The 130,520-nt window shown below is 37.9% G+C and overlaps 5 protein-coding genes, 1 non-coding gene and 1 pseudogene across 7 annotated transcripts; 6 read left to right on the plus strand and 1 right to left on the minus strand.

Moving 5' to 3' along the window:
* The first annotated feature begins 2,332 nt into the window (after positions 1-2,332).
* LOC137400929 (serine/threonine-protein kinase Nek9-like) lies at positions 2,333-25,499 on the plus strand. The gene is made up of 18 exons (XM_068087269.1): positions 2,333-2,458; positions 2,841-3,018; positions 3,553-3,782; positions 4,974-5,023; positions 5,700-5,781; positions 10,727-10,896; positions 17,629-17,734; positions 19,036-19,173; positions 19,784-19,922; positions 20,076-20,264; positions 20,663-20,871; positions 21,166-21,274; positions 22,083-22,244; positions 22,363-22,515; positions 22,878-22,940; positions 23,307-23,404; positions 24,165-24,269; positions 25,055-25,499. The coding sequence occupies exons 1-18, from the start codon at positions 2,333-2,335 to the stop codon at positions 25,343-25,345; spliced, it is 2,598 nt and encodes an 865-aa protein (XP_067943370.1). The 3' UTR covers positions 25,346-25,499.
* Positions 14,076-14,147, plus strand: Trnae-uuc (transfer RNA glutamic acid (anticodon UUC)). The gene has a single exon. It is a non-coding gene; the product is annotated as a tRNA-Glu (tRNA).
* Positions 25,500-45,630: 20,131 nt separating the features above from the next.
* LOC137400930 (uncharacterized) lies at positions 45,631-46,524 on the plus strand. The gene has a single exon (XM_068087270.1). It carries the CDS (start codon positions 45,631-45,633, stop codon positions 46,522-46,524), a length of 894 nt encoding a protein of 297 aa, XP_067943371.1.
* A 2,946-nt stretch (positions 46,525-49,470) lies between these two features.
* Positions 49,471-56,524, plus strand: LOC137400215 (uncharacterized). The gene is made up of 4 exons (XM_068086543.1): positions 49,471-49,702; positions 54,331-54,529; positions 55,385-55,558; positions 56,225-56,524. The coding sequence occupies exons 1-4, from the start codon at positions 49,471-49,473 to the stop codon at positions 56,271-56,273; spliced, it is 654 nt and encodes a 217-aa protein (XP_067942644.1). The 3' UTR covers positions 56,274-56,524.
* A 1,264-nt stretch (positions 56,525-57,788) lies between these two features.
* LOC137399541 (putative ankyrin repeat protein RF_0381) lies at positions 57,789-87,530 on the minus strand. Its single transcript, XM_068085704.1, has 7 exons — positions 87,242-87,530; positions 86,948-87,036; positions 86,567-86,696; positions 62,478-62,594; positions 61,111-61,258; positions 60,591-60,845; positions 57,789-58,478 (listed from the first exon to the last, which is right to left on the minus strand). The coding sequence occupies exons 1-7, from the start codon at positions 87,505-87,507 to the stop codon at positions 58,155-58,157; spliced, it is 1,329 nt and encodes a 442-aa protein (XP_067941805.1). The 5' UTR covers positions 87,508-87,530; the 3' UTR covers positions 57,789-58,154.
* A 4,895-nt stretch (positions 87,531-92,425) lies between these two features.
* Positions 92,426-95,590, plus strand: LOC137399658 (uncharacterized; annotated as a pseudogene).
* Positions 95,591-110,233: 14,643 nt separating this feature from the next.
* Positions 110,234-126,178, plus strand: LOC137399663 (serine/threonine-protein phosphatase 5-like). 2 transcript variants are annotated; one of them, XM_068085848.1, is made up of 12 exons: positions 110,234-110,415; positions 111,578-111,747; positions 111,879-111,950; positions 113,301-113,454; positions 113,993-114,114; positions 117,584-117,748; positions 118,050-118,155; positions 118,334-118,476; positions 119,253-119,340; positions 123,714-123,933; positions 125,877-125,958; positions 126,049-126,178. In XM_068085848.1, exons 1-12 carry the CDS (start codon positions 110,334-110,336, stop codon positions 126,106-126,108), a joined length of 1,464 nt encoding a protein of 487 aa, XP_067941949.1. In that variant the 5' UTR covers positions 110,234-110,333; the 3' UTR covers positions 126,109-126,178. The 2 variants fall into 2 exon arrangements, with proteins under 2 accessions (XP_067941949.1, XP_067941950.1); XM_068085849.1 differs by having other exon boundaries at positions 110,351-110,486.
* Positions 126,179-130,520: the final 4,342 nt, after the last annotated feature.

Here is a 130,520-nt window from a genome sequence, read left to right on the forward strand (position 1 = left end):
CTAACCGGATGCGCATGAGAGGACAGAGATCGGGCTAGGGAGTCATTTGTCGAGCGTCGACGACCTTTTAGTAAGCCTCCAGGTTGATGAATGACTCCCTAGCCTGATCTCTGTCCTCTCATGCGCATCCGGTTAGTCTGACCAATCAGACACCTCTTACACATATCACAAATCAGTTTATTCGGGTCAAAGTTCACATCTATGATGCATTAAAATAGTCTATTGTGACATCTTTTGAGAGAAACGACTATGAATGTTGATGTAATAAATTTGAATAACAGTATCTGCAGCACAGCGTATATCTATATATATAAATATATATATATATATATATATATATATATTTCTTCAAGTTTGTCGTCTGTCTGTTGGCTGTTTGTCATTTGTGTATCTAGTTATAACAATAAAGTTTTTGGAACGAAAAATTTGGTGCACTCTGGATTTGAACTCAAGGCCTCCAGGTCTGCTGGTAGACATTCTATCCACAAGGCCAAGCGGCTACATCGCTACACAAAGGAATAATTGCGGACATACCCATTACACCGATCGAAATACTAGCGCCTAAAGTACTTGGGAAAATACTATTGGTTAATACCAGCACATGCACAATTTCACGCAACCATGAAAATCATGGTTGCATGAAAGATCATTATCTGTAATGTAATGGTTATTAAACTGGATTCAGAAACGGCTCTTATTATAATAGACGTAGACTAGCTTAGGTTACTAGGTTAAATTACTCAAATTCATTGGGTAATTATTTTATTACCCGTGCAACGTCGTACATTTACCAAGTACAGTATATACTGAACAGTTGTGAAGCATTACAAACAAATCAGTTCCAATAATTCATCACCTATGAGTAATAAATCATGTGCCTGCAAGCATAAGTGGATCAATTAATAAAGATTACTACAACAACGAGGAAGATGTCACAATAGATTAATTTTCTGTTAAAAATAGATATACCCCCCATTTGATGTCATAAAACCACTCATGTAACTCTGCTCCACTCTTTTTCACTGATTGCCATAGGCTCTGAGAGTTTTATACAGTACAAACGTGTCAAAGTTTAATATTTATCCATCATTTAATATTGTTGAGAGTTGAAAAGAGAAACTACATAAAGGCTACATCATTGGTTTTCAATGACGAGAATCCATCTGAAGTAAGGATGAATAACATCTTAGAACTGTTCTCAACTTTTTAAACTTCTCAAGGTAGTCTATCGAACATGAGAGTTGGGGCCATAAACAGTGTTCCATTGTAGAGTTATCAGGAAAAAAGATCCTCAGTGATGTCAAACTGACTGCTTTTCCATTTTTGCTAAAAAGATCCCATATTCAATGTACTTTTTTAACGAAGCCACAATTTGCTACCCACATAACAATACAATTTTAATAAGTAGATCATATACTAGGATGGGAGCAATGTGTAGAATTGTCATGTTAAAAGGAAAGAATAATCTTGGCGACAAGGGTTATTACAAAGTAAGTAAAACATGTGGAGAAAGCTAGATTACATAAATAATCTAAAAAAGAAGGCTATAACATTTTAACATCAATTAGTTATCCACCTTTCAATAGTAGGCACATACTATACATATTTCATGTAAAGGGATGTCATGGAAACCATGTTGTACTTCTTGTTGTAGGTTTCATAAAACTTGGTCTTCAAGCCCAATGAAACTGAAATAAACACGAGAAATTAAAAATATCAATTAAAAATAACTTCAGGGAATTATGATCGTACAATTTATGGAGAAATACGCAAAGTTTTAGGATTAGGCAAATATCTGTCATTAGCTAATGGCTGGTCTATATTATTGTGCCAGTTTGTAAATAGTTTGGCTGTTAGGGACGCACAAATAGCCTATGTAGACATTCTATTACATTTCTCAATGTCACTTTGATGTTCAGCAGTGAAGCCCTTGAACTACATGGCAAAATTTCGACACTGTAAAACACCTCTTGAGTGATTTATGCAAACACCACAAAAAATTGTGATTAGCTTTCTCAAGCGACCTGTTTAAAGCCTACCAATCATTCACCACCAAGAAACAGTCAACGGTTATCACATTCTGTGTGGTCATAACAGATCATATATATACAAAAATATCTAGCACATTTTAAACATCATTCATTGCATTATAACTAAATTTTGACAAGTATATTACAAATATGATGTATTTTCATCAAGTTACCCTGTAACAGCTTGGATTTATCCATTATATTGCATTCATAATAAGGTACATAGGCTAGCGCAATGTCTCATGCCTGTAAATGATTAATAAGGGCAAACTTATCTTGCGACGCATTTTTCAGGAGGCAGAATGTCGTCTGAACCAAAATCATTGCTGAGCAAAGGAGACGAATCTCCTACAGAAGTGACTTATATTCCTATCAGAGTGCTTGGTAAAGGGGCGTTTGGTGAAGCCACACTCTATCGGCGAGTCGAGGTTACTAAGTCTTTTTATCTGTCGTTATAACTTTTGTGGATTCCTTCATTTCAGTTATGAAGATGTTTCTAACACAAATAAATAATCTTTTCTTTTCACTCTGTTATTTTTTACCAAGTCAAAGAATAGTCAAAGAATTTTTATAATAGAATTAGTTGATACATAATTATATAGCCTTTTATTCTGTTGCCAGGGTTTTTTTTTACATTTTATTCGAGTTATCGTGTTAAAGATGTGATTGCGTCAAAAAAGTCGATCAAATGAAATTAAGACCAATAATAGGCTAAAACATCAGCTACAATTTGATGTCATTTTTGTCTTTGTAGACTAACCCTGTCTAAAGATATAATTTTAATAGTAATTTTAATAACAATTTTTGCAGGACAATTCTCTGGTTGTGTGGAAGGAGGTAAATCTGTCCCGTTTATCAGACAAGGAGACAAGTGACTCCGCTAATGAGGTGGACATACTCTCCCTATTAGACCACCCAAATATCATCACCTACTATAACCACTTCGTAGACAGCTCCACTCTACTCATTGAGATGGAATACGCCAATGGTAGGTCTGTCTTCTGTTTTATTTAGTGTTATGCTTGATTTTGAAAAGGTTTATTCATGTAAACAAAAGGATTCAGGTTTAAGATTGTAGAGAGGAGGCCAGAGTGTGCGCATTAAATGGCTGAGGTAGGAGTATAAGAGGCACTGCAGGTAAAAAGAAAGACCCTTTCTTTGAGCCACACTCTGTGGGTAGCTGAAATGAATTTCAGCAATCCTTGTTCCTAAGTTCCTATACATGTACATAAAGGTTGATGATTTTATTACTCAAATAACTGCATGATTAAAAGCCCTTACAAAACAAAACTTTTTGAAGGGGCCTACAATATTACCACTTAGTGTCTATCATTAAAAGCTACACACATGTCGTGTTTGTTAATGCCATGTTCCATTTAGTACCGATCAGATTATTTGGTATTCATATTAACCTTCCTTTAAACAAGCATATTTTTCATTGTTTTATATATGGCTATTAACTGGTACTTGTATATGATAAAATTTAACTAGCAAGTGTCCGCTCTATCTCCTTTTTATTCAGATGGAAATCTCTACCAGAAGATTAGTCGGTTTAACGAGAGATTGGAGGAGGAAATGGTCATCTGGTACTTTTATCAGTTGATTTCTGCTGTCGCTTTCATCCATGATCTTGGCATTATTCACCGTGACATCAAGTCTCTCAATATCTTTCTTACCAAAGGTGGTTTGTGCAAGGTTGGCGACTTTGGCATCTCTAAGGTCATGACCTCTAAGACACAGATGGCGGAGTCGGTGAGTTGTCTTCACTTGTGAAATTAGTGCGATATCAGTTCAAATATAAATTGATAAACCGCAGTAAAGATATATATGGGTCAGGATCACAAAAACCATGGTTAAGTCGGGGTTGTAAGATTTGGCGTTATCTACATTAGCAGAAGGAGAAAATTCTCACAGTTATTTGCAAAAAAAAAGTTGATTCTAGCTTAGTTACAGCAGATTTTATGGTCAATAAACTAAATGCACGTTTACCATTAGTGCGAAAACATAGTTCTGAGAAAACTGGTGTTAAAGTTTGAGAAACGAAAACCAATGCACAATCTTGTTTACATTTCAAAACGTCATAGCAACCAATATCAAGAAGTATAGCAACCATATCAAAACCATCTTCAGGCATCAAATTTCTTCAGAAATGCGAAGAAAGTTAACATGAACTGTAAATAATGGTGAATAATAAAATGGATAAGGTGGTGATGTTGGGTTAGATCACATTAAAAATGGTGATTTTCATAAACAGACTATTGTAATTGTGATGTTTTTAATTTAATGAAATGTGGCTAGTTCTAAGAGAACAGAAGCTTTGAAACACTTACAAACATGATACGTGATTTAAGACTTAAAATACTGCTGTGAATGTTTAATATTTAGTACATAAGTGTTTATACATGTAGTACATATTGTAAGCACATAAGTGTGTGCTTACAATGCATCAACACTTCTTATTACATCACATACAATTGTGTATATACAGTACACCAGCACTCCTTATAACACGACATATTGTGTATATACACAGTACATCACTACTACATTCTACATGACATATAGTTGTGTATACAGTATATAAACTCTCTTAATAACATATTATATAAGTGTATATACAGTACATCAACACTACTTATTACATGGCATATTATTGTATATATATTGTGCACTGACACTTCTAACAACGTGACATATATTTGTGTATATACAGTACATCAAAACCCCTTGTAACATGACATATAATTGTGTATATACAGTATAGTGACATCCTGTATTACTTGATATATTTGTATTTCTGCATCCATAGTATGGTACCTTTCTTATTGCAAGTATAAGTTTGTGTACATACAGTATCTGAGCACAAAATATTGTATATATGTATTTGTGTACTTACAGTGTGTGGGCACATTATATTATATGTATATATTTGTGTACTTACAGTATGTGGGCACACCATACTATATGTCACCAGAGCTGATCAAAGGGGAAGCGTAAGTGTTTGTTATGGTACATTCAGTTAAATATATTATCATGTAGCCCTACTATACTCGGATTATATACAACTCGGTCATACTGAATATTCAGGTCAACTTGTTCATTGATATATAAATGCAGTGATCAGTTGCCTACGATTTCATTGGTTGTTTCATCTAAAGGTTGGCTATATGTGTCATGCGATTTAGACATGTACTTTAGTTTCTCTTCTTTTTGTTCAGAAGGGTGAAAAGTATGATTCAATTTTACTTGGTATTTATCACCCTATTGGATGCTGTTGTTGTGAAAAATACTTCTGCATTTCCGTGATTTACTGCAAATTTGTGTAAAAGTCTCACGGCTTCTAATATAACACTGTTGACTTGAAAGCTATGGAGTTTTGCTTAACAAGAACAAGTAATATTGTTGGTAGTATATATAAAGTGTTCTTATAAATTTATTACATCAATCTTTGTGAAGAAAACAATATCAGCACCAAAAATACATAAATACATTATAACGGTAACTATGAAATTCACATAAATACTATAGGCATTAGGTTAGGGTCCTACCTGTGAACATGGGGACCCGCCCTCTCTGTTATCGATGAAATGTTTACAAACTTTGCTATTTTAGTTCCTATGGTCTCTAGTAACTATCTAGTTGCATATTGTAATATTTCTATTGCTGCAGGTATAACTTTAAGTCAGACATCTGGGCATGCGGATGCATTCTCTATGAACTCTGTACTCGCCAACGAGTCTTCGAAGCAACGGTAAGTTGTTTCCTGTCTTAGTTTATCTCCGTTTCTTGTTTTTCTGCGCTGTTGTATAAAATTCGGAGGTGCTAAAGTGGAGACTTTATTTAATAAAATGATCGCCTTGTTTCACACCTAAAATGTTTTATATGAGAGCCTCATCACCTTCACTCAACCCTAGACACATACCTATATTAGGCAAACATGGATTGTTACCACATCATAGCATTGTCAACGACACCCAATGAGATAGAGAAGGAAAGACCCTGGAGATGAAACGGGAAGACCCTAAAGACAAAAAGGAAAGACCTTAAAGACAAGAAGGAAAGACCCTGCAGACAAAGAAGCAAGACCCTGGAAGCAAAGACCCTGGAGATAAGAAGGAAAGACACTGGAGATGAGAAGCAAAGACCTTGGAGCTAAAAAAGAAAGACTCTGAAGACAAAGAGGAAAGACCCTGAAGATAAACAGAAAAGACCTTGGAGCTAACCAAGAAAGACCCTGGAGATAAGAAGCAAAGACCTTGGAGCTAAGCAAGAAATACCCTGGAGATAAAAAGCCAAGACCCTGGTTACACTATCAATGAGATTCTAACAACTAACTTGTTCATCTCCCAAAACTTTCTTCTACATGTTGGATTGTCTGTCTAGATGTCCAACTGTTATGGCCAGTTTGAGAAGGCAGTGTGATTCTTGCCCGCTTCTTTTTTCTATTCTACCACCAGATTATTTTCGACACCCTACAATCATATTTAGAATTCTAAAAAACTGGCGTGTAACGATTTCTAATATACCAGGAGGTAGCTCAGACATGCTTCAACTTTAGGCAGTGACACTACTTTACTATAACAAGAGCCATGTCTGTCTGTATGTCTAAAACCATGGTTGGAGGTTGGGAGAAAAATTACATCGCATGGGATTCAAAATTTTTGATGATAATGTTGCAGGTGTCCAACCAAAGTAGTACCGTACTTTTTGGACTATTAGCTGCTACTTTTTTCTGATGATTTGAGCCATGTGGCTTATATAAGGGTGCGGCTATTCTGTGGCTTTTTTTTCACCGCTAGGGCGCATTAACCGGAATCTCCGGTTAGCACGCCTTTAGCGGTGAGAAAAAAAACAAAACAATGCCTAAAGATACTGTTCCGTTAGGCATTAGGTTAAAAAGCGTCGGTTAATACGAAACAGTGCCATGAGGCATTGTTCCGTTTTAAACAGCCAAGTTGCTGCCGTGTTAAAACGCACCATCCTGAGTTCTGCGGCTTATACAAAGGTGCGGCTTATGTATTGTTTTATTATCGTTTTTTTGGAAAATAAAGCAGATGCGGCTCATATAGGGGTGCGGTTTATAGTCCGAAAAGTACGATACTTATGGTTAAGAGGCTCAATGCTCACACACATCATTCAGTAGGTTGTTTTGCGCTTTTGTGTAAAATCATTACATATTATTATATGTAGAATGGTTCGGGTCAAGGTGCTTGATAGGAAATGTGTAGGAATGCAGTTAAAGGCAACCAGCTTTCGCCACTATCAGAAAATGTTTCGTCATTCAACCCTCCTTATTACTAGGTTAAGTTTTAAGTACTAAACCGCAGAATATGGCTACTAGTACGCTGCTGGCAGTCCCGTGCGCCATGAGAGATCATCATGTGTAATAACTATGTGCACAATTATTATGCAGTGCAGCAAGGTGATCAAAGGGTGCAGTTGGTAGTGCAATGGTTGGTAATCCAAATGTCTGGGTTCATTTCCCGTGCAGCACAATCTTTTTTCCTGGCACTCTTAGATGGTTTCGGACAGACGGACACAGCTCTTACTATAGTAAAGATTGTAATGCTATCTGCCCTGGCATGGCGCATCTAAAATTGATGAATTGTTCATCAAATGCAATAGAATCACTTGTTCACCCTCTGGAGCAATGTAAATATTTTGGTGTTGTGTGGCAGCGTTTTATTTGATTGGTCTTTCTGCAGTAGTCTCATTCATGAATTCAGCTGACAACTAATTCTACTTCTATTTTATACAAGTCTGACTTAGACCTTGCCGTGGTACATTCTGCCTGGTTTAGTCACTAGACCATAGCAGTGGAATTGCTGGCACTTGAACATTGTTCTTGGTTCTCATGAAAGCGTGTAGCAGTGTTCCTATTTCATTGTTCATTCACAACCCTAGGGTGTGACTCTGTCCTGTTCTCAAACATCTTCTCTTCATATCAAAGGTCTCAAACATTGCAAAAGTGTGCTGTTAGTCTGGTCTCCTTGAACTTTGCCAATTATTTTGGCAGAATTTAAGTTCAACTGTTTCCACGAAGACGGAGTTTAGAAGAGTTTAGAAGTTGGTGGTTTAACAGGCAGAGTGGGGCAACTCCTTCCATAAGATTTTTGGTAAAGTTCTGTCTGACAGGATGGGTTTGACTCCTTCCATGAACTGTTCAACATATTTACTTGTAACAGAATGGTGCAACTCCTTTAGTTCTTTAACCGAGTTCCCTGTAACAGGATGGTGCAACTCTTATCATTAATCTTGGGGGTCCTACCACACAAAGTTGTCGTCAGAATAGTCACTTTTAAAATCACTGTCGTCGCTTTTAAAATCACTGTCGTCACTTTTAAAATCACTCACCTTTTTCAAGTTGGTAACCAAAACAACCTCTTTTTTCACATTCGTTATTTTAATACAAATATCCATTCTGGTGGCACTGGATTGCATTAAAAACCTGGAACTTGCTCAGTTTGAACTTCTGCTAACCAAAAGCATGGCTCAACCAGCGACCTTCACAAACTTATTAGTGATGTTTGGGAGCGTTGCTGATTACTCCGCAAAGAGTGACATCCGTCTTAGGTTTTTAGGGCTACATTTCTTGTACTGAAAATAGACCGAGATTGTCTTTAATAATCACTGTCAGTCACAGACTTGGAAACGGATTTGCTGTCAATGTCGTGGCATTACATTGCTGTTTACTTTAATTATTTGGCAGTCTATAAATGCTGGGCCAGATGCTTCAAACCAAAACTAGTTGAGTTTCAGTTGAAAGTGTTGATTTATGGACAAATGATAAGTTAGTAAAGGTGCGGCTACACGTAACAAATTTTTCGTTGGTTCTAACCGAAATCACGAAATGATTGAAACACACAGAATTATTCTGCGCTGCTAGAATCGTGCTAGCGAGCACGATTCCAGCAGCTTTTGCAATTAGTATAGTCCAGAAGACGTATAATTACACACAATAAAAGTATAAGTGCAATTCAACATAGTACACATGATGCAACTGCTTAGATTCAGAGGCGGATCTACTGTGGTGCATAAGGTGCAAATGCACCACCATAAATATTGCAAAAAATTAAAAAAATATATTTAAAGTCCATCAAGAATTGAGTAAATTACAATTTATTTCACTGAGAACTTGCTTTGGGAGGAAATGAACAAAAAGGCCTAGTAGAGCTCGTTACAACGAACCAGTTTTAATAACATTGACCTGAATTTGTTTAGCTTATAAACTAATGAGAGTGGTCCCAATAAACATCCCCAATTGAGCCACAACTTTTTTCGAAAGAAGTACTACAACAATTTTAAAAGCAAAATGTCTCAAAAGAAAGGTCAAGAACGAACTTTGGATCATTTCTTTCGACGACAAAACAACAATTCAAAAAAGTATGCCCTATTATGTCTGTTTCATAAAAGCATCGTTATGTAGCTAATACTACGAAACATTTTTTATGTTAGTTTGCAGAGATGATGGCTTATTTCTGCAAAGCCAAACCAAATGGCTGTTGAGGTTTTGTGATTGATTTTGTCTTGATTTTATTTTATTGCACAAATGTTTGTTAACTTTCTGTTTACATGTAATTTTGATATACATAGTATAAGGAACATTATAAAACACCAATTTAATTAATCATATCTAATGTCAATTTTTACCTCTAAACTTGTTGTTTGCTGCAAATAAATAATTACACTTTTTTGGGCTCAAACACACCTCTCCTTCATTCTAAGATGCCTAAATTTCAAAAAGTTCCGCTAGCGCGGGGCCAGGTGAGGGGGTCATCCAGCGCACCCCTCCCACTCTAGATATATTACACAAATTTTGCACCACACACTTTTTTTTCTAGATCCGCTCCTGAGATTGCGTTATTGTATGTATTTATTGTTTGGACACTATAGCTACAAATTATTTATTTTTTAATTATATTTCCTTTTTAACAGCAAAAGTTTTGTGGTAAAAAATGTTGCCATCTTTAGCGCAATCAAGTCGGTTGCATCGTATTTACCATGGTGAATTTTTTTAATATATTTTTTTGCGTTTCGCATTATGTTCTCGGACTACATATATCTTAAAATTTGCTAGTCGTGCTAACTAACCAACAATAGCGCGACTTAAACCGTTACATCGTGTGTTCTATGTTGAATTGCTTTCGTACTTTTATTGTGTGTCGCGATACATGTCTTGGACTATACTAATTGCTAAAGCTGCTAGAATCGTGCTCGCTAATAATTTGTTTAATCTGTTGAAAGCGTTTCGTCGACTAACTCGGTGGGCATGCACAGCTAAAATAATTCTGTGAATTTCGACCGATTAATTCTGCATTTTTCGTGATTTCGGCCAGAACTCTGAACTAACGAAAAATTCATTACGTGTAGCTGTACCTTTAGTAATCCTACTTACACAATCATCGTCACCTACATTGATAAATGGTCGTCTCGTCTGTCACTTTTTAAATATCCCTGTCGTCGGGTCGTCAGAATCGTCACAAAACATGGGAGGACCCCCAATCTTCAACAGAATTATCTATGACAAGGTAGTGCAACTTCTTCCATTGATCTTTAACAAAATTATCTTTGGCAAGGTGGTGCAACTCCTTCCATTGATCTTTAACAGAATTATCTGGGGCAAGGTAGCACAACTCCTTTCATGAGATGTTCAAATAGATATATGCTCCCTAAACTAAACCGTTGCTACATTTTAGAACGCACTGAGACTGGCAGCAGTTATAGTGCAAGCAGAGTTTTCTCCTATTGATGGCAGCTATTCAGATAGTCTAAGGAGCATGCTGACTCACATCTTGAATAAGGACCCAGCGCAGAGGCCGTCGGCATCCCAACTGTTTGAGTACGACTGCATGCAACAACGAGCAGCGTGAGTTGAACTATTAATTATTACAGAGACTATAGTTTGGCTGACAAAAAAGGCTCTCATAGTTAGGGTTAGTCTGTGGTAGGACTAAAGTATGCGTGATCTGTTCGTTCCTGAGCATATAAACAAGAACTTCTCCAAATAATTGCATATAGCATTAAAGAAATTATGCTATGAAAAACTACATAAAATTTTTAATGTAACGACTAGAATTGTATGTAAAAATAAATAAATTACCGGTAGTTAACATTTTGCAAAAATAGACTTTTATTTTTACCTTACCTCAACGACACAGGAATGGAAGTTCAGACTCAGCAATCTGTACTTTTGGTAGAAGAATAAGTGATGGGAATACACTGCATGATTTACTTTAAGTTACCGTGGATGTTAAATTAACTTAATTTTTATGGGTTTTTATTATTTTTAACTCTGATCTTTAATTTTTACCAGAGTTTCTATTTTTTTTACAAAACTAATATTTTGAGAATTTTTGGACATTACATAAAATTACTTCATATGGAAAGACAAGTATTTACATCGTGTTGAAAGGCTCTTATACAAAAATGATTATCAGTTAAGGTTCGTCTGTACCTCATATGCCTGAATATGTAGGGGAGTGAAATAGTAATATGCAGTTGTCTCCACATACGTATTACAAGTTGGTATTAGGCCTGGCTTGCTGCTCATGAGTGGAGGTCAAAAGAGGTTTGACAGTTTTTATAATCTTTGAAAATGGAGCAGCTACTTTTTCATTGTATTCAAACTAATAACTAATTCTGGATTTGTTCCCTCTTTGCTTTTTATTCACCTGATGATACGTTGGAGTGCTGCCAACTGCACATGTTTGCTGTTGCCTGTGCAATATTTTATATAAACCTTGAAAGGTTAGCAATGGCAAACTCAGGCAGCTTTCATGTTTCTAGGGGAACTAACTCTGTCTCATTCCACAATTTTAGCGGTTTAACCTGAAACGCGTTTTTTTTATTAAACGTTACCAAGCCTAATCGAGCCTAAGGTTGCAAAACTCCAAGCTGTTTACAATAATAACATAGCATAGTTTGTAGTACTAACTCATAACTCTCTAGTAATGCACTCCTTGGAAGAGAAAAACTCATCTTTAGTTTTATTAGAAGTTTATGGTCATAGGCACGGTATTATGGACAAACTGTATATAGCAATCAGCGAGGTTACTGCCACACAGACATCCACTGACTTATGCAAGTTTTATTCCCTGAGTAAACAGCTTCAAGTCTAATAACCCTCGTTACTCCAGTCCATTGCCCAGATAGTTATGTTTTTGTTGTCATTTTAGTATTACACATATATATATATATTGTTATGTTGTTATATATATACACATTACTGTATATTGTTTTTCTGTTAAAATGTCATGAGGCTCTTCTGCGATTCCTGAAAGTTTGGGCCTTGCATTAAAATCTTGGCAAAGTTTTCCATCATTCGCTTATATTCATAGTTTTAAGAATTTGATAGTCTCAGAGTCTATTTAAATCAGAAAATGATCATGGGCAGACAACTTTATTTTAACGTAGTAAAAAGTAAAAGCATTTTAAAGTGGTAACGCAATTCAAGAACAAACATCAAGTCTTATCGTTTTATTTATGTATCCGATTATCTACCTACGAACTAAAAATGTTGATTCTTTTATTGATGCATTATTATTGTATCTTTTTTCTGTTACTCGAGGCTTTTGAAAAATGTTGTCTAAGATAGCCTAATTTTTGTCATGAAAGCACATCTTATCACAAATACGATTATGGGTGGGTTGTCATTCTACCTCATTGTTTGTAGACTCATTGCTAAAGAATTTAAGTCTACGGGTGTGCTGCTGTCTATCAATATGAGTAATAGTATATAGTATCATTACTAGTACCCTGTTAGACCACTGTGCTGTGAGAGATCGTCAGGTGTAATAACAGTAACTCAAAAGTCAGCAGAGTTTAATGCTAATTGAACTTGTTTTGTTTTATTAAACCTGATTAAATCTTTAAAAAATCACCATTAAATTTCTCATTTTTAGCTACCCTAAAATATTAAAAAGTTTAATTTTTTCAATTTTTTGATGTGCGAGCTCATTTGAAGGACTGTGCACTCAGCAACTCACACGCCTAATATAGTTGTCAGCATTTTAGTATCTCACCATACTGATGAGTAAGTAGATGATTGACTGTTGATCCATTACTAGCGACCAACATTCAAACTCAACAGTACAACTGTTAACAATATTAAGACTCTGCTTCTACATCAGCTGCCTCTATTAATACTAGTACACTGGCAGTCAGTTGTGCTGTGAGAGATCATTGGGTATACGAATAAAGCACAGGGAATAAGTAGCCGTACAATAGCAAGCGTGCCCTCAGGCTACGATGACCCTGTTATATGATTTCTTCGCCCCGCGATGTAGTACACAATGATTTTTCCCCCTTTCCATACAAAGTATTTTTTGCTATACGATACGAACACAAATTTCTCTTGAAGTGCAAATTTGGCAGTCGGTGTGCCGATTACGTCGGAGTAACAAATATGCTGATATGCTATTCGCCAAATCCCTCTAACAACGAGTGAAAGAGATACGATGCTCAATCTCGCTCAGTTCGGCATTATTTGTTATTATTTATTGCGATGAATATTTTTATATTATTATAAAAATTGTATTATATTAATATATTATTTATTGCAATAAATTATTATTCATTTAGCGATGAAAAAGTTGAAGCTCAGTAAATTAAAAATAGATAGTAAAACTTAGTTTTTAATTATGGGTTTAGTAAGCTATATTCATTCAAGTTAATTTCAACGTTTATGTTATACGTCTGTTTTGAAATTAAGAACTTCCTACGATAAGTACTGCACATAGTACCTTGTAACATTACATTTTATTGTAGATCATAACCACTAGATATATTAAAGTTACTGTAGGTAATTATAGTTACTAAGGTTAACATATTATTTTGTTACTAGTTTTTAATATGTACAGTATGTATATAAAATTTTGATGATTTTTACCAGGGAGTGTTTGCATTAGATAGATATTTACTATGGGTTTCTATACCACTCTATACAAAATTTTCACCTTACGAGGCCTGGAACAAATATAAATCGTATGGTGGGATTACACTGTACCATAAAACAAAATATTCAACATAGTCTAATTGTGCAGGTATTCCCATATGGTCTAGTGGTTAGGATTCCTGGTTTTCACCCAGGCGGCCCGGGTTCAATTCCCGGTGTGGGAACATGTTTTTGAGCATTGGTATAATGGTCAGCCTTTTAAATACACCCATAACAATGCTACAAATATTGCAAAGATGAAAATTGGAGTGAGAATTGATGAAAAAAATGTAGTTATTATGGTTTCCAGTTCTTCACAAGAGCGGCTGTCTCATTTAAAAAAAGTCATTTATTTTGGTAAAATAAGCTTTGAATAAGAATTGCCATCAGAAGACATCCATTACTTAGTACCGATTCTTGATGATGAGGTGCAGAGCAAGTCATCCTAGACATTTTTTCTTGGCAGAGGTATAATTTTGCAATAAAGTTTCCTTGTTCCATTTTTAATGTGAACAACTACTTCATTCAAGTTCAATCTATCATACATATTGGTCAACCTAGCAGTTTTTTAAGCGTAAATAGCTTAAAATGAGGGTCCATTATATTTTGAAATTCTGAAATGCCGTCGATTGATGCAGATGCTAGAGTGCCGGTCTGCCATGCTAAATATTACTAGTTTATGTCATATTTTATTTCAACTTCTAACCCTGGCTTCAGACAGACTTGACTATTATTATAGTAAAGATTGTTAAACTGTTGAATCTGTCATTATATCTAGTGAAAACCTAAACACAAGAGCAGTCATCAACATAATATGTTGATGACCTATATTATAGGTCAGTGTCTCCCAATATTGGCTCACCAGTGGTTGCGTAATCTATTCACAGTAGTTCAGAGGAGGTCAAGGCACAGCTCCTATTTATATAATACATGATAATGTTCCTTGATTTACCCTAACCATCTTATTGACTGACCAGTTGATATTGATGGCTATATGATGTACTCCGTAGTCCGTTCAATATGTCACAATGAGATGGCTTAATATATTTTAACGATATAATGAATTATTAGGTTTAAAAAATTTGTGAAGTCTTTATTAGAACATTTTAAAATTTGTATTTCATTGATAATAACAAAATTAGATTGTACTAGATAGACGATTGTAGCCGGTATGTAAAATCGCTCATAGTATGTGCAGAGGAGACAATCACTTGTTTAGTGACACCTTCAGTTTGGTATATACATGGGAGATAATTGCTGTTTGGCATGAGGAAGCATTCACTTGTTTGGTATGTACAAAGGAACAGCTGCTAGTGTTTTATTTGTGTGGAGAAACAACGGTACACGTTTCGTATGCAGGGGGACAATCACTCGTGTTAGGTATGTGAAGGGGAGACAATATGTTACTTTTGGCATATATGGGGTAGGCAACTGCTAGTGTTTGGTACATGTTAAAAGACATCCACTGAAATTTGTTACGCATCGTGATATATGGTGGTAGGGCTAGATATTAGTAGGGCTAGATAGAAGGGCTAGATAGTAGTACGGCTAGATAGTAGTAGGACTAGATAGTAATAGGGCTAGATAGTAGTAGGACTAGATAGTAATAGGGCTAGATAGTAGTAGGGCTAGATAGTAGTAGGGCTAGATAGTAGTAGGGCTAGATAGTAGTAGGACTAGATAGTAATAGGGCTAGATAGTAGTAGGACTAGATAGTAATAGGGCTAGATAGTAGTAGGACTAGATAGTAATAGGGCTAGATAGTAGTAGGACTAGATAGTAATAGGGCTAGATAGTAGTAGGGCTAGATAGTAGTAGGACTAGATAGTAATAGGGCTAGATAGTAATAGGGCTAGATAGTAGTAGGGCTAGATAGTGGCCCTCGGTACACTCTGTGCTTGGACTGAGTGTATAGCCTACTTTATGGTGAATAGATATAACCTGAACAAATGCACGGTTCATCTTCCAATCAGTGAGACTTCAGCGAATGCGCATAGAAACTTGATGACTCACTTCTACAAAATTTAAGAACTACAGTAAACTGGCTAGTCATGTATTATATATTATATAGCACATCTGTAATAGATGTGCTATATAATATATTATATTATATAGCACATTTATAATAGATGTGCGTATGGAGCAAAGCTCTACCATAGACATGTGAAAAGCTTATGACTCAAAATTAATTTTTTTGTTTTGTGCATGACCTTTGCAAAATTTTTAACATTTTTCTCTCAATATTTTTTGCTACCTGGTAGTAGGCACAGAGCATAAGGGCGGGTGACGTTTAGACGAAATCAGCAGAAATTGTGGAAACGCATAGAATTTTTTCAAACCAACAGACAGACACAATGACAAACGGAGATTTATCAATAATGATAGATACCTAACTGCGATGAATATTACTAAAAAGCACTACTATAATTATCATCTTATGAGCATGAGTCTAATCGACCTGCAAACATGCTATCCTGTGGCACCACTCAGTCTCAGCATAATAAAACAGCACTTGCTTTATTTAAGGTCAAGGACCTGATTATGCAAGCGGCAGCACTCACCAGTTGAATGATGTCACAATGCTTGAATATTGAGGCAGCTTTATAAATGGCTATTCGCTGGTCACATTATACTCTGCTAACAACAGCTAGCGAGCTTTATTTGTTCAGTATTATGAGACTGGTTGACTTAAAAGGCTGCTGTTCTATTTAGAGGAGCAGCTAGTGTAGCGAGGAACTACTAGTCAGGTAGCCTGTGCTTCTTAAGGACGGCTTCTGGACAGACTAGCTAGGAGTCTATGTTGTTAAAGTTTTTCAAATTTTAGTTAAAGTTACCGTCATCTAGTCATTGTTAGCAGAAAATGGAATAGGGGGATGAGTGGTAAAATTGTGTGCTGTGACAAGCACAATCCTAGGTTGTGTGGAGAGTTTCTGTTGTATTGAGAGTAATTGGTAGGTTGCAGTGTATTGGACAAAGGCCAGCAAAAGACAGGAGTCATAGAGAGTCTACGACAGTGAATAGGTAAAGAGGGTACGTGCCATTGGTTAGTTTGAGTATGTGGACTCGGAGAGCAATAGTGTATGTGGGTGGGCTCATAGTGATGGGCTGTGCCTAAGTGGGTAGACGCAGAGAAATGGGCAGTGCTTAAGTGGGTAGACTTGGAGGAATTGTAGGTTCTTAAGTAGGTGAACATAGAGAGGAGTAGACGGTACTTACGTGGGTCGACTTAGAGAGGAGTAGGCGATGATAAATGGTTGGCTTAAAAAGGAGTAGGCGGTGCTTAAGTGGTTTGACTTGAAAGAGTTACTGGTTTTTGAGCAGGCGGACTTACAGAATTAGGCAGAGTTTGAGCAATTGGAATGAGGTAAATGATGAAATTGGAATAGCTAAAAATTAACCAACTTCCCTATTAGTTACATATAAAATAACTTATTTGTTTGTCAAAAAACTGCTAAACTATAAGATATGTGGAATTTTCTCTCTTAGGCATTTTGCTTGAAAATCGTAGTGGTAAAATCTTTATTTTTTGCTGCTGTTGTTAAAGTTCTATAACACTTCATGAAGCTGTTTTGAATCCATTTTTATGAAAACACCGAAAGACCGCATTTCTTCCCACAAACTATTTGTACCAGATTTAGTCCTGACATAACTTTTGGTAACTTGCAGGAAAATCACAGAACAAGTTTGGAAACTGAATGCATCCAATAGACAGACCCGGCTTTCTTCCATGGCCGTAGAGTCACAGCCGATTGTATTGGCGCAGTCGACAGAGGTAAGCATCAAGTTTGTGAGAGTTTGTTGCTCTTTCGGGAATTTTTGGCTCATAATATGTTGAACGCTTTGGGACAAGCGCCTTTGCTTTATTCGATGAGATGAGGCTTGCTATTTTCTATGAGCTTTCTTGTTTCACGCTCTTCTAACTTGTTAATTTGTTTTCTTTTGTCTAGTTAGGAACAGCCACATCTTTTACTTTATTCTTCAAAGACTGTTCATCGGTCTCTAAGAAAATACATTGTTTCTAAATTTAGGTAAATAGTATTTTCCACAATATAAAGACAATAATATGAAAAGTAAATAATTTGTGATAATGTATTTTCAATAAAACATTAATTCAACTTGACTAGCTTTTGCATGATTGTCTTTCTATTGTGATTTCCTACATTGCCTGTAATCATTCGCAATAGGCACTATCTTTCCTTGCTTCAAAGATCTCTTTTGTTGGAGTTATTATTCCTTACAAAACCTTATTTCTATGCAAGGAATTTTTATACAGTTAAAGATGAGTTTAGATAATTTGCGACTGACAAGTCAGAACCAATGTAGGAACACAAACTAATGAAGTGCGGTTTTCACTATTGTTAACCAAATTTATTACTATTGAATTACAATGTTTTTTCCTATTTTATATTTACAACTCCTACTATTTTCATGTCTACACTTACTTTTTTTTTAGCTTATTTATATTAGAATGTTTAACAGAAATTCACTTCTTTGATTTCTATTTTAACTTCAACTTTGAATTAGTCTTTATTATGGCTGCTGCCCGAAGTCATAACTATTGCAATAAGAAATGTTGTGTAGGAATGTTATTTTCATCTCTTGTCAGCTCTTTGAGTCATTAAGTTTGTTTGTCTGCTTATATGATGACAAGGAGAAACAAAGCAGCCTGAATTTAGACCTCCAATGTAGAAATCGCCGCATGCAGTCTTAACATACAGACTGAATATTACTCATGTCAGTCGAAATCTTCAATCTTTAATAATTGTATTGGTTAAAAGTTCCTTAACAGCATGCAATCTCTGTAAAGAATAGCTTGTATGAAAAAGCTTCTTTTCTTATAACAAGGAAGGGCCAATTTTTGAATGATGCAAACACCATGAATATGAAGGCGTACTCTTGAGCTCATAAAATTAATGTTGCCAAAAAGTTTGTTTAGGCCAAAATTGAGGGGAGGTAATATCAGAATTTTGCAATCGGTGACATTATTTACTAGCCATAATATGTTCAAGCCTATTTCTCTTTCATGGCTGTGGTTTGCACCTATTCTTAACCATCACGATTCATGCTCTCTAGGTGTATGTTTGGGGTGGTGGAAAGGTCACCCCCAGAAAGCTTGAGGAATTTAAAGATGCCAAGTCGGCAGCTCAAATTTCCTGCAGCAAGAACCACTATGCAGTCATCACTGTAGAGAAAGAGCTGTACACATGGACGGTAATAACCTGCCTGTCTCTTGGCAGCTTTTATTTTTGTGTCAGTCTCTTCCTGCTGCTTCTCAACAGACTCTGTGGTGTCCCATTTTATATTTGTGTGGTTTAACTCTCTACTGACCGCTTTTTTATTAGCATGCCTTTTCAGGAAGTTCCAAATTCGCTCTTAAGTTTGAACAATACAATTAAGAAAGTGGCGATATGGTTATACTTGTTAAAAAACTCAACATTTCTGATTGGGACATGATTCGCTGTTCAGCTATTTATATGTCTATGGCTAACCAAACTATCCACATGTCTAATGTTCCACCATCCACATGTCAAACCATCCACATGTCAAACCATCCACATGTCAAACCATCCACATGTCAAACCATCCACATGTTTATATGTCTATGCTAAGCTTGTGATATAACACTGCCCAAGAAAAAGCACTAAGACTAGGTTGTATTAAAGGTACTGTAATTCCACAATGCATGTGATAACTGCATGGTGTAAATCAGTTGTCTTTAAAATTGCAATTATCCAATTATGAAGCTTTCCCAAGCTGACCATTTCGTTCTCATCTAAATAGAAACACTGCTAGGATTAATAAGGTGTGTTGTATACAACAGAATGCTTATGGAACAATGGCCGGCCAGCTTGGGCATGGAGACACAGCTGCCTACAGGAACCCAAAGAAAGTCGAAGTATTTGATGGAATTCCCTTGAAACAAGTTGCATGTGGAGAGGAATTTACTGTTTGTCTGGCAGGTTAGTATTCTGAGAAGTAGGTTTAGGAGTGCCTGTAGTCATGGCAGGCCTCATGTCTGGACTCCAATATTCTCCCTCCTTGCTTTCTCAAACCTTGGGAATCGCTGGTCATTTGACAATATCATATTTTATAGTTGACATATTCTTTGACAGATGATGGCAGTCTTTACTCTTTTGGTGGAGACTATTATGGTTGTTTGGCACAGGAGAGTGAGCAGGTAGTCACACCTGCTCCTATTACTCACTTTGAGTATACTATTAGTCAGGTGTCAGCAGGTGACTGCCATGTTGTGGCACTGACGTCTTGTGGCAAGCTGTTTACTTGGGGTTGTGGCGAGTTTGGTAAGTAGGCTTTTGTCAATTTTGTTTGCTCTTATCATGTTAATAATGTTGACAACTATGTTAACAATTAGTGTTATATGTTAACATCTTATAACATAAAAGGATTTATGGGACACCGAATATTAAACGCAGAATAACCTTTTCTCATCATCCGTTTTAGTTTATGTTAAAGCAATGAGTTCATGTCATAGTTGCATTCAATTTTTATAGATGTTAGCTATATAGCTTACAACTATATAGCTATAGCTATATAGTTGTTTTATAGCCGCTGTAGAGCAGATTTTGACACAACACTAAGCAACCCTTTACAACATCTTTTTTAACATGTACTGACATCCCACCTACATATCTCATGCACTCTCGTCTCTCTCAATAGTGTGTGGTGGAACATATTGCAGGACGCTTAGGGAATGGCTGCGAAGATGACGCAACAGAGCCACTACAGATCTCTCTACCCATCAAACAGGATATTAAGTCAGTATTAGCTGGCTCCGACTGCACCTTTCTTATAACAGCGAGTGGTAAGGTGCTCGCGTGCGGCAACAACGAGCACAATAAACTCGGACTAAACAATGAAGTTAGGGGGATAGTCAAACGCAAGGCCAAGGTTTGTGGTCCAACTCTTTTAAACTTACTTGTAAGTTAAATTATATTTTAATTAAACTTTCATTTCAAACTTCAGTCTTTAGAAAGTTTGTTAATATACTACTAACAAGGGGCTGGGAGTTATAAATATGCAACCAGCTGATTATCTGTTTTTGTTTTCTCAATTCAATAATTATTGTATTTTAATTTAAATGCAGCTGTGGTTTTGGGTTACATGTCAGCAGCATTAGACCAGTTTTGATTGACATGATAGCTACACGGCTGTAGTTGAATCAATAACTGACATGTTTTGCAGGTGTGTTATGACACTCCATGCCAATACACATTGGTTACAGTCAAGCCCCTTAGAAACAACAGCATTGTTCAAATCAGTTCTGGGCCCAGCCATACCGCCGCTGTCACAAGTAAGTTTTTTTTGTAAAAATTGTTCCACCTTTCATCTTTAAATATGGCTGGCGTGAATAATGATTTTAGGTTGTCATTGTAATATGGATCTGTGGGATTCCTCTGATTTAGGACCTGCTTTAAGGTATCTGTGAAACGCCTTTTGTAGATCAGTGAAAGGTTTCATGTTAAAAAACTTTTTTGTGAAATGTTGTATGTGAGCATGCGGTAAGCCACATGCAAGCATGAGGATGAACTTCATGTGGACATAGGAATAACCTTCTGTGAACATGTTAAATTTCATATGTGAACATGTTAATGACTTTCAGTGATTTCATATGGTCCCATGTGGACCCAGAAGGTTTCATGTGAACAAACAGAAGAATTCATGTGAAAAGTAGAAGGCCTTTGTGAACAGATGGAAAGCCTTATTAAAGCATGGGGAGAGCCTTATGTGAATACATGGAAGGGTTCGAGTGAACGTGTGAACGGGCTTATGGAAACTTGTGTAAGGTTTTGTGTGAACAGGCTAAAGGGTTCATGTTGAAAGTTCATGCGGATGTGTCAAAAATTTCATGGGACTTGTTGAAGGTTTCACATGAAGTCTTTGCATGAACATTTTGAAAATCTTGCATGATATTGTGAAAAGGCCTGTACAAAATAGGGAAGGCTTCATACGTATATGCAGAAAGCCTCGAGTACGATTAAATGCTGCTGAGATAAGATTTATGTAACAGATGTGCAAAGCTTCCTCTCTTTCATAAGGACCTTCTGATGGATAATGCTATTGCGATTAAGCAACTCTTTAACCTGTGTGGACCTTTTCAGACTACGGCCAACTACTCACATTTGGTTGCAACAAATATGGACAGCTTGGTTTGGGAGACTTTAAAGATCATCCAGGTATCAACCTGGTTAGTGGAGTCCTGGCAGGTAGAAAGGTGACACGAGTCTCGTGTGGTGATAACTTCACAGTCATTGCGACCAATGGTAAATCTCTTTTTGACCTGTTACTAGATATTATTTATGTTTGTAGGATAAATATGTTTCACGGTTTAGTGGGAGTTATCGACTCTTTGTATTCGTTGACTTTCTACTCTTTTAACAGATAATCAAGTGTTTGCTTGCGGCAGCTGTCAGGATGGCAGACTCGGCATCGCGGTTTGCACGCAGAATGTAGCGCTACCGAGACCCATCTTTGGTTCACTGCATGCTGTCTCTAGCATATGCAGCTCCTACTGGGGAACTATTCTCGTGGCAGGTACGTGCCATTATGTCTATGTGGAGGTAACCACATATCGATTGGTTTTAGCTTCCAGTTTCATGTTGGTCGTTCTCTGGTAAAAAATTGTCTTATCATCTGACTATCTGTATCTGTATCTACTATGATTGGAAATGTACTGCTGGATTTGTAAGTCTATGGTATTAAATGTCTAATGGATGGGGTTTCATGTACACGTAGGTGTATAACCTATTTATCCTTGTAGTTTCATGCCAACAAGTGTCCATAGTAACCTAAACATTAGGTCATTAACATTTCTCATTTACTAACATTAGTCATAAAGTTAAGTTTTTTTAGACAAGTCTGTGGGAGTTGTTCCCTTTTCACCCTTTCTCTTCTAGATAAACTTTTAGGACAAAAGACAATATCAAAGACATCTAGCAATAAATCACTGATCCAACGGGGTATGTATTTCTCTATATATTTCTCTATGTATTTCTCCATGTATTCCACTATTTTTTCTGATTGTATGCTGAAGGTTTATTGAGCAATTTTTGAACACAACGGAGCGACACTATTATCTGCCTCCATGTTGAATGGAATGCGTACAAGAAGATATGGTCAGTAATACTAGGAGTTTTGAGCTCTTCCACATTATTTAATTTAGAGGTTGGATGGTTCTTATGACTGGATATAGCCCCTGCTTTAGTACACAGAAGCTACAGTTCATGGTTACATTTATGCATTATTATGGTTGCCATGTTCTCACGAATGTTTGCTTTACAATGACCCTAGCAGCATGGTTAGACATAAATTCTGGCATATTGCAGGTGTCGAAGAAATAGCAAATGACGATGATCAAGATTGTGTACCAGGAATCAATGATACCTCCCTTATGATGAGCTCAACCCCAGCATGGGTTAAAGAGGTGAGAAAGCAGATACTGTGATTGCATGTGGAATCTGTTCATTTTAGTTTGGGCTTCCTTGAGCATGTCTGCAACATGGCTTCCTAATTATTCCATTATCATTATAGTATGCTAGAAATTGCCTGACCGGTCATTGGCTTTTTAGTAGTTCTCTGTTATCATTTTATTATATTATCTTTTTGTATTCTGGGCAAAACATGCACAAGATTTTCAATTTTTGGGCATAATCATTCGGTTTAAGTGCTGATGCATTCATCGGGTACAGTGTACCGTATTATGTATTGCTGTTTGTGTCAGCATTCTCTCTGGGCAGCACTTTGTTTCGAGGGTTGCCAAGTGTAAGGAACTTTTAGAACTGCCATAGATATGGTATTATATTGATGATCATCACTAGTCGGTATTCCATAGTTGACATGTGAGTGCAACTCCAGATAACCTTGTCTTCTGCAAACTTCTACCATAACCTATGTTGGTTCCTCTTGTCGTTTCGTCCTTGCCTTTATACTTTAGTTTTCTGTGCTCCTCCGCTAGTTGTCTCCACAGCAACCCTCGCCTCGACTTGAGTTAGAGTTGTTTTTTATGGACCAGACCGAATTGTGAGATTTTATTGGAAAAACAACACGGTGAACTGTATAATTTCTGACAGTTCTACAATGGCTTGCTTTTGGTATGCTGCATTGCTAATACTTGTATGAACAGTAATAAAATCATATCTGTAAATACGACAATGACAGATAGCCTTTGCTTTGTACTATTGCAGGAATTTAGAGAGGCTGACAATGTTGCTAATATGCCTGTCTTCTCACCGCTGAAGTTAAACTTAAATGAGGACACGAATGCTGTACCACCCCTCGCTCTTCAAGAGGTAGGGTGCTACTAGGAATAGTTAAGAATATAGTCACTACTCCGCTGTAGCCAGAAGTACTAAAGCTGCAGACAGTAGTACAGTTGTAGGAATATTAGTAGTTTGCCCATAACTTTTCTTATTGCCTCAGTATAGTCGTTCTCACCACGTTGCTTGACTTGAAAAACTGGTTTCTGTCTCTATAGAACTCAGCTGCTCTCCTAGATTTCTAACCAAAACTCTCTACTAATTCTGAGAGACCCTTGTTATTGACCCTTGACCCTGTTCCTTATCTTTAAAGATAAACTTGAACTAGGTTTTGGTAAATTTTTTTAGAAACCATCAGTATTTTTCTATCATTTGCAATTGTTTTTTTATGTTTGAGGTGATCTGACTGCCAGGATGTTTCGAGATTAAAATTGACAAAACTTGGTTGCGGCTAGACGTTTAGCAGAAAATACGAGCGAAATGTCACTCGTTGCTATCATTGATATACATGTAGTTGATATCAGCTATTGCGTGCAAGGTGCAGCATACGCGTCACTATTCTGTCAGTCTCTTCGCAGCTACAGACGTCATAATCACACTTTTAATTGATCTGAGTGTTTTAACCGCAATCAAGTTTTGTCGATTTTAATCTTGAAACATCGTGGCAGTCAGATCACCTCAAACATTAAAAACAATCGCAATTGATAGAAAAATACCGATACTTTTTAATAAAATATATTAAATTTTATGTAAGTTCGTCTTTGAGCCTCTTTTTGTTTGTTTTAGCTTAAGTTTAAATTTTGATATACACATTATAGGAGGCGTGTACGATGCCCGGAGAGGAAGAGTTCAACAACAACGATCCCATAGACACCCAAACGACTGTGCACAGGCTTACTGGTAAAATAGCTGACATGGAGAGCAGCTGCATGGAACTCACAAGCAAACTTGCGGCTTTGCAAAATGTAAATTTGACTCTAGAGGCAACGAATGCAACGCTCAGGTCTGATGTCAGTAAAAAAAATAAAACAATTTCTTTACTAGTCGCTCGTCTGCAGAAAGTGGACTCCGAATTTGATAGCTGGAGTTCCTCTCAGCAACTTGTTTGAGTGTTGCTGAGAGTTGTTATTGTCGTTAGGCTGATTCTTACATCTGTGTACAGGTACGCAGAAGATACGCCTCTGAAACAAAAAGTTCACTGAATGTTTACCGAGCATGGTCAATTGGTGATGTCAGCATGTAAATATTCCATTGGGCCAGAGAGCCTACTTGCTGCCTTACACGTAGTAGTTCGGCGACTGAAGCTATAATCACAATCATGGGAAACTAGTGGTCGTCTGAAATTCTCTGGCAGCTGATCTATCGGCTCGGTCTATGGTCTGTAAATCACGCAATCATGACTAGGCACTTGGTGTCATGCTTTTAGGAACTAATTTGCATGTATGCTAGTATTTGGTTGACAGATTTTACCTATATCTGTTGGAGATAAGATAACTCTATTTTTTAAAAATATTGTAATGTCTGATATATTCAAACAGATTTGCTTCTTTTACATGTGTCACTTAGTCAACTAAATGTGCCGATGCCAGATAATCGACTAAATGAGTTGATACTGCATAGTCGACTATATGTGCCGATGCCACATAATCGACTAAATGAGTTGATACTGCATAGTCAACTATATGTGCCGATGCCACATAGTCGACTATTTAGCCCAATTCTTTTTACAAATATCGTTTGTCACTAACCTAATGGCAAGTGTATGCTTTATTTACTATACATCCATATTTGTTTATCTTGCCTCAGATAAGTTAGCAGATTGTTATATCGTCACCTCTCAACTAGTAGAATAGTTGCTGTTTTTACAGAATTTCCATCAGGTTACACTCTGCTCTTTTACACTGTAGCCTGTGCTGTCCATATAACGAAGATCTCTCATATCTAGTCCAGCTGTGATTCATGTCAAACTTTGATCAAAGATATTTTACTTAAATTATCATTTTGTTTTTGTTTTATATTCGTTCATAGTTCTGTGATATTTTCTTATTTATCATTCTATTTTTATTAAAAATATTATTTTTGCACATAGTAATTTGGCATGATTGCATTTGTTCTACCCTCATTCAACTTTTATTCTGCCTGAAATTGTGACATGCAGTTTGATATGGTATTCTTCTGATATGGTACACGACGAATTATCATTAATATCATACATATAATAGATCAGGCAAGACCAACTTTGAACAGCCTTGTGATGTTAATGAATATGTTGAAACGGTTTGTTGGAGTTGCTGCGTCCTGGCATATTCATTTTTGGTATGGAAGGCCAGGCTGAGGCTAAAATAATAGGAGGGGGGTATAAATACATGTATCAGTACTTTTTACCGAAATGTAATGATGCAGCTCAGCTAATGAAGAAGCATTTAAACTGCTGAGAGGCATAAACCTTGAGTTTTAAATAGGTTCATAAAGCAGCATACCTACTATGTTCTGTGGATAAAGATTTATTATTAAAAACAAGTTGCCGTAACCAGCCTATCTAAAGCACTAAACTTTGCTGTACACTGTTAATGGCTTGAAAAGCTATTCTCACATTTGTTCTTCCTGATTTATGCGTTTACTTCGAGAGACTTTAGAGTCCCAAACAGACCTGCCAACCCTGGAGTGGGGAAAGGAGTGAGAGTCTATTTTGGGGGCAATGAAAACGCAATTATTTGATGTGGGGTAAATTTTCATGGCTATAAAAACGCAACAGCGAAAGCTAATATAACTCCATATGAAAAAACAATGATATACAGTCAAGGATATACAGCCCCATCAAGGATATACAGCCCCTGTGGGGACTGTATATCATTGATGGAAACCACATGTCGGCGGAAGTTATTGATAGATGAGAATGCCACAAATATGTTTATACATAGTAACCGTGGATGCGTGGAGCATGGGGCAATTACGTGAGTCTCACGCCCAATGCCTGACAGCTGGCAGGTATGGTCCCAAATTATTTTATAATGCAGGTTCATTATTTTGACATTTTCTTTGGAATTCATTTGATTGATTGATTGATTGATTGATTGATTGATTGATTGATCCTTATCTTATCCTGATTCTTTGGACTCTCGTTACTTCTCATTGTTTGTAAGCTGATTTTCAATACCCGGGCAACTCCTAGTAGCACAGCTAGTCTGTAACAAAACACTGACTACTACAGTTGTACCTTAAAATAAAAACATTAAAAGTAGAAAAATAAAGAAAAACATGTACAAAGATGAGCAAAATACTATAATATGATATTACATAGTAAAATATATTATGCTTTTATATATATATGCATAATGCGATTTGATTTAATGTAGAATAACATCACAAACAGGATGCTATAAAATAATTTGCGCTATGTTAACATTCTCGACTTCTGCACATGTAAAGTAGCCAAAATCCTATATAGGTTTACAACAATATTACACTCGTAAGTATATTTATTCTACAAACATGTACTTTGCAATATAATCAGCTCTATAATCATACAAAGTGTTGTTATTGTGCCATGCTTCCATTGTAAACACCTAATTTTTCAATTAAATATGCTTTTGAGCATTGCATTACTTCTTTCTTGGTAATCGGAGAAATAGCTGATAACAATACACCATAAAGTGGTATGAACCCAAGTAAAGTAATTGTACAGGTTTGACTTTGATATATGTACCTTGAACTCTATATCTACTAAATAGCTTTTAACTGCCCAATTAGTCTGACCATTAGCCACAGTGTTTGAGTAATTGAAGAGTTGATCAACAACTCTGCAACATTGTCATCCCTTCAACAATTCTAGAAGGGTGAGGGATGACTTATCAGCTCTCCTTCATTATCTTGACAGCAGCATCAGCTTTACTATTGAACTGTTGGTGTTTCGGCAAAGAATTTGTGTGCAAGTATTAAACTGACTAAAAGAGTACTTTTATTAACATTTTTATTTAAGAAATTATTTATATATTTGTTATGTAATATGGTAATATAAATAAGCATGCTTACATAGCATGCAAAATTAATGTCAGCTTTTTTGAACTTTAAAATGGTGGTGCAATCCCTGGTGGTGGTTACATAAAATCAATGATATACAGCCCCCCATAGGGGCTGTATTATGATTGATAAAATGCAGAATTAGCGTAAGTTTTTCTGAACTTTTTAGTAGTGCTGCAATCCCTGGCGGCTAGTAGCATTGCATCAGTGATTGAAGTGCATGAAGACGCATGTTAATGTATTTTCATATTCGTTATACCTTCCACTGTCTGGACTATTCTCTCATTTTGCATTCAAGTCTTTTTTCAAACTGTTATACCTAGTCAGTGCTTTGCTATTGAAGGTCACATACTGGCAAAACATGAAAGTAAAAAGTTTTATTTTACTCACTGTAAAACTCTACGATTTGAGTATTTTAACAATCAATCATCTTCAATGTTTTATTCTTGTTTGATGCTAATGGTGTTAATTATTGTACAATTCGTTATTCTGTTTTTCTTTCAAGTTTTTATTAAATTGATCAGACAACTCCGTTTCCGTGCAAATGTCCCAGATATTTACACCTCGTTTGTAGCCGAAGCTGAACAACATCTATGCTGGTTCTTCCTAATCATACCTGCCAACTCTCACGCATTGGGGCGTGAGACTCACGCAATCACCCCAAAGAAAAACTGAAAATGCGTGAGAAATGCGTGAGATTTTTGCCCCAATTTCCACAACTTTATATATATACTATCATTGATACATCAACTGCCCCAAAACCAAATCTCACGCATTGCCCCACTCTTGGGTTGGCAGGTCTGTATAATCAGCTGTATCGTGATTCGTCACGAATCACGATGCTATGCACATCTGTGATGCTGGCTTATACTAAGTAATCTTACTATGTTGTTCATCTATTTTTAGACCGTGGTCATTTAGGTTTTCGACTCTCACAGTTTTTTCTTTTTAGCAAATGGCATGGCTATCAAACATAAGTTTTGTTTCCGGTATTTGTCTCCCCTACTGAAATTAAAAACAACATTGATATCATTAAAAAGGCAACATTATTTACACAAAATTTAGCAATATTTATGTATATAAAATTAAAAAATCATTTTCATTAAAATTTTATTGCTGAAATACTAACGGTAATAGAGAACTTAATAATCGCACTGGAAATTTACGTCTCTCTAAAGATTTAGTAGCATATCGTTTGCTGCAGTAAGCCAGTGTACGTAAACGTAAGCGTACGGTTGTGAAATTACCTCTTACGAGCGAGATCTTCAGTTGACGGTAAATATCAGATAGCCAATCGTCGATTGGGTTATGATGTCAACCGATGTCTCAGTGAGTCCCGGACGAGTGTCTGAATCACAGCCATGGCCTCCGGTCCAAGCAGTGAATCCACTGTTGGTACTGGCATAAAGGAAAAATAAAAAGAAGCAGTTGTGAGAAAGAGCTATTATACTTAATCGGACCATTGCTAATGTTCTAACATATTAGTAGTTTTACTGGGTTGCCACCATTCAATGAGGTTATGCTATAGTTATGCCTGCAATATGCTTACAAGTTGAATGTATAATAATTATGCTGAGAGCGGCAGAGCCAGTCCTGAAGAACCCTGAGAAGGGATTACTATGGCGCCTTACAGTGCCTCGCGTTGCGCGTTCACAACTCGAGTTGTACAACTCGAGTTGCCGTGTTGTCCAACTCGAGTTGCCGAATTGTACAACTCGGCCTGGGTTTATGACCTGGAGTTGTGTTACCTATACGCAAAACTAACACGGGTTCGTAAAGAAAGCAAAGTGAGTAATTGGGGTGTCTCATTTACAGAAATTTAATAATAATTTAAATATGTATACATATTTAAATTATATATATTGGCGAGATTTGCGCATATTCATTTCTATAAATATAAAGAGACAAAAACAATTGTAGAACGTAAAAAGCAAACTAAGAACAATCTATATGAGAACCGAGCAGCGAAATTTTTTTCCCAAACAGGTTTACAAACGGCAGTAAAATTTTGGCTCATGATTGGCTTTAGTAATTGAGTTTTAGTAATCAAAACTTACATCATTACATGGAAAGTCAATAATTATAATTAGAGAAATACACAAAATTTCAAAATTTTATTCAAAATGGCTTAAATTAATGAGTTTTAAGTGAGCGCCTCTTACGTTTAAACAGCACTTTTTGAATGATAACATCAGTTTTGCTACGTTATTTAGAATTTTGTGTTTCTTTCTAATTATAACTATTGATTTCTATTGTAATGATGTAAGTTTTGGTTACTAAAACTCAATTACTAAAGCCAATCATGAGCCAGAATTTTACTGCCGTATGTAAACCTGTTTGGGAAAAAGAAATTCGCAGCCAGCCGGGCAACTTCTTTTTCAAATGAAAAAGAGTCATCTCTCTAGAATCTGACAAGAAACTGAATGAACACCGAAAATGAACATAGAAATTATTTCAACGGCGTTTAATGATGCACAAAAAAAATTCCATATAGCTAGAGAAAATAAAATGATGAGATGTTCTCAAGCCGAGTTGTTGAACTCGAGTTGCTGTTGAAAGAACTCGGCTTGGGTTTTGATGAACTCGAGTTCTGCAACTCGAGTTGTACAACTCGAGTTGCAAACTCGGCACAGTATAATTCTAATAATTCGCTATTAGTTCTAGTTTTACAGTACACACATTGTTTAATTTCTATTAGCTAACGGGTGCCTCTTGATGTACCATCGTTAATATAACCATATCTACGGTTATGCTACCGTAATACCAATATATTGCACCTTACTTTTGAAAAGTCGTGTTGCGCGTTCACAACTCGAGTTGTGCAACTCGAGTTGATCAACTCGAGTTGCAAACACGCAACGCGAGGCACTGTAAGGCGCCATAGATTACTGTATTCTAAATAATGTATAATGATAGGTGGATGATGTATAATGACACATGTGGTGGCCTGCAATGTCTACTCAGATATACATATATATAAACCAAGGTAATAGAGTAATGCACTCCAATAGGAAAAGTTTTAAAAGATCTGCTTATATTGCATTAATATATTGCATTAATAGACTGCATTAATATAGCCGTATACTGTGAATCATAGCAGAAAAGCTGAGTATAATTTTGATAGATTACAAGATTCATGTAGTCGATTCTTACTGTGTTATAATATGTCTACTGTACTATCATTACAAATGTTAATGCTATTTCAATATATAGCTTAATGTTGCTGACATGTTCTTCAAGGCAAGTTTAGACTAATTGGTTAAGAAGTATAAACACAGTCCTTTAAATAGCGAAGTTCATATCTCACTTATAGTTCAAGAAAAAAGGAAGATGAATTCTGAAAAAAATAGTGGTACTGGGAGATTAAACGAACAAAGAGATGTGCTGGTCATTCATTGAAATGAGGACGGATGAGTCTAACCAACCTGGCAAAACTCCGTAGATAGTCTATTCATATATATCTCAGTTTGTCATTTGTTGTCTGCAAGACCAGTCACAGCGATAAAGTTTTAGGAATGGAAAATCCACTTGTCATTGAATTTGAACTTAAAACCTCGAGTTCTCCGTACATGTGTACTAGCCACTACACACCCAATCGCCACTACCAATTAATAATTGACATACTTACGCAGTGCTTGCAAAAATACTAGTATAACTGAACTGTAATGCCATGATGCAACGTCATGTCAAGCTGGCCTCACGGCTCTTATTATAATGAAGATTTAGGCTAAATTACACAATTTCATTGGGTAATTATTTTATTACGGGTGCAATGCTGGGAATTTAACTAGTACTAACTATGGAACATTTTAATGAGGAAAAAACTTGTGAGTATCAAGGAGAAAAATCTCAGTAGTTAGTATTAACAACAACATGTGTATTAAATTTACTTTGATATCATTGTACCGTTAAGCATCCTCGCTATTATAGAATTGATTGAGGAGGTCAAGGTAAAAAGACTAGAATTAAAGGATGGATAGATTGCAGTTGCGAAAAATAATTCAACAACACATTCATTAAACCATCATATGTCAGATGAAATTCTAATAATTAGAACTGAATTCTATAAAATTTTAAGTCAGAAGCGTGTTGCATCAAGTAAACTGAAGCCAACCAGTTGATACTTAGCGAAACGTTTTACAATTCTTGCGCATACTGTTGGATGTTAGTGATTAACAGAAATAATAATTTTTTCATTGATTATCATTTTAGTATTAACATAAATAGTTGTGAATACAGGTACATCGATCAGAATATTACGTAACAGGGTGAAAGCTTGAAAAATGTATTTTCAAGCTTTCACGCTACATGAAGTGAAGGCTAAATATAATTGATGATGGTCCATTGTAAAAATGTTCAAAATATTAATCCACAGTGCGTCAAACTGAGAAATTTTACTATTAACAAGGTCAGAAAAATTGGCATAAAGCACGCATGCAACATGACTATTTTTTCTATAAAACTATTTGCTAAAAATAACAATTTACAGAGGCACTTTGCTAGCTGATAATTTGCATACATTGGCTAAGAATGATACTTGATACAAAACTAACTTAGCAGTAAAATGTGTCCGTCTTTCAAGTTCTATCCTTATATGGTATACCATGAAGGAAAACTTGGCTGTGTACCATCAACATCAGTGAAGTGAATCTCATAGTTTGTATGATTGACAAAAGTCTGTCCAGATTAACTGATGACTCAATATTATTGCAGTAACAGGATTGGTAGTTGAAGATGTCGTTAATTTTACATTTTACATTAAGCCTGAACATACATGTACTTTCACAAATGATTTATTTGTTCCAATCATTTTAAAGCAACTAGTGAGTTTAATAAGTTCTGACTTTGCTGATACAACCTTGTGCCAAAAATTGTTTGAAAAGAGATGCCGCCCATTTAGCATTAATTATCAAACTAATGTGTCACACATCGGTGCGGTGTGATTGTTTTTGCAAAGTGTTTGCGTTTATATTAGCCAATAGAATAGCTGAATTTAAGACTTTGACCAATTTGACTTCAAGCTACACGCGGCAGTTTTTATCAAATTCAGAAAGATCACTCTAATCAGTAACAGGGGAGTTATTTTCTCACATAGTTAATAGATAACCTGAAAGCGATTATACATTATGTATGCTATGTACATAATATATAGTAAATATACCATATTTAAGCATTTTGAATAAGCAATATCGTATACTTTTACAGCATTGTTAAACAATAAACTGTGAAAATTAATCAAAATTATGAAATAAACATAACTTGAATAAAATAATCTAAAACTGCCACTTTTCCTTTCCAGCACTGTTGACAGAGGCACAAAGTTACCTTCGCAATCATATACTAGAATGGTGAGTTCTCCATCATGAATTTATATAGAAACTAGCTATGCTACCCGGTGTTGTCTGGGCAATAAATTAGTCTGGACAGAAAATTGATTTGCATTTAACAGATAACAGCAATTCCCATTCTAACTTTCAAACTACATATCAGGAGAGAAGTGTTTTGTTTAGTTGAAATAAATTAGGAGAAAAATAAAAACAACTGTAAAATTTTTAAAACTTTGTCAGACAACTGTAACTTTCAAACTATTAGCCTGGCACATTGCCAATGGAAAATTCTAGTAAGCTCGGCTTCTAATGACGGTAAGCCTTGACGTTGCGTCAGCATTGTTGTTCAGCTACAGCTATTCTAATAACAGCTATAGTCGGAATGCAGACAGATGAACATACTTTGAGAAATATATATATACAGTGCACCCTCGAGATACGATGTTAATTCGTTCCAGGGTTGGCATCGTATGGTGAAAAAATCGTATATCGGGGTATAGAGACCATTGTAATTATACAATGCAAACACCCCCTGGTCAGAATCGTCAATTTTTTTTATAAAAATGTGTACATATTGACAATTAGCAACAAAATAGTATGTTAACTTTAGTAATTATAGTTACCTACAGTAACTGCATTGCATTTAGTGTATTTTAATGGTTTTGATCTGCAATAAAACGCAAAATTATAATTTGTGTACCAAATGTAGTACGTACGGTAAGAAGTTTTTGCCTTCAAAAGGTGCGCATAACATAAACTTTGAATTCACTTCAAGTAAGTTTAGCTTGCTAAGCCTACACTTAAAACTAAGTTTTAGTATGTATTTTGAACTATTTTACTGAATTTCAACTTTTTATTACGAAATTTTATCCTTAAGCAGTTCCTATCTTCACTTTCACTATAAACTTTAGCCTATCTGGTTGAAACCTTTTCAACCTAAATCAATAATGCCGAGCGATGCAGTTATAGAAAGCGGCCTCTCGCACACTTGACCATTTAATGGCTATCGAAAAGAAAAATAAAATTATATTTTCTATACTGGATGTACATACCTTTGGAGTAACATGGCTTTAGCTGGTACATGTAGCGGGTAAAGCAGAGAGGAGGCAAAAACGTATCATGCTAATTATGGTGCTGTACACTTGAAAATAAATTTAAAACGTAATGAATTGGAATTTTTTAGCAGGCTAAAAGAATTTGTCCATTCCTGTCCAATTTTTCTACAAAAACATTGATGGTGCAATGCAGAAAATTGCTAGCTAGCGCTTGTAAAAGGATCCAGAGAATGTGGTACAGTAGTTTGTCTTGTATGAAATGTGCACAAGAATCAATGTAACCATACATACAAAGTTTGTACGTATTTATACCCTATGGGGGGACATGGCTTTAGCAAGTTTCAGAAAGTAATGTGGATGTGTCAACTATCTTGAGTAGCTAGTTATGAGTTACATACATACATACAATGAATTGTATTCACGTAGAAGATAACAAGCCCACATGCAAAGACATGGTTAAACAAGAAAATATAACATAAAATCAATAGGGAACAAATAAAATGAATAAAATATGAAAAACAAGCCACACAAGAGATAAATAATATATATTATATATGCATTGTTTTAATGTACCAGTCCACATCTGTAAATTAAACAATTGAAATATTTCTGCGAATGTGGGGTTTTCAGATTTTCTACATCCTCGCCTTTACTAAATGGTTGCTCCTTTCGAATGCTGATCGCGTGCATGACCTAGCTCATTCATATCTTCAGTCGGAAGCTCTTTCTTGTGCTTGCTTTAATGGAGTTCTTGTTTTAATAATAATAGCAAATGCTGATTGGTTGCGATCATATTCCTTGACAATGTTAATAATACGGGTCCCGTCTTCTTACTTACGACATCCAACTTTGTTGACATAGAACTCATTTTTCCTTCATTTTGTAACGTTTGCATCGGTCTCAGATTCCATAGATAACGAATTAAATGTAGATACTTGTAGTTATACACGTGTGCTGACTTGAAAGTTTATAGTAAAAGCTATAATAACGCTACGAATGAATATTTGCTCTCGTTTGTATATTTTACACGAAATTTTCCACACGGACATGAGAGAAGTCGATCATCGTGTCTCTTCTAAACGTTCTAAGAATGTTTTCGGCAAACTATATTTCGGTGTCTTTTTTATTTCGCCGTGGGTTATGAGCACACCGATGGCCAAATTTTAACTCGGGCGAAACTTTTCTCAAATTCGTATGGTGAAATAAAATTTGTATAGCGAGGTAAAGATATCGCAATGCTTGACTTCGTAAGGCGAAAAAATCGTATATCAGGGTAATCGTATCTCGAGGGTGCACTGTACATTATGACAAACTCCAGTTTTATGCAGTGTAATATAACTTCCATAAAGCATGGCTCATGATCTAATGCACAATGTTGACAAAATATGATTTGCATAAAGATAAGTTCAACTAGAGAACTTGGACTCATAGGAATACAGTTCTAATTCTGAATATATTTATAAGTAAACTGTCAACAGGTAGACTTCATCAACTATGCATCTAAGTAAGAAAAACTATAATACTCAAAAATACAGAGTACATTGAATCATAAGACATGGGACTATCAGTCCACTCTTTGTTAGTATAAGCTGTGAAGTCATATTTAATTGAAAACAGCGTAAATAGTGTATATTAGGCCTGCAATGCTTCAAGATTACAGAAGATAGAACAGCTTCAATGATTCAGTAATCAACAGCAAAGACCTAACTTAAATAACTTGCTTGAGATCAAAAACTTCCTCCACATACTCAACTTAAGTGAAATTGAGTACCATACAAACATTCCTACACAACTACATAATTGACAATAATCACTTATAAAAACTGTAATCAAAATGTCGTACCCAATAGTCTATCAAACTCGTAAGAACTGTATCACACACTAAAGCTGCCGTATCTTACCATAGTAAGACTACCTATAGTAACAGGAATACATTATTTCATTTACACCGGTACCAACAGTGGTTTCACCGACTGGATTGGACGGTTTGGGTGCACACCAATGACACATAGTAGAGCTGTCAGCAGACATAACACTTTTAACTTACATGTACAGTGTATATTGGAAGCATTCATAATTACAAAGTTCTAGATTTCTTGTCAGCTGTAACCCCAACCATATGCCACTGCAGGCGAAATCTCACACTCATCACATTTGCAATATCAAGCAATTCTTCACAAACATGACAATGTCAGGTACAAATAATAATTATTTCTGTTTCACCAGCATGTGATGAAACAAAAATTCTTAACTTATAATTTACAATGTTTTTATTAAAGGCTTATTTTTTATTTATTGCATAAAAAATATAGTGCATTAAATAAAGAACAAATAACGTGAGCTTAGCAAATAAAAGTAAACAGTTTTGAGAAATCATGTTTCCACTTGATAGCAGATGTCACTTACTCCGCCGGTGACTCCCAACCGTAAACAACTGCAAAAATAATCTCACACTTATTACATTTGCAATATTCAGTAATATCCAAGAGTGTTGACTTTTGCATCAGACATGTATTTTGTTATGACCTACAACACTATTTTGTTACACAATACCTTTATTCTAAACACCTACTTTTTCAGTTGAATATGCTTTCGAGTATTGAAGTACTTTTTTCTTGGTCATTGGGAAAATAGCTAGTAATAGTACTTATTCTATTTACCACTTTCTTTTTATTTTACTAATTTAAATAATGATGTTACTTTTTGTTGTAGGTAGTTTGTGAGAGGTTAGAAGCGGATGGCCAAAGATTGATTGTTATGTTGCAGAGAATTTAGGGTACGTTAGTTTAATCAAACAACTTGGTAGTCATACATTTTCAGCTAGCTCTAAAAATACTACAACAAAACAATACAGAACTTGTACACATGAACACCCAGCTATACGAAACGCACATTCAAGTGCATAACATGACATGTGAGTTGATCAACATAGACACGAGCAATGTAATAATAATTATGGACAAGTTATGTGGCCAAAAGACCTATAAACTACATGTACTACCAAAGAATTTATTACTAAAATATCGTTGAATTCAGTAATTCTTTTTAGATATACAACATAAGAGGATAACTCAAACTCCGGAACAGTTAGTAATGTTTGAAATAAATTGATTAGATACATATATTCGTCACATTAATAATGGTTTTAACAACTGATGCACAAAAAACTGTGGTTACTGTTAGTAGATTGTTGCAGGCTGTACAGTGGTATGAACCCAAATAAAGTAATTGTACAGGTTTGACTGTAATAAACCGAAACTCTATATCTACTCAATTGCTTTTAACTGCCTAATTATTCTGATCATTAGCCACAGAGTTTGAGCGATTGAAGAATTGAAAAGCAAATGCAAATGTTAGAACTTTGCAACATTTTCATTTGATTTTCGACTTATAGAAATCTTTCAAAAGGACAGGGCTACCAATTGTAGAGGCAGCAAATCACAAATGGTCCTGTTGTAGGAGTGTTGGGCAGCTCCCTTTTTGTCTAATTGTCTATTGCAGCGCATCGCCAAACCTGGAACTGTTTCTAGTGAAAAGGATTGAGAGAGTTGAGTGGTCAATTATCTTCTGAATTGGAGAATACACTTTGCCTGCAGTAGGAACACTCAGTTATTCTAGAAGGATGAGGTATGGATAATCAGTGCTTCTTCATTATCCTGACAGTTTCCTCAGCTTTATCATTAGACTGTTGGTGTTTAGGCAAAGAACCGGTATGCAAGTATTAAACTGGCTAAAAGAGTACTTATATTAACACTTTTATTTAACAAATTATTTATATATTCGTTATGTAATACGGTAATATAAATAAGCATGCTTACATAGCATGCAGAACTAATGTCAGTTTTTTGAACTTTAAAATTTTGCTGCAATCCCTGGTGGTTAGTAGCATTGCATCAGTGATTAGACGCCTGTTAATGTCTTTCTTATTCATCATACTTTCCACTGTTAGAACTATTCTCCCATCTTTCTTTTAAGTCTTTTTTCAAACTACCATCTTTAAATGTCACCCATGTTTGTGTGTTTTTTGCATGTACATTGGCTATAATCAGTATAATATAACTGATATAGTCAGTGCTTTGCTATTGAAGTTCACAGACTATGGCAAAACGTGAAAGTAAAAAGTTTTATTTTACTCACTGTAAAACTCTACGATTTGAGTATTTTAACAATCAATCATCCCCAATGTTTTATTCCTGTATGATGCTAATGATGTTAATTATTGTACAATTTGTTATTCTGTTTTTCTTTCAAGTTTTTATTAAATTGATCAGACAACTCCGTTTCCGTGCAAGTGTCCCAGATATTCACACCCTGTTAGTACCCGACGCTGAACAACGCCTGTGCATGTTCTTCCTAATGTTTAGTCCAGCATGGGCTTGGCAGGTGTGTAGAGATTGAGAAATGGCTTCCCTATACGGCATCATATTTACCAAAAGTCACATCGGCAGAACCGTAATGGAACAGCAATTATATAAGCTGTATCGTGTAATGTATTCGCTGCACTCGCATGCTACTTGCATCTGTGATGTGTGGCTAAATAGTTGTATATTGCATGATATAGTAAAGCTGTAGGCCTACATAGCATGTTTATGTCAGCCAGCTTACTCTGCGTTTTGTCAGGCTATTGTATTCATATATCAGCATTACATAATATTGTTGTCGCAATTGCCTTTGCACAAAACTGTCCTCTGCGTCTTTGTTATCACTTGTGGCCACATCGTCTCATTGTACAATGTTGGATTATTTTCCTTGTGTGTTAAGCTCATTATCTTGCTTATTGGTGAATACCTATGTGAGGTTCATTTTCAAACACAAGCAGTCATTGTAGAAAGTTCATACTAAAGTTCACTTATCATATGATGCTGGCTTGTAATACGTAATCTTACAGTTTTGTTCATCTATCTTTAGGCCGTTATTCAATTGGGTTTTCAACCCTCACGGTTATCTAGTAGCGTTTAGCGAATGGGCACGACAATCGAACAAGAGTTTTGTTTCCGGTCTTTGTCTCCCCTACTAGATATAAACAAGCCAACATTGATATAATTAAAAGCGTAATATTCTTTACAAAAAATTAGCCATATTTAATGATATAAAAATAAAAACTCAGTTTTGTATAAAATCAGTATGCTAAACTACTAACTACAAAATAGAAATACATAACCGCACTGGCCATTTCCGTGTCTCTAAACATGTAGGTTATTTCGCGTCAAAGCGTGTGGTAGAGTACGTTTGTCGAAGCGTACGATTGTGAATACATCTCTCGCGAGCACTATCTACAGTTGACGGTAAATATCAGAACACCAATCACCGATTGGACTATGTAGTCAACCGATAGTCTCAGTGAGTCTCGATACGTGTCTGTATACACGCCCGTGGCCTCCGGTCCAAGCAGTTGTTCACTGTTGGTACTGGCATAATTACAAAGAAATTAATTGTTTTGTATATAATTATCTGGTGAATGTATAAGTTAGATCGTAAACAGTATCAGAACATAATTATATCAGTAGGTTTAGTAGGATGCCATTACGCAATCAGGATAAGTCCTGCATTATGCTTAAAAGTTGAACGTGTCATGATTACGCCGAGAGAGTGGTACCAGCCCGAAGAACCCTAAGAAGGAATTACAGTATAATAATTCTAGATAATGATATATGGATCATGTATAATGACACATGTGATCGCCTGCGATGTCTACTCAGATATATACAAACTAACATTTTAGACTTGTGCACATGTAAAGTAGCCAAAGCCCATCTAGGTTTACAACAATATTACACTCATAAGTGTATTTATTCTACAGACATGCATATTGCTATATAAATCAGCTCCATACACATACCAAGTGTTGTTATTACCCAATACTTCCATTGTGAACACCTGCTTTTTCAATTAAATATGCTTTTGAGTATTGAAGTACTTTTTTCTTGGTCATCGTCAAATAGCTGATAATAATACTCATTCTATTTATAACTTTCTTTTCAATCTACTAATTTAAATAATTATGTTACTTATTGTGGCGGGTAGTTTGTGAGAGGTTAGAAGCTAATGGCCAGAAATTGACCGTTGTGTTGCAGAAAATTTTGGCTACGTTAGTTTAATCATACAACTAGGTAGTCGTACATTTTCAGGTAGCGCTAAAAATACTACAACAATACAGAACTGGTACAAATGCATGAAAACAATCAAGAGAGCTCGGTCATTAAACCCCCCCCCCCATATGATAGCCGTCGCCTATTCTTGTGGGGGTTTATATTATTGCTATAATATACAGTAACTGTTATAGTCAGTGCTTTGCTATTGAAGTTGTTATGAGTGGATGTAGAAAAATTATGTTATGCAAAACTAACCCGAATTCACGAACAACATCAGTGTTGAAATTTCTTGTCATAGTATTCTATTTTGACTATGCTTAGTTTGTGCACTTTTGCTTAGCTTGTGAGAACGAAATTGATTATTACTGGTTCAGGCATGAGTGACAATGTTTTACTGTTTAATCATACAACTTGGTAGTCATACACTTTCAGCTAGCACTAAAAATACTACAACAAAGCAATACAGAACTTGTACATATGAACACCCAGTTATTCACGACCCACATTCAAGTACATAACATGACATGTGAGTTGAACAAAATATAGAATCTAGTAACTTTTTTAGATATAAAACATGGGAAGATAACTCAAATAGTTATTGATAAAATATCGTTGAATCCAATGGTTTTTTAGATATAAACCATGAGAAGATAACTCAAACTCCGGAACAGTTAGTAATGTTTGAAATAAATTGATTAAGTACATATATTCGTAGCATTAATAATGGTTTTAATAACTGATGCATGAAAAACTATGGTTACTGTTAGTAGATTGTTGCAGGCTGTACAATGGTATGAACCCAAATAAAGTAATTGTACAAGTTTGACTGTAATAAACCGAAACTCTATATCTACTCAATTGCTTTTAATTGCCGAATTATTCTGATCGTTAGCCACAGAGTTTGAGCGACTGAAGAGAGAACCAAGATAATCATCGATTTGAACATCAAGTCAACTGATATGTCTCAGTGAGTCCAGATAAGTGTCTGTATGCAAACCCATGCCCTCCGGTCAAAGCAGTGGCTTCACTGTTAGTACTGGAATTAACACAAAAGCAAAGGAACCCTGTATTTTATAATAATGTGATATATCTTAGCTATCTAGTATTGGAGTCTATCTTGGTCTTTAGTATCTTAATTAATATATTAGTTTAGTTTAAGGATATAGGACTGGTTATCTGGATGCCACTATGCAATCAGTGTAAGTCCTGTATTATGTTTACAAGTTGAACGTGTCATGAATAAGCCGAGCGTGGGAGAGTGTGGTACCAGCACTGAAGAGCCCTGAGAAGGGATTACTGTATAATAATTCTAGATAATGATAGATGGATGCATAGATGATGTATAATGAGTCATGTGCTGACCTGCAATGTTTACTCAAATGTATATACAGGGATTACGTGTTTGTCACAATTTCCATTTCCATAACATTTCCATAATTCATTTTCATATTATTTCCATTTCCATAACATTTCCATAATCTATTTCCATATTATTTCCATTTCCATAACATTTCCATAATTCATTTCCATATGATTTCCATTTCCATAACATTTCTATAATTTATTTCCATATTATTTCCATTTCCATAACATTTCCATAATTTATTTCCATATTACTTCCATTTCCATAACATTTCCATAATTCATTTCCATAGTTTTTTCCATTTCCATAACATTTCCATAATTCATTTCCATATTATTTCCATTTCCATAACATTTCCATAATTTATTTCCATATTATTTCCATTTCCATAATATTTCCATAATCCCTTTCCATATTATTTCCATTTCCATAACATTTCCATAATTCATTTCCATATTTTTTTACCATTTCCATAACATTTCCATAATTCATTTCCATATTTTTTTCATTTCCATATTTCTAAAATGAAATTTCCATATCCATTTCCATAAAAATTATGGAAATATTTATGTTTATGGAAATGGAAAAGTAAACATTTCCATAATATGTTTAGCGATCCCTGGTGTGTACGTATGTGTGCGCGCTTGCGTGTCAAATGAGCGTGTGTGTGTGCAATCGTCAACTCTTCCCGAATATGTGATTAATTTATACATAATATGAATATGATATTTGCTTGCTAATATACTTTATTTAGGGTCCAGGCAACATCAAAACTGTATGCTACCATTGCCTATAACTAAGCCAGAGATGATTTGAGATGTTTTGAGAGTTTCTTTCAGACTCCCTTAATAGTTTCTGTAATACCACTGATGTTAGCTGGGTTTGTGTGTTACCATTGTCCGTACATGTAGCCAAGTCCAGAGACAATTTGAGTTAGTTTCTTCCAGACCCCTTTAATAGTTTCTGTAATACCACTGATGTTAGCTGTTTGTGTATTACCATTGTCTATTCATGTAGCCTAGTCTATACAATATAACTCCCCTCTGTTTATATCTTGGATTACGTGTATGTTACAATTTCCATAATTCAATTCTATATTATTTCCATTTCCATAAAATTTCCATAATTCATTTCCATAATTTCCATATTATTTCCATTTCCATACCCTTTCCATAATTTATTTCCATATTATTTCCATTTCCATAATATTTCTATAATTCATTTCCATATTATTTCCATTTCCATAATTCATTTCCATATTTTTTTCCATTTCCATAACATTTCCATAATTTATTTCCATATTATTTCCATTTCCATAACATTTCCATAATTCATTTCCATATTTTTTCCATTTCCATAACATTTCCATAATTCATTTCCATATTATTTCCATTTCCATAACATTTCCATATTTCTAAAATAAAATTTCCATATCCATTTCCATAAAATTATGGAAATATTTATGTTTATGGAAATGGATATGGAAAAGTAAACATTTCCATAATATGTTTAGCGATCCCTGTGTATATAAACTACGATATGGTACTATAATGATAAATATTTTAGGAGATCTGATTATTTAGCATTAATATATAGCATTATTATAGCCATAAAACTCATAACAGAAAAGCTGAGTATAGGTTGATAGGTTACAAGACTCAGGTAGTCAGTACTAGTGTCAGGATATGTCCACTATACTATCATTTCAAATGGTAATGCAATTTCAATATATAGCTTAATGTTGCTGACATGTTCCTCAAGGCGAGTTTAGACTAATTGGTTAATAAATGTAAACACAGTTCTTTAAATAGTGAAGTTCATATTTCAATCTTGGTTCAAGAAAAAAGGAAGATGATCTGTAACAAAAAATAGGTGTACTTACAAGATTAAAGATGTGGTTGCGTCAAAAAATTCGATTTAATGAAATTACGACCCATTAAAGGTTAGAACATCAGCTACAATTTGATGCCATTTTTGTTTTTGTAAACCAACCCTGTCCAGAGATATATGTGTTTGAATGATGCCCTCTTTTAAAAAGCTCACGTTCCAGCGGGTGCTTCTTTCGTGACGTCCCTAGTTAAAAATTTGGAAAAAAACCACGATCGATGAATATAAAATCGCTTCATTAGCCAATCATCAGCATGAAATTTTTATATAGGTCATAATAAATGTTATCGCTCATAAATAGCGTTGTCTGTGGTTTAGAAGATTCTCTTCGTTAGAGATTTTATTGATTCCAGCGGGTGCTTCTTTCGTGATGTCACTAGTGACACATCTGAAAAGAAACTATGAGCGATAAGTATAAGGTCGCTTCATTAGCCAATCATAAGCGCGAAATTTTTATATAGGTCGTAATAAATGTTATCACTCGTAAAACGCGTTGTCGGTGATCTCAAATTTAGGGATTTTGCTCTATTATTAAATTGCATGAACATCGATATTTACTAAATTAATTAACATCGTTACTTTGATGAATTACTCAATCGACACGTTTTATTGGCGAACAACATAATTGTAAAAATTGCTGTGAAGTTACTGTGAAGGTGACTCCGAGTTTTCTAGGCATCAGGTGGTAAAGTTCTACGGAAAAAGATCGGAGAATGGAGGTAAATTAATCTTTTACTTTGAGTCTCCTGTTGAGTTTACATTCAGATTATATTTCCCTGTTTGAGGCTAAAATGTAATTTCCTGCGCGTGCAAGATACGTATGTGCAGTGAGTTCTTGACGGCTTCTCTTTAATTCATAGCATCTAGCAATACAATGGCTTAGATTGATGAATATACTAAAAGTAATGTTTTAATACTTATTAATACATGTACTAATTAATAAAATTATAACTTTTTGCTATCACTAATCATCGTTTTATATTTTTTATTGGTTCACCTAGCTACATTTGCTTAAAATTTTCTGTGGCAGTTTTATCTAATAAAGTAGATTTATGATTTGACTTTAGATGTTCACTTCTCATTTGTAAAAAGTGAAGAAAATCGATTGATCAATGCAAATCTTTAACTTCCATAACCAAAGCTTCGCATCGTTGGCTCGGCGTACTTGTGCCTTTGTTAAACATTTATTCGTTTTTAAAATTACACTCACAATCTATCTAACTCCCAATTTGAAAGTGTGAGTTAGTAGTCACGTGGTTCTCGACAGTAGCTCGGAAGAGTTCGTGGGTATGCACCACCGGACGAGCGAAAACGGCCAGTTGTCATTGGGAAACATAGCTCCGTTCGCGTAGCTCGTGACTCTTGTGCTCTTTGTGTGTTGTGTCAGGTCTCGAGGATTATTCAAGTCTGTCTGAGTTTTGGTGACACGTGAGTAAACTTACAAATCCGGAGTAAACAATGATCCGGATGAACAGTAATCCGTGAGTAAACAAAATCCGGAATCCGGAACTTGGGGTAGTCGAACTCAAGTCCGCGTACCTACAGATCCATGTTTTGGAGGACCTGTAGAAATATCAGGTCGTGAAGTATAAGGGGGTCCCTTATGCGCTGACACGTTTAGGCTTCGGGCTTTCGTGTGCGCCTAGGATCATGACCAAAATCCTAGGCAAGGTTCTTTCGCTCAACGAGCGGGTCAGACGAGGGACTGACCACTATATCGACGATTTAGTAGTGCAGGAGTCTGTACTTGGCTTAGAGGAGCTGAGGAAGCACTTTGCTAAGTATGGACTGGCGACGAAAAAGCCGGAGGGCCTTGATGGAGGTCGGTTGTTGGGCATTTCTCTGAAGGGAAATACTCGTGGACATTTGCAAATGTCGAGGGGAACTGCACTTTCTGAAATACATCTTGAGCCAGCTGGGCTGACTAAGAGACAGCTATTCTCGTTTTGTGGCCGACTTGTCGGTCATTACCCAGTGACTGGGTGGTTGCGGCCCTATAGCAGCTTCTTGAAGCGGCTAGGATGCAACGGAGCTTGGAATGCTCCCGTTGAAAAGGAGGTCAGCTCGCTGGCTAGTGAGCTTTTCACGAGGGTATGTCAGGAGGACCCTGTTAGGGGTCCGTGGCACATGAGACCGAATGGTACAGTCGTTGTGTGGACGGATGCCAGCTCTTTGGGCCTCGGTGTGGCAGTTGAGGTTGATGGCAGCGTGGTTGAGGATGCCTCGGGGCTGAGGAAGGAGTCAGACCATTCACACATCAATGTTGCCGAGCTGGAAGCTGTGGGACAAGATGTTAACCTGGCCATCGCGTGGGTGTTCAAGACTTTCACTTTGGCGGTTGACTCTCTCACAGTTGTCAATTGGATGTCAAATACAATTGACAGGCGCCATCGTGTTTGCACGAAAGGTGCTGCAGAGATGCTGGTGAAGCATCGGCTAGGGGTGATCCGTGACACGATCACCGAGTACAGTTTATCGGTCACTACGCATCTTGTTCCTACTGTGAAGAACAAGGCGGATAAAATGGCGAGGGTGCCCAAGTAGTGGCTTGGGTATCGAGGGATAAGTGGAGGTGAGGCCGGGAGCATGGCTGCTGCCATCTTCACCGGCGAGAGCCTTGGGGATGCTGTGTGGGCGGCTCATTTGCCTCACCATCTGGGTGTCAAAAGAACACTGTACCTTGCTCAGGAAGTACGCAGTGACTTGACACGGGAGCAGGTTAAACGCGAGCTGGCTGTGAGGCCGGTCACCGCGTTGACTCGGCTCCGAGAGGTGAGAACCTCATGAAAACAGGCAGCTTGACTGTCGAGGAGAACTGGTGCTGGGTGGCCATAGACATGACTCACTATAGCGGCCAAGTGTTCCTGTCCATGATTGATTGCGGGCAGTCACATCTTGCTATCTGGTGACGCTTGCCAAGTGTAACGGAAGCGCACACCGTGGCTCAGTTACGCACTGTCGTAATTGAGCGAGGGCTGTGTGACGAATTGTTAATGGACAATTCCATGGCGTTTAGGTCAGCAACTGTTGCACAGTTTGCTGACGAGTGGGGTATTTCTCTGAGATTTCGTGCCACTTATGCCCCGAGTGGCAATGGAATCGTCGAGAGGAATCACCGGACAATCAAGAGGATTGCCGACAAGGAAAGAATTAGCCGTGAGGAGGTGACGTTTTGGTATAACGTCATGCCTCGCAAGGGTACAGATGGGGATTCGATACCCTCGAATAATCTGTATTGATATTCATGGCGAGTGCCTTTTGACGTCAATCTACGCGGTTAAACGAGGTCAGTCAAGGCAAATTTGCTGTCGGGGATGAGGTGTGGGTGAAACCTTCGACTCCGTCATGCACTAGGCAGTGGGCACTGGGAGTGATAACCGGGATCGTCTCAAAGCACAACGTGGGCGTGGATGGAATGCCGAGGCATGTGAGGGATGTCCGCAAACGGCAGTTTGGCACTGACCGTAGTAGGGAAAATGGCACCCGTGAACTGGTCGAAGACAGCCGACCTAATCTACATAGATTACGCGGTTCTGCCGCTCTCCCACCGCTTCAGCTACATTCCTGTGAGGTAGCTGAGGTCTCGGAGAGAGATGCAGAGGATGGTCGTCAGACTGCCGAGGATGGAGTTCAACGCATGGATGGTGAGCCTCAGGCTGCTGGGGTTCCGTCCGGGGATTTAGATCCTGATGAGCCTGAGCTTCAACCGTTGATGCTTAGGCGGTCGCAGCGGGAGCAACGACGTCCCCAGTATTTGGATGACTATGAGGGATAGCTGGTAGCTTTTTAAAAGCTGGGGGAAATGTGAGTTTTTAGTCACGTAGTGCTCGACGGTAGCTCGGAAGAGTTCGTGGGTACGCGCCACCAGATGAGCGAAAACGGCAATGTTGTCATTGGGAATCAGAGCTCCGTTCGCGTAGCTCGTGACTCTTGTGCTCTTCGTGTGTTCTGTCACGTCTCGAGGATTATTCAAGTCTGTCTGAGTCTTAGGGACTCGTGAGTAAACTTATTGGTGTAGTCTGGCACTACGGTGTTTTCTGGGAAAACGTACAGGTGGAGTAGGAGTGACATAAGGGGAGGTTTGGAGTGTCACGGCTGGCAGTCTGGTACTGCGTAATCCTTGCTTAGAAGCTTACAGAAAGCTTTCAGTAGGTACGCGTTAGAATGACATATCTATGAATGACATATATTTATTGCATTTGTTTTACTGATTACAGGATGTTTATGTGGTCTCACCCGCCGAAGCAGCTTTGTCAGTGTGGAAACTGCCATAAATAGGAAAGAGAGACTTGAATGTGTGCTGCATAAACCATGATGTTTTGTTTGAGTTTGCTGCAGTAGATGAATTTGTCTTATTGTATCAGCTAAAACTATGTGAATGGCCACGACTTGATATTTTTAATAAAAGTTTTGTGCTGAGATGAAATTCTTTTTGCTTGTAAAAATTATATAATAAAACTATATTGTTGAAGATAATGCAAAACTTGATTTGCAGAATGTTGTAGTGAATTGGATACGGTATATGGATGTCTGCAGAACTGGAGAATGTGAGTTCAAATCCAGTTTGCAGCAGATTTCTCATCCTTAAAACTCTATTCCAATATATATGTTCTTTTCAAAGACGCAGCTTGCTTATTTTACTTACAGTAGTAGGAAACTAGTTTTCGGTGAGGGCAATGATATACAGCTCCGCCCCAAGGATAGGCAACGGGCATAGTGTGGCGGAGGCTGTATATTGTTATTGTGGGTAGCAGGGAACTGTGCCAATACAAAGACCTTAATCTACATAGTTTGCTTGACAAAATTACCGTAGACGGGTAGAATTGGTAGTCGGTACTCAAATGTTTACACAACATTTGGAGAAAGTGAGTAAAACAAATTTTCAATTTTCGTTATTTGAGGCCCTTGAAACATTCATAATAATGTTTCTGTAGCGAGATCTAAAATTTTATTCTAGCCAACATTAGCAAATACAAAATAAAATATATGCCAATAGAGCCGCGTAGGACTTGACTTTTATCGCAAATGACCGATGTGAATACGAGATACGTTGACAGAGATATCACGCGTGACATCATTTTGGGCAAGTCTGGGCATGCTTTTTGGCCTGAGCGTTTTTACCGCGATCAGATTTTTTCGATTTTAATCTTCAAATATATTGGCAATGAAATCGCCTAACACAACAAACAACATATCAACTGATAGAAGAAAAATGCTTTCTTTAAAGATCAACTCAAATTTGACGCAATCACATCTTTAACAGACTAGAATCGATGTTGCAAAGGGGCTGGTTGGGGGTTGGTTGTCGATGCGGCATCATTTCAATAGAACACAACTCCACCATGAATGATTTTAACCGATAGTCGAGCACCGCAGTAGTGTTCGAGGCCAAGATAAAGGCGAATATTGTGGTCGTTCATATAGTAAAGCGCGCTCTACCAAAACATTATTCCTACCTCAGTGTTCAAAGCTTCCTTGGTGATCACGAAAATGGCTGGCGAATGCCTTAGTTACGGGGCATTTGGAGCTTACAGCACCACTTATAATCTTCCTAATGGTGCAAGAGCCAGAACATCACTTCCAGAAAGACCTAGAAGACGGACAGACAGTTGGACAAACTTTCTACCGCATTGCAATGATTCATCGCTAGCAAATTCGTTAAATAATCGAAAACAATCAACTGAAGAAGATTATGACCACGAGACTCACGCTGGTATTCGCGGTAAGCAAATCTTATTTCAGTTATTTTGTCTTCCAAAATTTCTACATTAGTTGTATAATTTGATAGATTGTAAGTTATCAAATAATACTGAACACGTTAGACCAAAAAGCAATTGGCTAAACTGCCGAGCAAGGTTGCAGACTTTACGATCACCGTTACATTCCTTTTTGCAACTGTGGCCATGCTTTTCGTTTTTTGACATGCAAGATTTTTGTTTGCTTTTACTTAGTTGAGTAGTTGTAGTGTACAGTAGCAAAGATTTACACAATTTTGACTGTTTTTAGACAGCTTTTGTTTGCGCCCAACTTGTTGTGTAAAAAGTCAATTGAAGGAAATAATTAGCTTTAGTTAGTATGCCAGCTAATGTATGAGCTAACAATGACAAAACTAAAGAACATGAAATAAACTGTACAACCTTTAGCCTATTAACATGATGTTACCTCAAATTGCTATGTTCTTGTTACACAATGGTTAATTGTGTAATTATGATGTGAAGAGTAGGGTTGAGTGTTCTAGGCCCCACACTCAGGGTAGAGCTGGATGTAACTCTTTGGTAATAGTGTCCGTGTCTTAGTTTGGGCATGGCCAATGTAAAGAAGACTGTGCGCATGCCTGCTAATATATTATAGTAGTAAACACAACTCGCTATACAAAACAGTAATATACCCTCTTATTTAATGTACACAAACCAACTAAATTAGGCTATGCATGTTTCTAGATTGTCTACGCAGCTGGTGATATTTTAAAGCATGTAAGAGTAACACATGAAAACTTAATGGTATGGCAAGCCTAAAAACTGGCCAGTGAAAAGCTCAAGAATACTAAAATAAACCATGTGATGAGTCTACAATATGAGTATAGCTTCAACAGGAGTACAGATTTCGTGTCAATTAATCACACCGTTCATATAACATAATCTGACAACCACTGTGGTTTGTTCTTTTGTTGCTCTGATCAATGGATCCGTTGCTCAGGCACAACTACAGGAGGATGTGAGACCACTGTCTCTTGTTGAACTTCTCAAGATTGTCCCTGCGGCTCTTCATTATGTTTCGGCTTGACTAATTTCGGGGCCTTAAATCTCTTCTATTCCATTGCACAAGGTCTTCATCTACTTGAACACTATATGACCTTCTACTCAATTGTTTAAGGACTCTCACTTTCTATTCCCTGCGATGTTTTCTATAGTCTTTAACAAATACTGGCTCTCCTTCTTGTTGTGCTCTTGCTATTATACTACTCCTGCCGCCTCAAGCGTTGTGCTGATTCTCTGCATGACTTTTCCTCTCTTCTGTAGTTGAATTTTCTACCTTTTGTGGAACTTTAGATCTATGAGATAACCTCTGAGCGGGACTGGTAGACATCCCATCTGTTGTAGTGTTACGGTACTAGAGCAGCGCCATATATGGCTCATCACATCTTCGAAGTCGTATCTTAATATTTTTGATAGCTGCTTTCACTTTTTCATTTGATTGAGAGTAATAGGGGCTGCTTGATGTATCTTCAAATGCCCATGACTGAGCAACTTAGAGAAGAGGTGTGACATACACTGGGGGCCATTATCACTGTGTAAAATCACAGGAACCCCATCGGGCAGAAAACTTCTTAAGGACCATGACTACCTCTTCCCTCCTTTGATGCTTAAGTTTCTCAAACTCTCTGAAATTATAAGTGTAGTGTAGAAGCTCAAACAAGTCCAACTCAACTTTTTTCTATGGCTTCATGGGGACATCATGACTTTATAGATCTTCTTTAACTTGTTTGAGAGAATATTTGATGCATGTTTGACAGGACCGCAGTATCTTACGTAGATCATCAGTGGGAGATGGCCAAAACATTGTCAGTCGAGCTCTTCCTAAAGTCACATTAGGTTCTAGATGAGCTGTGTGCAGCTTTTGCAGCATTTCTGTCTGCATTCCCAAAGGCACAAATTCAGTCCTTTTGAAGACAAGCCCCTGTTCGACCATAGGTTTGCCTCTAAACGCGTGATATGCTTTGAACGACTAAGAAAGGGTCTCAGGGCTTGCCAAGATTCAGGAAATCTGCTCTTGCAGCTGATTTTCACTCTTAGTAGCTAGCTTTCCTTAGGTGATGACACTCTTGAGTTGGGAGAGAGAGGTTCTTAGGAGCCTCTGCCAAAAAACACATCTGAACGGGCCACATGTGCCTCTGAGAGTTCCATGTGTAAGTCTCAAGACAGAATATCTGGGATTAGCTGCTCTTTTCCAGGTCTCCAAATCGCTTTCAACCCTGTGTACCTTTGCAGAGTGAGCAGAAAAAGCTTGGAACCGTCTAGTGGTTTTGTGGATAGGCTTCTTTAGAAAGCCTGTAGTAGTAAACACAGCTCGCTATACAAAACAGTAATATGCCAAAATAATAATGATAAAATGCATTTCGCAACATTGGTAATCAGTGTTTTAATTAATTCGGTATGATCACAATGAGCTATTGACACAAGTAAAAAAACCAATGAAACAATACATGCACATAAGAGTGCCTGGTGACATTTATTTACGATGAAAAGCTATAAAGAAATCTTCATTGACTATTCATTTAATAAATCAATGGTTTGGGATAGGCGCCGACAAAACTTTTAATAAAACTATTAATTATAATAGCTATAATAATTGCTTGAATCTGTAAGTGGATTTTTTTAGAAGACATTTGTAATGTTTAGTATGACTCGAATGCTAATGGCTCGCCTGCAGCAAAGGGAAGACGATTCAGCTATAATAATTGCTTGAATCTGTAAGTGGATTTTTTTAGAAGACATTTGTAATGTTTAGTATAACTCGAATGCTAATGGCTCGCCTGCAGCAAAGGGAAGACGATTCACACATCAACACAACTACTGTAAAGAACTCCACCAGCTTTTTACTTTCTACAAGACCGATTAGGCAAACCAACATGCCAAATGCTTATTCAAGAGAATATATTTATTAGTCAAATCACAAGCATGCAGGAACGTATGCATACAACTACTGAAAACCTTCAGTCGGTCCTTTACAGTGGACGGTCCCATAATGTATACCTCCTATAATGTGAATTCCAGATAACTTGAAAGATTTATGCAGTCTTTGCTTTGCACTACGTAAAAATTCCATATAACATAAAGTGTCAAGTAGGGACAACTTCTCAAATTCGATCGGAATGGTAACATATCTCGCCGCACTTGTGAGAAAAAAATGATGTACGCGTAGCGTCATATCTATTACATATACAACTTCTATGACATTTTAGTTTGTCGTGATAGATCGTCAGATGTGTCGACAAAACAGAGAATAGGTAGCTGCGCAATTGCTAATAAATACTTAAAGGCGATTGATTGGTGCAGGTGTTACAGAATCTGTCTACCAATCTGAATGTCACGAGTTGGGAGCATTGCCAAAAGTTATCTTTTATCTTATCCTTGACCCCTGGGTACAGATAGATAATGAACAGGTAGACACCGCTCTTTTCATAGTAAACCACATTTTTGTTTTGCTTTATTGTAGAAGTAGAAAATCTTTGTTATTAGTTTTTCTTTCCAGATTAGACTATGCTGTCTAGCAAAAAGGAACAAATCGTTGTAAATGAACGTTTAATGTGTACGTTCTCCATCAACTTATTGTAAAATTACCGCAATCAGTCTATAAAACTAGTGATATTGATCAGAAAAAGGAGATAAGCTATCGATGCAAACTAATAATATTGCAGTTACGATACAGTCGACAAATTTAAAAGTTAAATTTAGTTTTATCTTTTTGTATGACTAAAGGTGTGAGTTTGGAAAGATCTTGGAACAGATTAGGCAGTTTACATATATTTTACTGTTTTTATGATGTAAAATACCTATAACGTAATCGTTGCTGGAACGGATTACTTACATTGTAGGAGTGTCTACCGTATATACGTATATATATATTCCGTTTTTCAATAAGTTTTGCCCCTTTCATTCGCTTCACCGTGATAGCGCCTTGTCCTCTGGGCTTATCGATGGTCGAGTCTCCTGCCAATATAAAAAAATTTGGCCTGGCTGTGTCGGTGCTCACGGAGATGGCCCTCCGGCTCTGACCACAGTGTTCCGCCGTAACGATACCACACTGTATATTTCAAAGATTCATTGAAAGCTGCCCCATGTTTCTTGCTAATAAATTAATGCTAATTTTTTAACTGAAATTTTGCAAGATATATCAATATAGCTTTTGGTTAGCAGTTAGAAATAAATATACAATAAATGTGAAAATCTCTGTTACCCATTACTAACATAACCACTGTGCTAAATAGACAAACAATTCATCCAGTTTCTGTTCATATTTTCTACAAGATGATATAGTGATATTTTTACATCTTCAAAGGAAACCTGTACATATTTTTAGGGCATATTATATACAATTTCAACAACAGCTAAGTTTAAGAATAGTGACTCTTGGCTTGAACCAGTAATCTGATAAAAGTTTCAATATAATATATTGAAACAAATATTATTTGTTCAAATAATCGGAATGCTGATTTGAATTAACCAACTAGTTTTCAGCACCATTATTCGTCCTCTTATGAAGTTAGCCTATTAATTTAGAAAAAAATTGTAAACAAGTTCACTCTGCTAGCAAGTTTCAATAATTAATAGGAACTATTTGATTTTGCAGATTTCAACCCAGACGTTACATGGGTTGTCAAGCGTTACATGCCATTAGATGAGAGAACATACGCACCAGTTCCCAAAAACAAGTACATACTGCGACCAAGTGGTGTGCCTCCTCCACCCCATTGGATCCCGCCAAGACCTGATGGTGATCCAGAAGTTGCAAAATTTTCTCGTCGACGAGCAGAGCAAGAGTCTTACAAGTGAGTTTATCAATTGAGCTCTACAAGTAGCCTCTTCGATTTATGGTCATAGTAAATGAATGTGCGAGGGCTGAAATCTATCGACTTACCAGAGTTCTTCAGTTTATGTTGACTAAGTAGACTAAGTTCTCTCAATATATAAAATTATATCGTCACTCAATATTTTGTTGTGACTTCATCAGTAAACGCCAAGCATAAGTTCAATGATTTCGTGCGTGGTTGTTTTGTACCTATGTCACGAATATGCTACATAAATTTTAATTTTAACCTTCACATTTGGTCAAAAATCTTGTAGTATATTTTTTTTGTCATCGACTCCAGTATATATAAAGCTAGTGGAATGCTTGGCGTTGCACAGGTATTAAAAACAGCTAATAAACAGTGGCAGGTCATGTAGTTGCCTGCTACTTGCCATTAGTCTACCACATTGCCCATGGCTGATTTGAGCAAGCTAGTATCCGTATTGCTAAACATACTGATAAGAGACATAAGAGCAAGCTTTAGTGACGTTGCACCATAACATAATGCAGTCGCTATGCTATTTTAACCTAGATAACCACTCATATCACCCAGTGAGTCTAATGCGTCTCGTGTAGCTCAATTGGTTAGCTTATTGACTGGAAAAGGGAGGTTCCGAAATCAAATCATCTGTGATACGGGTTTTTCATTGTTAGATACCAATAGCTATAGCTGGACAGACCGAATCACAGACAGACGACACACAAACTTTTTGGGATTTATATAGATTAAAAAACTGATCATGTTATATTTTTATTATATTATTTTATATATATAATTTGTTATATATATCAAATAAAACTGATATATATATATATTATTTTCTATAATATTCAGTTCAGGAACATACTCTCGAGATGAAAAATGGTCAACACTGCGGGAGATGCTACCATCTACAGGTCGGGCAATCAGGCGACACCCTCCTAATTGGGGAACCATGACTAGCCTTGCTCCTGAGATGACACCAAATGTTCAGCGTCGATTTCCAATAATCCAGAGTCCAATGTCCAGGTAACTAGATTGATTTGTCAATGCTAGTATGCGATTCTTAACTGGTGAATTACTAGAGTGGGAAGTTTTAAATATCGTGCTTTGCCACAACAGAGTCGCATGCAGTAAGCAAAGAACCCACTCTAAGTTCTACAGCTGTGTTATTCTGACCAATACCAGCACTTGATGAAATCAATGCTGTCATAAAAAGAGAGCTTTTCTTTTCACAAAATTTGATTGGATCTTCATTTTATTTCACCGACCAATGCCAACAAAAGTAAGTCAGGCTTATGTGAAAAAGGTGGAGAAAAGTAAATAACTATTTAATAAAATAATATTATTTGAATAATGTTTTAAGCTGAAAAAATAAAAGCTGGAAAATAAGCTCCTTGTTTCGATTGTGTTGCAATATTTACCCAAGCCATGGTTTTTAGTAATCAAACTGGTGAGATTATGGAAGCATATTAGGGAGGAGTCTCATCTAGTACCGATAATAGCAATACGCCAAAATTTGGAATTCAGTCTTGAAGTCGTAACCCAAGCTTACTCTTTTTTAGTCTTTCATTTTAATATGTAAAGATACTTGCGACATCTTAACACTCTCACATGTATACCAGTCTTCTTAGCAGCCATTGTAAAATCTATAGCCTTAGATCAATGATTACTCTAATAATAATCATCTTTCAGGTTTGTCTCAGACATGCATTTGACAAACAGAGAGTTCAAGTTGTTCTAGAAAAACGCAATGGACAACTGCTACCCAACTTCCACTGAAGGATATGCAAGGAAAGATCTGATGTGACATCACATCCTGGCCACTCCCCTCTATGCCTAGTCATCTATATTTGCTCAACACGATAACCTTAGCTCATGTTCTTATGTTGTGTGCTGCACACACTGGAAATGTTTCAAAGAGTGGTCCTGATGCAAGATTATGCCAAATAGTAAAACTATGTAGTCTTGAGAGCCGATGCAAATACATTCCAAAGTATTGCTCAATTTCTGGTTTGATGTTTCTAGAAGTATGAATTATGGATTTCATCATGTTGGGCTGTTTTAACTTATGTTTGTTTTATGTGTTATATAAAACTATTTACATGTAGAACAACGTCTATATTTAATTGGCTTTCAAGTGCATTCCTGCTTGTCATGATTTAATGGACTCACAGGCAACGGATCGATTTTGTCCAACCGATTAGCTGTCTCAGTACCTTCTCTCCGGTGCTACTCATGTCCTTATTTGAACATAAAGCTAAGAGATTGTATTTAATAATCCTTAGGTTATGTATCTTATGGCTGGTCTAATCTTTGCGAAGCGTGTCATAGATAGATAAGCGAAGAAATGTTAGTTTGTAGCTGAGGTTATTGCAGGGCCAAATTTCAGCATTAATTCTCTTAATTCTTAGGCAGTAAGCATTTGGAACTGCAACTACAACCCAAGCTGCAACTTTTGTTGAAGTTTTGCATATTTCCTTTCACATTTTTCAATATTACAAGGCTGATTACAGAAGGGTATGATACTCTTTTCAATAGGGTATAGTCTTAAAAATCTCAAATTCTGGATGAATTTATGACTGGATCTTCAGCAACATCAGCTCAAGTACCAAGTTACCAGAAAGTTGCACAAGCTTAGAAAAACACAAACTCGGAGAGCTCAGGCTATGTTCACTGACCTGTATACATTTACACATTATTATCAATATTCTCAAACTTGGAGAAAGTTTACAATCAACAAGATGGGCAATAATATCATGTCTACAAGAATGGCTTTCAGAGGAAACAAGAGACATCAATTCCTGATTTTACATGCAGGATATTTTCTGAATGTAATAATAACTCTCTAGAATACTATAGACGGTCTAAAACATGCTAACCATGAAGTTTGAAAACTAAAAATTTATAGTTCTAATCAGCCATTTTAAAGCTACTGTAGATGTATTGTGTTTCACTGAATGGAACCCTAAAGTTTTTTTTAAGATTTAAAATCACTTTTGAAAGACTATTTTGTGAATCAAATTGCTTTTAATAAACACTGCTGTAATGGATATTATTTGAATACATACATTTTAGTATATAAATCTTTTCAGCCGTTCTCATAGGTGGTTCTGAAGACAAAAGAGAACAATTTATATAGTAACCAACAGACCTGCATAGACAAAGACTCTCTAGTGCTTTTTTAACAGAAGATAATTTCTTAGTATTGGTGGAAGATGTTAGAGCTAATAGCATATATTGAGAATCAGAGATCGCGAATGTAAAAATGTTTCCTGTACTTTTAAATGCATATACAAAGTGTTACATACACTCAATAAAAGAACAAACAGTATGGAGAACAAAGTGATTAGAGTCTCACAACAAGACCTAAAAATAAATAAAAATTGAAAAAAATTATGTAAGGCGGACGGAATATTAAGGCAACAGCAAAACTGTAAACTGGGTAAAAAAGTTCATCTACAAAAAGCTATAAGATAATAAAAATAACAAAGAAAGAAGTACTGGAAGTACTCAGATGCATAGACTAGAGAAGCAATAAACTATACCAAACCTAAAACAATGGACGAAGGATGCAAAAGAGAGAGAATGACATAAAAGAACTAAAGTAAAGTCCTTCAGTAAGTCACTGCCCATTGTTACTGTCGTCTGAGCCATAGTCTGTCTCCCCATCCAAATCGCTCACCTCAACATCAGGACACTGTATCTCTGTAGTGCTATGATGAAAGGAACAGTCCATCGGACACTCAACCTTCAGTGGCTGGTGACGGTACATGCGTTGATCGACAATGTCGTGGAAGGATATATATTCTAGAAGCTTTCGCGGTAGAGGAAGCTTCACATAGCGAGAAGGGAAATACTTGAGAGCATTGAAAATGGCGGCTCGACTTAGTTCCTTCAGAGGTAGTGGTGAAGATGAGACAGATCGCAACCACTGTAGGATTCCAGACTACGAAAGGCACTGATGAATCAGTGTATATAAAGTGCGGAAGTATTACATATGAAAGTTATCTTCTCTTGTTGCACTAATAAGATGTGCAAAAGCAATAGATAGTTCACACAATCAATACGAAATGCCCTAGAACTAAAAGAAACCAGAGTATCCCATATGACAAGGCTTATAAACTTGCCCCGAGCAGTTTCTAGACAACTGCTAGAATATTTAAAGGTTTACTTGCAACAAAATTCACATTACAGTTATTTAGTATCAAAAGATTCACCATGTCTTACTCTGTGGTGTTGTAGGTGTCAAATACGTGGAAATGTGATTACAAGCTCTTAAAAGCTCAAAAACGAAAAGCCGCCGTAGATTGGAATCTATTTATCTGACGTAGTCATTACAGTTTGGTTATCGTCTTGTCACGTGATGTTCTCACATGAATTGAAAGACCAATAAAAAACTCAATATAAAACTTATCATATGTTAGTAAAAAATACAAAATAGTACATAAGTGCCTCTTGATCCTAGCCAAGGTGATAGTCGAAGAGTCGTTGGTTTTCTTGCATCTAGGATCTTTTTACATCATCTCGGTAAAATGTCATCTGTTTTATGTTTATTTTCTTAAAATAAACTTATGAACATTATCATAATAAGATATCTTCATTTTTACTTGCAACAAAATTCACATTACAGTTATTTGGTATCAAAAGATTCACCATGTCTTACTCTGCTGTGTTGTAGGTGCAAAATATGTGGAAATGTGATAACAAGCTCCTAAAAGCTCAAAAACCGAAAAGTTAATCATCGCCATCAAGAGGCCGTAGATCGAAATCAGTTTATTTCTTTGATGTAGTCATTCCATTTGGTTAATGTTTTGACACGTGATGTTCTCACGTGAATTGAAAGGCCAATAAAAAACTTCTCGTAGCACTAGTTTATGACAAACGCTTTGGGATTTACCGAAGACCCTGTATCAAATATAAATGCTCGCTACTTTACAGTTTTGTTTCGGCTTGGTCTAATCATCTAGTCATAATCTGAACATGTGACCCATACTTCTTGCCAAACAGAGCGAATAATTTCTGCATCATTTTTTGATTATCACAGGTGACCAACAGGCTCGTCATGTTCATCAGACAATGATATGTACCCCTTCGAACTAAGGTTAAAAAATTAAACAAATTTTTATGGGAGGTTATTAAGATATCAGTGCTGAAAGTGACAGCATTACAATGACGATGAAATAAACACGTAAGAACAATAGACATGGTTTTATTGAATGCATGAAGTATATTTGCGAAAATATTTCGACGAATGAGGTTGCATGAAAGTGTAAACAGAAGCCATCTCGTTCATCTACGTCCCATTTGAGCCGTTTTGGAAAGAGATTCTAATCTATGGCAGTTTTGTGATGGCTGCGATTAACTGTTCGTTTTTGAGCTTTCAATCACATTTCCACATATTTTGCACCTACAACACAGCAGAGCAAAACATGGTGAATCTTTTGATACCAAATAACTGTAATGTGAATTTTGTTGCAAGTAAAAATGAAGATATCTTATTATGATAATGTTCATAAGTTTATTTTAAGAAAATAAACATAAAACAGATGACGTTTTACCGAGATGATGTAAAAAGATCCTAGATGCAAGAAAACCAATGACTCTTCGACTATCACCTTGGCTAGGATCAAGAGGCACTTACGTACTATTTTGTATTTTTACTAACATCACTGGCTGGCATTGCTGTGAGCTTTCTAGTTGATTGTAAAATTACTTTTCTTTAAACATGGCTGATAGCTTAAAAGTTCCAAACTTAAATTTACAACCATTTTCATGGCTGATGAGAACCTCAAGTCGACCAATGGAAGCTGAGTGATGACACTTTATATATTTTTATTTAGCAAAACGCAGGAAACAGCACCCAACTGTTGAATCAGAAGAACTAATCTGCACAAATTTCAGATTGATCTATAGTTGGATTGAGTGCAATTAGCCTTTGGGTAAAAGTAAAATCTAAAAAAGCTGAAATGAAGCCTCTCCGAACTTGGAAGCATAGTAAACCTTTTACAGTAGACAAAAAGGTAACCACACTCTCTTTTCATTCCTAGAGAGAACTCACTTTTGTCTGAAGAGCCAATGGAGCACCTTTCTGGTACTTGCATTTCCACTCATTTGCATAAAAAGGCTTCACATAAACCAACAGCTGTAGAAGCTTTCCTAGCCCAGCCTCAGCTGCGAGTTCAAAGTATGAAGATCGCTCCTTACGGGGACGGAGAGAACAGCCCCAATGAACGAGGGCAAGCGCACACTCTTGGTTATGAAGTGAAATAGCATCTCCCAGTGGTGTGTCTTCTCCCACCTTCATCGGCGACACCTAATAGATGACAGCGTACTAGAAAGCTATCAGTCATGCAAGGCGTTGTGAAATAGAGCAAATGGTCTAATTTTTTGCATATTATATTGTGGGAGACAATTGCGTTTATTACTAACTACCCATTGATAATCGTCACAAGCGAGTTCCAATATAACAAACAATTCAAGAACTCGTTACCATCATTTATTTAGTAACAATCAATGATCCTCGGAGCCAAAGCATTGATTAAAAGTAATATGCCAAGTAAAATTAAAATTTCACTCACCTTGTTCATATTATAACCATGCATGATGAGATACCTGACCATCGCAGGGTTGGAGTGCGTGATGGCGACACACATGGGAGTAATCCCACCATGAGATGTTGCGTGCATGTTTATCTTGTTCTCGAGAAGGAACTCAACGATACTGTATCTGCACAAGAATAATTAGCAGTAAAACTTTTCTTGCCTGTGGATGTGAACTACTAGTTTTGCAATACAATGAATGATAAAGAGAACATCTATACAAAACGTGTACAACTACATTTACAGGAGAGTTGTGAACATCTATTGCTTCCTACACCAATATCTGCCTTCACAACTCTGACAGCTGCTAAAATAATTGCATACTTTTTCAATTTTACAGGTGTACATGACAAGACTGAGTGGGTTGCTACAAAACTTATGCAAGTAGTGTAAGACAATTATCACCAACCTTTGATGTAAGAGATAAATAGTTATAGTAAGCAGTAACATGCAGTAATGCCTGTAGTGTGTATGTAAAGGTTTATAATTACAAGTTGTCATTTCATGCTTGGGAGTTATTACAAGAGTTGTCTTACAACAGGTTTAGCAGTTGTTCCTCTGATTGAAAGACAATTATGTTTTAATGTCGCAAACATTGCGATTAACTTTGTATATGTTTTAATACTAAAAATGAAAATAAAACGAATATTCTAATGAATTCAGGAAAATTTGTAGTCTTAAGTGAATGTTTATTTGATTTTACAACTAAATTAATGAGTGATTAGCTAAACTTTACACCTTAGATTTTGACTACATGTTTTTTTACATAAAAGCAAGATTTATGAAAAAAGCTAATTTAGAATCTTCCGTTTTAAGATCAGCCAGACTCACCAAAGTTTTACCATGCCTTCTGTACTGCAAGTGTTGTAAGATGTTGTAAGGCCAAATGATGTCACAAACACATCTATATACATGTAGAAACTTTGAACAAACATGAAAATCTAATCACACTATACTGAGTATTACTAAAACTAAAAAATGTTGAGAAAAACCTGTTAACTTTTAATATTAAACCAACTGAATGCACAACAATGGCCATGCTAGGCCTTTCAAAAGTAAATAGCAGCCATATTGGTACACATGTGCAGAGTAGATCAATAGAGTATGTTTAATTAGGGGCAATACAAATGGCAGGTTCACAGGATATTACAACATCCTTGCGGATATTGTATATCACAAAAGCAGTGGGCAGCTCAATTTAAATTACAAAAAGCCTTTTGATAAAACGATAGAAAAATTTACCACTTTAAAGCAGCTTTTCTAGATGAAATGAGCCTAAACTATCCACACAGACAACTTGATAATATAACGTATAACATTTCAGGCAAACAAGCCAACACCCCTACCGTCTGTAAGCGATAGCGTAGTGAAGTGCTGTAAAACCCTCTTCGGTTTGATAGCTGAGGTTGCACAATGAGTTAACCAAAACTTGACATATGGGAAGGTTGTCCAGCTGAACGGCTCTGCAACGATGAAAAACAGTGAGAAGGCTGGTTGGTAGCTCATGTGACCTTTGCTCAGCCATCAAACCTCATTCCACAGTCGAACCAAAATGAAACCTGTTCCTAGTATCTAAGTGTTTGATAGAGCGTGTGCAATCGCTACTGCAAAAAACTAAAATGAGCAGCGTCGCAAAGATAGCTAAAGCAATATTACTTTAACAATTTTAGAAAAGAGAATGTAACATATTTTTCCTTGGATGGATGTTTTTTTACTCATGCCCCTTTATACATTACCATTCGGAAAAAAATGTAAAAAAAAGTTTTAAATACTTTAGAAAATACTTTTTGTATGACAGCCTTGTTTCAATAACCAATAAAATATAAATATAAAATATAAACAACGATTAGTTTCCATATTCAACTAGTTAGTCAACCCTAATAATTGACTCTGTGGTCACCTGAGGAGACCATTGTGGCTTTGTGAGCGTCAGAAACTTGCTTTTTAAATACTTTCACATAGCATGCACCTACAGCATTGTTTCAATGAGAACTTGCCTTTTTGCCCCGTAAAAATTATTTTGATGACCTGGTCCAGTTTTGAGCAAAGCCTGAACCAGTCAAGATGGTCAGTTTAAGACGGTCTACATGCATAACTGAATTTATAAGACTCTAAACAAATCATTAATATTAGCAGAACAAAAGACACTACGTTTTATAAGACTTGTATTCCAGAGGAGGCTAAGGTCAGTAGTTTAATTACATGTTTTATAGTTGTTTATTTTTTGTGCTCAAGTTACTTTGAATTAAATGTATGTTTGCTATAAAGGCAACTTCCATCACATTTCTAACAAGTTTTGAATCTTGTATTTGCTACCTTCTGGTCTGGTGTATTATTTTCGATCAAATTTATGACTTGGTGAAATAAATACAGGTGAAATAAATACAGGCAACGAACCGTCAATTTTGTTTCATTACCATCAGTGAATTCGACTTCCACTTAATTGAGAGTTTGTGCATTGATATCTAAAATGCTACAGTGAAGTCTAACACTCCCTACGGAAGTGGATGTCAAACATACCAGGAGCTATGCTGTGCTCATCAACTGTAAAAAACTGGAGCTAATCTGTGCTCACCAACTGTAAGAAACTGGAGCTTTATCGCGCTCAACAACTATAAGTAACTGGATCCATATAGTGCTCATAAACTGTAACAGTAATAAAGTGGAGATACATGTATATAGGCCTATTACCCACCGACCGAAGTAAAACTAGGGTTATCGTCCGCTACACGATAACTTCGTCGGAGTTACTCTCTCCCGACACAAAAAACAGACTAGGAGCTTCTTATGAACAGTACAGTTGAGTAACAAAGGGTATTCAATAACAGAAATACTAAGTTTGTTATTTATCTATATCTCAATGAATGGGCACTAGTATAGGAAGCCTAATTAATCAGCTAATTCATCGCTTCATCTCACAGACTGTACTGTATTGAACAATCATTTGTATTACAACACACTGGTCACTGTGTGTTCTTATTATAAGTTACCTTTGAAAAGCCTTTCATTGTTATTGTAGTATTTTTGTCAAATTTTAACTTGAGGAATTATGAGCTGATTACTTTATAGTTACATATCAAGTGAAATAAGGTTTTTTTAATCATTGCTGTAACACAAATCTCATCAAAACCTTTGCTTTAGGTGCATTATGGCACCTTAGGGGGGATTTAGAGAGCGAGAAAGCCACTGATGGTTTGCCTTCTGGAACACCAATTGTCAATTGTTTGACAATGTAGTTGATAACAGCAGCGATGATTCACAATAGAAAAGTGTCATTAACATCCATGACAAAACTAGTAGCGATAAAAGTCAAACTACCGCGACTGTAGAAAATTTTTCTGATGAGGTTGAAGCTTTTGGTGCGCGCTCGTGAAGGCAGCCTAAAATATCATGTGAAAATAAAGTCACTGACTACAATGTTATATTATTAGGTGTGTAAAGTTTGTAAAATACGAAATCAACAAAAATAAACCAGTTCATAAGATTTATACGTACAGCACTTATTATCGCTTGCAATAAAAAAAGACTAGAACAGCTTGATCGACCTGTTTACAAAGACAATAAAACAGCTGTCTTTTCTCACGAGTCACCAAACATTTAATGGGTTTTCCAGGCCTTTACACTTGCCATGGTCGTCGTTCAATAATCATCTACTCATTTCTCCTATAAACTGTCATCAGACATTATTTCAAAACAACTACACAAAAGACTGTCTGACACCTAGCTCGATCAAGTCAGTTGCGTGTGTGCCATTGACGAACTAACATTATTCTAACGATATTACGGACAAGAAACTTAAATATATATTCTGGAGTATAGCAGAGGTATGTTTTGTGTTTACTTGTCTTTTATCTAATATTTCTGGTTATAACATTTGATATCATGTAATTTATGTAACATTTTCTGATTCAGACAGCAATTTTGCCTTGAAGATTGTGAATCAATTTGTCTTTAAAAACATTGCAGGTTTCACGGTCGGTTGGAAATAAAGTCACAGTCAACAAAGATCTAACCACCGTTGTACTTTGGGAAGTACTCTAAATACGAATATACACGCACGCATGATGAATAACTTCTAAAGTTCAAAGAACTTTATAAGGTGCATCACTAACGAGTATCAATCTCTGGCAAAAAAACAAAAACATTTTTGTGCAAATGTTACTCTAGACCAGGGGTGTCAAACTCATTTTCACCGAGGGCCATCAGCCATCAGTGTAATGGCTGTCCTCAAAGGGCCAGATGTAACTTATAAGTGTTCCGAAATGTAATCGAATAATGTAAAATAAATTTACCTACTCTTTGATATTAAATAACTCTGACTTTATTACTTAAAGCGGCAAACAGAACAGTTGCACAGCAAAACACGCAGAACGGTTTTTCAGACAAGAATAAGAAAAATTACACAATACCCATTAACATGGGCATACTTTTAGTAAAATAAAAATTGTGAGTTGCTAAGAACCTGAATTTGTTTGCATACACACATTAAACCTGCAAACACTAAATAATGGCAACAGCAGCAACACAAAATCAATATGTAAACAGCTAAAAACAAAAATTATTTTCTATTTGCTGAAACAAAGTTGGACTTGCACCATCAAATTTGCAAAATATATAGTGCTGGACTAAAATTAGTTATTTGTTACATACAATACCCAGTTATGAATGTTATAAATACACAAGTTAACTTAGTCAGGTGCGAATGAATTAAGCTCTCGCGGGCCACATGAAATGACGTGGAGGGCCACATGTGGCCCGCGGGCCATGTGATTGACACATTTGCTCTAGATAGTCTATATGACAATCTTGAAACAATTTCAGAACATGTCTTGCTTGTCATACATCTATACAATGAATTGACTGCTTTGTTTAACAATGATACTAATTAAGTTCCAAGTCACATAAAATAAATCTAGGCGCAACTTCTAAGTCAAGGTAAGACACTTTGCAGCTCTGTGGACCAACTAATCGACAAAATGAAAGCTGAAGAAGAATTGAGCAAGAGAACATTGAGTTGCTGAATAGAGAGCTACAAGAAAAGTCTAGGCGATTCCAAAATATCTTACAAGCAACAGAAGATATTTCAAGCTTCTCAATGGCACAACCTTACTAAGAGGATGCACAGCAAGAACCCAGACCTGGCAGTCTAGCAGATTCAGGAACAGATCCCCAACACACCGAAAAAAGGCTCAGTCACATGAAAAAGTTTTCAAGCGGTGATGCTAGAAAATGCATCGAAAGCAACTTTATTATTGGCACAAAGGTAGCTTACCAACAAGCACAACATACACTGAAGCAGAGTTTTGGAAGTCATCACACAATCGTGAGACACCTTCGAAGGCAACTTGATGATTGGAAACCGATTGGATAAAACGACTGCAAAGCTCTCAGAGAATTTAGTGACTATTTAAACCAACTAAAATTAGCTATGCAGACCATGAAAAAACTTCAAATCCTAGACGATGAGTGAGAATGAGGGAATGGTGACCAAACTTCTAGAATGGTTAAAACTGAGATGGACTAGGATCGTGGCAAGCATAGATCGAAGATATCAAAAAATCTGGGAGTTCTTGTTTCTAAAAAATGAAGCGGACATCATGGCTCTTCGATATCTCCCTCTATATCTAATCAAGAAAGGAAACAGTCAAAACCAAAAGAGAACTACCCTAAAAGTAACAACCAAATGAATGAACAAGAATTCAAGTCACTTACAAGCTTTGTCACAGTCACAAGAAGAACATGCTTGAAATATTCCTTGACAAATCATAGCAGTAAGAATTACTACAGGCTGAAAGACTTATGTCGAGAAACAACCCACTTTATTAGAACTAACGGTCTGTGTTTAAAGTGCTTGGTTAAAGGACACAGATCTAAAGACTAACATACAAGATTTTCAAGATCTAGAACATCCTAGATCTAGGAAGATCTAGGATGGGTACCAATCTCAAGAAGATGAAATATTAAACAGGATAATGGAGAAAGAAGCTCGACAGAATGACAACGGAAATTGTGTAATGCTTCTTTTATTTTGCAAGAATGGTTCTTCTCGAAAGGGAAGAGCTCAAACAATGAAACACCTTCAAAGACTGAAAAAGAGATTCAGCTTGAACAATAACTACAAACCAGAATACTTTAAAATCATGGAGAAAATTCTGGACTCTGGACATGCTGAGCTCGTTACAGAGCCAGCACTACCTGGGAAGGTGTGGCACATTCCAGACTTTTCAGTGAGACAAAAAAACAATGGCAGCTTGGGAGTAGTGTTTGACGCTAGCGTCAAGTCAGAGGGTGTTGCACTAAATGACATGTTGTTAGGTGAACCAGACAACATGAACTCACATCTTGGCATTCTAAGATTTCGCAAAGATCCATATGCTGTTAAGATGCGTTCACACTGGCCGACACCTACTCCGATTAGGTGCAAATACCCCGACTCAGACATTTCACGTATCGGTGCCGACATCGACTCCCCCTTCACATTGCAACGATCGAACTATTTTTGTCGGTCTCAACAACCAATCACAGCGCTTCACCGTTCTGACCTTCACCCGACCACGCGAAGACGAGGACACATAAAAATCAATGCGCTTGATGTGGAAAATTCTATACTAGTACTACACTACTATTGCTGCTCCTACTACTACTACCGCTAGAAGCAACTACTGTATGCCGAATGGAGTCTTCCGATGACGATGAGATTTTGTTGATGACAGGATCGGCTGCGGCAGCTCTGACAGCCTGCATGATGGAGGAGGAAGAACAGGTTTGTTTGATATAATATTTATTTTGTTGTTGTTTGTAGTAGCAGTAGTACTAGTTATTAGTTATTGTTTTGTGCGTGTACGCAAGGAGCTTTTAGGTGTACGTTTGCGTGCCACCACTGCTATCAACATACGTACCAGTCTAGTCTACTACTATTTATTCAAATAATATTATTATTATTACACTCACTACTATAATATAACTGCTAATGGTTTTCAATAGCTCCACTGAGATGAATTTTCGGTGATGGCTGGTACCAAGATTGTTGGTCAGAGTGTGAGTGTGTTTAATGATGATATTATTCCGTCATTTGGTGGTCTCAATCTTCTCATGTGTTTTATGCAGAACCATCCAGATAGGTGGAAGAATCGTACATGGACAGGCCCTATCACAAGCTCAAGGCAAAGGACTGGTGCTTATTATTAGAGTTGCCCCGAGTCTAATATCGGAATCGGTGCCGATATGGGTGTTAAGTATCTGAATCGGTATCGACCGATCTTTTTGTTATGTCCTGTCTAGAACTAAGCTGGCATCATTTCGTCATGTGTGACTGCACCTGCAATAATATTGCGCTGTCTCCTTGATTGTTATTCTAAACTGCTGCTTGTTGATTCAGCTATTTGTTTGTCCCCTTCTAGTATTCTGTTTGTGTGAGAATAAAGCAGTATCCCTCCAACACTTGTTGTGCGTAGCTGCGCCTATATTGGTAGCTTGCATATTTACATATATATACACCTACAACACATCATTGGCGACGAGGATTACGGTTGTTCGATATGGCGAGATCTGTTGTTCCTTTGGGTGATGGAGGAGCTTTACAGCCTTTCGACGTCTCAGTCAGTCTCCATGATATTGGCACTCGTTGGAAAAGGTGGGTGCGTAGTTTCACGTTCTTTGTGGAGGGACGTGGTGTGACAGATGTCAACCAGAAGCGAGCACTGCTACTAGGTTCAGCGGGTCCGGCTGTTCAGGACATCTTTGAAACTCTACCAGAAGTACAACAACCCACAGATGGTGACGGTAACGCTACTGAACCAATTTTGACTGCTTACGACAAGACAATCATGGGCCTGGACAACTATTTTACTCCGAAAACGAACATACCTTATGAGAGGACAGTATTTCGTAGAGCTGCTATGCTGGAAAACGAGAGTATATCCGCATGTCACTCGACTAAAGCATCTGGCTGAATCCTGTGACTTTGGTGATGACACTGATAATCAGATCAGGGACCAGGTGATGAAAAAGGTTAGGTCGGCTAAACTGAGGAAAAAATTTCTTGATATGACCAACTACACATTGGACAACATGCTCGCGATAGCTAGAGCGGAAGAGGCCACGGAACACCAAGCAAGCGATCTCGGTGGACACTCAAGAACGCCCGTCTCTGTAAATCGAGTCCAACGCGCTAGGGTTCATCCGAACAATAGACAACAACAAAGCCCAACGCATTCCAAGGATACCGGGACTGCTAAAAGTATGTTTCCGCTGTAAATCGCCTCATCATTTGGCTAGTGATAAACGCTGCCCTGCTCGTGGTAGAACGTGTAAAATTTGCGGAAGGAAAAGACATTACGCAGGAGCTAAATTCTGTTCTTCAACCACTAATCCTGCCGCTACTACTAGATCGATTACTAATCATTCTGCTCCTACTAGAAGATTCAAGAAGAAGCCATCGTCGACTAACACCATCGAGAGTGGAGGACAATATCACGAAGAGGATTATTCGTCAGACTCCGCTGACTACTTGTTCGCCGTCAACGAAGAGAACTCTAATACTACTATCGCCACCGCTGATGCTTCCAATGACCAGGTAAACTTCACACGATCCGGTATGACACTTGTTTCACTAAATGGCCATGCTGAGAAAGTTCTGATCGACTCTGGAGCCGCTGGTATTGTAATGGACAAACGAACGGCTAACAGAGTAAAAGTGAGTGGCCATTGTAGTAGTAAGGTCGTTCCTACATCTAAAAAACTCACTGCTTTTGGTAGTAACAAGCCATTAGATTTACTTGGTGAAATGCATGTCACTATTTCTGCTAATAGTAAAACTTTGAAAACACTTTTCTATGTGTACAATGGTAGCTCCACCACCCTGTTAGGTAGAGACACTGCGATACAGTTAGGTTTGCTTAGATTGGGCCCCAGTGACGCTGAGGTGAACACTTGTGGTAGTGACAGTCATGATGGTACGAGCGCTCAGGCATTTCAGCGTAAATACCCACAGTGTTTTAATGGAGTGGGTAAACTCAAAGACTTCAATGTTTCTGCATATTAACCCTAATGTTGACCCTGTGGCTCAGAGTGTTCGCAGGATCCCCTTCGGCTTGAGGGATTTAGCTAAGGCCAAACTAGATGAGCTAGAGGCTCAAGATATAATAGAGAGAGTAGAAGGTCCTACACCTTGGGTTAGCCCTCTGGTAGTCATACCTAAAGACCATCCTGTTACTGATGTGCGCTTGTGTGTTGACATGCGAGAGGCCAATAAGGCTATTGTCAGAGAACGACACCCAATTCCTACAGTTAAAGAGTTGTTATACAACTTGAATGGAGCTAAGGTGTTTTCTAAGGTCGATCTGAGGTTAGGTTTCCACCAGTGTGAATTAGATGAGAAGTCTAGGTCGATAACTACTTTTGTGACACCGTGGGGGCTTAGGAGATATAAGCGTTTGATGTTTGGTGTGTCGTCTGCCCCTGAAGTGTATCAGCACGCCATTCAGAAAGCTTTGGCTGGCTTGGAAAGTTGTCAGAATTATGCCGATGATATCGTCATTTATGGTGCTAGCAAAGCAGAGCATGATCGTAGACTAGATGCATTCTTCCATCGCGCCAGTCAGCTGAGCTTAACTCTCAATGCAAAGAAGTGTCAGTTTGGTGAACCATCTATTGATTGTGGGTTACAAGATATCAGGCTCTGGCGATACTGCTGACCCTAGAAAAGTGACTGCTATTAAACAGGCTAGACCACCTAAAGATATATCTGAGTTGAGAGGTTTCATAGGTCTTGTTAACTTTGTTGGCAGGTTTATACCTAATCTTTCCACTGTTTCTGAGCCACTGCTTAGGTTGTTGAGGAATGATCAGTCATACAAGTGGGGAAAAGAGCAGCAACGCGCTTTTGACAAAATGAAAGAGCTCATGTCTGATAGTCAGACTTGGCGTTCTTTGATCCGAACTCTCCCACGACGGTTGTAGCTGATGCAAGCCCGCATGGCCTCGGTGCAGTATTGTTGCAGTGCCAGGACGGTGTTGAGAAGGTAATAGCATATGGTAGCCGGAGTCTTACTGATGTTGAGCGAAGATATTCACAGACTGAGCGCGAGGCATTAGCTTTAGTCTGGGCTTGTGAGCACTTCATGATATATCTGCTTGGTATTGAATTCGCTCTCATGACCGATCACAAACCACTTCAATACATATACAATAGTGCGAGATCCAAAACTACACCCAGAATAGAGCGTTGGGCGCTGAGACTGCTTTCATTTGATTTCAGAGTTGTTTATAAACCAGGACCTCAGAACATTGCAGATCCATTATCTAGATTGTCTGGTAATGCTGAGCGAACAAAGAGTGTGAATGTGGCGGAGAGTTATGTGATGCATGTTGCTGAGATGGCTATTCCTGTAGCATTGTCGTGGTCTGATATCAAACGTGAATCAGCTGGGTGCAGCGAGCTTGAGTTAGTACGGAATGCTGTCAGAAGGAGTGATTGGACAAAAACACATCTATCCTATCGAGCAGTGAGCCTGGAGGTCAGTGAGTGTGATGGAGTACTACTCAGAGGCAATAGAATTATTGTGCCCGTGTCACTAAGAAAGCATGTAGTTCGACTTGCACACGAAGGTCATCAGGGAATCGTGAAGACCAAACAGCGTTTGCGATCCAAAGTATGGTGGCCTAGCATAGATAAGAAAGCAGAGAAGCTGTGTAGGGAATGTTATGAGTGTCAGGTAGTTGGCTCATATCAGGCACCCGAGCCCATTGAATCTACTAAGCTTCCTGAGAAATGTTGGGATCACCTTGCAGTAGACCTGCTTGGACCTTTGCCAAATGGAGAATCAGTAATTGTGCTTGTAGACCACTTCAGTAAGTACTTTGAAACTGCCTTTGTCAGATCTACCACCAGCAACAAAGTAATCGAGTTCTTGGACAACGTATTTGCGAGATTGGGCCTCCCGTTGAGTTTGAGAACAGATAATGCCCCGCAGTTTATTGCATCTGAATTCCAGTCGTACCTCAGGGAGCATGGTATCCATTGGCGGTCCACCACTCCATTGTGGGCACAGGCCAATGGGGAGGTAGAGAGGCAGAACAGGAGCTTATTGAAGTCCTTGCGAGTTGCCCAGTTGAGTAAGTCAAGAGATGTTAAGGCTGCGTATTGTAGGTTTCTCATGGCTTATAGATCTACTCCCCATGCAGTGACAGGTGTTGCCCCTATTGAGTTGATGACTGGAAGGCCCATGAGAACTAAACTTCCATGTCTAGAGAGGCCAGGTTTAGATAGCAAACATGATGATATCAGAGATAGAGATGCACTAGTCAAGTTGAAATCTAAAGAGCTTGCTGATGCTAACAGACATGTTGGTCATAGTGATGTTGCTGTAGGAGACAAGGTGTTAGTGAGAGATACAAATCCTCAGAATAAGTTGAGCAGTAACTATAGGCCAGAGAGTCAAACAGTAGTGGCTAGAGAAGGTTCTGAAGTTGTGCTAGGAAGCGAGAGTGGGACACTGAGTAGGCGTAATGTTAGCTTGACGAGGCCATTACTCCAGGATAACAAGGCTGTAGGGCAGCATTCTACTGTCACTGTCCATCCTTTTAACAATCAGCCTCTGCGCAAGTCATCTCGAGTCAGTAGGCCTCCTGAGCGCTATGGAGTTGTAGTTCCACACTAGAGTCAACCAACAAACATCTAATTTTGCCACTGATTGCCTTAGGGTTCTACTGCCTGATTGCTGTCATCGCTAGGATTGGTCGCTTAGGGTCACCGGGTCTCCTAGATTGGTTAGTAATAAAATATAGTGTCATCCCCTAACAGAGTGGTGGTAATAACTTCTTACAACTATTTTATCTGGGAAATAATTACATGCAGAATATGTTTTTCCTGTAACCATGCTTGTCAATATTTTACTATGTTTTCTATATGCTTTTGGCTGTAACCATGCTTGTCAATATTTTACTATGTTTTCTATATGCTTTGCTTCTGAAAAGGGGAGGGATGTTATGTCCTGTCTAGAACTAAGCTGGCATCATTTCGTCATGTGTGACTGCACCTGCAATAATATTGCGCTGTCTCCTTGATTGTTATTCTAAACTGCTGCTTGTTGATTCAGCTATTCAGCTATTTGTTTGTCCCCTTCTAGTATTCTGCTTGTGTGAGAATAAAGCAGTATCCCTCCAACACTTGTTGTGCGTAGCTGCGCCTATATTGGTAGCTTGCATATTTACATATATATACACCTACAACACATCACTTTTCTTAAAAAATCGGAAACTTCAGATACTTTTTACAGATCAACTATTTAGCAGAAAACCGTATTTTAGCCTACTACACTAATAACAAATCACCAACTGCAAGTTCCTTCTTTTTACATACTGAATTCCGAGCCTGTCACAAAATCTATTTCATGTCTATAGCCTAATAAACACCCACACAGCTGAGGAAAATTTTGGCTTTAGTCAGGACGTAACTACAAAGTGCAGTATTTCCCAATTACAGCGATATTGCAGCCAATCACGAACAAAAGCACAATTATGAGAAACAAGAATGCGGTGTAATGTTTCTATTTACTAGCATTACGAAAGTAATTTGAGCAGCCGATGCATAAAGTTATCTATCTCTCTCTTGATCCTGACTATATGATGTATCGTTTGTATCACATAAAATAACCTCAGTGGCTTATCGGTATTTAGCCTGTCCTCCATCATCTGTAGCAAGTGAACCTTCAATACTACTGGCTACATCGATAGTGATAGAAGATAAAGATGTCTCACTGAGATAATTGAATCACTAACGGTAATTAAAAGACGCATTTATTTGCTCTAAATAGTACAGGCCAGCAGTTCATTCAGCAAAAGAAGAAAGATTTAAATATCACAGAGAAAGCTGTACCACTAACAGTAATTACCATTATTAATAACAGATTTCAAGAAACATGGACTGTTTTGTTACTGGATGCACGGTATGGCAGTATGTGAATGTATATACATGTATGTCTTTTTTCCATAAATACAAACAAATAATACATCAATATTTATATTTTCTTTGCATAATAAAATTATCTATGCAACCCAAAAGATCTGAATCGGTATCTGAATCAGATCATTTTTCAATAAGAATCGGAATATTGAATCGGTATCTGAATCGGCTAGTGAAATTAGAATCGGGGCATCTCTACTTATTATGCCACTGTGCCACTACTGATACATGATGATAACGATGATGATGACAGTGGACTTCCATCAAATCGTGTTGGAACATTCAGAAATTATTTCAGAATGACACGCAAGCAACTCGATCTGATATTAAAAAAGGTAGAACCCCTTATAGCCAAGGAGAACACTGTACTCCAAGACAGCGCGTGCTGAACAAAGACTGATGGTGACACTGAGGTAATTAGCGATTGGGACAAGTATGACAAAACTCTATTATGATTGGTGTATATCTATCGCCTCCCTGTCTGCAATCATACCAGAAACATGCCACGCCATTTACATATCTTTGTGTGCTCATTATCTTAGGACACCTACCACGGAGCAAAAATGGATTGAGATTTCAAAGCAACTAGAGGACAATTGGAACTTTCTTAACGCACTGGGTGGGTTCTGTGAAAATTCCCAATTATTCAAGCCATGCGCACACACATACACACTGTCCTTTTGTTGCAGGGGCTCTTGTGGGAAGCATATCATTTTGACGAAGCCTTGGCATGTAGGTTCTGAATTTCACAATTATAAAATGCAAGAAGCAATAATACTCATGGCTACGTGTGATGCCAATTATTCGTGAGTGTAACAATGAAACTAACTACTGTGTGTTCGTGTGTGTGTGCAATCTTTTGATACTCTTTCAAGCGTGACCATCATGCTTGGACTACCCATCCGGCTTGAAATCACCAGAACCAAACTTTGCATGTTGATAGTTTAATACTTCAAGAATATGGTGAGCAATATTTAAAATGGTTAAATTCATGCTTTCAGATTCACTTATGTTGATGTTGGAGCACAAGGTAGAGCTTCAGATGGCCGTGCGTTTGGGAGATTCACCTTGCAGCTGGGAATTGAGGGCAATACCCTAAACTTGCCCGCTGATCGATGTCACCCCAAATCAAATCAGGCACTACCACATGTCATCTTGGCTGATGAGGCATTCCAGCTGCAAACCTATCTTCTGCGACCTTATTCAATACGCACTTGAAATCATGAGCGAAGGGTGTGTACATGGTCTTGTGATACATAATCGCCCCCATTATACTTTTTTGTGTGTTGAGGCTTAGATTTTCCACATCTATTGCAGATATTCAACTACAGACACTCAAAATTGATAAGATTGAAAATTCTTTTGGTATTCTTGCAAATACTTGGCGAATTCTACTGCGCAGGATTGATCTGGAGCCAGAAAAGACTAAAACTTTAATTTTGGCTTGCTGCATTTTGCACAACCTCCTGATGAAGTCAAGAACACCACCACGAGGTGCACTACCTCAGACTCAAAATTACGAGGCTTAAGATTATGGAGAACAGCTGCCAGGACTTGCCTCTGTTGCTCTATGGCCAACTGCAGCAGCCAGAAGAGTCTGTGATGCATACTGTCAATATGTTAACACTATAGGAGCTGTCCCTTGGCAGGAATGGATCATGCCACACCTTTAGTATTATGGTACATTTAGTTTATATAGTACATTTAGTATAGTTATCATGTGTTCAAGGAACATGTTCATGTTTATTTTAATATCCATTAAGACGAATATACACATCTTCAGATATCTTTAGGGAGTCTCAGGAATACAATAAAGTGATTTAGGGGCAAGTGACTGAGTTTGACTAATATTGAACCGAGGGATTTCTTGATTTTGGGGTGATTGAGCCGAACCATGATTGAATGGAGGCGATTGGGTTTGGGTTGTATGTGATGGGCCAAGATTGAATTGGGATGATTGGGTTTGAGTTACATGTGATGGGGATGAGCCATAATTGAACTGGGTTGGGACAGGATTGAACTGGGATTGGTGCTGGGTGATTGTTGAGTATCTGTGATATTGAAAGCAGCAATGTCGTGAAGGAGCTGCTGGATTTGTACCATGGCAGTTGACATCTGGAATGGTGTTGGTAATGAGTTCATCTGAGTCGAAACATTTGCTCTGAAATGTGAATACTCATTAGTGGTCTTCTTTTCAACAGGGTAGTTAGCCTGCCTACCAAAAAAGCAGCTATTGAAATAATTAAAACAGCCACTTAAATCTGCTCAAGGGCCAACATTCGGCTCCTAAATTTCTCAAATAGCAGAGGTGCTCTGATCAGTGCCAGAGTCAGAGAGGTGAAGCTACCAAGGACATTGATCTCTTTAATGAGAGTTTTCCTACTCTAATTAAGCGCACTATTGGAATGAAGTGGAATTTAGAATCTGACACTTTCTACTTCAGTGAGCCAAAAACGGTTGAAGTGCCGTAGGCTAAGAGTCATGCTGTCAACAAATGCACAAGTCTACGACCCAATAAGACTTGTACTATCCGCCATGCTAAAAGGCAAGCGTTTTCTACAAAATACAACTTAGTGTAAGTAGTTGGTCTCAAGAAACTTCTGTTGAATTCAAACTGACAACTGGATTAGCTGGGTGAATCAACTCAGCAGGTGCAGTTTCTAGCTGAGGAGTTCTGGAGTCAGTGGAAGGTTCAATATCTAGATAATATAGTTAAGCGACAAACCTGGAAAGTGCCAGAAGACAACCTCAAAAAAGGAGACTTAGTGTTGGTTGTTGAAGCAGACCTGCCAAGGAACTGTTGGAAGATAGGAGTCATTGAAGAGGCAATGCCAGGGCAGGATGGGCTAGTACGAAATGTATCTGTCAGACTACGAAACAGATTATTGAACAAGAATGGACAGCCAATGGACAACAGTCCTTCACAGACCAGTACAGAAACTACTCAAATTGATGTAGTTGCTTTATATTTCATGCCGTATTTAGAGTAGTTGTAGTTTGTATTATTGTCTGTATTTCATAATATTTTTGTTATGCTATCCAGAACTTGTTACATCCAATTATACTACAAACAAAATGAAGCAGAATTAACAAGTTTGCTAGTCCTATGCATTCATATCCGCGGCGTACATGCGTTCAAGTAAATTTACAAAATAGATGAGGAAAAAAGAATGTTTTAAATTTAGGTGGGAGAGTAGTGATCTCGATGATTCATCATTCCCCTTAAGGTTAGAATGTGTTTGTCTTTAGCCATCCCAAATACTTCCTCTCCGATGTCCTAACCTTTTGTATTTTTTATTGCTTATGAACGATGGGCTGACTGCTGTCGACCAACAATATCTTATCCTTACCCATTATTCTCCTTTTGAGGCCAGTCTTGTCACTGCTTTTCTGGTAGCTTAGGTCATTTATAGTTTTACCTGGCATTCATACACACCCGTTCTAAACTTGTAAAACTATGGACATGAAATTCAGGCACTTTCAGCCACCTATTTAAAAATATTACCTTTGTTTTCTTCACAGCACTTGTGGGATTACAGTTTTCTAATTGCATTTTCTTGTTTGGTTTAATTTGTCACAATTATCTTTTAGTTTTAATGTTGTAAATGCATAAATACTTGAACCTTTAATGCTGGTATAAACATTGTTGTTTCACACTATTGTCTTGTCATACATGTATTTTACTCTGCTTATCTTAATGTACACATTTTAGCGGTTATAAAACCTTTGTTACAGGTTTCACTGTGTCCTGCGTCTTCAATATTCATCACTGAATAAAGAATTCTATTGACATAGTCAAACCAACATATTTCTTTAACAGCACAACCAACCTAGAATTTTGAAATTCTATAGCACCATGGGACAAACCTACCACTGTACCCAGACTAGCGCTTCAAGGAGCAGCGACAGCTACAAAACTGGCTGCTACTTGAGGAAAGAACTTGACACACCAATCACTGCAGAGTACTTCTGGACAGACTCTGAGATTGTTTTGGCTTACATCAGAAGTAAAAGCAGATTTCACATGTTTGTGGCCATTAGAGTAGCTGAAATAAAACTGACTAGTCAGCAGGAAGAATGCCACCATGTTGCCAGTGAAGACAACCCTGCTGACCTGGCCTCTCGCGGTTGTAATGCTGATGACCTGCTAACAAACAGTGGTTTAAGGGCCCATCATTTCTTCAGACCACAAATATATATCCAAGTACACAAAACAGCATGAAATAAAGGTAGTACTGAATGAGGCTGATCCAGAAGTTCGCAAACTAAAAAAATGGCAACATCAAAATTGAACCCGCTATTTGACAAATTGACCACTTTAGCAAGTGAACAAGCCTAGTAAAAAGTATTGCAATATTCAAAAGCCACCGTAAAAGCAGAAAGGCGAAGTACGCAAGACTGAATCCTGATGAAATGAGGGAATCAGAGAACTATATCATCAGAATTACACAAGAGCCATTTTTCCAAAAAAATCTGATCTGATATCCATAACAGGTCTCCAGCCCATCAAGCAGAATGATCTACTTTGTAGCGGTGGAAGGATGCAAAAGTCTAGCCAATTTTCTTCAGACCTGAAACATTCAGCAATCATACCAAAGAATGCACACATAGTTACTTTGATCAGCAGGCAATATCATGACACTGTTTACCACAGTGGTTATAGTTATAATACTATTGCAGCCATTAGAGAAAGTGGTTTTTGGATCATTAGTAGCACCACACTGGTCAAGAGAGTCATTGCAGACTGTGTTATCTGCAAAAGACAAATGTCATCCTCAACAGCAACTGATGAGACAATTACCCCCAGAAAGATTAGGGGCCACACCTCCGTTAATTCATGTTGGACCAGATTTGTTTGGACCTTTTCATATCAAGGAAAAAAGAACTGAGCTGAAACATTGGGGTCTGATGGTAACTTGCATGTACTCCGGGGCAGTACATATCAAACTACTTGATGACCTGTCAGCAGACACCATGGTACCAGCTCTAAGATGTATCATCACACTTCGTGGGCCAGTCCAAGCCATTACTTCTGACAATGGAACTAACTTTGTTGGTGCCCACAATGAGCTAGAAAACGAATGTAAGTCAGGGAATCTTAGTAACTACCTGCTTACAAATCATATCAAATGGTCATTTAACGCACCTCTTGCTAGTAATCAGGGAGGCGCAACAGAGAGGATGATCAGATCTGCTCGAGCAGTGCTGCCTGTACTAGCTCTGAAATACAAAGGACGCATGGACACTAAAATACTTCGAACAGCTCTCTATGAGACAGGTAACATAATCAACAATCATCTTTTGACTGCCTCATCTGTGAATTCTCCAGATGAAAAAATTATTACTCCAAACCTTCCCAATATGAAGAACAGTGAAGGGTCTCCTCCACTAACAGATTCTCCAAAAAATCGTCTATGGAAAAAAGCGCTGGAAGGTTGCTCAGCCTATAGCCGATGACTCCTTAAAAGCTTAGAAGTCTGAATACTTGAGCATAATCACACAACACCAAAAAGTAGACTAAAGAAAGAGACAACCTCAAACCAGGAGATCTAGTAATGCTATTTGACAGCCAAGTGCCCGCTGTGACTGGAAGGTTGATAAAATAATTTCCACTTCCCCAAGAGCCGATGGTTTAGTCAGAAACATAAACGTACGCTTAGCCAATAGTCAGACAAAGCAGGACAGTCTAGACAGCAAGGGAAAAAGGATGGAAGGAGCAACAGTTTTACGACGACCTGTAAGCAAGGTCATCGTATTACTCAAAATGTAGAGATGAGCCATACATACATATTTAACCAGAACTCATTATACACGTGTTTTTATATGCTTACACTATGGCTAGCAATTTTAGTTTTACTTATGTCAGATTAGTAATTTCAATTAAAAATCGATTGATAAATTTGAGAAATTCAAGTGGGAGTGTGAATAAATATTTTTAATTACTTTAAAACATACTTTCTGTATGAAAGCTTTGTTCAATAACCAATTTACATATAAACAACAATTAGTTTCTACCCTAGGATATATTTCGCTAGTATTTAAGTTTCGTGAGTAGCATACAGAGTAAAATTTCGCTGTAACTTAATTTCGCAGCTCTGATAAGTGCGAAAATATGGTGGTGTGAAAATAAATGCAGTGGAACAAACATAATTAGATTCCTCAGGTCCAGTTCACTGGTAAGGAAAAAAATTTCAATTTAGGACTAGTTTGTATTTGTGAACTGCAGGTAGAAATGTGTAGGCGAGATCGATAATGCAATTTGATCACTTGCTGCCATTTGTTTCTTGAACTGTCAATGACATCGAGGTCCCTGCCGCCGTGACTGATATGGTACCAATATTAGATCTCAAGTATTTATAGCACCCTGTGGCCATGGCTCAATTTGATTTCACTTGTGGGTTGAGAAGATTTCATGTTTATCAAGAATTCTGGACTCCTGACATGGAAGATGACTTGGCAGTATGTTATCAACAATAGCAGAGGAGGAAGGCAATTACTCATTGACTTTTTTGTTAAGGAAACAAATGATTCGATTTAATTGATGAATAGAAGTACAACAATTAAATTTATTATTAATTATTAAAAAAATTTATTAAATACTATATTAAACAAATTTTAGAAAATCACCATTGGTTTGCTCAACTTTCTAGCAATAAGTTCCCAAAACTAATAAAATACATGGATAACTAATCACCTACAGGTGTTGGCAAGTAGACTTGTTAGCTACCAAATCAGATGGGTGTAGACGGCCTAGTCGTTACATAGATGCACCAATCACAACCGAAAGTGAAATACTGCTGAGATGTACTTTCTTATCAGTCTGGGCTCGATGTGAAGTGATCAATGATTATTTTGACTAAACTCAACTGCCAAGACAACTCGACATAAAAAGTTAAAAAATAATCATTGACCACAAACATACATAGTAACAACAATATTTGTGTTCTTCACATGACCATTATCATATGACACATGCTCTTGGTGTTGTTATTTATAGGTTGAGTTAGAATCAAACAATGCAATGGATCCATTTGCCATTGGAGTGCAGACCCAAGTTAATGGGAGTGTCAGAACAGTTGGGCATCTACCACGGGAGATATCCCATCATATGACGTATTTCGTAAAACATGGTGGGCTGGTGACATGCATGATACATTCTACAGCGATAAAGAAATCTCCAATACTCCTTGGTGGGCTGGAGATTACTGTCAAAGTGTGCACCAGTCACACAATCGAAGAATACTTGAATAGGTCAGTGACTGTGAAGGAAACTCAATTATTGTCTTTTCCCAATGATAATGCAATATTACCCCTGCCTTAATCGTGACCAACTACTTGTTGCAAATGACGTAATCAGTGAATAAGTTTTTATTGGAATGATTTGACAGTTTGCATAACAGTTCTATGGCCATGGGGGGCTGGTGTAAATTTGACATTCAATTTAAACGATACATATTATTTTGCAGAATTAAAGAGTTGCTACAGCCATCACATGAAAACTGGGATAAGAAGCGAGCCAGTGCCTCACATACATGTATTCCTCCTGCTCCTACCAAATCCATCACAGAGCCTATGTCCAGCTCTGATGAAGAGAGCTCCATAAGTCTCGAAGAAAAAAAATCTAGAGTGATTGTATTATTCGATTCAGATTAATTATTTTTACAGGGTATTTTCATAAACTTCAAAGAGAACAAAAATCAAAATTTACTTAGCCATTAAATAAACCACCAGTATTTCTGTTGAGCTGACTATTCAAGAAACAATTCATGGAAGAATATCATCAGGTCTACTGCTATTCAAGTTTGTGAATGGGTCATCATCTTTGGGGCCTTAACGGATTGCATCGGAAATCCTTGCAGCTTTGAAACCATTGGTGAGAATTTGAGTCTGCTTCGCCTGATTGTAATGGTGGTAAGCCTTCACCATCCACTCACAACTTAGTTCCTTGAGCTGTACTCCTGATTGCAGAATTGTGGTAGCCAGGTCCCCACTGTCATTCTGTGAAAGCATGTGTTCATACCAGTCATTGAACTGGTTGTTGACAAAATTCTTCAACGACTTGTTTACACTCAAGTCCAGCGGCTGTAAGTGGTCCGTGAAACTGGCTGGCACATGTAGCCTACTACAATAGCATTCAATGATCTGCACTTTTCTTTGAAGGAGGCTGTGAGATGTCCTTTAAACTTATGAAATATGAGTAAACATTTCTGTTCACTACCATGTATCTCCTTTTGGGATTCAATATGTGGTCTGAGAACATGATTTGCATACTCACTCATAGTCTCCTCATTGGACCAATGAGTTGCATTGGCCGTTACATGGAAAGACTGTGGACATGGGAATTTAGGGGTAGAGCATTTGGTAAATCCTTTGTATATCAGCTGGGGTGGCAAGAAGATTCCACCCATGGTTATTCCTGCTACACATGTGAGATTTCTTTTATCTCCTTTACAGTGATCGGCACACCACTAGAACCTTTGGCAGTCATAGTATATTTCCCTGTTGGGACGTACTCGATGGGAGTCTGATCAAACTATGGTATATCCAACTAATTAGTCAACCCTAATAATTGACTATGTAGTCACCTGAAAAGAACATTGTGGCTTTGTGAGTGTCAGCAACTTGTTTTTTAATTACTTTCACATAGCATGCACCTACAGCATAATTTTGATGAGAACTTGTGACATTTTATATGAATACTTTTTGCCTCATAAAAATTATTTTGATGACCTGGCCCAGACTTGAGCAAAGCCTGAACCAGTCAAGAAGGGCAGTTTAAGACAGTCTACATGTATAACTGAATTTATAACACTCTAAAGAAATCATTAATATTAGCAGAACAAAGGACACTACGTTTTATAAGACTTGTATTCCAGAGGAGGCTAAGGTCAGTAGTTTAATTATGTGTTTTAAACTTGTTTATTTCTTGCGCTAAAGTTACTTTGAATTAAATGCATGTTTGTTATATAGGCAACTTCCACCAAATTTCTAACAAGTTTTAAATCTTGTATTGGCTGTTTTCTGGTGTTTTATTTTTGATCAAATTTAGGACTTTAACTGTACTAACTGCTAAATAATTTTTAGACTTCACGGGGTTATAAGGTGAAATAAATACAGGCAATGAATCGTCAAGTTTGTTTCATTAACATCAGTGAATTCGACCTTCACTTAATTGAGAGTTTGTGCGTTTATATCTAAAACGCTACAAGTAATCCAAATCTGTAGTGCTCGTAATTACCAATTTAGGTGACTAGAATAAACGATGATCCTAAATGTTTCGTGATTATTGACATCCATATTCATAACTGGGTGGATATTAAAGGAAAACAAATAAATAACTCAGAAGAGAAATACTTGAAATGCTTTTTCTACTAATAATGATAGCTAACAAGCAGCAAAATAGAACTATCAACCAATTATCAATAACTATTCATGAGGAAAATCTGAGGTAATTTTGAGTAGATACAATGTAAATATATGCCATACATATTCATTTAACTGCCTCGCTCACTACCAATGAAAATACACTAAAAAAAGAAAATAGCTTTTGATAAAGATATGACAACAAATTTTTATATTGGCATGACGACAAATTATGACTTTTACCACAATAATGAATAAAACGGCCGAACAAAGAAACTGTCGCAAAGAATTTGAGCAGCATTTACCCTTAAATTGTTGTAATTAAACCTGATTTTAGAGTGCTACCCTAGAAATGTTATCAAATCATAGAAAAGAGCAGCAGATATCACTACGATAGCTGCTAAGACATATACATGTAGTTCACAGCTGTCAGTGATACTACATCACACAACTTCTCCAACCATTAGCAAGGACCGAGAAGTTGGTATTTCTATCTCCTGAATCTGGGCTTCTATGCCTGAGAGGTCAACTTGAAGCAGTTGAACTGTGACATCCTAATGGTTGCCTTATACCATAATAGAATATTCTGGTATTTAACAGAAGAGGACATAAGTGATTGATGTACATACGTAGTTAGCTTGAGAATCTGTACTCATTTAACATTTTTATGCAAACTAAAAGGTATAAAGAGACAATTATTAAATACACACTGCTCTACTGTGCTGGTGGAATTTCCAGTCTCCATTTACGATGGTATGACCTGAATGAAATAGCTGCGAAGTTCATAAGGAATTATTGGTGTTTGATTATGTATCGAGACAGCACTTTTACTTTGTAGGACTTCCAATTATAAGAACACATTTCTCTTGGCGTCAACAGGCAAGGTGGGCATCTGTGACAAGAAACGCAAGCACTATAACGAATTGTCCTAAAATGCTGCAAAATACTATTGCTATTGACAAACCACTGCGACTCGCTTGGCGTTTGATAAATGTTTACATAACTTACATGAGCAAAATAAGGTAAATGATTATATTATAAAATGATGAATAATAATATTCGACAAAGTTACATCTTTAGGTGCAACTAAATATTTAGTGCAGTTCCTTACATTTTATTGTTACATTGTAACAAAAAAAGGAAAGAGATAGAGCTAGACTTGACCTTCCCCTTCTTGAGTCAAACTAATAATAATATTTAGCAAATGATGACATTTTGCAATGAAATTAATTATTTAGTGCAGTTCCTTACATTTTATTGTTACATTGCATGCAAAAACAAGGAACGAGATGAAGCTAAACTTTTGACCTTCCCCTTCTTGAGTCAAACTAATAATAATATTTAGCAAATGGTGACATTTTACAGTGCAATTAATTATTTAGAGCAGGTCCTTACAACCTTTATCATCACGTCAAACTTCCTGTCAGGTGAGTATACTTTTTGGTTCACCATAACACCTTGCACCTATACTCTATTTTGACTGTACATATGAACAAAAAATCAAAGATAATATAACTAAAATATATAGCACTATAGTTTCATGGCTTGTTTTGTAGCTTAGCAGTAAATGATGTACATTAGCAGACTAACTGATAAAAATGAAGCATTATTTTATTATCATTATTTCATGTAGGAAGATCAGTTGTTGCGACTTATTTATGCAAAAGTTGTCAGAATGAGTATCAGGCAAATAACTGGAATAGATTACTTCATAACAGCTTACAGTTAATTGTGGTACCGCGGTGGCAAGTAAACTCACATATTATTACTTGCTCAGTATATAATTATGGTTCTTTCATTTCTACATTCTAAACTAGCATACAAAGTATAAAACACTCATTAACAACAAAATACTGATAAATAAACATACTTGCATGTTGAGTGGAAAGGTTTCCCTTACTGCTTAAACCAATTTTACTTTACTATTAAAGAAGTATACAAATACTTTCTCGAATAAAAACAGTATATTACCCAAAACTGATATTTAATGTTAGCTAAGTCAAAACACACTTTTGAAAGAATGAGATTGACTCGCACCGCTTGAAAGAAATGGGGAAAAAACTGGCAACACCAAGCATAGGGCCTAAACTGAGTTCACATCTACAGAAGAATTTGTGATCAATTCCAACTCAGCATCTCTAGAGAACCCCCTCGCATATGTACTATTACTTCAGCCATTTTTATTGCCTCCAGTTACCTCAATGCATGTCGCAGAGACCTGGTTAAAATCTGGCCTAAATTCAACTAAATTCTCTGTTTAAAGAGTTGTAGACTTTTGGACCTCATTTTATGTCACCTCATTTTGCTATGCATCCTGCTACCAAAATAGTTCTTCCCAGCTCATACTATTCTTTACATCTTTACATTCTTGACATCATACCACTGCCAGATGAAATATCTTTCCTTTTCTGCCACCTCAAAACATGGAACAACAGCCCCCCGTGAACGATTGCCAGTATTTTGACACACCTTTTCTTGTTGCTTTTGACCTTCTAGTATCTGCGTCATTTTTTCTTGGCCACTCTCATAATGACCCACTTTACAAAGACATGCTGCCACTCTAATCCGCTTACAAGAGTTGTGGGAATAAAAATGAAACACTAAACATGAATAATAAGTTGTAGCCCAAACAGCACAAAGCTCTTAAATGGCATTCATTGAAATTGTGAGATCCGCCAAGCTGCCAGCTTTGTGATGTTGTAGTGAAACTTGAAATGTTCGAGTAGTACTAACAAACCAAAACTGAACTGGATACATATGTATGAGGATCCCTGAAGTGTTTGGAAAACTAATCTTGGGTTGGATATTGATGAATTTGTTGGATTGTGGGTGAAATGACAATGCTGGCAAAATTATTGAATCAAAATAGCAAGGAAAAAAATTTCAGACCAGAATGCAATTGAGCTAATTTTAATTTAGGAAAATCTGAAAAAAAATTTGTTACACAAAAGCTGAGACCAATCATTTGCTAACCATTCCCGATTACCACTAATAACCAGCAAATGATGATAACATGAATATTTATAATTGGCACCTAGATTCAACAATTTATTGCCATTTCATTGAGAATAAGATAGATTTTAATGCCACAAGTATAAGTAAACATACTTGATCAAAGGAGACTCGGCACCAGTACCAAACCCTAATCTTCGGAGGTTAACATCGGCCCCGCCATGTATCAGAAGAGTGCAAAGCTCAGGCGACTCTGTCACAATGGCTCTATACAGAGGAGTGCAACCTGATAACATGAAAATGATGAGATTAAAAACATTCCAAAACGATTCTGAACATTGAAAAGTATTCAGAAAAACAACTACATGTAAGGCTCATAAATGTACCATAAGTCGAAAAATACCACAAAACTAGCAGACACACCAAAAGTTCCAGTCTCAGAACTGTACGACTTGAAAATTACTACAAACTGTCTTTATATGTACAATTGCTGATAATGTCATGCAGGTGATTTGAGTTACTAGAAATAGTCATCACCTGTTGTTCTATCCATATAATCAACTTCACATTTATACTCCTTGATAAGCAGTTCAGCCAACCCCACATCACCATACTGAGCAGCCCACCTGCAAGCATGAAATTCGACACCGACCTCAATAAATGAGTGTTGGTCAAAACCTCTTACAAGTTAAGCTTCATATTAAAAGTTGCATTTGGACACCGTTGAACATGCAACAACCCACAATAAACATCAGCACCAAAAGCTAGGTGGTAATGATTAATTTTCTGTATGGCAGAGTAACAACTAGCTTATCTGTTTTTAGAGCATACCAGATAGGACGTCTACCAAAGCTGTCCTCCTTGTTAACGTCTGCCCCAACTGGTTTGAGTTTGAGCAAGGCTCGTGCTAAATCAATGAGTCTATTCTCAGCTGCGTATAATAAAGCTGTAGAAGCATTATCTGTTCTTGTGTCCACCGTGTCAGGCGCAACCTTCTCCCTTTTGACTATAGCTCTTAGAGCTGGAAGGTTTTGAGAGTAAACCGCATCGAAAAATTTGATGGACGATGTGCTCAAATTGTGCTTTGAACCACCCATGACTATCAGCTTATGTTCCAGTTTCCATCTACAAACATGACTATAGCATGTATAATTACCATTGCTGCGAGTAGATAAACTTATCTTAGCAAAAATTATCGACTCCAATAGATTTTCACACAGCACTTGCTCATGTAAAATATTGGGAACAGTAAAAAAATCATACATTCTTCAGAATATAGCAAATGAACGTATTGGAGTGCTTATAGGGATTTTGAAAAATTTGCCCCCTTTGACAACAAATTCTGGATTGACATCCATCAAAAACAGCACTCCAGATATGACTTTTCGATATGAACATACACAACTCATAAGCAGTCAAAGAGAACTCTAGAAACTTAAATAGGGTGAGATTTAGAGTGTGCGTGTGTGTGGTAAGTCCAAGAGCATTGTGTTTTTTATGTGATTTCATATGCGATCAATAGTTAGAACTGATTGCCAATGCTCCAGTTCAGAAATAAATTCAATTTTTTTCCACTATATGAAAACTCCATCAAAATAATTGTTGTTAATAACAGTTGTTTATTAGGCCAAAATGAAAGTGTACAAGAAAAACATTAATAATGTTTCTTTAAGACCATCACCAAATTATGGGCAGACTCATTATATACATGTTCTTGATTCATAACAAAATGTAATCACTACCCCAGAGTAAGTAACAAGTATTAGTGTTGCATTAATCACCTCGCAGATATTAGAAACAATAAATGTTGAATGTTGGATGCTAATAAATTCTAGATATACTTTATACAGAATCCACATTTGATAAAAAAGCCAATTTCAGTTATTTCTAGCTTAAACAAAAGTTACCAGAATGGATTTGTATACTTGCATATTTGCATGATGGAAAAACCCAATGCACCGTTTGCCGGGAAACATTTCTAGAGTGCTGCCACAAAATTTCAGGTTGCTATGAGAACGCATTCTCACATGAGTCGACGATATGTCACGGTCTGACAGGTGCTTCCAGCGATTTTCCAACCAATTTATTGTCATATCTAATCATTCAGAACAGCATTAAATTTGCATTAAAACTTGTGTGATATTAGGGAAAACGAGTACTCGGACAGTTGAAATATTAAATATTGCTTTTGGAGATATTGCTCTGAAGAAAACACAAGTCTCTGATCGGCACAAATGTTTTCGTGAAGGTAAAGATAGCACTGAAGATGATACGAAGTCTGGTAGACCAGCCTCGACACGAACTTGCTCGGCAACTGACAGTGTGTGGTCACTAGTCATGGCAGATCATCGTTTAACCATTAGAAAGATATCTGGAACGACTGGACTTGGTTTGAAACTGTTCAAAGAACCTTAACTGACAATTTGAACATGAAAAGAGTTGCAGCAAAGTTTGTGCCACGCTTGCTAACTGATGCTCCAAAAACAGGTCTATATACACGCTTGCAATGATTTCAAGGAAGCTTTAAGGAATGATAAAAACTTTCTTTCGGAGGTAATAACTGGGGATGAGTCTTGGGTGTATGGTTACAACTGAAAGACTAATTTCCAAAATAGCTAGTGGAAGCCTCTGGACTCCCCAAAACCAAATAATGGCAGACATCTCAGTCAACTATAAAAACCATGCTAATCGCATTTTTTGATATTCATGGAGTAGTACACCATGAGTACTTACCACAAGGTACTACTGTGAATCAGTATGTTTATATTGAGATTTGGAGACGTCTTACGAAAAGAGTTGTGCGCAAAAGACCTGAACTGTGGCGCACAGGTTTATGGGGGCTGCACCATGATAACGGACTCGCCCACACTGCATTTTCTGTAAAGCAGTATTGCGTCATATCCACCATGTCTGGCTCCCTGTGACTTCTGGTTATTTCATAAGTGAAAACTTACTATGAAAGGAACCAGATTTGACAGAACAGAGTCAATTCAATGAGCAACAACGAGAGAGCTAAACAGCATTGACGCTGATGGCTATCAGCACTGCATGGCATCATGGCAGGAGTGGTGGGACAAGTGTATTAGTAGCCAAGGGGAGTACTTTGAAGGGGACTAACTAGATAGGCAAATTGAAGCAACGCGTTTTGAGTTATAGTTTCATTCCTGCAACTTTCGGATTAGACTTCATACTTAGGCCTATTTATTGTAAATCTTATTTGGGATTTTTTCAATGCAAAATGCTTTTCACGAGATATCAGCTTTCAAGGCTTAAAATGAGCCAAGGCTTTTTGCCTTACATGGTCAGCAATCAAAAAATGATTAAAATTGCAAAGCTGACACTGGAAATTGGTCAACCACATAAAACTTGACAGAACTCATCTTTGACACCTCATGATCTGCATACCTCGCTATATGTCTTTCGATTCGACCTAAGACCATCAGTCCTCAAAATCAGGTGCCTGATATCTAGTTTTCGGTTTTTCACTTTGGGAGTAGTTCTTACAAGTGGATGCCTTGCAGCTCATATTTGAACTTTGTTACCATTTTTTTACCCACCAACGATAGCATATGACCTAGCATAACTAGCAGTGTTTGTGAGACTTGGCCAATTCCAGCCTCATCACCGGTCATCATCATAAAATGCTACCCCTGTACCTAAGAATTCAACAATCAAATGCATCTTCGGAGGCAATAATAGGTATACACCTATCACTGCTGTGAAGACTGCTCATTTTGAAATGAAAGCAGAGGGTACAAAAAAATTGACTGAAAAACTTGGCCAGAAGTGATTGAATGACTAAGATTGTCACGCCACAACTACTTCAAAAAAATCGGCACTTCTTTTTTCTATTTCTCAATTGATCTTTCCTTTTTGCATTTTTGACTCAACGGCTTGATATGAGTCTCCCCTTTCTCTTCAAAAAAAGAAACGAGAAAAAACAGCCCAGCAAGTTGTTCTACATCAGCCATTGACTTCTCTCCTCCCCTCGACCCTGTGTAAAGCCAATCATCCTTACAAGCATGGTTCTCCTTGATCAATTTTGATTGCTATTATGTTATGACAGCATGAGTGCGTTAAATGTTTAATTTTAAAACGGGTTATCTATATAAAAAATTGTTGCAGATTGCTACTTTTTATTTAACTTTTTAAATATCCATTTGTTTGCAATTTGAAAATTTTTCATAAAAGTTGAATTGCCAACAGTTTTCATCTCGGAAAAAGAAAAAAAGGAAAAGACCAGTTGCATGCAATTAGTCTGAAAAACAAAAATTCTTTTCGATAAAAATATTTATAAAGATGATTATTATTGCGTGAAAAAATGCTCTACAATTAACACTTGAAAAATGAGACCCTTATATATGCAAATATTGAAAAAAGATTGGAATACAATTACAAAGGTTGAAAATTGATTTTACAATACAGGACAATCGCAATCAATTTAAAAGAGTGTCTGACTACGTATAATTCGGTATAAAATGCAATGCTAACACTTATCTCATAATATTAACAGTTCGAACCATTTCCACAGTTCGCACCAAACTAGACCACACTAAAACTGCAAAGATCTCTCTTGGAAAACAAATCTATTCAAAAACAGATTACCACACTGAAAACAGAGCAAAGCAATAAAACAAACCGAGCTTCATTGGACAGAAATCCACAGTCGATTTAATAAAGCAATCAATTAGCTAAGGTATGACAACTATTATAAACCGACTAATTCAAATCTATTATCAGCTGTGAAAAAGAAAAAGCCATCTGAAAATAACTCTTTACTAGCAGATAACAACCCTAGTCCAATTTTTACTGAGTTCACTAAGTATACTAGTCAAGAAAAGTGAGGTATCGATGAAAATGCAAAAGGGCATAACTGAAAAACTGAATTCAGAAATCGGTTTTTACACCAACCCAAAAGTGATGGCGTTTTACGATTCATTGACACGGTTTTCAAGAACCAAAAAGGAAAGTGTATCAATGCTATTAACAACGGGGCTGTCAAATTCATACCTGTTACAATACTAAAGAACAGACACTGCACATTTGAAGCCATACTGAGAAGCAGGGTGATTAAAAAATCCTCCATGTATAATGTTTTTGCTTGGGGGTTCAGCGATAGGAGCATTGGACGGTAAACATGTGGCTATTGAATGTCCTAGTGGAGGTGGTTCTTTATATTATAACTATAAACAATTTCATTCTACTGTTCTAATGGCTGTCAGTAATGTCGATTATCGCTTCCTTAGTGTGAGCATCGATAGTTATGACAGCGAGAATGATGCTGGGATTTTCAAACAGTCAACCTTTGTACAAAAGTTTGATCAAGGAGTACATGACCTTCCTCCACCCATACAGCATGGTCAGTACTCTATTCCATACTATTTGGTTAGAGATGAGATCTTTCCACTTACCAGTTGGCTCATGAAACCATGGCCAGGCAAAAACCTGAGCCAAGAAGAACAAATATTCAATTATAGACTGTCAAGAAGTAGGAAAACAATAGAAAATACATTTGGTATACTGTGTGCACGATGGCATATATTCCGCCGGCCAATCCGTGCAAAATTGGAATTGATAGACCTGATCGTCCAGGCTTGTGCTTGTCTCCATAACTACCTGATGCTCTCTGATAATGCTAGCTACAAGTCAACAGGTTTTGTTGATAGCTACAGCGATCCAGGTGATTTGATCGAAGCAGATTGGAGGAAAGAAGTGACAGAGGGTGGCATGGCCTTAAGGTACGACCACACGTAACGAATTATTCGTTCAATCTGACCAAATTCACGAAATTTACCGATTTATTTGGCCGAATATCACATAATATCTGAGCCGTGCATGCACACCGAATTCGTCGACGAAACGCTTTCAATTGGCTAAACATTTTTTCATTTTAGTGAGTACGATTCTAGCAGCTTTTGCAATTGGTATAGTCCAAGACACGTACCACGACACACAAAAAAGTATCAGCGCATTATTACCTGATACATACGATGCAACTGCCTAGATGCGCTAGAAATGGCATCTGTTTCTTTGATGGAACTTTTGCTGCTTAAAAAGAAATTATAATTGTTAAAAAAAACAACTTATAGCTTCTAAAACATGAAAAAAAACTGAATACACCCGACAAATAAAAAAAAGAATCTCATGGGATATTTCAACACCTAATACAAAAGTTGAGAAATGATGAAGAGAGGTTTAAAAGGTACTTTAGAAAGACACCCGCAAATTTTGACCATTTGCTGTTGTTGATAAAACCTCGAATAACTAAAGCAGACACAGTTATGAGGCTAGCCATTGAGCCAGAATTAAAGCTAGCTGTGACTCGGCATCATCTTGTGGAAGGTGCCAGTCATACTTTTATAGCCGCCCACTACAGATTGGGTACATCGACATCGCAAATTATATGAGACTGTGGAGGCACTTTGGAATGTTTTGAGGGCTATATACTTGAAAGCTCCATCGAGTGTAGAAGAATGGAAAACGATTGCTCTTGGGTATGTTTCTATACTACTATCAGAAACAATCCGTTCATGACAATTTTCCTTATTTTGCGAAGTGGAAAATACATGTACATCTTTGTTATTGTACTGTTGTAATTTTATACAATATTTTTTATAAATGATCAGTTATACTAACCAAAAGTTCAAGTTCAAGAAATAATTATGTCTACTTTTTTGAAAAATAAAGTTTAATTTGGATGAACTGCTTCGCTCACTCATAATTTAGTAGTTTTGTAATCAATCTTAAATAGAATTAGTTTTGGAATTTTCTAGTACATTAATTGTCAGCATATCAGCGTCGCAAGTGAAGTAGACACATGTACAAATAGCAGTGAATAATTTGTAATTTCACTTCTAGATTTGACAAGTGGAACTTTCCACACTGTATAGGAAGTCTAGATAACAAGCATATAACGCTTCAAAAACCAAAGAATGAAGGCTCTGCATTCTTCAATTACAAACAAAGGAAAAGCATTATATTGATGGCGGTATGTGACGCCGATTACAAGTTCCTCATTGTTGACATAGGATAGCCTAGAAGTCGAAGCGTTGGAGGAGTGTGGGACTCCATGGCTTTCGCACAAGGTTTGAAAAATGGTAAGAAAATTATTAGTTATAAAAAGTAGTTATCAAGTATGCAATGCTACTTTAATCTAATTTTATATGACTATATCTATACAGTTATATTTTATAATATAGCTAGAATGCATGTAAATGAGAAAAGTACATGCTTGCATACTAGTACTGTGATTTCTAACTTTTATATTCAGGTAACATAAATATACCAGCTCCAGAACTTATCAATGGCGATGGTGCAGATATGCCATATGTGTTAGTGGCTGATGAAGCTTTCTCATTGAGACAGTACCTTATGAGACCATTTCCAGGACGTTCAATGGACACCCAAAAAAAAAGAATTTACAATTATAGACTGTCATGGGCTCGAAGAATTATTGAAAATGCATTTGGTGAGTCGTTTCATCGGAAGCATAAAATTCACCAGTTTCTCAGTTGTACAATGCAGTCGCTAGTTTTGAGTAGCAAGAAATCCAGTGGCCCTGATTGGTGACAAAGCCAACCAATTGTAATACATAAAACCAATTGGTTGCATAGGTGCGGTGTTAGGTATACTATCACAGCGATGGAGGATACTCTTCAGAATGATTGCAGCATCCCAAGCCAAGGATGTCCAGATAGTGCAAGCTGTTTGTATCCTTCACAATTACCTCCCGAGCAGTCGGATGCAAACTATGTGCCTCCAGGTTTTGCAGACGTACTAGGTGAAGACAGCGTAATCTGTAACGGATTCCGGAGAACAAATGTTCAAGCCCATGTTGCCACTCATTCTAGGAGTAGCTGAAGCATCAACTTTGATACAATGGCAGTTGGGAATTTTTTGGTGCAATATTTCAATGGTACCAAAAAAGTAGAATGGCAGATAGACACTATCAATAAAAGGTAAAATACCCACAGGAATATGACATGACATCTATTAAAATGGATACAATTGTATTTTAAATTATATTAGACATGAAATTTAATTTGGCAATAAAATTTAACATTGTATTAAAATTTAACATATGTACTATGTGCAGTGTGTAATACTTTATAAATGGGTGTGTTCATAAATAATGATAGAACATTTAGAGTTATATGATGTCAACTGCGCATGTACATTTGCTCCCATTTTAAAATTCTTTGAATTAATTGATGCAATATTTTTTTGGCTTTCAAATAATATAAAACGTACTGATTTCAAAATAGTAGTTCCGGAGCTATAAAGTGCAGCATGTGTGAATGATGGGAAATTTTGTGATGTCCCATCATTTATGCGTGCTATAGTCTGGGAAGCAATAGTCCCTCCATGCTAGATTTCCAAATTTTTGTGGTGAGCAATCAAAAGGTAAATGCACTATTTAAGTAGTTAGCTTTAAATGTACACTGATGTACATCAGTGCACAGATGTGTACTGATAATTTTATAACTTTCATATAAGTGAATATTTGTTTCGGCTAAATATTGAGTGTCACTGGTATAGAACACTTTGTTTATTGTTTTAATTCCAACAAATAATTTGGTATTATTACTTAAACTGGGGTGATGAACTTGCACTGATAATTTTAGACACAGGGACAAGTGCACCTGTGTATTGGGGAAGTGCACCATTGTGGTGCACTTTCCCCAGCTTAATAATATTTTATAAAGAACAACTTAGTATTGATAGATAGTCACTATCAAAATTGTTAATCATTATTATTATGCTGGCTTAAAAAGTAATTCGATATTGTTTTATTTTCAGACTTGGCAATGGTCTGCAACTATGCTCGAAAAAACTAATAGACCGTCCTATTCAGCTGAAGATCTGGAAACAGCGCTTGACACAATATGAACAAAGCAACTATTCACAAAGAGATGTTCAGAGGTTTATAAAATAGCCCAAGAAAGATTGAGAGACTACATTAATAGTAAAAGAGGTAGAGTTGCTGTTGTTGAAGGTAGGAAGCCACCGGCATTATCGACAGATCCGGAAAAGGAGCTTGATGATGCAATAAAGGTTATGAGCACAAATGGTTTCGGTTTAAGCCCGTGTGAGATTTTGGATGGTGTTCAGAAATATGTTATCAAAAATGAGATAAAAACTCCTTTTAAAAACAATAGAACTGTGAAGACTGATGGCTAGAGTCCAAAAAGCGCCATAGGGGAGACGGGGGCACCTTGGGACACGGGGCACTGTGGGACAGTGTCATTATTGGGAGTTGTGTTCTGTTCTCATTCTTTAGCATGGGAAAACTTACAGGAAATTACATCATAGGGAAGCCATTTTGTTCTCATCTCCATGCTGGACCTATTTTAGACAAGGTGAGTAAAAATGTAGATTTTCACCAAAAAAGTAAATATTTGCACCCAGGGAAAATGTTTCATAAATGGCACTACAATTTGTATGACCAAATGTTAAGAATGCTAGTCATAGTAGCTTTTTATGCAGAATTCCCCTATATATTACAAGTGTAGCCACTGTTTTTTTTCTGGGAGATATGACACCAAAGCCAATTTATCATCAGGTGGGGCACAGTGGGACAAAAGCTGGCGGGGCACTGTGGGACGCGTCCCACTGTGTTTCGTTGCGTGTCCCGCTGTGCCCCGAACATTATTTTATGTAAGCCGTGATGATAATATTGTAGGAACCATGGTTCGAAACAGAAAAACCAGCGCCAAAGGAAAGATTGCTGATTCAGTGTTTGAATTAGCTATCAAAGAAGTTATTGATGGCAAGCTAAGCCTAAGAGCCGCATCTGAAAGTTATGTCATTCCGAAGTCAACCCTGGCAAGAGCGGTGACGAAGCGACGTAAGGCTGGAGAAGCTAGTGTTACATACCAACCACGTTGGGACAACAGACAAGTGTTTTCCACTGAACACGAAGTAATGCTGGAGTCATACCTTGTTGAGGGAGCAAAACACCACGCAGGCCTCACCAAAGTCATGATGCGCCAATTCGCGTATGAATACGCGAAAAAAACTAAATCTAAAATACCCAAGCCTCTGGGATAAAAACGAGAAAGCAGGTTAGTACCTAATTTATAAAAAAACTACAGTCTAATAGCCCTATCTGCTTTTCGCTATCTCTGTTCTTTAAAATGACCTGAAGAAAAGAGTAGAAAACAAACACAGATTAAATAAAAATATTCATACCGTTTTATTAAATCTGAATGTAGCCTTATAAATATCTAGGCCTATGTGCATAGTAGGCCGTTAAATTGAGGTCTACGGTTGTTCATTGAAGAAAGCTCATTTTGTGATTTCAGGGGAGGACTGGATATACTCTTTTATGAAAAGGCATCCCAACTTGTCAGTTCGCACACCCGAAGCTACGAGTCTGAGTCGGGCCACTAGCTTTAATCGAAGTAATGTATCGGCATTTTTTGTTAACCTAGAAGCTGTACTTCTGAAGTATAAATTTCAGGCCAATCAAATTTACAATATGGATGAAACGGCTCTGACTACCGTTCACAAGCCTCCTAAAGTTATTGCACGCAAAAACTCCAAACAAGTTGGTCTCGCTACCTCTGCTGAAAGAGGTACTTTTGTAACACTTGTTGGTTCCATTAATGCTCAAGGTTCCTTTATTCCACCATTCCTCATATTCCCACGAGTCAACTTCAAGAATTCCATGCTAAATGGCACCCCACCTGGAAGCAGAGGTGCCTCTCATGTATCTGGTTGGATGAATCAGGAGATATTTCTACAATGGCTGGAGCACTTTGCTAAGCATGCTAAATGTTCTCATCAGCATCCCGTGCTGCTACTCATGGACAATCATACAAGCCATGTATCTATTTCAGCCATAGAGTCCGCTAAAGAGAAAGGCATTATTTTACTAACGTTCCCTCCCCATCGTAGTCACAAGCTACAGCCTTTAGACCGCACCGTTTATGGCCCCCTAAAGCGCTACTACAATAACAGCTGTACGCGCTGGATGTTGAATAATCCTGTCCGGACAATATCCATACATGAGATCGGCGCCTTACTCGGTGAGAGCTTCAACAGGGCATTTACACCATCGAATATCTTATCCGGTTTTCGTGTGTCTGGTGTCTTTCCGTATAAGCCAAACATCTTTGGTGACGACATGTATCTCGCCTCAGAAGTCACAAACCGTCCAGCTCCCGAGAACTTGGTTACACCATCTACCAGCCAGGATGATCCGATAGCAGCTCCTGCAGTGAACCTAGCACTACCAGCAGAGCCAGTCTATTCATCCCCATCAACCAGCCAAGTTGTAGCTACCCCTAAAGACCTGACACCATTAGAAGTACGGCCATTCCCGAAAGCCCCTCTACGACAAAACCAAAGAAAAAGGCAAACTGCAGTCACTAGTTTTGACAGACACCCCAGTAAAAGAAACACTCGAAAGGGAACGCAACGAACAGAGGGCCAAGAAAACATCTAAAAGAGTGAAGAAGAAGGTTATTCAGGATGTGGAGGTCAGTGATAGCAGTGAGGATGAGCGCCAAGAGGTCGAATTGAACACTAGGCTTGAGAAAGAGGACACTAGCGAGGATGACGGAGATAATGGGGTTGTCGAAAAGGACAGTGAAACGGATTCAACAGAATATAACACCGGAGATTATGTGCTTGTAAAGTTCACAGTTACTGGCAAACAGAAGCTTGTAAAGCACTATGTTGGAATCATCGTCGAGATGGAGAGTTCTGATATGACATTAAGTGTGTCGTTCTTCAAAACTGTTCCTGGAGCCAAGCCTACATTTGTTAAATCAGAGCCAGAAGACTTAGCACTAGTCGACCACAGTGACATTCTATTAAAGCTTCCATCACCGAATATCACTGGTGGAACAAGCAGACTCTCAGAGAGAATGGCCTTCCCTATTAGTTTGGCACAATATTTCTAGCTATGTGAGGATTTCCATATTTGTTTTTACCGCACTTCTCTGCTGTTTAGTTGTCTTGTCTTGGTCATGTACACCTCATCATACTGTAGTTTTGTTTGTAATGTACCATACTACTAATTACTGTTCTACACTGTTTTATATTATACAATAAACTTGACTAAAATTCTTTAATGCACCATCTTTAGTGAAGACAGTAGGTAATTATATAGTCCCACAGTGCCCCGGCCGCTGTCCCAGGGTGCCCCCGATGCGGGGCACACTGGGACAGTGAACATAAGTTGGTAATTTCATTGTAAAATTATTTTAACTATTAGCGGGGGGGGGGGAGGGAAATGTTTGGATATTTATATAGACAACATGTGAGGGTATCATCACAAGAAAATTCAGCTCATTATCAATTAAATTATTCGAAGGGTTGTCAAAAGTGTAAATTTTGTCCCAGAGTGCCCCCGTCTCCCCTACTCTATCTTGAAACCGCAGGCCGTGGGGCATGCTTGAAAGCGCCAAACATCTCTGTACAAAGTTTATGAGTTCCATGATCTCCTGGAAAAAACTCCAAAAGAATCAGGATTGGATAATGAACCGAAATGCATATGGAACTGTGATGAGACGAGTTTTAATCATGATCCAACACAAAACAAGGTTGCAGTTGCTAAAGGAGCGGAGACATGTTGTAGTACCGCTGCAACTGGCAGAGAGACTACTTCCGTATTGTCTTGTGTGAATGCTAATAGTGACAAGATGCCACCATTTGTTATATTCAATTGAAAAAATCTATGGGATAGCAGGATTCCAAGTTGAGAGATTTACCAAATACATCCTATATTGCCTCGCTAATGGATGGATGACAGGCAAACCTTTTTTAACTGGTTTACGAAACGCTTTGTTCCCTATGTCAAAGGTGAAACCCCTTACCTGTTGATATTTGATGGCCGTGACAGTCAGGTTACAGTTGATCTGATAAAAACAGCACAAATGAATGGAATTACCATTTCAAAGCTCCCAGCTCACACCTCACATATCCTACAACCTTTGTATATGGCATGCTTCCGCGGTCTCAAGGCAAAATGGGATCAAAAGCTGACAGTGTGGCAAAGAGTAGACGTGATTCGCGACCTGGAAAAGCCAAACTTGCAAAGCTTCTAAGCAATGCGTAATCCTCCTGAGAATAAACTTCTACGAGATTATAACTTCAAGATTAAGACTTTAAATGCTAACCGATATTTACTATAAAAACGAAAGACCACCTAAAAACATCTTGAAAACAACCTGTGTAAAATTTCTAGAAAACAATGAAAAGTGGCTTACTATACTGCTTACCGCTACCTCATAAAGGGCCTAAAGTTGCACCATGTGAGAATGTTCGAAAAGACAGTTATGGACATTGGCCAATGTTGGTTGAAAAAAGAGGCAGGTGCAAGCTGTGTATGGAAGGCCAAAGTAGCGTGCAGTGTGAAAAGTGCAATGTACATCTTTGCCTTAAGCTTAATGCCCGATGTCGTATACATGGCCATTCTGAAAAAAACTAACACAAAAAAATAATTATGTTTCGAAATAACATGCAATATAACAAAATAACAGGTTAATAGAGAGAAGCCGAAGGAGAAAAAAAATTTCATGGCAATATTTCTGGTTTGGGTTCCACAGGGTGACCCGCAATACCTCACTTCCCCCTACAATATCAGTTGTTTTCGTGTTGTTTAAATTATTTGGCCAGCAAATAGGTTTTTTATTGAGAATATTGTCAGATATCAGTTGTGGAAGAAAACCAGGAAAACCTATTTTGCCAAAGAAACCAGCAACTACTATGACCTATGATGACAACAAAACACGCAGAAAGGAAACTTAATCACCTATTCATCTTAGACACAACACACAGACCACCTCAGGATGTCAGATGTTAATTGGACGGGAAAACCACAAATCACTTTATCTCACCATAATATATACATTTATTTATGTGCTTATTCAGATTCAACACAGCTCATCAAAATATTGCATAAACATAGGAAAGAGAGACGTGAAAGCTGAGCAGCCATCCAATCCTATAGAGAGCCTGTACAGAGTAGAAGAGAGCCTCCATGTGTACATCCCCGAGCTACACCAAATGATTGAGTATCTTACATAAACAATAACTGCATGGCTTGAGCTTACACTTTAATCTTTGTATTTTATGCTTTTACTTTATGTTAGTTTTATATTTTATGTTTTGTGCTAATTTTGTTTTTATACATAGGTAATGTCAAAGCAGTCCTCAGAAACTATCAAACTCATGAAAAATAGTCCTTTCAACTATATCTCCATGGGATTCCATTTAATCATGGAATTTCCCAAAAAGCTGGCTTCTAGCAGCAAGCAGAGCCTCAAAAAAAATAAGCTTTAAGAATTTTCACAGCTAAAATAAATTTTTAAAAAATATGACATTTATAGTAATAAAAAGAATGGAGCAGAATACATACTCCAGATTTTTTCTAGATTTTTAAAGCTAAAAACAAAAGAGATAGAGACACTTATAAATTCCACACTCAGAAGATTGGCTAAGTTTTTCAAACATCATGGGTTTTCCAGAAAGATGAGCTCACCCGCTCCACCACAGCTGATCTGTTGCGATATGCACAGTCAGCATTTGCACAAAGTTTGCAAAATGCTGACTAGAAGCCAATTAGAAGTTATTATTCCAAGACAGCTTGTATATAAGGAGCCTCTGAAAGTGATTAAGAGAGGGCAGGGGCGGGTCAGACAGAACACAGGCCAGAGAGAGGCCACGCCGGACAGGCCAAGCGGGTGAAATTGTATACCCCTTTTACGACTGTTTTACCTCAAGGAGATAAAGTCATTTGGCTGAATACTACGATAATACTTGTACGTTTCCGAGGACACATTTCTATCGCTCATTTCGACGAGATATACACTTATTATACTACGAATTATTTGAACGATTTTCTTTATTCGTTTTATGCCCGAGTGAGGCTTGTTATTGATAAATGTACTTTATATCGAAGCCTGAGATAGGCCAATCTATTATTGATATGACAACGATATTTGAGTTTGCAACCAGCACTTGAAATTGACGCCCTAGAGAGGCTATATACTGATAAAACAACACTCATTCTACAGAGGAACATACATTGGTGCCCAAGCGAGGCAAGACAACTACTGAGCTGGCAGATAAGTATAAAATATACAGGAGAAGACAACTTGTGTCAGAATTACAAATACGGTAACAGATCATACACAAAATTCGCAGGATTGATTTGACAGTTGATTGATATAGAGAACATTTCTTTACCTGGCAGGAAGAGCCACTTTGCCAGTTCGAAAAATTTATTTGTTACATGAGAAAAGCAGTCAAGAGTGCTACCTTACACAACATTATATAGAACCACACAAAAACACAATTGCATTTATAAGTTGTATTTTATTAAATTTTGAAACTCTCATTTAGTTTGAATAATTATATACATATATATTTATAAAATATTATTAAATTTTCTCCAGTGACAAATGTGATGGAAACGTGCGTTGCCATCTCCTTTTCTTTGGTGTCATTGGAGTTGTATTCTCTTTTTCCTTTATGTAATCACGCCCCTAGAGGAGGCTGGCCTTTGCCACCTCATTTACATATTCGGTTGTATTTAAGGCAGAGCCTCGGCTCATTTAGATCGTTCAATACATGCTTTGCATTTGGACCCACACTCTTCTGTTACCTTGCGCAATAACAGAATCACACTGAGTACTTACTTACTCCAAGCCTCAGTCTACGGACTGTGCTTTGGGAGTAGAGCTATAGAAACACTGTCGACCCCTTCGACCTTGTCGAACGAGTATAATATCACTCAGGGAGCAATTCCTGGTGTAAGGTGGTTGAAGTAGACCGGTGGTGTAAGTCGACCTAGTCGCCTCCGCGTGTTGGTCAACGGGCAACCCTTACACGGCCCCTGTGGAGAGTGAATGCAGACCGGTAGAGTAAGCCGACCCAGGTCGCCTCTACGTGTTGGTCGCAGGATCCAACACACTGGTGGCAGCAGTGGGATTTGACCACAGACTTCCAAGATAAACCTAGTAACCATGCCAAGCAGCCGACGGAGTGCTACCAGAGATCTGGCTGAGGCAGAGTTACACCAGGTCGACCAGATTGGTCAACTAACAGAGGCTATTACTAGAGCCTTACGAATACCCAGGAAGGAAGCTAGCTTCAAGCCTCCGAAGTTCGATGGGAGTGAAGATGTAGAGTTATTCATCTCCCAGTTCGAAGAGGTTGCGGAAGCTAATGAGTGGAATGAGAAGGCCACGCTCCTCCACCTGCGGGAGACACTGAAGGAGGGAGCCAGAAGCTGTAGTCGAGGGGACTCACCTGCCTCCATCTTCTCGGCTTTACGCACAAAGTACGGGCTCTCCCCGAGAGAGGCTAAGAGTAGGCTCCACCTCAAGAGGGAACCAAAGACGAGCCTCCAAGAACATGCCACAGAAATGGAGCGTCTGGTGAAGATAGCGTACGCTGACCTTCCAGACTCCTACCAGTCCAGTATGGCCATATGTGCGTTTTCTCTGACCCTGGGAAACACGCCCCTCCAACGCCACCTGTTAGCAATGAAGGCCCAGAGCTTGGAGGAAGCAGTGCAGGCGGGGAATGAGTTCCTGCAAATCCAGCCCACTCTTCCTCGGCCTGGTGCCCGACCCCTAATAATGACGGTGGAGGAGGAGGAGGTTACCCCCGCTACAGTCGCCCCCGTCCATTCGGATCCCCCATCAGCCACCTTGAATGACGTCCTGATGGCTATAAAAGGATTAGCGGATGGACTAAGGGAAGGAAAGCTGTTGGGACAACGGGGAGTGGAGAAAAGGGGACCAAATTGTTGGGGTTGCGGCCAGACAGGGCACACCGAACGCCGGTGCCCCCAAGCCTCCCAAGGACAACCGCCTCAAGTCACGAGGTCGGGAAACGGTTACCATCCACAGCAGTAGGGGGAAGTACTGACTGTGGATCGAATATACCCCTGCAAGGCCAGTGGCAACGGCCACGACGGACTAGGCGACACAGGCTCCCCCCCTGCTCGCCACCGGTCCCCTTGCATAACCAGTATCAACCCTTACCTGAGTGTGCAGGTCTCCCACCCTCAGAAGCCAAGGACGAAACGTACGTCTGGCCAAAGCCGTCTCGGCCTTCCAAAAAAGGCCCCCAAAGGATGAGCAAAGCCAGACGAACTCACGGAGACGAATCATGGAAGCCGCATAATAGCAGCTATTTCTTGCCAGGTCGCATCGGAGGTCAGCCCGTCCAGTTTCTCGTGGACACCGGATGCACCTCTAATTTGTTGGGACGACATGTCTTTGAGCGATTACCTAAAGATGTCAAAAGCAAATTGGAGGTTCGGGAGGACTATGGACGGATGGCAGATGGTACCCGGCTGCAGTTTCACGGACTCATCACTCTCCCGGTCAGAGTCAGGAGTGTCCAGGTTACTGTATCTCTCGTGGTGTGTGCCTTGAAGGAGGACGCCATCCTGGGCATGCCCTTCTTGGTCGACCACCATTGTGAGATGAACTTTCAGCAACCCACGTTGGTGTTAAATGGACAGAAGTTGACTTGCACTGACCGAGAGGGTCGACCTCTGACAAGCAAAGTTCAAATAATGCGAGCCACAACGCTTCCCCCTCGAACCGAGGTCCTGGTTGCCGGACGTCTCACGTCCTCATCCTATCAACCAGTCGGGTTAATCGAGGGAATAAGAAACGGGTATATGGTGGCCGCCAGCCTACACCAACCCGGTGAAAAGAGGAGAGTGGCCATCCGCTGTATGAACCCCACCGACCATCCCGTCAGCGTGACGGCAGGAACGGTCGTGGGACAATACACTGGAGTCGGGCCGGACGAAATAGGGGTCCCCTGGACAGCGAAGGGAGAAGCCGAGATTTCCAAAGAAACTCCCCCTCCTGTTTCCAACGTACCTCCCCACATGCTGGACTTGCTCCAACAGGCGGCACCACATTGCTCGTCCCCTACCGAGCACCGAAGGATGGAAGACCTTTTGGTCCGTTATGCGGATGTATTCAGCCAAGGAAGCGAGGACATGGGGCGTACCACCCTGGTACAACACGAGATCCCCCTCCTTCCAGAGGCACAACCCATCCGTCAACACCCATACCGTGTAGGACACGAGAAAGAAGCCGAAATCGAACGACAGGTTTCGGCCCTGGAAAAGCAAGGCATGATTGAGCCCGCTCACGGGGCCTGGAGCTCTCCGGTGGTCTTGGTGAGGAAGAAGGACGGGGCGTGGCGATTGTGTGTAGACTATAGAAAACTTAATAGTGTCACTCGCCAGGACGCCTACCCCCTCCCCCGGATTGACGAGAGTTTGGACGCCTTGTCCGGCAGTAGGTTTTTCAGTACCTTGGACATGATGAGCGGATACTGGCAGGTACCCCTCTCCGCCGAGGCCCAGGAGCGGTCGGCGTTCGCCACACGCAGTGGGTTATGGAGGTGGAAGGTGCTCCCCTTTGGACTGACCTCCGCCCCGGCTACCTTCCAGCGGCTAATGGAGCGCGTCCTCCAAGGGCTACATTGGAAAACCTTGCTGCTGTACCTAGACGACATCATCGTCATGTCAGCAGACTTCTCTAGTCATGTCATTAGGCTGGCAGAGGTGTTGGAGCGATTGAGACAGGCCGGGCTGAAGCTAAAGCCCTCTAAATGCAGTTTGTTCCAGACCCAAGTCAAGTACCTGGGCCACATAGTCAGCGACACGGGAGTGGCTACCGACCCTGAGAAGATTCAGGCCATCAGTGGATGGGCAGCACCCCAGGACGTGACGCAGTTAAGGTCATACTTGGGTACCACTGGGTACTATCACCGATACGTGCCTGACTACGCCTCGATCGCCAAACCTCTCACCTTGTTGACAAGCGAAGGGGTCCCCTGGAAATGGGAAGAAGAGGAACAGGAAGCTTTCCTTAGGCTCAAATGGTCGCTGACACACGCTCCAGTACTGGCATATCCCGATCCCTCCTTACCCTACGTGCTAGATACCGACGCTAGTAACGTAGGGACCGGGGCTGTGTTATCCCAGGTCCAGCAAGGCAAGGAGCGACCCATAGCCTACTATAGCAAGACCCTCTCCTCCGCCGAACGCAATTACTGCGTAACTAGAAGAGAGTTGCTGGCAGTTGTGCTGGCTGTCCGGCATTTCCGGCCCTACCTATATGGCAGAGAGTTTACCATCCGGACCGATCATGCCTCCTTGGTTTGGTTGCACCGGAGGAAGGAACCCTCTTGCCAAGTGGCCCGGTGGCTGGAGAGCCTGGCCGAGCACAAGTACCGAATTATCCATCGAAAAGGCGATAAGCACGGTAACGCCGATGGATTGAGTCGACGACAGTGCGTCGACTGCCGGCAGTGTGCGGCCATTGAGAAGCGGGATCAGGGGCCAACGAGGTCACAAGTGTGTGACTTTCTAGTAACCCCAGGGACAAATTGGGAAACTGCTGTGCCAGTGGACCAGGCTCCAGTACAGCCACCAAGAGGTACAGGAACATCCAGTCCCAACATCCGCCAGTTGGATGAAGATGAATGGCCTCGACTACCTGGCAGCGGACATGCCTCAGGGCCCGGCCTCCCGACTCCCACACCAGCCAGTCCAGTCCCAGTACGGCTGCCGGGCGGTGCGGGGTCACCAGGAGTGTTGGACAACCCTCCCAGAAGGCTTCAGGATCCTCGGTTACGGGCCATCAAGATGACAGGTGAAACCGGAGTCGTTGAGGGAGCTGGTGAAAGCACGGTCCCAAAGGTTCCAGAACGGTTGACAGTGGTGCAGACTTCGCTGGATGAAGTACGGGCATTACAACAGAGAGCCGCTACCGACCTAGGGATCATTTACCAGGCCGTCAGGAACCGGAGGAGAATAGAAGAGGCCGTGCTGCAAGTAGGCAGCCCCGAGCTGCAGCGATTGGCCCGGATGTTCCACCAGCTCCAGCTCGACGAGTCAGGTGTATTGACCCTTCATCTCACTCAGAATGGGCGAGAAAGGGTGGTGGTGGTATGCCCGCAAACGCTGAGACAGGAAATCCTGTGGAAAGCCCACGAGCAAACGCACTGCGGTGTGGAGAAGACCTTGAAACGCGTCCAATTGGACTGGTATTGGCCGGGCATGGCAGGAGATATCCGGAGGGCAGTTCTCTCTTGTGAAGTCTGTCAAAGGGCCAAAACAGGAAAAGGCCGGACCTCCGGGAACAGACAACGGCTGTACGCCGGGAGGCCATGGCAACGCCTAGCCGTAGACTTAGTGGGAACCCTACCTCAGACCCCTCGAGGAAATAGCTGGGTGTTGGTGCTCACTGACCATTTCACTCGGTGGTCAGATGCTTTAGCCATCCCCGACGCTACGGCCCCAACGGTAGCTCAGGTCCTGGACGAGAGAATATTTAGCTACTTCGGTCTGCCCGAAGTTATCCACACCGACCAGGGGAGCCAATTCGAGTCCTCCTTATTCCAAGAGCTATGTGACTTGTGGGGAGTCGATAAATCTAGGACCACTCCGTACCACCCCGAAGGGAATGGTGTGGTTGAAAGAAATAATCGTGTATTGGGTGACTCCCTACGAGCTCTCTTACTGGGCAGAGGACAGGAAGATTGGGATCAGTTACTGCCACAAATCATGCGGACGCTACGAGGGTTACCGCACTCCGCCACTAAGGAAACACCCAATTACCTGATGTTGGGTCGAGAGCTTCGTCTTCCTGACCAGTTGCTGTATGGAAACAGGCTGGAATCATTTACAAGCATACACGAGTATGTCCAGACTGTCCACGACCGGTTGATGCAAGCCCACGCTCTCCTCCGAGATAGACAGAAGGAAATTGTGTCAACCGATGTGAGAGAGCCTCCGCTATTCAATGAGGGTGACCTCGTGTGGTTACTAAGCAAGCGGCGGAGAAGAGGGGAAAATCCGAAACTAGCGGCCAAGTATGTGGGACCCTATCGCGTACTAAGGAGTCACGAAAATCATACTTACGAAATAGAAAGGTATGGACAGCGATCCATTCAAGCTGAAGGAAGGTTAAGACTCTGTCGCCCCAGTCCGGTGCAACAAGGACGGGCCCCAGTTGAAGTCGAGCCTGCCCGACGTCCTAACATGAGAGGTCAACCCCGAAGACGAGTCTCACGAGGAAACCATAATCCGGATGCCGCTATTCTAGAACCACTCCTGCCTAGCCGACTAATGGAGTTACCAATACCCCAGTCGCCGGGAAGATTGGAAGCACTTCGGTTTCCCGGCGAAGATTCCTTGGTCTCTCCAGGGGAACACAACCCTAACTCGATGGCTGACCCCGACCCTGGCGGCGAATTGACAACCGAGGAGGAAAGAACCACGGGAAATATAGGAGCCCAGGCTAGTAATACCGGGGCTGGGAATGCATCACGGCCCCAACGAATAAGAAGGCCTCCCGCGTATTTGGCCGACTATGATACCAGCGCCGTCCAATCGGGAGAAGCCATCAGAGTTCAAGGTCAGAATGCGGCCATCTTGGGCCCCAGACAGAGCGCGCTCATTGCTTGCTGTTAACTCGAAGCGCACGCACCTATATCTCTTCTAAACATGGAAATTACTAAGGAGACAGTGAAGAGGGCTTCACCGATCATCGGAGCCTTGCCCTTATTGTCCGAAGTGACGACCATTCCACTGGAGCTCCACCCAGCCCCTGGCGAGACCCTGGACGACTCGGAGACGGACTCATTGAAGGAGAATCACTCTCCACACTCCCCACTGCCGACAAAATGGATCTCGGAGGATACGGCTAAGAAAATTTCAAAATTATGCCGGGAAAAGGGTGTTAACTGCCCACTATGTCAACAGCTATTATCTACCCCTCGACGGCGCAGAATACATATAGCTCAACATTTCACCCGATTCTTCTGCAAATGCGGGAGAAATTCCACGTCCAGAGACACTATTTCGAAGCATCAGTCTCGAATTAAAGATGCAGAGATACGAAAAGCTCACGGCGGAAAGGGGATCACCATCTATGAAGTCGACCGCGCTAGCTACCCAGCATGGAGCCAGAAGGTCCAACTGACTAATCCTCCGACATTCGAAAAGCCCACACCCTACGGGCCAGTTAAAGCCAAGCCGCCTACGCGAAGAGGGCCCCAGGCACCTTTTCCCTCTCCCCCGAAGAAGAAGTGGTGCAGTCCGCCCAAGATAGAACGGCCGATTCCAGCTCCCAGAAAATTAACCACGATAGGCAGCGTCCAGAGCCGACTGGGGGACATTCGACCCCGAGTCACGGTGGACGTCCTGCGGGAAGAGGCCTCCAACCTCCGACGGACGGCTCGTCGTCTGGAGGACCTGGCGAACCGCATGTCGACCCCATAGAAGATACGATCGACATTGTTTATCCTTATTTCTCTTGGTATGTTTTAGTTAATTGGTGTCTCTCATATTATTATATTTTTCTTGTTTTTGTATGTTGTAGCTAGTTGGCGTTCTCTTACATTATTTTTATTTTTTCTTTTCTTTTGGTTTTATATAGCCGATGGTCGTCTATAGGGGCGGCGTGTGTGATGGAAACGTGCGTTGCCATCTCCTTTTCTTTGGTGTCATTGGAGTTGTATTCTCTTTTTCCTTTATGTAATCACGCCCCTAGAGGAGGCTGGCCTTTGCCACCTCATTTACATATTCGGTTGTATTTAAGGCAGAGCCTCGGCTCATTTAGATCGTTCAATACATGCTTTGCATTTGGACCCACACTCTTCTGTTACCTTGCGCAATAACAGAATCACACTGAGTACTTACTTACTCCAAGCCTCAGTCTACGGACTGTGCTTTGGGAGTAGAGCTATAGAAACACTGTCGACCCGGTCGACCTTGTCGAACGAGTATAATATCACTCAGGGAGCAATTCCTGGTGTAAGGTGGTTGAAGTAGACCGGTGGTGTAAGTCGACCTAGTCGCCTCCGCGTGTTGGTCAACGGGCAACCCTTACACGGCCCCTGTGGAGAGTGAATGCAGACCGGTAGAGTAAGCCGACCCAGGTCGCCTCTACGTGTTGGTCGCAGGATCCAACACACAAAGCTGTAGCTTTGCACCACACTACGAGTAATTTAGAAATACATTATATCAACAACAAGAAAATATATTTATAAAAACAAAAATATATTTATAAAATATATCATATTATTAGATATTATTTAATTGGTTATTATTATTTATTTATTTTTCTCACGTGACAGTTGTTAATGGAATGGAAACCAGAGCCGCAGACACCAAATCTCAGAGGACACAGCACAATCACTAATGGAATATAAACCTCAAAATTGCCAATCTAATAATTATACAATCTTTATTTTCAAGTATAATTCTGCATATATCATCGTTACAATATTATATCATTATAACACTGTAAAAATCTGTACAGGAACAATTACACTGTAGATGGTATTAATACACTCTCAAATATTAATCTTTCATCTTGGCCCGCAAAAAGGAGCATTGCGTTTATGTATTATTTTTAATCAATAAAGAGTTCATCATCATCCTCATAATTAACTAACAGTCGACCTGCAAGTCAAAAAGTTTGTCCATCCCTGAACTAGCCCTTCTTTCCCTTTATAAAGATACGACGTTAATGTTATTACGTGCACAAACCATATTTATTACCATGAATGGCACACTAAAGAGTAACTACAGCAAAAAATCTTGATTAATACTACGCAATATAGGTAGTATCTGATCATAATCTGGTTATGTGAATGTCCTAATACAACCGAACTTTCGTGCCACGAGGATAAAAAGTAACAGGGCGCGTACGAGAGCATCGAGTACTAAGTACCACAAGCGGGATCGCTAATCTTAACCGGATCTAGTAACTACAAATTATGATAGCCGTGATTGTCGCCATTGCATGGTAACATGCGAACATCCGTGCGTAGTTATCAAACTTGTTCATTCATTCAATCTTTTATTCATTCATACAAAACCTTCCAATACGGTCAGCGATTGCTAAAGTAAAGAATAGTTATGACAGAAGCAACAGACGTGGATACCCAAACACAAGACAATGCCGAAAAGCTTAAAGAAACAGCTAATGAGCACTTTAAGAGTGCGTTTCAGTTTTTCTCAGTGCATGTAAAATCAACTGTTCAGTACAAGAATCATATGCATCGCGTATTAGTAAGTCGAGGGTAGCGAGATGTTAGCAAATGTTGAAGTTTAAGAATGCATGTAGTTTTTATTGGCTAATGTAAATCGTTACAAGACAGCTTTTAACATATGTCCAATGTTTTAAATAGTATCTTGTCGCAGTAATTACAAACTTCTGGTCTTTGAGTACCAAATTTAGAATTTTATAATATACTACAAATGCTTGAACAAACTGTGCAGTGTCTCCAGAATGAACTCACCGCAGATGATCTAGCTACAGTTGAAAGTTCATGATAACAATGGGTATAAGGGATAACAACAACTCTGTCTATTTGGTTGACAGCCCTATACCTTGGGATAAGCTCTACATCTAACTGGTCTACGCAGTTGTAGCTCACCACTTTGTACAAACCTTCATGAATTTAATGAAAAGCATATAGCTCTAAATAAGTTTGGCTTCATATGAGTTATGTTAGATTGTTTTGCTAAACCGAAATTGGAGTTTCAAAATCATTATCTAATCTATTTTTGGCATTATGGTATTTAAATGTAAAAAGTATAATTGTTGCTTTCTATGTTTCTGAATAAAAAACATGATGGAATATCAGCACCTCCTAGAACCTACTTCAGTGTTGACGTTGATGCTCTCGAACCAGCATGACTAACTAGACCGATTATGGTTTACAGTAATCATATCAGCATTTTAGACATTTGATCTATTTTCAATAAAAATGTGGACATTTTCTGCATATGTGAGAAACATAACATTGGTTTTTATGCTTCTGGTTCAGTAATTTATTCAATGAAAATCTGAAGTATTCAGTCTCTTAGAGTTTAGTAATAGACATGAAGTAAATTAAAATTTAGTGTAATATAGTAGTTATTATTTTATAGTTAATCATTTAAATACCCTTTATTAAATCATAATTTGTTCTTAAGAAATGTGGATTAAGTTAAAACAAGCTGGACTATTCACAAAATGAACTTTAATTAAATTTAGATCGATTCAAGATAGTGCCCAAAGTTGTGTTTTAACCTATTGTCACTTTCATTCATTAGTATTGTCTCCCTTTTTGTATATGGGGCATTAAATTGCATTGTTTATAATACATTGATTTCAGGTCAGAATTATGAACAAGCCATAGATTTCTACACCCAGGCTATAGATTTAAATCCCAATGTTCCTGCATATTATGGAAATCGAGCATTCGCTTATATTAAGATTGAATGTTTTGGTTATGCTCTCTCAGACGCAAGCAAAGCCCTCCAACTCGATCGTACATTTCTCAAGGTATTTTTATTCTACGTATTGTTATGACTCTGCATATCCTGGCATGCGAAAATCACTTTCGGATGCACGCAATTTGCATACATAAAAAGAGGTCATTTTGTCAGTCGTTTACGTTTAAACATCTGTTGTAGGCGTACTATCGTCGAGCATGCGCTAACATGGCGCTCGGAAAGTTCAAGCTCGCACTCAAGGATTTTGAAGCAGTATGTGATTATTATTAATGGGTTAGGAGCTACCGAATTGTTACCTTACTACACTTACATGTAGAGGCACTGCTCCTTTGTTTGCTAGCTTACAAACTATTTTATGTGTTGTAGTTGCAGCGTATGTAGTTTTTGAATAGTGTTGTTTTTTTGAGGAAAAATGCTTAAAAATCAAGTTGTATAAGGTTTTTAAAATTTTTATCAGAAAGTATCGGTATTTTTCCATCATTTGCGATTGTTTTTGATGTTTGAGGTGGTCTGATCTTTAAAATGTTTTAAGATAAAAATTGATGAAACTTGAGCAGGATTAAAATGCTAAGATCAAACAAAAGCGATATGACTTCTATAGGATCATAAAATCTGACATAATGGAGAAGTTTAGCGTTTAAACTTGAACGCGATAGCCGATGTCAACTATCGCAATGATAACAACTCGGAACGTCATTTTGTTCGTCAACTAGGAATGCGTTTTATCGATTTTAATCTGTACACATCTTGGTAGTCAGATCACCTCAAACATCAAAAACAATCGCAAATAATAAGAAAATACTTATACATTCTGATACTTTCTGATAAATTACTACAATTTTATCTAAGTTCATCTTTAATCGATCTCTAGTTCTTTCTTTGCGCTCATTCTATGTGTTTGTTCTATGTGTCTATTGTATGTGTCTATTGTATGTGTCTATTGTATGTGTCTATTTTATGTGTCTATTGTATGTGTCTAATGTATGTGTCTATTATATGTGTCTCTATTTTATGTGCCTATTGTGTGTGTCTATCGTATGTGTCTATTCTATGTGTCTAATGTATGTGTCTATTGTATGTGTCTATTTTATGTGTCTATTGTATGTGTCTAATGTATGTGTCTATTATATGTGTCTCTATTTTATGTGCCTATTGTATGTGTCTATCGTATGTGTCTATTCTATGTGTCTAATGTATGTGTCTATTGTATGTGTCTATTGTATGTGTCTATTGTATGTGTCTATTGTATGTGTCTATGATATGTGTCTATGTCTATTGTATGCGTTTATTGTATGTGTATATTGTATGTGTCTATTGTATGTGTCTATTGTATGTGTCTATTGTACGTGTTTATTGTACGTGTCTATTGTACGTGTCTAATGTACGTGTCTATTGTACGTGTCTTGTGTACGTGTCTATTGTACGCGTCTATTGTACGTGTCTATCGTACGTGTCTATCGTACGTGTCTATCGCACGTGCCTATCGTACGTCTCTATTGTACGTGTCTATCATACGTGTCTATCGTATGTGTCTATTGTATGTGTTTATTGTATGTGTCTATTGTATGTGTCTATTGTATGTGTCTATTAATTGTTGAACAGGTTCATAAAGCCAGGCCAAATGATAAAGATGCCAAAGCAAAATACAAAGAGTGCCAAAAACTTGTGAATCAAATAGCATTTCAGAGAGCAATAGCTGTTGAAGCGAAGACCGTTGATCTCGCTTTGGAAGTTGAATCTACTCTTGAGAACATGAGTAAGGCTAGCATATGGTACAGTAGTTATTTCACAGCAGGAACCATCAGTTCTCTAGTTCTAAACCAAAACTAGGATCGATTTTACTCATTGTGGTTACATTAGGGATACCCAATATCATATTAAGGATATCATATCGTAATAAAAATTTAGTGAGTAATAACTATGATGTTAGTCAAGGCCTAGTCACACTTAGCATCTCTATCTAGACAAATATTTTCTGTTAATTACAAGTGTGATATTGTTTTCACAATTGAGTTTGCTATTCCAACGCAAATTCGCTAGCACCCAACTTTGTCTAAATATTTTTTGAAAAGTATAAATATGCTAATGTGGTCATTTATATTCTGGTAAATTTTTTACATTATAGAGTGTTTTAAGGGAATGAGTTGTTTCAGCACATGTTGTATATTCTTTTGAAGAGGTATCTGTATTTATATAATGCACACAGGTTAATTGCATGTAACTGAACTTTATCCGGTAAACTGTTTAGTTTGTTGGCTCCAATTCCCGCTTTGATAGGTATATTTCCATTGCAGAAGTGCCAAACGAATATGATGGTCCACACCTGGAGAACGGACAAGTTACTGAAGACTTTATGAATGACCTCCTCACCGCCTTTAAAGATCAAAAGAAACTACACCAAAAATATGCTTATCAGGTATGCGCTTTGTGGCCGGTATGACCCTTAACAGGAGTGTGAGGTGCTCACCAGGCAGTATTATACGCTGTGTGTATACAAGATACTCACTAGGTAGGATATGCTGTCAGTAGGCTTGAATCAATGCATCACATTTTTGTAAGTAAACGTGAAAAGATGAAAAGCAAAAAATTGAAAAAAAATGTGTAAAACTATAAACTTATTTAACTTAGTTTAAACTTGATCAGAATTAGGTTCTATCGATTTTCTCTCTCACCCCGTCTGCACTCATGCATTGCTCAGCTTACAGTTGTGCATGTGGTTTTCTAAGGTATTTCCACGGATCTCAATCTCAGTTGGTCATTGTTCATCTGTCCGGCTGTAACGATTAAAATTTAAGAATGAACAATGTGTTTGGTACTGGGTTTGAACTCATGAATATTGCAACTGCACCATTGTAAACATGTGAACCTAACCACAAGGCTAAGCCTTTTTTACCATTCCCATTGCTCTTAATATATAACGCATACCCTTTTCACAAGTTCACCCGCTAAATTATCAATTTATACAGTGTGTTCTCGGGTCGCGATGCTCCTGTTATAAGATTTTTTCGCCTTACTATATAGATCACGATGTTTTTTTCGTTCTCCCCATAGGCGGACAAATTTTTTTCAACTTTTTTCAGCCCTATGATATCAACAAAAAGTTCTCAATAAGTTAAAATTTGGCAGTTGGTGTATTGATTACGACGAAATAACAAAAATGCTGTAATGCTCTTTGCCGAAGTCTGTCCGACAATTCTTGAAAGAGATATATGATGCTCGCTATTTTAGTTCAGCGTTATTCCTTAGTTCTTACAAGTTATAGTAAAAACGAATTCGAAAACAATAAGGGATAAAATTTTAGCCTATGACAAAGTTAAAGTTTAGTTTAATAAAATACATACTAAAACTTAGCTTGAAAGTATGTGTTTAGTAAGCTAAATTCGTTTACCAGTAGGTAAATTCAACGTTTATGTTATATATCTGTCTCGAAGGTAAGTACTTCACTCAGTACATACTGCACGTAGTAGATTGTAATATTACATTTTTTTGCACATAACCACTAAATACACTAAACTTACTGGTAGGTAGGTGTCGTTACTAGTGCTGCACGATAACACGATATAATTCGATATGACGATATATTTCAGTAGATGATTTTATATTTGGTCAGTTTTCAAGTCGATATGAATATTGAAACTGATATTTTATTGAAATATCGGCCGATTTTATTTTGCAAAAATGGAGTTGTCTGTTCTTCTTATTGTAAGGAGGGGACAACTCCTGTTTTCAACCGATATTAACCCATATCCTCTCATATCGTTCATGTTAAAATCCAACACTACATATCGAGAGAAGACAACTCCAATATTCGATATTTTTCAACATTTTGAGACCAAATAATCGAATGTACATGCAAAGATATCGTGCAGCACTAGTCGTTACTGAGGTTAAAATATTGTTTTCTTACTAAGTACTATTTTTGTATATAAAATTTTGATGATTTTTACCAGGTGTGTTTGCATTAGTTAATTACTATGGGTTTCAATACCAATCTATACAATATTTGCACTGAAACGCTAAAACGCATTAAAAATATATCATTGTATAACAAATTATTTTTCACTGTAATCTTAGAGAAGCAGGCTTTATTTACATTAATTGCTAATTATTTTACATTTCAAAACCTTTACAGTTTTATTTTTTCTCCTAATTTATTTCAACAAAACACTTCTTTCATGATATGAAATTTAAAAGTTAGTAGTTTTAAAAAGTTTGACAACCTTTACAGTTGTTTTTATTTTCTCTCTTAATTTATTTCAACTACACAAAACACTTTTCTCATGAGATGAAATTTGAAAGTTAAAATGGTAACTGTTGTTATATGTTAAGTAAAAATAAATTTTTTTTGCGAAGTCATTTGATTATTACAATATTTAATTGTAAGAATAATTATTTGATTTTATAAGATTTAGTTATAAGAATAATCATTCGAATTTACAAGATCGAAGTATATAGTGACCGATGGTGTGCAATATGTTAAAATCTAAATACCAGCTAAAATCTGTTTACATTTTTAAATTCAACATTATTTTTTTAGATATAAAAACAGAAATATAGATCAATATCACAACTTCTTGATATTGGTTGCTATGACCAATGATATACAGCCCCCCAGCCTGTGTATATTACACAGCAGCTTGCCATTTTACCTCTAATATTGCATTTCTCCTATTGCAGGGGAAAGATATAAACATATCATCTTTTCCTTTCATTATTGCTGTTTGTTGTACATAATAACACCCAGTACATCACAGCTACCATTGCAGCTACCATTGCAGTTCTCCTATTGCACTGCAGTGCCATTTGACTGCTAATATTGCATTTCTCAACCAGCAGTACCCTTTCTTTTTCCATTATCACTTTAGTCGTGGGCTGCATGACAGGGGAATTTATAGTCTATAGTACTTTTAACAATGCTCGTTGTGATTTTGTGACTCTCAAGAATTTATTTCCAACAATTTTTTAAAAATAAATAACCCAAATCAATGTGTTATATCAAGTAAGACTATGTTTGATCTGTACAGAAGTTGTGTTCAAGTTTTGGCACTATCAATGTAGCTGAGAGTAGAATCTTGCTGTCTCATGGTTGTATTTTGGACTATTTCCTGTATTATTCTTAAAATTTTGACGCTTGTTGAAACAACTGGTGAAACATGGTTGAGTTTGGATGGTCCTGAACTATAATTAGCCGTTCCGATTAGCCCTTCTTCTCCCTTCTTCCTTCAGAAAATGCCTGAGAAAAAGATGAGAGTGCTACTGTAGTTTTGGGCTTTTTAGTGTCCCTTAGTGTGGTTAGCTGACCGCTTCTACAGCTTGAGTGATTTACTACTTGTTTAGAGCAAGCCTCTAACTTTCTAATGATGCTCAGGTATACTATTATATTCAAAAGATAAGTGGTTCAAATGCTGTAATAAAACTTGCAAAAAGGTATTCACACGAGTTACCCACACAATTAAGCATCCTGTCCTGATGCTGGTAAAGGTTATTAAAAATCCAGAATAAATGATAGTTTTTAAGACTTGTAAATTGGTCATATTGGTACTAGTGTAAGTTTTTTATTTCTCACTATAGTTTACATTGATTAATGTGAAAACATGATATATCCACGACTGAAAACTTTGGAGAACATATTATTTGAAAATAAAAGACTACAACATATGTATAGCCTTTTGTTTGATTTTCTTCTATAGGTAGCGAGTGTACAAATCATTTAGCTATGAGTAACCACTGCAGTGTTTTATTGCACATATCTTAAGTTCGTTGAATAAAACGTATGAACATAATACCATACCTACTTATTCATTTGCAAACTTGAATTGAGAATATTTGATACATAATCTGAAAGTGTTGTTCTGACAGTTTAGGAGGCTTTTGGTTTTTCACAGATCATGATAGCCATAAAGAAATATCTTCAGACACAGCCATCTCTGGTCGACATCTCCGTTCCTCTCGACACAAAGTTCACAGTATGCGGCGATATTCACGGGCAATTCTATGATCTATTAAATATATTTCAGTTGAATGGAAGGCCATCCGCTGATAATCCTTACGTATCCTTATCACACTACTTTAATGTCTATCTCTTACTTCATCTGTCATTACTGCTTTTAATCTATCCTTCTTACTCTTATTCTACTCCAACTGTTCTCGGTTTATTTTTAATACTCTCTGTCTATTTTTAATACTCTCTGTCTATTTTTAGTACTCTCTGTTTATTTTTAGTACTCTCTGTCTATTTTTTGTTTTCTCACTTTACTGTATAGGTTTTCCGTAAAATGACTACAATCAATTTTAAGATGGTTAGAATTGCCTCCTCTTGTAAATTTTACCACCTTCCTTAGCCAATAATAGCTATTCAATGGAGATTTTGTTGACAGAGGATCATTCTCGGTTGAGTGCATTCTTACCTTGTTTGGTTACAAGCTGCTCTATCCTGACAGGTTTTATATGTCCAGAGGTATGTAGGATTTACCTACTTTCATTTAACTACCACACACCATTTCTTACTTAAAGGATTCAAAACTGTAATTCACAGATACCCAGGTATCGCAACACTATAATTATATGGAATAGATATTCTATATAGCGCCTTCATACTATCTATATGGAAACTTAGTACAACTGTGATATTTTAGGTAATCATGAAAGTGTCAACATGAACCAGATGTATGGGTTCGAGGGAGAGGTTAAGTCAAAATACTCATCAAAGATGGTGGATTTATATACAGAGATCTTCAACTGGCTGCCCCTGTGTCACTGTATAGAAGGTCGAATACTGGTTCGTTGTTTCCAATATCTCAGCGCTTAGGAGAACACCAGAAAACCGTTGTGTTCTTATTTGAATCATGTGAATGTTTCCAAAGACTCAAAATAACTTATGTTTTATAGGACTTCAACTGTTATTATTATTAAGTTATTGTTATTGTTATTATTGCTTCAACTATTACCAATCTTGAAGACAAACAACTCTTGCTAACAATACAGATTCAAGTTATTTTGAGATAGACAACTCCAGTTCAATAAGAAGCATACACATGCAACTTGTTGATGTACTTTGCCATAGTGAATTTAGCTTAAGTCTTATTTTTCATTGCTGATAGTTTGTTGTTCGATTCATTGATGATGTAAGTTATTCTATTTTTGGTATAATAGAGTGAAGATACACTACAAGTAAGTCTGTTAAAAATGAGGATATAGTTATGAGACTAGTTTTAGTATAATGAAACATATGCTGGACTTACATGGTTTACATAGTGCATTTATTTGAATGCTTTATGCAGTTACATTCAGTATTTATTGCTGCTTGTCAGGCTGTAAAATGGAGTAAATAAAATGCGGTGACATTTCATAAGAATAGTTACTCCAACATACTAGGGTTTCAACATACAAGGGTTTCAACATACAAGGGTTTCAACATACAAGGGTTTCAACATACAAGGGTTTCAACATACAAGGGTTTCAACATACCAAAATATATTGGACTACATTAACTTTGTATTTTTAGATATTTCTGTATGTTATATTTATCAGGATTAATGTAACTAATGTGCACAGGTAATGCATGGTGGACTCTTCTCAGAGGATGGAGCCACTTTGGACAGCCTCAGGACACTCGAAAGAAATCGTCAGCCTCCCGAGAGTGGTAAGACTTCATGTTTAGGCAGATAATGTGATTGTCTTCCCTTGTAGCTTTGTAATCTTTCCAATAAACTTGTATAGTGTAGATAGCCACTAGTCTTTTTAAATCAGGATTGAATTTCACAGATGTTGCCAGATTGTGTTTGCAACTTATCTAGGGTGTTTGTTATATCTAGGGTTCAATTACTGATAGAACGATGCGAGCTTAAAGCAAGCTCGCATCGTATTCCTTCATAAAATGAGCTATCGGGCGATACAGCGTACTAGGAGAAAACTAGCTCCACGCCAATGTACAGTCTCAATACACGAGTTATGTTCATTTGGTGATGAAACTTGTATATCGATCAACTTGTATGTCAGATGAATTAATCTAATTTAAAATAACTGAAATCAAGTTAATGCATTATAGACCTGACTAAACACCATGTTATCGTTGTAAATTAGGGAGAAAATAATTATTTGAAATGATAAAGGTCTGTATATACTTGACCAATGCATGCTAAAAGCAAAGAACAAGTTAGATTATATAAAAGAAAGATACAATATAGCTGTCTTACCTTAGCAACGGATGAATGCGGCCAATGGGGTCAAGGTTGCTGAAAAAAAATGCATTTTTTATCTTTAAACGTGATAGTCATGTTTTTGGTGGCAAAAATAATGACGAAAAAAGGAGTCTATGCTTTTGCAGTAAAAGTTTTTGTTTAACTTTACATTGAGTTTAAAGATTTTTAATTCTTTTCGCTTAACCATCTCTTGGCTTTGCCTTTTGCGCTTCACTTTCATAAGTCTCACTTATTGAAATAATAGAAAACTCCATGCAAAACATTTGCTTGATGTACTACACCAGGTCATGTTCATCATGCTCACCACATACGATAGTGGCAGCTTCCCCGAAATAATGGTTCATATTCCAACTTTTAGCTTGCATTATCAACAACCATTTGGTTCAAATAACTCCTGTAAACTCTTATTTTGCGCTGCTCGTACTTAAAAGTTGACTTGCAACAAAATTCACATTACAGTTATTTGGTATCAAAAGATTCACCATGTCTTACTCTGTTGTGTTGTAGGTGCCAAATATGTGGAAATGTGATTACAAGCTCTTAAAAGCTCAGAAACGAAAAGCCGCCGTAGATTGGAATCTCTTTATTTCTCTGACGTAGTCATTACAGTTTGGTTATTGTCTTGTCACGTGATGTTCTCACATGAATTGAAAAGCCAATAAACAGCTCAATATAAAACTTATCGTAGCACTAGTTTATGACAAACACTTCGGGTTTTACCGAAGACCCCGTATCAAATATAGATGCTCGCTACTTTACAGTTTTGTTTCGGCTTGGTCTAATCGTCTAGTCGTAATCTGATCATGTGACCCATAATTCGCGAATAATTTCTACAGCACTTTCCGTTTATCACGGGTGACCAACAGGCTCGTCTTGATTACCAGACAATGATATGTACTCCTTCGAGGTAAGGTTAAAAAATTAAATGAATTTTTACGGTAAGTTATAAGATATCACTGCTAAAAGTGACAGCATTACAATGACGATAAAATAGACGCGTAAGAACAATAGACATGGTTTTATTGAATGCGTGAAGTATATTTGTGAAAATATTTCGACGAATAAGGTTGCATGAAAGTGTAAACAGAAACCATCTACCACAACTACGTCACATTTGAGCCGTTTTGGAAAGAGAATCCAAACTACGGCGGTCTTTGTGGCTGCGATTAACTGTTCGTTTTTTAGCTTTTAAGAGCTTGTGCTAACATTCCCACATATTTTGCACCTACAACACAACAGAGTAAGACATGGTGAATCTTTTGATACCAAATAACTGTAATGTGAATTTTGTTGCAAGTCAACCTTTAAGCATTCGACTTTTGCATTTTTGCATTGCTCTCATAGGGTGAAATATTCAGCTGTTTAGAACACTTTTGGAATATCCTACTTGGGCCATGATGCATCCTTCATTTTTAAGTGTCTGCTAATCCTTTCTACAGATACGGTACACGTTCACGGACTATTATTATACACACATTTAAGATGGCTATTTTCAATGAGTACAGAAGTTAGTCATGGCAAGACATCTATGGTAGAACAGACCACTACCTGACAACCTCTAGCTCAGTTTGAACTGGGTTTTTGCCGGTTAAAGCGAATTGCTAGGGTGGTAAGCCTCAGAACTGAGTTTGGTCTGCTAGGAGTGCACAACTGCTGTCAGATACCTCCTTCAATGTTGATAATCTTTTTTGTTAGTGTAACGTAATTCTCTGTGCCCAAAAATTGCTGTAAAGGTGGCATTAGTTTGTCGAACGAACCGGACTGCAGGAAGTTGAAGCTGTTTATGATTGATCTGATTTGATTGGTTCTTTAAAGGTGCTTCTTAGTTTCCTTAGCAACCAGACTTGCGGGCTGTCAGCTGAGGAAGTTTTGCGTAGTTGATCTAAATTTAGAGTTGTCTTCTCTTACCTCCAATTTGAGCAGTGCTACGCTCAAATGCTGCGATGTATTTACACAACTGTCTGTGCAATGCTTCATATAAGCGCATAAACATTAAACATGGGAATGTTTTATGCTTGTAAGCAGCTAAAATAGGAGGTTATGCAAGTTGTTTATTTAATAGTCGAACCAGGTTGATATAAATGAAATTCAAAACTTAATAGTAAGAAACCTTGCAGACTCAACATATTTAAATACAGAGTTTCGATGATAAACAGCCAGTCACACATGTAACATTGATTTTTTCAGCAATGTGTCTTATACAGACAGCCTCATATTCACAATCGTACCAGTCGTAGGATTTGTCTTCTCATACCACAATCGTATCGGTAGTAGGATTTGTTTTCTCATACCCACAGTCATCAGTAGTAGGGTTTGTTTTGGTGACTCATATTAGGCTATCTAGGTCATACATAAACTTTCAATATAAAACTGGCTTGTTAATAAAATACATTGATAATAGCAGGACGATTTTCTGTGAAAGATTAGGTGGTCAGCTACATAGCTATAGTAAAACTGGCTAATATTTGTCTTTGGCTGGGCTACTGCTCGCTCGCACAAATGCTGGGAAATTAAAAAATATTTTACATAAAAATTACCCTGAAATAAAATTCTGTATCCTGAATCTTTTTTGTAAAATATGTTCTCATTACTCTGTTGCTGTTATATATTCATTGAGTGTATGACAAAATATTTCAAGAGCTGCATACAATAATAAGTTTTGTTATACTGCCATTGATGCCAAAAACAATAAAAGATTGGTGAACTTTTGCGCAATTGGCTTTTGAAATGTTGGCAACCATGCATTTTAATTGCTAGTTTTATGCATTACGAAAAAATTAATTTGTTTTCATGTTTTTTGTATGGCTAAATGAGGGACTTTGCATGTGCTAATTTCGGTAATATTTAAATAAGTTTCATAAAAACAAAACACAAATTCATCCTATCATAAATGTTACAAAATTTTGTGCTATTGCAATAGCAATGCGATAAAGACAGTGATAGACTTATATGTAGACTCCTTAGCCATGTGTATCAGTAGAAGTAGTTTGAATCACACTGCGACCATTATTATATTAGTGAGTAGCTCGGTGAAGCCCTGGGTGTCTTTCTTTTTCAATCTGATAGTCCATAAGTTGGTGTTTAAGTGGCGGGTTCTCAGGAAGCAAATGTAGTTTTAAAACCAAATACTTTTTGCGACCTGCTAGAAGGTCTTCACAAGCATTTGCATGTGAAGTTGGAATCAGCAAGAAATGTGGAAACTCATAACAATTACACAGACAAACAGACAGACTCATAATGACAAAATGGACTTTTTTAATCTTTATCATCGCAAAAGCCGTGTCTGTCCGAGCTGCGCTCAAAGATTAGGAAAAAATGCTTTCAACGGGATTAGAACCGGCAACTTTTCACCTCGTAGCCTGATACTCTCAAACCTGCACCGATCGACGCTTCTAGATATTTGGGAACAATTGCTGGGATACCTATTCTCTGTGCCTTATCGGCGCAGCTGATGATCTTAGACTCCTAAGTTACTAGTATAAAATTTGTTTTCATAACAAATATTATGCTATCCTAAACAAAGTTCATCGGAGAATTAAATTTGTTAGTTAGTCCTGTAGATGGTTGGTTATGTAATTAGTGTGAAAAGTCTTACCTTTTGGAATTGACTTGTGTTATTACTCACTTGTGAATAATTATAAATTTAATTTACATGGAACTTGTTCTTGATTGAAGTAAAGTTTTTTGTCGTGCAGCCATTTTGCAAACTGTCACACCTCCTGTAAAGATTGTTATTACTGTGTTGAGCCGGGATGTTATGGTAGTTGTCTTCGCTTTGATTAGCACAGTTTAGATGTGAGCTGTCTATTTGAAGGGGCTATGTGTGACCTGCTCTGGTCTGATCCTCAGCCCCAACCTGGGAGATCTCCGAGTAAGAGGGGCGTTGGCATCCAGTTTGGGCCGGATGTCACTCATAAGTTTCTTAAAGAGAACAAGCTAGATTATGTCATCCGAAGCCACGAGGTCAAGCATGAAGGCTATGAAGAGATGCATTCTGGAAAGTGTATCACCATTTTTTCTGCCCCGAATTATTGGTAAGCAGTTTCTGCAATGCGTCATTTGTGCATTGATTAGAACTGTGCTCAACTGCTGGTTGCTGTTCATAATAGGTCAAGTGTCGTATGTTTCTCTAATATAACTTTATAGTAGCTCATGATTTGTGTTGAGCTGCTATATTTTCTGCACTGAACTGCTAAGTTCCTGCCAAATACTTTTAGTTACTGCTGCATTCCTCTCACTGTAATAGTAGTCGCATTAAAGACTGACTGTCATGAACAGCTTTCATTGTTTTGTATTTGTTTTGATTTGGTACTCAAAATACATGTAAAGATTACCTTCACAGTCATTTTGCTTTTTTAGGGCGATTCAATATCAGTGTCTCAAAAAACACAATCGACACAACAAGCCCCGCCCATAAATATGTGACACAGCCTAGCTTTTTAGAGACCGAGGTTGGGAATGTTTGGTTTGATCTAGAATGACAGAGATGGGTGTCTTAAAACCCATTACTCTCTAAATTCAGCCTTCCAAATAATCTTGCTCTTTTTGGAAAAGTAAGATAGGCTATTTAATATTGCTTGTAGCTTGTTACAAGATGTTTAATAGGCTGAATGTCTATTAGAACGTTATCGGTCAACCTATACATCATCGCTATAACCTGTACAAGATATTTATGGGTGGGGCTATTTATTGTGTGGATTGTGTCGTTTGTGACACTAATATTGAATCGCTGTAAAAAGCCTTTAATAACAAAAATGGCTTTAAAAGTTAGTGAACCAATCTTTATTTCAAGTGCAAAATCGGAATCAGTGTGTCTGATTTACCTATGACACAACAATGAAAGCTGTTCGTGTCAATTATTCTTTAATGGCAGGATCTCACTCACACCAGCATCTCACTCACAGCAGCATCTCACTCACTGCAGCATCTCACTCACTCACTGCAGCATCTCACTCACAGCAGCATTTCACTCACGGCAGCATCTCACTCACACTAGCATCTCACTCACACCAGCATCTCACTCACGGCAGCGTCTCACTCACTCACGGCAGCGTCTCACTCACTCTCAGCAGCGTCTCACTCACTCTCGGCAGCGTCTCACTCACTCACGGCAGCGTTTCACTCACTCACGGCAGCGTCTCACTCACTCTCGGCAGCGTCTCACTCACTCACGGCAGCGTCTCACTCACTCACGGCAGCGTCTCACCCACTCACGGCAGCGTCTCACTCACTCTCGGCAGCGTCTCACTCACTCTCGGCAGCGTCTCACTCACTCACGGCAGCGTCTCACTCACTCACGGCAGCGTCTCACTCACTCCAGCGTCTCACTCACTCACGGCAGCGTCTCACTCACTCACGGCAGCGTCTCACTCACTCACGGCAGCCCTCTCACTCACTCACGGCAGCCCTCTCACTCACTCACGGCAGCCCACTCACTCACGGCAGCCCTCTCACTCACGGCAGCCCACTCACTCACGGCAGCCCACTCACTCACGGCAGCCCTCTCACTCATTCACGGCAGCCCTCTCACTCATTCACGGCAGCCCTCTCACTCATTCACGGCAGCCCTCTCACTCACTCACGGCAGCCCTCTCACTCACTCACGGCAGCCCTCTCACTCACTCACGGTAGCCCTCTCACTCACTCACGGCAGCCCTCTCAATGACATATTAGCAATTCACTGATACTATTCATCCTGTTGTGTTAACCTCACAAGAGTAATCTCACTGTCACGCTAGTCATTGCAGTATTTTCATGTTAGTGTTACTGTAATGCTGTTCACACTGCTATTTTGTGATATCGGTTGTGACCCATAAGGTAGTGGCTGTAGTAAATTGTATGGTTAGTTGGAGACATACTCCACACTGTCATTCAAATCCCTTGAGAGTTATAATTCTCATCTGATTGTGCCTGTTGTACACTAATATTAATTATAGTCATGTTAGTTACTCTAATGACATTGCGATCTGTGTTACAGCGATACAATGGGCAATAAAGGAGCTTTCATCACGCTGACTGGTGGTGACCTTAAACCTAATTATACCTCCTATGAAGCTGTGGTAAGTTAATTCTACTTAGAGTTATATGATTTCTACAGTAGTATAGTCTGGTCATGATGCAATGATTGACTTCTATCTCCTCTGTTTCAGTCTCATCCGAATGTTCGCCCAATGGCCTACGCGAACCCCTTGTTAAGCATGCTCTCATGATCAACACACATCACCACCACTCAACCTTGATGCCAGTCGTATCTCCGATCTGAAACCTTTGTTACACGGCTTCCTTTTTATCATCAGAGTCATGCTAAAATCTACATATGGTCTATGTATGCAGCTGCTCAAGTTTATGGCTTCCATCACATCTCTAAATTGAGGTTCTTCACCGGTATTGATCAATGAAGTCGCCATCATTGAATGATGATTTTTAGCATTGATTCTATTACTAGTTGTCAATAACTAGTGACAAGACATATACAATCATTAGTTTTGCTATTCATATCAACTGTCAAATGAATGAACTGTTTGCTATTGGTTTACTAGTGTTTCCAATACAAGAAAGATGTTATTACCACACAAAACCTATAATGAATGGATGTCTAATTAGTTAGAGATAAGAAATTCAGATCTAAAAATCCGCCAAAAAGAATAACATAGAAAATAAAGATATTCTAGACTAATATAGAGACTTGAAGGTTAACCAGAAAAGAGAGTTATTGAACGTTTGTGATGAGCAAAGCCTGTTAGATGACGATTACAAACATGTAAAACAATGTCAAACAATACTAAATTTTCTGTAAATTCAGAGAACAATATGCATGGATGTACCGGTAAGTTATAACACGTGCACATTAGAAAATACATAAAAATAGCATAAAACAAAAAATACACCTAGACTAATAGTAGTTAAAATCCTTTGGTGAGAATCTCATTTGGTTGAATGATTCCTTTATCCTCTCGAGCAGAATTTTATCTAAAAATTAGAAAAAACCCGCTCATTGTATCAAACTATCTTATGATAGTGCTGTCGTTCATCAATCTCCAGCAGAGTAGGAGAGAGAGATGGATAGATACAATGAAGGGAAGTGTGCATGAGGCATGCATAAAGCGGAGCATGATTATGTGTGTCTTCCATATACAATGGATGTTCTGTAAAAATAACTAATACAGGCTTTTTATAGCAGATTTGGGTTAAGCAATTACTACTTTTTGATATGACATGCAAATGCAGTTCAAGTTTCATACTTCTATTGAAAACACAGAGGGTAATTAAGTGAAGGCTAATATAATTTTTTATCTGCTATTCAAGTGAAACCACTACAAAACTTCAGAAACTAAAATATTGGAACTTTTCGAGATGCTTTGAAAACAGCAGCTAAGTCAAGTTTTACAAAAACCACAGACAAACCTTGAGCTAGTACATAGACTTCTACACATTCTACATAGACTTCTAGAATTCTACACAAAGCCTCAGATCTCAGCTAAACAGTTATGCCTTGGATAACCGTCTTTTGGAAAATGGGTATAGTCTGTGAAAGACTTGGTATATGTACTTTATGTCTGCTTTTGGGGGTACTTGGCTGAGTTCAGTTTAGTCAGCTGCCTTATCTGTTCATTTCATGTAAAGTATGCTATGCCGACAACATATATACAATTCTAAATGTTTGTTTGTTGGTTTTTCTGCCAAATGTTCAGTTATAATGATAAAGTACACCCACAAAACCGCTTTGCACTGGACTTGAACTTAAAAACACCAGTTTTGCAAACAGGCATGCTATCCACTACACCACATGGCCAACTTGCCATACTATGGCATAATTGTGAACATATTTATTACACTTTCCAATCTTTAATGGCAATTGGTTAAAATACGCATGCTTACGCTAGCTTTCTTCAACTACTAAAAGAAAAATATGTGCCCAGACTTTGCCAAAATGCTATAAATATTAATTATATATAGCATAAACTAAATGAAACTTATATCACATAAATAAACAAACACCTTTATTTAAAAGTTAGAATATTGTATATGTCGATTAAAAATAAATTTTCTGCGCAAAAACTTTTTTATTACCGTGCGACGCCGAGCATTCCTTTAGTGTATATACATTAACATCACCAAATAATCAATGAAAAAAGTTAACCTTATGCTGATACCAGCTTAATCTCCAGGTTAATTTAACAATACAGGCTTGTAAAAAGGTCTATATTTTGGAGAATGTAATATATTGTTACGTAATATGATGTTAAACATGGACGTAACTTCCATGAAGGTTATTGTGCATACCGAATTAAAATTTGACAATAAATGTCTGGGCCTATGAGTGTTACGCATAAATAATCAATAGTTTTGAGCCAGTCATTGACATATTCTCAAGCTTGATTCCTAATATAATGGGGGAGCCAAGGTATGTTTTCTGCTCATTGAAGAGAACTTTATGCTCCATATACCATTGGACAGCTGAGAGTTCACTTATTTTGAATCTGCAAGTAACTTTTCTGTACCAGTGGCGTATAAAATGCTACAGGGGCGTAAATGGGGTAAAAGGGGGTTTTTTTATGCTTTTTCGTTGTAGCGTGTATCAAAATGTTAGCATACATACTTTAATAACTGTTGATCCGAATCTTCTCTTTTTCACGTGTTATGTCGAACATATTGTTGGCTTTGTATTAGAGGTGGAACGAGACACGAGACGTCTCGAGTATCGACCTGTCTCGTCTCGTATCGATCTCGTCTCGACTTGACTATTGCCAAACTCGAGACAGGAAATAGAACTAAAGCGCCTGCGCACGGTTGTTAAAACATGGCTTCTTACGGTAGCGACAACTCCATATATTGTAATGGATTGCGGGCGACTGCCTTTAAAGTTATACCCGGTCCGTTACTACCTGTTGCTATTGATTATGTTGGCCACTGAGTCTAATCATGTAGTCCGGACAACGGCCCTGTTATATTTTAGTTCGGTTCTGTGTCCTTAAAACAGATACCGGGTCGTATCTAATTACTCTTCGGATAGTCCAATTTAATAAATAAGACTTTTGCAGGTAAAATGTCTGTATTTTATCGCATCGTGTCTAAACACCAACTGCCCTTCATAAAATTCGGGCCTCTTTTACGTATATACTACCAATCGCGGGTAAAACTTGCCCAGACACGGAGAAACGAACGAAAGGCCGTGTCGACCATAGCCCGTGTTCGGTTAACAATGACGTTTTGTTAGCTCAATATAAGAATATACATGTGCATGTATACAGTAATTAATATAATTTCATGAGTACAATTTAAATATAATTCACATACTACAGTTAATACACAAACAACACTTATCATTAATGAAACGATAAGAATGAAAGTATTATCGTGTGTTCTTTTAGTTGCGGTATTTCTTTGTAGAGCGACGGCTATCGGTTTCATTACATTAAAAAGTAAGAACTATTCAATAGATGGCAAAAATATACATGTACAAAGCAATATGTTTATAATAATTATGATCAATCAAGCTCAAAATTCTTAGAATATATAACTTCGGTATTTTAGAGCTGTTTGTGTCACTTTTGTTTACAAAAACTACATGCATATCACTATTAAAATGTTGTATTTAAATCGTTTACACCAGGCGAAAATTCAATTTAAAAATAGTTTTATTAATTTTATATATACCAAGTAGCTAGTACTTGTGCAGTGAAATCATCACCAAATGCTCATTATTTTACTGTCTCGTGTCTAGAGTCTCAAATTTTTACAAGACAGTGTCTCGAGTCTCGTCTCGAACTTAAAAAACCTGTCTCGTTCCACCTCTACTTTGTATACCCAAATTTTAAACCCTACCTCAGTGTATGCTCAGGAGTTTTTCGGAGATATTCAGGGGCATGTCATATTTTTGCAACATTTTTGGGTTCGCACATCAGCCATTTCCTTTCAATCATAATTGAGCTTCTAAAGATTATATATCATGATGACCAATGTGTTTATGTTCAGAATACTGAATTACATTTTTCTGGACTTATTACTTTTGAGAAAATTGACGCATTTTGTTTGTTATGTCTATGTCGGAGTTATCCCCCAAATATGTATTATCTATGTTTTTGTGTTATCTTATGCATTCAAGATCTACATCTAGGTCAGTTTGTAAGATTTGTACAGAAAAATGTCATTTTAGCTAATTTATTGATAAAATACAAGAACTAACAATGAAATAACTGCCTATTATCCATATAATCATAAAACTAACAGTAGTAGTCATTTGCTGGGTCATGGACGATATCGTTCTTCTGTTCCGTGTTTAAAATAGCGGTCGTTTTATCTGTATCTCTTTTCAGCGTTGGGGGAGATATTTTGGAGAATAGCATATTGACATTTTTTTATTTCATGATAACCAGTACAACAATTGCCAAATTTTAACTTCGGTAGAAATTTTGGTTGATATTGTATTTCGGGAACACAAAATTGCTCTATTCGAAAAATTCTGATAAAGCATCCTGTTTCATAGATTTGGGCAAAAAACATTTTGTAATTATAGGGGAATCGTAACCTGTGGGCGCAATGTATCAATTAACTTTTTATTTAGCAAGTGCAATCGAGATAGAGCTATACAGTAAATGATAGGAGCGCTAAAATTGTAAGA

Source organism: Watersipora subatra, chromosome 7 (genome assembly GCF_963576615.1).
Source record: "Watersipora subatra chromosome 7, tzWatSuba1.1, whole genome shotgun sequence".
NCBI lineage: Eukaryota > Metazoa > Bryozoa > Gymnolaemata > Cheilostomatida > Watersiporidae > Watersipora > Watersipora subatra.

What these genes read in the sequence shown, in the direction of transcription:
- LOC137400929 (XM_068087269.1), top strand. Translation starts at nt 2,333, where the DNA reads ATGTCGTCTGAACCAAAATCATTGCTGAGCAAAGGAGACGAATCTCCT. An exon ending in TAGTCAAACGCAAGGCCAAG is followed by an intron (nt 20,872 to 21,165) that starts GTTTGTGGTCCA and finishes CATGTTTTGCAG; the next exon opens with GTGTGTTATGACACTCCATG. An exon ending in CACAGTCATTGCGACCAATG is followed by an intron (nt 22,245 to 22,362) that starts GTAAATCTCTTT and finishes CTCTTTTAACAG; the next exon opens with ATAATCAAGTGTTTGCTTGC.
- LOC137400930 (XM_068087270.1), top strand. Translation starts at nt 45,631, where the DNA reads ATGACCAAAATCCTAGGCAAGGTTCTTTCGCTCAACGAGCGGGTCAGA.
- LOC137400215 (XM_068086543.1), top strand. Translation starts at nt 49,471, where the DNA reads ATGGCTGGCGAATGCCTTAGTTACGGGGCATTTGGAGCTTACAGCACC. An exon ending in GCAGAGCAAGAGTCTTACAA is followed by an intron (nt 54,530 to 55,384) that starts GTGAGTTTATCA and finishes TATAATATTCAG; the next exon opens with TTCAGGAACATACTCTCGAG. An exon ending in ATCCAGAGTCCAATGTCCAG is followed by an intron (nt 55,559 to 56,224) that starts GTAACTAGATTG and finishes ATCATCTTTCAG; the next exon opens with GTTTGTCTCAGACATGCATT.
- LOC137399541 (XM_068085704.1), bottom strand. Translation starts at nt 87,507, where the DNA reads ATGGGTGGTTCAAAGCACAATTTGAGCACATCGTCCATCAAATTTTTC. An exon ending in TTTGGTAGACGTCCTATCTG is followed by an intron (nt 87,037 to 87,241) that starts GTATGCTCTAAA and finishes TCATGCTTGCAG; the next exon opens with GTGGGCTGCTCAGTATGGTG. An exon ending in CATTGGCTCTTCAGACAAAA is followed by an intron (nt 58,479 to 60,590) that starts GTGAGTTCTCTC and finishes TGCCTTTCGTAG; the next exon opens with TCTGGAATCCTACAGTGGTT.
- LOC137399663 (XM_068085848.1), top strand. Translation starts at nt 110,334, where the DNA reads ATGACAGAAGCAACAGACGTGGATACCCAAACACAAGACAATGCCGAA. An exon ending in ATCTACTCTTGAGAACATGA is followed by an intron (nt 113,455 to 113,992) that starts GTAAGGCTAGCA and finishes TTTCCATTGCAG; the next exon opens with AAGTGCCAAACGAATATGAT. An exon ending in CAGGTTTTATATGTCCAGAG is followed by an intron (nt 118,156 to 118,333) that starts GTATGTAGGATT and finishes GTGATATTTTAG; the next exon opens with GTAATCATGAAAGTGTCAAC.